The sequence below is a fragment of the Molossus molossus genome, unplaced genomic scaffold (genome assembly GCF_014108415.1).
Source record: "Molossus molossus isolate mMolMol1 unplaced genomic scaffold, mMolMol1.p scaffold_m16_p_3, whole genome shotgun sequence".
Lineage (NCBI taxonomy): Eukaryota > Metazoa > Chordata > Mammalia > Chiroptera > Molossidae > Molossus > Molossus molossus.
Window position 1 is genome coordinate 123,834,961 of NW_023425366.1, and position 135,914 is coordinate 123,970,874.

Sequence of the window (135,914 nt, forward strand, 5' to 3'; positions counted from 1 at the left end):
TGTGGGTGGCAACCACTCAATGTGTCCCTTCCACGTCGATGTTTCTCTTCTCACTCTCACTCTATCTGAACAAAAAAGAAAAAATGTCCTCGGCTGAGGATAAAAAAAAAAAAAAAGAAATGAAAGGCACCCAAATCAGAAAGGAGGAAGTAAAATTGTTTTCATATGATATTAAGTATAGAAAACCCTAAAGACTCCAACACACACACACACACACACACACACACAACTGTTAGAACTAATAAATGAATTCAGTAAAGTTGCAGAATACAAACTCAATATATAAAAATCAGTTGCATTTCTATAAACTAACAATAAAGTTCTGAAAGATAAATTATGAAAACAATCCCATTTACAATTGCATCCAAAATAATAAAATACCTAGGAATAAACTTAACCAAGGAGGTGGAAGACCTGTACACTTAAAACTATAAGACATTGATAAAAGAAATGGAAAAAGAGCTCGGCTGGTATGGCTCAGTGGTTGAGCACTGACCCATGCACCAAGAGGTCACCAGTTTAATTCCCGGTCAGGGCACATGCTCAGGTTGTGGGCCAAATCCCCAGTGGGGGGCATAATCAATGTTCTCTCTCATCGATGTTTCTGTCTCTCTATCCCTCTCCCTTCCTCTCTCTCTCAAATCAATAAAAAGAAATGTAAAAAGGCACAAATAAATGGAAAGATAGTCTATGCTCACAGACTGGAAGAACTAATATTGTTAAAATGTCCATACTACCCAAAGCAATCTACAGATTCAATGCAATCTCAAAATTCCAAATGCACTTTTCACAGAAATAGAAAAAAAATCCTAACTTGTATCGAAACACAAAAGACACTGAATAGCTAAAGCAATCTTGAGAAAGAACAATGAAGCTGGAGGCATCACGTTTCCTGGTTTCACACTACATTATAAAGCTGCAGTAATCAAAACAGTATGATATTGACATTAAAACAGACATATAAATCAATGTAACAGAATAGAGAGCCCATAAATAAATCCATGCATATATGGTAAATTAATTTGTAATAAAGGAGCCAAAAATATACAGTGGGGAACAGATAGTCTCTTCAATAATTAGTGCTGGGAAAACTGGGCAGCCACATTCAAAAGAATGAAAATAGACCCTTATCTTACACCATACACATAAATCAACTCACAATGGATTAATATATTGAATGTAAGACCTCAAGCCATAAAATTCTTAGAAGAAAACATAGGGGGTAAGCTCCTTGACATCAGTCTTGGCAATGATTCTTTGGATTTTATATCAAAAGCACAGGCAATAAAAGCAAAAAATAAACAAGCAGGACTACATTAAACTAAAAAGCCTCTGTACAGCAAAGGAAACCATTAACAAAATGAAAAGGCAACCTGTGGAATAGAAGAAAATATTTGCAAATCATGTATCTGATAAGGGGTTGATATTCAAAATATATAAAGAGGTGATACAACTCAATAGCAATAAAACACACAATTGAATAAAAAAGTGGGCAGAGGAACTGAATAGACATTTTCCCAAAGACATATAAACGGCCAACAGGTACATTAAGAGATGCTCAACACCACTAATCATCAGGTAAATACAAATCAAACCACAATGAGACATCACCTCACATCTGTTAGAATAGCTATTATCAAAAAGACAATAATAAATGTTGGCATTGTGAGTTGATTTTTGTGTATGGTGTAAGATAAGGGTCTATTTTCATTCTTTTGAATGTGGCTGCCCAGTTTTCCCAGCACTAAATCACCTCACATCTGTTAGAATAGCTATTATCAAAAAGACAATAATAAATGTTGGCAAGAATGTGGAGAAAAGGGAACCCCTGTTCACTGCTCATGGGAATGTAAATTGGTGCAGCCACCTTGCAAAACAGAATGGAGTTTCCTCAAAAAATTAAAACTAGAACTACCATATAATCCAGCAATTCCACTTCTGGGTATATATCTGAAGAAAACAAAATCACTATCTCAAAGAGATATCTAAACCCCAATGTTCATTACAGCATTACTTACAATAGCCAAGACATGGAAATAAACGAAGTGTCCATCAACAGATGAATAAATAAAGAAAATGTTTATATATATATTCATATATATACACACACATATATATATGTGTGTATATATATGAATATATATATGTGCCATAAAAAATAAATCCTGTCATTTGTGACAGCATGGATGGGCCTTGAAGGCATTATGCTAAGTGAAATAAATCAAACAGTAAAATACTCTATGATATCACTTATATGTGGAATCTAAAAAAGCTGAACTCAGAAACAGAATAGACTGGTGATTGCCAGAGGCGGGGGTAGGGTGTGGGGGAAATGGATGAAGTTGGTCAACTTCCAGTTATATGTAAACTTATATATATGTAAATTTCCAATTATAAATAAGTTCTGGGGATGTAATGTATGGCATTGTGGTGACTGCAGAAAAAAATTAAAATTATAAATAAAAATGAAATCTATATTAATTTATAAAATCAATATAAAAATTAAAAAGGTTTAAATCATTTAAAAATTGACCCTGATCTTGTACAAACCAAAATATTGTGCTGGCATTATTTTCCATGGCAAATTTAAAGACATGGATCATGGCAAATGCTCTTCTTTTATCTTAGAACTAAGGCCTTTTCTTATCTTGTCACTATAATAATGAAGCCTATTACATAAATATACTTTTCAGTGCCCACAAAGGAAACATATATAGTTTAACAATTGTTTAAGACATTTTTAACTGTTTAAGTAGACTAGTTATTTCTAGAGTACACATATACAATGGAACAGTTTTTAATAGTTACTCTTTAAAGTATTCCATGAGAAAGAAACAGACAAAAAAAAGTGAGAGGGAGCTACTTCAGAGAAATATGAAATTACCACTCTAAAAATCTAATCAATGACCCTTTGCAAGGTGAGGAAAGACAGTTTGAAAGTAGAAAAAACAGATTTTGACATATACATGTACACACACAGAGTGTGCTTGTTTTAAAAACAACCTGGGCACTTGACAATTTAATGGAACTCTACAATTAAAAAGCCAGCATTTATTAATCTTCTAAACAAAATAATCTCTCTTTGACAAACAAGACAATGTCCTCACGAGGGTTTCTTCTTTTGTTCTGAGGTACCTCTCAAATAAACAATCTGATTCTTGTCAAAAGTTCCCCAAAATGGTCACTGCAATTTTAAATGGTCTCAAATGAAACTGTGTCAGAAAGATAAGGGTACAGATTAGAGTAATCGTGAGATACCATGAAGGAAGCGGGTACTCGGCTCAGTTTTAGTAGGCATAAGGATCTATAAGGATGGTGCTGTGCAACGTTGTATCTCCAAAACTTGGCCCAAGGCCAACTGTCATTGATCAGGGACCTGAGAAAATGTTCTAATTGTGAGCAGAAGGAATTAAACAAAGTAGTTCTCGGGAACATAAAACACCACCTTCTCCCCCCACAGTTATACAACTCTGTTTAGTTTTCCCTTCAGCAAATCCCCCTGCCAGACATTAAGCTAGATGATTACATCACATTTCTTACCACACTTTCTCATCAACAACGTGCTTCTATCTCATTTCTTTTCTTTCAGGGTTGGGTATCTCACCATATTAGCTGAGATTCTAACCTTTGCTCAGCTGCTCCAGCCACCCTTCACAGTCTTTCAGCTCCTTAAATACACCAAGCCTGTTCCTGCTTGGGGTCTTTGTATTTGCCCTTCCCTCTGCCTGGAACTCTCTGCCTTCACACCTTGACCTGGCCACTTCTCCTCAGCTTCAGCTCAGTACCACCTCCTCAGAGTCCCTCCATGACAACCTTACCTACACACACCCTGCATGTCCACTCTACTGCCACCTCCCTTGGGAGGCCACTCCCCCTTAGCCTTGTTTTGTTTTGTTTTTTAAAGAGAGTCACTTGTGCTAAGCCCCACATCAGCAAACCAAGACTTAACATCTAACCTAATAGGATCCTCAAGATTTCCAAAGAACGTACAACCTTTAGCCAGTCAACATAGGATGACCTGGTCAGCACTAGTGAGATAATCCCACCCCTCACAGACCCCTTTCCTGTCCCCTTAGGAGGGCCACCTTGCCTGAAGCAATGCATTCTTTGCTAATAATTGCCACTTTTTTCACCCCCTTTCTGCCTTTAGAAACCTTTCACCCTGGCCAGTTTGGCTCAGTGGGACCAAGGGGTTGCAGTTTTAATCCCCAGCCCCAGTGAGTCCTGCGGAAGGCAACCAACTAATGTGAGAGAGAAGAGACACATCGGTTTCTCTCCCTCCGAACTTACCCTCCACTTTATCTAAAAAAAATAAAAATAAAAAAATAACCTTGGGTGAGGAGTAGCAAAAAAATAAATGAAATCTTTTCTGTAGCTTGGGGAGCTCCTTTCTGTTTTCTAGACGGGATGCTGTCTGGTTCATAAATGGTTGAATAAAGCCAATTTGATCTTTAAATTTACTCAGCTGTTTTTTTTTTTAACAGCCTTCTTTAAAAGCTTCCTGTGGTGTCTGTTCACAGCTCCCCTCCGTCCAGAGCGAGGGGCCGGCAAGCGGGATACCTTGCCCAAATCCCTGCTTTTCTGGGCCTCGGTTCTCCCGTCAGGCCTGGGAATCGCCCTGAGAGCCGAAACCCACCCACCTTCCGCCTCGGGCAGGTGGTGGGGCGCCTCCCGCATCTGGTCTCCGCGGTTAACCAGGGGAGCGCACCTCACGCGGCCCAAGCCGCCGCAGCCCACGCGTGACCTCTTGACCAACAGCAGGCCACTGCGCGTGCTCCGCCCTCCGGCCTCGCGAGGTCGGGGACGGCCCTTTGACGCGCCTGCGCAGCTGCTGGGCCGAGCTTCTGGGCGGAGCCGGCGTGGTGGTGCTGACGCCGTGTCTCCGAGTAGCGGCAACGTGTGGGCGTGTTGGCCGAGCCGTCTGGCAGGAGGGTTCGGGTCCCCGAGTCTTTGGGAGCGGCCGGAGGGCGCGGAGGGAGCCCGAGGCCGCCTCCGCCACCACCTGGCATGTCGGCCGAGGCCTCCGGCCCGGCGGCGGCCGAGGCGCTGTCCCTGGAAGTCCCTAAGCCCTGGGGACTCGAGCCTGGCTCCGCCGCCGACGGTCTCAAGCCACAGACCCCGAACAGCAAGTACGTAAAGCTGAACGTGGGTGGCTCGCTGCACTACACTACGCTGCGCACCCTCACGGGACAGGACACCATGCTCAAGGCCATGTTCAGCGGCCGCGCGGAGGTACTCACGGACGCCGGAGGTACTGCGATGCCCTTCCTTGTGCCGTCCTCCATCCTCCGGATCGCCGGCTCCCTTACCCCCTAGTCTTTCATCGCCCGGTGTCTTCTTGTCCCTTCTCACTGCTGTCCAGTCAACCCATTCTTACCTCCTCTGGCCCCCACATGCCACCCCATCTCCCCTTTTTTGTTCATAATCTCCCTCCTCCCCCAATCTTTACTCCCAGCAATAACCCACACTTATGGAACAACCCCCTCTCCAACTCTGCCAGGCACTGTGGTAAGTGATTCAACATGTCACTTGAGAATTTTCATTACCACTCCCACCCAATTCTCTCACCCTTCACTCCTCAGCCCCAAAATCTTGGAGCCAGCCCTGCTGCCAGTAGCATCCTTCAGGCAACCTTCAGCAGTTTTTTCCAACTGCCCAGTCTTTTGTTCCCCTCTCTGTCTTAGCACTGCTAACAACCAGCCTGGAGAATTGGAGGATCTTGTCTGTCTCTGTGTTCCCCCCAATACACTCTAGGAATCCATCTGTTAATGCAGATTGGTAGAAGGAGAAGGCTGCTTTGGGTTTGCCAGGGACACCAGAGTGTAGGGTGGAGAGTTCTCTTTGGCAGATAAACCTTACCTTCTTGGAGTGTTGCATTGAGATTTGGGCCTTAAAAGCTCAAGTGGAACCTTAAAGTTTTGAAGGGGGAAGTCAGAGGGGGTTTAACAGAGATTGTGAGAGCAGGAAAATAAACATGTAGGAGGTGGAGCTCAGTCTTCAAATATCTAAAGGTGAAGAAATTATTTATTCAGTATCTATAAAGTGCCAGTTAGTGCTGGAGATACTTTTTTTTTTGGTAAATGAATCAGAGGAGATTAACCTTATTGAGTTTACTTTTTTGTGGGGGCAGGGGAGAACAATAAGCAAGAAAACATACCAAAAAAAAAAAAAAAAAGGAAAGAAAGAAAGAAGCATGTGCCCTGGCAGGGTATCTGTTGGTTAAAATGTCCTCCCATGCATCAAAAGGTTGCAGGTTCCATTCCTGGTCAGGGCACATACCTCAGTTTTGGGTTTGATCCCCGATCTGGGCACGTAGAGGAGGCAACCAATTGATGTTTCTCACATCAATTTTTCTCTTTCTCTCTCTCTCCCTCCCTTCCTCTCTCTAAACATATCCTCAGGTAAGGATTTAAAAAAAAAAAAAAGGCAAGTAATTGCAGATAGGTAAGTTCTGTGAACAATATAAAGGTTAAAATAGTAGTGAACTTAGATGGTGGGGTAGACATTTTAATTAAACAGAATGGTCAGAATTAACACCAGAGGTTAGAGATTTATTGATAAGGTAATCTATAAGAACTTTCTCATGATTAGAACCTTCTCAATGTAAAACACACTTGGGAAGGAATTAATTCTCTTTGGCTGGATATGTTAAAAAGAAGTCTGGCCCTGGCCCGTGTGGCTCAGTTGGTTGGAGTGTCCTCCCATGCATTGAAAAGTCTTGGGTTCAATTTCGGATCAGGGAACATGCCTGGGTTTCGGGTTCAATCCTAGCCCTAGTGGGAGTGCATGCAAGAGGCAACCAATTGATGCCCCCCCCCCATCTAAAAATCAATTCATTGTTCTCAGGTAAGGATTAAAAAAGGGGGAGCCTATGGAAACACTCATGGGACATGTTTTAACGGCATTTTCTTGGATAAGGTAGAGGCTTGAGAAAAATTCAGGCTTACAGCTTTGGAATCCTTTTTTCATAAAAGTTTAGTAGTTCCAGGGTCCCCAACAAAGCCATCCTTTCTCCTCCCTGTCTCTACCTCACTAGGTTGGGTACTGATAGACCGGAGCGGCCGACACTTTGGTACAATCCTCAACTACCTTCGGGATGGGTCTGTGCCACTGCCTGAGAGTACCAGAGAACTAGGGGAGCTACTAGGTGAAGCACGCTACTACCTGGTACAGGGCCTGATTGAGGACTGCCAGCTGGCACTACAGGTGAGGGTCCCTCCCCCACCTCCTGAGTCCTACTCCTATGCCCATGTCCCTGGGAGAGCTGCTCAAGTAGTTAGATATAAGGACATTAAAAAATAAATAAAAGGAAATATGGGATACTGCCTAGAGAGGCTGCCTCTGGCCTGGCTTTGACTGGCCATGACCCCAGAAATTTTGGGGGTGCTGTCTTCTGCATCCCTGCTGTCTCATGCAGGGCCCCCCTCAACATCTCTATTGCAATGGTTTAATGACTGCTCTCTCTGCTTTCTACCCAGCCAAACTAACTGTTGTACTACCACCTGATTAATTACCCTTAAACATAATCCCAATCTATTCTCCCCTTTGTCCAGAAATCAAATCGTAAATAACTCTTGTGCCTCTAGAAAAAAACGTAACTTTAAACTGGAACATAATGACCTCTGTGATCTGGTTCTATCCTGGCAGGCAACACCCCATCTCACCCCCAGGGGCTCAAAAAATTTTTTTTGCAATGAAATATCATAGAAGCAGGGCCATTCCTAATAAAAAACGGTAGGGAGTTCCAGAGTCCCACCTGCTATGCTTCATTTCTGTGGATCTCTTTGAGTTCTAAGGAGAAGATCTTGGAAAGCACAGACAGGACATATGGGTTACGTGTCACCTCCACAACAGCTAACTGGGTGACCTTGAGTAAGTCGGTTCCTACCTCCAGTATTCTGTCCTCATGTTCCAAAAGATAGGGAAGTGAGAAAAATATATACAATGTAGTGAGTTTTACATAAAGCCTTTTATTGTGTCCTGTTTGACAATGTTAAAAATGTCCTTTCTTTTATGATAATAATGGAGACAATATTAATGGAGACTATAAGGGTTTCTTTTTTTTTTATGTTCTTTATATATTAAAAAGTGGCAACTATGAACAAGTGTCTGTTATCTTGGAGAATACTTCTTCTTGGAATCCAAAAGTATAGAATTCCTTTGGGCTGTATCCATGTTTTTCAAATTTGTGACTGTTATCCCATAGAAAAAATGCATGTCATATACATATCTATACACACACACACACACACACACACACACATTATATAACTGAAACAAGAGTTTTATAAAATGATACTTTCAGTGAAATACACTCTGATATATTGTTTTCTTTCTTTCCCTTTAATGCTGTTTGAGACCCATTAAACTTATTTCATGACCCATTAAACTTATTTCATGACCCATTAATGGGTCACCACTTGCAGTTTAAATGGGATGATTTTGGAAGTGCTTTCCTGAGCTATAGTTTTACATTTGTCTAATGTTATCTCATAACCACTTCTGAATCTAATGTTTTTCTAATGTCATCCACACCCACAGATTCATTCTTGTGTGTCAGGAGTGATTCTGCTATCTGCTTGTGTGTACATCTTGTACCCCTGTTTGACTTTTTTTTTTTTAAATGAGGAAGTTGTGATGCATCCGTGGTCAAAGAGCCAGTAAGCAGCAGAGCTCACATCCAACCATAGGTTATCTGACTTCCAAATACATTGCTTTTTCTTCTGTTCTCCAACTACCTCCTTTCCAGGTTTCCCTGATATCATTCCCATCCCACTTGGCTAGTGTTTGCTTGTTTGTTTGGAGGTTTTTGTTTTTGTTTTTAAGACTTAGGTACAGAATGTTGAGTTCATCATACTTCTTGGTGTGTGGCATTTATCATCATTGGTCTATGCAAATCTTTTTTTATTTTTTTCCTTTATTTTTAATCCCCTGCCCAGTTCCCTTTTCCCCATAGGTACCCCTCCATATGCTTGGATTATGTTTGTATCCTTGAAAAGCTAAAGCTTTGTTTTGTATGCATTTTAAGTTTCCATAAATGACATTGAGTTATGGACCTTGTGTTTTGTTTCTTAATTCAATTAATTCTTTTTTCAAGATCTATTCATGCTTCTCTATGTACATTTATTTCTTTGCTTCTGACTGCTGCACAAGAATCTATGGTATGCATTCACCAAATTCTATTTATGCATTCCCTTGAGGTTGGAAACCTAGATTGCCTCCCCACTTCCTGCCCCCACAAATAGTACCACTGTGAGCATCTTCATATGTGTGTCCTTGTGGGTCCTGGGCCAAGGTTTCTCATGGGAGTGGAATTGCTGGGTCATAGGACACATACAAACAAATTTCAGCAACATCATCAATCAGATTACTCTCCTAAATGGCTGTAGCACTTTACAGTCTTGATCTGCTGTGCTTAAGAGATCTTGTTTCTGCATACCCTCAACAGCACATAGCAAAATCCAGTGTTCTGATTTTGCCAATCTGATTGGTATAGAATGATCTCATTTTAATTTGCATTCCTCTGATTACTAATGAGATCTTTTCATATACTAGCATTTTTGGTTTCCCCTTCTATTCATATTCTTTTTTTACCCCATATATTTATTGATTTTTAGAGAGAGGAAGAGAGAGAGAGAAAGAGAAAGAAACATCAATGCAAGAGAGAAATATTGATTGGTTGCCTCCCATATGCACCTTATCCTGCCCCAACCAGGATGGAACCTGCAACCTAGGTATGTGCCCTGACTGGGAATCGGACCTGAGACCTTTCAATGTACAGGACAGTGCTCCAACCAACTGAGCCACACCATCCAGGGCTGCCTATTCATATCCTTACCAACTTTTCTGCTGAGTTATTATTATTTTTTTTAATCTTTTTCTTGTTGCTTTACAGGAGATCCTTGCATAATTTGGTTTAGTTCCTAGGGAGAATTAAGCCCTGTTACCCTAAAGCATGTATTATGCATAATAAATTTACTTTTCTCCTTTGTATCTACAGTGGTACTATTTACCTACCATCCTTGGGAGAGTTAAGAAAATAGTTACCCAGATTATTTGCTGGGTTTTCAGATTCAGGAGAGGAACCCCGGTTGAAGAAGTCTGTTTCTGATAATTTCTAGTTAGTTTTAGATATTGCCAGTATTTTCTCATAGAATATCACCCGCCTATAGCATCTATTGTTGAATGGGAACACTTGATTTTTTATTGTAAGTAGCCATTTATTATTTTTAAAGTAGTATGTATATATTATATACATTTAGAAAACACAGATAATTAAAAATATAAAAGTATCAAATGTCCTTCCAGGTGTGTGTGTGTGTGTGTGTGTGTGTGTGTGTTTGCCCAAATACAATCATAATGTATGTGCTGTTTGTAATCTGCTTTGTTAATAATTGCCATCTTTCCATGTCAATAAAGTTTTATTTTATCTAATATACAGGGCATACACAATTTCTCCATTCATTCCAGAAATGTCTTTTATAGCTGGTTCCTCTAAATAAGGACCCAGTCTAGATCCTTGCATCATAGCTGGTTATTATGTTCTTCAAGGCTCTTCCAAACCAAAACAGTCCCTTTTTTCTCATGATGCTGACTTGTTAAAGAGACTACCAGTTGTCCTGCACAATTACCCAGTTTCCAAATTTGCCTGGTTGTTTACGTGTTGTAGCATTTGGTTTGTAACACATCCCATTCTGAGTTTTCTATAAACCAAATGGTGGATTTAAAGTCTTGATATTAAACATTTTGGTTAGAATACATTTTAGGTGATTTTATATATTTCATATTGTGTTATATCAAGAAATCCATAATATTGCTAATATGACTTGTCATTAGTGATGCTCAGAATTAGCCCCTTGATTCAGGTGACATTGGTGTGATCCTTCCATTGTAGTTATATCCCCTTGTTGCCAATATAAAGCAATCTGTGTGGTGTTATTTTGGCACTATATGAATGGCCGTTACCTATCAATCACACCAATCCTTAACCCTTACCTGAATAATTTCATTAGGGTTGTAGAATAATTATAATTCTATCATTCCTTCAACATTATTATATGGAGTTATTTGTAAGGTTTCCATTGTCAGCCGGAGAAATTCTTAATGTAGTCAAATTCCTTTTGTTTGTTTGTTTACCTAAAGATGTATTTTTTTAGGATCTTGTTTAAGAAGTTTTTTCCATTCTACATTTGAAAAATAGCTTTATAGTTTTATCTTTTATATATGGTTCTTTTAATCTAAATGGAATTCACTATTGTAAATATGAATTACAGAGGGGTTTAACTCATTTTTGTTCTCCTAAGAGTGAGCTAGTTTTCCCAATGCCATCTATTAAACAATCTGTGCTAGCCAGTGTCCAAAATGGCCACCAAAATTGTCCAAAATTCTTGCCTCCTGTTTAGTCCCCTCCCACACTGAATAGAGCAGACTTATGTAACCAGTAGGATATTGCAGAAATGATAGTGTGTGTCCTTTAAAGCTAAGTCATAAAAGACATTGCTGTTTCTGCCCCTCTCTTCGATCACTCATTCTGGGGGAAGCCAGCTGCCATGTGAGGATACTCACTCAGTCCTAGGGTGATGTCTGCTTGGTGAGGAACTGGAGCCTCCTGCCAACAGCCAGCACAAACTCCCAGTCATATTGTTGAACTATCTCAGAAGCGGATCCTTGAGGCCCAGTCAGGTCTTCAGATAACTACAGCCCTGGCCAACATCTGGACTCCAACTTCATGAGAGACTGTGGGCCAGGACCACCTAGCTAAGCCAATCTCAAGTTCCCCACCTCCAGAAACTGTGTGAGATAATAAATGTTTATTGTTTTAAGCCAATAAGTTTGTAGTAATTTGTTACCTAGCAATAGATAACAGATTTTGGTATCTGGAGTGTGATTTTGCCATAACAAAAACTTAAATTGTGGGAGTGGCTTTAGAACTGGGAAATGGGCAGAAGCTGGAAGAACTTTGAAGAGAGTATTAATAAAAGCCTGAAGAGTTTTAAAGAGTTCATATGTAGGAGTCTGATGACCTTTGAGGAGGCTACAGTGAGGAAAATGTTATTGGAAACTGGTGCAAAGGTGATTCTTGTTACACAGTGGTAGAAGTTTAGCAACACTGCCTCCTGCAGTAATGGAGAAAGAAAATATACTTGATGAATTGGGTGACCCAGCTATAGAGATTTCCAGACAGAATGTTGAAGTTGCCACCAGGTTTCTTGTTGCTTACAGTAAAATAAAAGAGGAGAGGTAAGCTAAAGGAAAAATTGTTGAACAAAAAGGAGGTAGGAGGCACCCTGGGCGGTTTGGCTCAGCAGTTAGAGTGCTGACCTGGGGACTGAAGGGTCTTGGGTTCAATTCCTAGTCATGGCATGTACCTAGGTTGCAAGTTTGATCCCCACCTTGGAGAGGGTCATGTGGGAGGCAACCAACTGATGTCTCTCTCACATTGATGTTTCTCTCTCTGCCTCTCCCCCTTCGTCCCTTCCACTCTCTCTAAAAATCGATGAAAAAATACCCTCGGATGAGGATTAAAAACAAAAATAAAATATAAAACAAAAAGGAGCCAGGAATTATTGGGTTTGAAAATCCCCAGCCTTTACAGATAACAAATGGCTTCTAGGCAAAGATCAAATACAGGGTATTTTCAGTAAAACATGATCTAAAGATGAAGCGGAGAATGTGATTGTAAAATCTTTTGATAAAATCTCAAAAATATCCAAGAAGATACCTCAGAGAATCATTTAATCAAATAATAGTGCATCTAAGAAGCTTAAAGATATTGTTCCCCAGCAGTCTGAGCACAAGCCCAAAGTAGAGAAGAGTTTATTTCACAGAGATTTGTGTGTGTGGCTTTTGCCTAATGAAGTGAACCCCAAGACTCACAAGACACTCAATAAATTTTTAAGAAAATTCTGTTGGCAGAGATACTGAAAGGGACAGAGACAATACAAGAGGAGAAGAGGACTTTAGACCCCCAAAGTTCTACAAGCAGGAAGGACGCTAAGGAAACAGTGGAGCTGCAAGCATGGACTGTCTTTCATGGAAAAGGAAGGATGACTCAGGGCAGATCCAAGAGCCATAGAGAATTATTTTGGGGCAAGAATAGGCATCAGAGAGCTCCCAACATTTGTCCAACTGGATTCCAGAAATTCCATGAAGCAGTGACTTCTAGGTGCCTTCTGTCCCGACCCACCCTTTTGAACAAGAATGCCCTAGTGAGTTCCTGGGTGCCTGCTCCACCACTATGTATTGGGTATATGGAAGAGACAACTTGTCCTAGTTCGCAGGTAAATGTAGATCAAGAGTAAATGTACTTAAGTAGCTATAGTTAAGGAGCTACACCCAAGAAGCCTCATCTGATTTAGATGACAAGAGTCTGTACTTCAAGCTGATGCTGTAATGAGATGAGACTTTGGGGGATCATTGGAGGGGGTGAGTGTGTTTTGCATATGGGAGGGATTTGAATCACTGGGAGCCAGCCTCCAAGGCAGGCTTCAATAATTTTTGTTTTCAGTATTCATTCTTTGTGAAGTTTCCTCCCATACTGAGTAGGGCTGACAAAACTAGGTCATAAAAGACAATGAGGCCCTGGCCGGTTTGGCTCAGCGGTTAGAGCGTTGGCCTGTGGTCTGGAGAGACCCGGGTTCGGTTCCCGCTAAGGGCACGTACCTCGGTTGCAGTTTGTCCCCGGCCCTGGTCGGTCGTGTGGGTGGCAGCCACTCGATGTGTCCCTTTCACGTCGATGTTTCTCTCTCTCTCTCTCCCTCCCACTCTATCTGTACAAAAATTGCAAAAATGTCCTCGGGTGAGGATAAAAAAAATAAAAAAAAAATTAAAAAGACAATGAGGACTGCCCTAGCTGGTTTGACTCAGCATTTAGAGCATTGGCCCTCAGACCTAAGAGTCACTGGTTCGATTACTGGTCAAGGGCATATACCTCTGTTGCAGATTTGATACCCAGCCCCCGTTAGGGTCATGCAGGAGGTAATCAATCAATATGTCTCTCTTACATTGATGTCTCTCTCTTTCTTCCCCCTCCAACTTTATCTAAAAATCAATGGAAAAATATCCTCAAGTGAATATTAAAAAAAATAAATAAAGACATTGAGGCCTCCACCTTGCTCTCTTTGGAATTATTTGCTTTGGAGAAGCCAGCTGCCATGTTATGAGGACACTCAAGCAACCCTATGGAGGGGTCCAAGTGATAGGGATCAGATGTTTCCAGCCAGTAGCCAGCCTAACTTGCCAGCCATATGAACAAGCTTCCTCAGAAACAGATCCTCCAGACTCAGTCAGTCATGCCTTCAGATTACTGCAGCCCCAGCTGAACCTGGCTGACTTGACTATAATCTCATGAGAGACCCCATGCCAGAACCCCCCGGTTAAGCCATTCATGAATTCCTGACCCACAGAAACTGAGAAATATTGATTGTTGCTTTAAATTGCTAAAGTTTGGAACAATTTGTTACACAGCAATAATCAATACATACTCCATACTTTCCCCATTGATTTGTGGTGTCTTCTTTTTATTTTACTTTTTATTTTTGTTACAGATGTTTCTCCTTTTTTACCCCATTGACACCCTCCTCCCTATCCCCTCCCACCCCGTCCCCGGTTTTGTTGTCCATGTCCATTGGTTATGCATACATGCATATAAGTTCTGTGGTTTATCTCCTCCCTCCATGTCTTCTTTTTAAATATCAGTTCTCATATATATATCAGTCTGTTTCCAAGCTCTCTATTGTGTTCCATTATTTTTGCTTATCCCTTCACCAACACTACACTGTTTTCATTATTATAGCTTTGTAGGATATATTATTTTATTTTCTTAATCCTCACCCAAGGATATTTTTTCCACTGATTTTTAGAGAAATGGAAGGGAGGGAGGGAAGTGGGGGGGAGGGAGGGAGGGAGAGGGGGAGAGAGAGAGAGAGAGAGAGAGAGAGAGGAGAAAGATTGATTGGTTGCCTCCCAACTGGGGATAGAGATTGGACCTGCAACCCAGATATATACCCTTGATCTGGAATCGAATCAGCAACCCTTCAGTGCCTGGGCTGATGCGCTGATGCACTAACAACTGAGCCTCACCAGCCAGGGCTGTAGGATATTTTAATATTTGGTAGAACTGGTCTTTCCTCTTGCCTCTTTTTATTTTTAATGATTTTATTGATTTAAGAGAAAGAGAGAAACATTGGCTGCCTCCTGGCCTCCTGCATGCCCCTTACTGGGGATTGAGCCTGAAACCCTGGGCATGTGCCCGGACCCAGAATCAAAACGGTGGCCTCTCACTTCACGGGATGACACTAACCTGAGCCACACCAGCCAGGCTGTCTTTTGGCTGTTTTTTAAATTGACCTAAATAATAGTAGATTTTACTCCATATTAATGTCAAAAAAATTTTTATGAGTGTCTCAAAAATGTTTTTATGAGTGTCTCAAAAATTTTTTTGGAATTTGTGTTAGAACTGCACATCTAGTTTTTAGGTTGGTGAAGGAGGTGAAGGAATTTTGGCATGAAGATTCTAGAAGACAGAGAAGAGGAAAGAAGCCTGTGTATCTGGTTCTGGTTCTGCTTCCCACCCAGCCAGGTTCATTAATTTAACAGATACTTACTAGGCATCTTTTTTTTTTTCTTTTGATCCTCACCAAAGGATATTTTCCCATTAATTTTCAGATTGAGTGGGAGTGGGGGGCAGGGGGAGACATTGATTGGTTGCCTTCCACATGACCCCAACAAGGGCTGGGAATCACATCTGCAACCCAGGCACGTGCCCTTGACCAGGAATCGAACCCGTGACCCTCTGGTCCTCTGGCCAATGCTCTAACTGCTGAGGCAAACCGGCCAGGGCCTGAGCATCTTTTGTACACTAGGCACTTGTCACCTCGATCGGAAGAGACAGACCATTAGCAAATAAACCAAAAACTGAGAAAATGTGAGGAACTAAGTCTATGAAGAAAGGGAACTGATGCTGTGAAAAGGAAGTAGAGGAGGCTGCTTAGGGAGGAGGACTAACACCCTCTGAAGGGCACTATTTGAGTTGAGATCTGAATGGTACGGAGGAGCCAGCTCTCCAAACAACTGAGTGCAGACTGTTTCTGGTAGTGGAAACAGCAAAGGGCTAGGTGGGCACAACCTGGATGTTCCCCACAACAGGCCATCAGTGGGGCTGAAGCCCAGCAGGCAGGGGAGATGGGTAAGGACAAGATCACAGACGTCGGATGCTGCAGAGCCTTGTGGACGACCAAGGAGTCTGGATTTTTCCCCAAAGGCAGCAGGCAGCTTTTGAAGGCTTTTAAGTGAGTGAGTGAGTGAGTGACCTTTGGTTTTACTGTTAACTACCTACTGCTTCTTCTCCAGCAAAAAAGAGAGAACCTGTCCCCGCTGTGCCTCATCCCCATGGTGACATCTCCCCAGGAGGAGCAGCAGCTCCTGGCCAGCACCTCCAAGGTGAGGCCCCTGAGCCCTGCAGGGTGGAGGTTGGGGACCTCTCCCTGCAGCCTGAGCCGCAGCCTTCTCCATCCTGTCTCCCCCAACAGCCCGTGGTGAAGCTCCTGCACAACCGCAGTAACAACAAGTACTCCTATACCAGGTGACTGCCGTGGGGCTAGGGAGGTGCACTGGGTGGAATCTGGGCTCAAGACAGCCCTGCTCCTGGCCCACGGGGGAGGGCTGTGTCCACACAGAGGGATGAGAGAGTGCCTGCCTGAATGGGAATTCCAGCTCTGCCACTTACCCACTGGGTACTTCAGACAGGTCATTTTCACTTCTGAGCTTCAGTTTTATCAGTAAACTGGGGTTCTGATGAGGATTAGATAATAATGACTAGCATTTACTAAGTGCTAATTTTATAACCGGCGTTACTCTAAGTGCTTTACATGCATATATTAACTCACATAATCCTCCCAATTGTTTGAGAAAGGTGATCTCCATTTCACAGCTAATGAAATGGAGGCACCAAGAAGTACAGTAAATTGCCTGGTTTCTCCCAGTTAAAAAGTGGTGGAGCTAGGATGCCAGGTGACACAGCCTGACTCCAGAGACTGCACAGGTGGCCACTCTGCTATGCTGGGATTTGCTCTGCTAATTCTACTTCCTTGCTAAGGCCTGCTTGGCCTGGCACCAGGGGAGGAGGAAGCTCCCTGCTAGGCACCAAACCCCTTGGCAGGACCAGAGTGCTGGGTATATGGGCCCTATGCTGGGGGGAACAGAGGGAGGGAAGCCAGTTGTGCTGAGGACTTCTGGCCCCTGGTCTTCAGCACTTCAGATGACAACCTACTTAAGAACATCGAGCTGTTTGACAAACTGGCCCTGCGCTTCCATGGGCGGCTGCTCTTTCTCAAGGATGTACTGGGGGACGAGATCTGCTGCTGGTCTTTCTACGGACAGGGCCGCAAAATCGCCGAGGTGTGCTGCACCTCCATTGTCTATGCCACGGAGAAGAAGCAGACCAAGGTCAGAAGGGGTTCAGAGCCTGGTCAGGGAGGGCTGTGGTGGTTGGCAGGTCCAGGACCCTGGACAAAGGCAAGTGAGCAGGTCAGGCAGAGGAAAAGTTCATCACTGAGATTCAGGAGCCAGAGTTCCAAGTTCTGGGGTCGTAACTGTAAATCCTGATGTCATACTATCTAGCCTCTGACGTTCCTACCCACCTGGTCTCTTCTGACCTTTATATGAAGGATGTGTCTCAGATACACAAGATCTTGCAAGTCTTTAAGTACCCAATGCTGTTTCACACCTCCCCAACTTCGCACACATTATTCCTTTTTCTTGGGGTTATATTTCCTCATCCCTGTCTGCCTGATGAATTTGTGCTTAATCTTTAAGACCCAAGCCAAGCATCACTTTCTCTGAGACACTTTCACTCAAGAAATTCCACTCTAACAACCCCAGACAAAGTTGGTATACTTGTTTCTTAGCTAAACATGGTGTTTATTGTAGTCAGGATGGTGAGGGTGGTGAGGAGGGGTTTACTTCAGTAGTAAGGTGTTAGCTCCTTGAGGGTAGGGCTGTATATTTTTCCCCCTATTTCTGTAGCACTAGTGGAAGCTAGTAGAAGAGTTTCTCACACAATGAAAGCTAGGAAACATTTGTTGAATGCATGAATGAATGATTCAGCTTTCAAGAAGCTTCCTCTGTTGTTGGGAACATAGGAAGATAAACCGATAATTAAATGTAGCTTGTTAAGAGTTACATTATTTATATTTCTCCAAGGAACACAGTCACCTTTTTGCTTCATCCCTTTATACTCTCTCTCCATCACTGTCGTTACATTGGCCGTGCTGCTGATGTTCAAATAATACACTGAGCCCACTCTTGCCCCGGAGCTTTTACACTTGCTATTGCCTCTTTGCAGACTGTTCTTCTAGTTACCCACCTGGCTCCCTCCCTTCCTCCTCCTTTGGCCATTGGTCAAGTGTCATCTCAGTAAGGCCTTCTCTGAACTCCCTCCTATAACATTCCTGGCATGACCATCCCCATCCCTTTTCCTGCTAATGTTTTTTTTCCATAACATTTGTGATCATCTGACAGTTTGTATTTTATTAAATGTATGTCTGTGTCGCCCTGGCCGGTTTGGCTCAGCAGTTAGAGCGTTGGCCTGCGGACCGGAGAGTCCTGGGTTCAGTTTCCACTAAGGGCATGTACTTCAGTTGCAGTTTGTCTTCAGCCCCTGTTGGGGTCGTGTGGGTGGCAACCACTCGAAGTGTCTCTCTCACGTCGATGTTTCTCTCTCTCTCTCCTCCCTTCTCTCCCACTCTATCTGAAGATAAATGCAAAAATTGGGTGAGGATAAAAAAAAATTAAATGTATGTCTGTGTCTTCCCCCTAGAATGTAAACTTCCTGTGGATAGACACTTTGTCTGTTTTGTTCACTGCTACAGTCCCAGCGTCTAGAACACTTGGTACAGTGCGGTCATTCAGTAAATATTTGTCTAATGAAAGAATCTACCAAGAGACTTGGTAGCAGAGGAGAGAAAACAAATAACTGGACTTTGTGACTTTGCTAAGTAAAGAAACTGCAAAGAGTACAGTCCAGGCCAAAGAACCTGTGACTACAAAGAGTAGGAGGTGTGCCAGTACAGGAGCAGCTGGAGGAAAGGGGTCGCTCTGTGGCTGGACCAGAGGATGGGAGCTGGGGGTTGCTGGCCTTTTGCAGGTGGAATTCCCAGAGGCCCGGATCTTTGAGGAGACCCTGAACATCCTGATCTACGAGACTCCCCGGGGCCCAGACCCAGCCCTCCTGGAGGCCACAGGGGGTGTAGCTGGAGGTGGTGGGGCAGGCCGAGGGGAGGATGAGGAGAACCGAGAGCACCGTGTCCGCAGGATCCATGTCCGACGCCACATCACCCATGACGAGCGCCCTCATGGCCAACAGATTGTCTTCAAGGACTGATCTTGACCTTTCTGCTTGTTTCCCTTCTGCCACTGGGACGCAGTCCCTCTTTCTTTTCTTCCCCTTCCCACACCTTTGCCCCGGCTTTGCTGGCCAAGTCGTGGGTCATCCTTCTGTCCCTTTATTGCATGGTACAGTTCACTTTGGCCCTTCTCCATTCATTCTCACTACACTGCTAATAACATGGTACATTCCAGACCCTTCCCACAGTCAGAGCCCTTCGGAAGGCCTACATTCAATTCCTCATCACCATCTTTGCCCTGCTAGCTTCCCTTATAAGCTGGTTTAAAATGATTTAGAATCCCCTTTCTCTTTTTTTAGTACATTATATATGTATGCCAAAGTGTCAGCCCTTAATAACACCCTTCACATTCTGAGCTGCCTCCCAACCATTGTGCAGGGTAGTTTGCCTCCCTCTTTCCCTTACCATTCTCCCTACCTCCTTAACTTTGTATTAGGCCAACCTGGGCCTGCACCAGCTCAGCTATCTTCTCAGTCTGTTTCATATTATTTATTATTTTAATTTTCTATTAAATTATTGAAATAAAGTTGAATTGAGGATCTGGTGCTAACTCCTATGGTGAGGGCCAGAGAGCTGGCTTGTGTTAAGGAGGTACCTAGCTCATTGGATGGGAGAAGACATGCGCCCCTGCCCTGGGACTGGTAGCTGGGAAGAAAGTAGTCAGGAGTTAGAGGATTTAAGATCTGTATTTTGATGTCCACTAGCCAGTTCCCACCCTCAGCCCCATCCCACCTCCTGCAGTGGAGAGGAGGTCCTGGCTACCATGCAAGCCATCCCTGAGTGCAGCATTTCTCCAGCCCAGATGACTTCCTTCAAGGGTCTGGTGCAAAGACAAAGTCGAGAGCCTGGCGCTCAGCCCCAGCCACATTGGGATGCCAAAGGTCCACGATGAAAACCACTCGAGGCCCATCTTCAGGGGAGCCTAGGGTACATGGGAATGGAGACAGGAGTGTAGCTGACATTAAGTACTTATATGCCAGAGCACTCACCAAATACTAAAAAAAAAAAAAAAGCAAACACTTTGTAAGTAAATGTCAGGCACTGTTCTAACCCCTTATGTGCATTAACTCTTAATCATCAAAACAAACTATGAGGTAGTACCATAGTTATTTCTATTTTATACAAAGTAACAGGCACAAAGAGATTAAATAACTTGCCCAAGTTCATATAGCTAGTAAATGCCAGAGGTATGTGTTATATGAAAAAAGAGGCTAGCAGTCCCCTTGACAAGGGTGGAAGAGGCCCTCAGGCCCAACAACACATGTGCAGTTAAGGCATTGCCATCTATTTGGTGGCATCTAACCATCTTAAGTGCCAGAGGTAGCACAGGAACTCAGGTGGTCCAGGCCCAGGGTCTTGTGCTGTTAACCACTTTGCTACTTACATTAATTTATTTAATCCTTCAGTCACCTGATCAAGAAAGCAATTTCTCTATTTCACAGATGATTGGAAAAGTTACGTGACTTGCTCAAGGTTATGTATCTGGAAAATGGTGGTGCTGAGATAGGAAGCCAGTGGGCCTGATTCTGCAGCCATTCATCTATTTCCCTTCACTCTTAGTCCCTTGTTTCTCCCAGCAGAATGGGAACCCCATTACCATTATGAGCCACTGTGTGCAGGAAGGAGTCATCCACCAGTAGACAGTGTCCCTCAGCCCAGCACTGGGGCTCACCCCCAACCACCAGCTCACAGCCAGGGGGGATCTTCAGACCTGTGGAAGAAGACCCAGGCATTCAACATTTCTGCTTACATGGAAAGGGCCCATCCCACTCAGTCAAAAAGCAGACTGAGGGTCTTAAACTCCAGGTTCTATGGTGGTTCCTCCTTGCTCTCTGGAGTGGACCAGAATATATTATAAAGCAATACTGGCTGAAAGAAGTGCTAGGAGATATAGGGAAATGCAGTGCAAGGCACAATCTATTCTGTTTCAGAGAAAAGGGAAGGCTTCCTGGAGGAAGTGGCATCTCCTGGACTTCTGACAATTTAACTCAAGAACCTACTATGTGCTGGGCCTTCCATCCCTATGAAATATAAAACTAATGACTCAGTCCTTGCCCAGGGATCACACAGTAGAGTACTGTGAGAAAACTGAGCAGCCACTTCAAATGATGAGGAATAAGAAGACATCCCAGTCCTGGCTGGTTTGGCTCAGCGGTTAGAGCGTCGCCCTGCGGTCCAGAGAGACCCGGGTTCGGTTCCCGCTAAGGGTGCGTACCTCGGTTGCAGTTTGTCCCCCGGCCCTGGTTGGTCGTGCGGGTGGCAGCCACTTGATGTGTCCCTTTCATGTCGATGTTTCTCTCTCTCTCTCTCTCTCTCTCTCTCTCCCTTCCTGCCCCCCTCCCTCCCTCTTTCTGCCCCCCCCCCCACTCTATCTGAACAAAAAAATGGAAAAATGTCCTCGGGTGAGGATTAAAAAAAAGAAGAAGAAGAAGACATCCCAGAGGAGGTGTGACACTTGAAAATACGAATCCTGAAGGCAAAGTAGGAGTTTTCCAGGAGGTGATAAAATGATAAAGGTAAAGAAAGACATTTTAGGTTAAGGGTGTAGCATAAGGGTGGTGTCTGCCAGGATTAGCTAGAAGGCTAATTTTTTAGAGGATGGCGGGAGGGAAGGCAAGGAAGGGAACAGATGGGAGATGAGAGAAAGGATCTAGACTTGATCCTGAGGCAGTGTGCTTCAAAGTGGAGGATACAGGTAGCACAGCAAGGTCATGGAATTAAATAATCAGAAAAATGATTTCTTTTCCATTTTCTCTCAATCTTTAAAACATCAGAAAGAAAATCTCAGTGTGGTGCTCCATGACATTAACATCCCACTAACATTGCTCCCTTCTAAATGAAGATAGTGGCCCTGGCCTGCTCAGCGGTTGGAGCGTCGACCTGTGGACTGGAGAGTCCTGGGTTCGGTTTCCGCTAAGGATACATCCCCGGCCCCAGTTGGGGTCGTGCAGGAGGCAGCCATTCAATGTGTCTCTCACATTGATGTTTCTCTCTCTCTTCCCCCCTCTCTCCCTCCTGCTCTACCGGAAGCTAAATGCAAAAATGTCCTCAGGTGAGGATAAAAAAAAAAACTAAATGAAGAGAGTGTAGGCCTCAGTCTCGGAGAGACTAGAGTATATAGCCAAAAATTTTAAAGCCTTTTTTTTTTTTCAGTTTAAATTTGTTTTTATGAGTACTTTCTATTTAGGACAAGTAATAACTGATTATCATTGTTCTATAAAAATCCCTTTTACATAAGTGGGGGGAGTCCATATGAAGAAACAGTACAGGTGGTAAATGACTATGGCAAAGCTTATGAAGATGGTTTGCAGATAACTGAAGCTCAGGAAATGCTGCTGCTGTAGGCAACTGGTTGTAGTGGAAGATTTCTGAGAAGAGAGAGGCATGATCAGAAGCACAGTGAGACAGCTCTGGTGGCAGAGAAAAGAGGCAAGGAGATTGTCTGCAGGCATCATCTACTTACCCAGATGGCACCTGACCCGGGCATTCGTGGGCCCACAGCAACCTTCAAGCCGGGCCCCCGGAAGGAGGACAGAAAAGCCAGCATTGCCAAAGGTGTTGGCATTCATGAAGCTCCGCAGCCCCCTCAGTGCCCGATAGGCCCCAGGGCACCGGCGACAGTTGTTGGGTTGGCATCGGCCTGCTTGGTATAGCAGGAGCTGGTAGCACCCAGGAGCCAGGGGAGGGGACCAGCCCTGAGGCAGAGGGGTAGTCCCTGAGAAATCCCAGTTCACAGCCCCAAAGTCCCGCAAAATAGCAGGGAAGCTGCTTTCCAGGAGCTCCACATCATGTCGCTGGGCATCCCGTGGCACGAAGGGCACTGAGGGCAGGTCTGGCAGGAAAAGCAGGCCTGGGCGCTGAATGCCCAGGACCCCTGGACTTCCCCCAGGGCCTGGGCCACCCTGAGCTGCCCGCCTCACCCTACCCATCCCTGCCCAAGAGTAACGCCTGGCGTAGGCCCGAAGGCGACGACTCACTAGACCTTCTATCTGAGGTCCTTCCCCAGACTCCCCAGAGCTCCCTAGGCTTGACCTGCCAACCTCAGAGCATCCCCCAGGCCCACCACTGACACCCCCAGCCCGACTCCCAACAGCCAGGGCCTGCATGTCTTGGGAGCCCAAGCGGTAGCAGTACCAGAGGAAAAGGGAAGTGAGGGCTCCAAAGAGCAGGGTGAAGGCTGAGGAGGCCAGGGGCAACGGCCATGTGGAAATGATGGGCAGGGAGGCCATGGCCAAGAGGCCTGGGGCATCTTCCAGACCCCAGTTCCCCTGTACCCTCAGTTCTTCCTCTATGGCTGATCCCTGATTACCCCCTGGGCTGTTTCCCTTCCACATTTCCACTCTGTGTTCTCTCTCCTTCAGAGGTCTTCTCTCCACCTTGTATCTCCCTCTTTCTCCCCTCTTTCATGTACCTTTAACCCTCCTTTCCCTTTCTTTTCTTCTCCCTCTCTCTCCTCTCTCTTACTTCTTCTTTCTCACCCTCTGCCTCTCCTTTCCCCACCTCTGTCTCTCCTTCTCCTTTCTTCTCTCCTCCCTTCACCCCCCACCCCCACCCCCGCCTCTTTCCTTCTTTCTTCCCTGGACAGCAGTTCCTACCCCGCCTGGATCCACAGCCCTGGGGACCTGCAATCAGTCGTCCTCCGCAGCAGCTTTTCTCCTTTCTCCCACCTCTCTCCTCCCTGCCCTCTATTCTCATTCGACCGACCAGCGGGTTTTCTCTCTCTCGCTCTTTCTCCCCTACTCGCTCCTTCCCTGGCTCCCACACATCCTGACGTCACTCCTCCCTACAGTAGTCTTCTCAGCTTAGCTACCCCAGCCCCTGCCCAGAGGCAGCGGCAACTCAGCCAGTGGGGGGGTTGGGGGGGGGCGCGAGGTGGTCCGTCTCCGGATTTCCCTCTCCCCGGACCCCAAACGGGGCGCCAAGTGAGGCGCCAGGGGCAAATTGCCAATCTCTAGCTGCCCCGCATTGCGAAAAGAAGAGGCAGGGCTTGGGGCGGGACAAACCAAGGGGCGGGGCGAGCGCCGCAGACTGCGGATTGGGACGCCGCGGCCTGTCCTTGGGTCTGCAGAACCCTAGACCGGTCAGCCTGGGCCTCCTTCTCCCACTTCGCTTTCACAGGAGCCAGCCCCAGGGGGGAGCCTGATTCATAGCGAAGGCGCCTTCAGCCAATCATCCACAGCGCTGGGGGCGTGGCCCACAAGGCGGGGCCGGGAAGAGCTGTCCGCGCGCTGGTGGTGCTGAAAAAAGCGCTTCAGAGGCGTTATGAGAGAGGCCAGAAATAAAAAATCAAAGTTGAAACCCCCTGCCAGCTGGCCGGGCTCAGGTTGTATGTAAGAGGAGGGGTCTCTCCTCTCCAGATACCAAATTGTTATCCCTTAGACTTCTCCAAAACGTGGAAACTTGCCATTCTCCTAGAGGAGGGGAAAGCCCATTACACATGAGCTTCTGCAGAAAGGAAGAAGTCTCATGGCAGGAGGAGTGAGGGGTCTGGACATGGGCAGGGGCACACTGAAGGCTGAGCAAGCACGAACCCATCTGTGCCGCCCCTGGGCACCCTGGGAAGAGGAGATTCAGATTCCAGATGTTGCTGTAACTGCGGTGAGAGGGGCTGTAATTATTGCTGGGACCAGAGAGTTTCCTTTGCCTCCCCTAGGGGCCGCGGGGAGTGAGGATTATGGCCCTGGCTCGTATGGTCCCTCCTTCCTCCATCTGCACTTCCTCCTCCTCCCTCCCGCCCCCCAATAAATCTCAGGCCCCTCCCTTCGCCCGTCCCCAGGATCTGACGTGGGCTCGACACCTTTCTCAGCTTCTCCCTCCCGCAGCTCTAGTGCCCGAGCTTCGGCTCTCTAGGTTCCGCAACCCCCACTCCTCTCCGCCAAGCCCCGCTAGAGCCCAGTAGGGATCTTCCTGGTCCTCTACCCCACCCCAAGCCCCTGAAGCTGTCTTGCCTTTCCCCAGCTGGGTCCCACCTTAGGATCCAGCTAGCCTGGTGGACCCAGGCGCCCAAGCTAGAGAGTAACCCAGGAGGCCCAGCTCCTTTGGCCCTCTCGGCTCCACCCCCTACAGCCAGAGCCGCGCCCCCTCTCCCACAGATCCCAGAGCAGAGAATAGGGAAGATTGGGCAAAGAGGGGTGGGCTCCAGGCAACCCCCCCTTGCCCAATTCTGCCCCTCCATCCCAAGGGGTAGAGAAATTATCTTCCTTGCTAACTGCTAGCAGGAAAAAAATTAAAGGGAAAGATAGAAGGAGACGGAAGAAAGGTGACAGCTAGATTATTTAAGAGAAGCGCAGAGAAGAGAAATCAGTGTGAGTCGCCATGGGGACTCCCAAGGCCCAGCACCTGCCGCCTCCCCAGCTGCTGTTCCTAATTCTGCTGAGCTGCCCCTGGATTCAGGGTAAGGACATGGATCATGGGGGTGGGCCTCATGAAGACCCCTAGGGAGGGTCCTTTGCTCTCCTTTCTTGGAACACCCTGGGTCTCCCAAGCTCCTGGGGGAGGGGAGGGGCACAGCTGATGGGAAGGAGCAAGCCAGGGCTTTCTAGCTTTTATCTAGAGCCTCTAACCCTACTATAGAGGAGGTAAGGAAATGAGTGAGGGTAGCTTTTAGCAGAGTCTCATGGGTTAATTCCAGGAAGGAGGGCTGGGAAAGTTGGGGGTATGCCTGTGGAGGCGGCAGAACACGCAGAGTACCTTAGTAGGAGATGGAGATGCTGGGAGGGATGCCAGGCACTGCACACACAACTGTTCTTGGATGTATGGACAAAGACAGATGAACAGAGGCACTGCTCCAAGACCAGATACTCTGCCCCTCAGCCAGACTCCAGGGAGAAATGAGGGAGAGAGAGAGAGAGAGAGAGAGAGAGAGAGAGAGAACACACCATGCTGCAGAGATAGAAATCCAGAGAGACAGCTGGGCACTGCGGAAGCAAGGGCTGGGAGGTGCTGTCAGACCCTCCGCAGAGACCAGGAGACCACTGAGGTGAAAATGAAGGCAGCACCATTCCCCCTTTTCCACCCTGCTGGCACTGTCTAGGGTTCATTAGAGCCAACATGCTCACTGAAGGCCCAAACAGCCTGAAAGAAAACTGGGAGAAGGTGTAGGATTGTGAGGGACAGCTGGGAGCCCCTCCTTCCATCTTGGCTCTCAGCTTAGCCTGGGACTCTATGGCCTCCTGCAGGCCCAGCTGAGGAGGGAAGAATAACCCCGGGAAATATCTTTCTGGCAAATCTAAGAGTGTAGGGCAGTGGAAGAGCTCATACAACTTCATCTCTTAGGTCTGCCCATGAAAGAGGAGGAGGCACCGCCAGAGCCTGGAAGTGAGACCCCCACAGTAGCCTCAGAGGCCTTGGCTGAGCTGCTCCATGGGGCCCTGCTGAGGAGGGGCCCGGAGATGGGCTACCTGCCAGGTGAGGCTCCCAGAGTGGCAAGAGAGACATAGAGGCAGGAGAGACATTAACTCCGGGAAATGGGGAACCAGGCCAGGGAAATTCAGAGAGAGACAAAGGGAAAGATGGTTAAAGAGAGTCAAAACTGGGCATAGACAGAGTAAAGTCAGAATGATCAAGAGACAGGCAGAAAAAGAGACAATCAGAGAAAAAGACAGATAGAAACTCGGAAAACCAGAATCAGAAAAATAGTGAGAGAGAAACACAAAGAGAGAGAAATACAAAGATTAGTAGACCTAGAATCATAAAATCAGAGAGTGATAAGAATACTAATCAGAGAAATAAAGAGTTCCAGAGAGCAAAAGAGAGAGCAAGACAGAAGAGAAAGGTGTAGCCAGGAGAGGAACCAGATCTGAATGGGGAGGCAGAGAGAGAGGCTAAAGGAGACTGTCAGAGTGAAAGGGCCTGGTCTCCAGGTAGACAGGAAAAGAAAAGGGGAAGAGGATGTCAAGCTATGGAAGCCTTGGGAGGAAGTGGGAGATTTGGGTGTGAGAAGTAGAAGTGGAGGGTCTGCACCTTGTGGGGGAGGTCTTTTGGGTTCAGTGGGGAACTCCCAGTTTCCCTCAGTCCTGATTCCCACTCAAGACCCACCAATTGGCTCTTTCTGTGCCCTGATTTCCCTTGCTTGGTCCCAGGATCTGATCCAGACCCCACACTAGCCACCCCTCCAGCCGGCCAGACTCTTGCAGCGCCTTCCCTGCCACGGGCCACTGAGCCAGGGACAGGGCCTCTGACAACAGCTGTAACCCCTAAGGAGGGTAGGGGGGCAGGCCCCACCGCGCCGGAGCTGCTGACCCCGCCCCCAGGAACTACGGCCCCGCCCCTTTCTGGCCCCGCCTCCCCAGGCTCACCCCTTGGGCCTGAGGGAGGAGAAGAAGAGACCACGACCACCATCATCACCACAACAACTGTCACCACCACGGTGACTAGCCCAGGTGAGGCAATTGAAAAGGAATGGGGTAGTATTCAAGAGGAGTAAGATATGAATGGGGGAGAGGCTGCAGGGAAGGTGGAGAAGAAAGAAGGGGTCTGGGTACAAATAGAAGAGAGGCTTCTTCTTAATAATAAAGGCTAGCATTTATATACCCATATTACGTACTCTTCTATATTTTATCCATGTTACAGTTGGGGAAGGGAGTTTCAGGCACGGGGGAGGAGTTTTGATAAAGATGGTGAGAGGTGCTGGAAAGAAAATAGATAAGGATCCCCAGAGGTGCTTGGCTGGGAGGGCAACAACACAGGGATTTGTTCATCTCTAGCCACTTATATCTTTTTAGTTTTGTGTAATAACAACATCTCCGAGGGTGAAGGGCATGTGGAGTCTCCAGATTTAGGGAGCAGCACCAGCCACACTTTGGGACTCCTGGACTGCACATATAGCATCCATGTCTACCCTGGCTATGGTATTGAGATCCAGGTAAGTGGGCTTAAGCAAAAGATTGTGAAATCTCCAAGCCCCTTCCTCTGGGCCCTGAGGTGTGCACAGGTTTGACCTGAGAGCCAGAGAACCTGTTTCGTAACACAAATGGGCCCATTTTCTGATGATCAGGAAGACCTCTGGTATTCTACAACTTGGCCAATGTCACTGCAGTGTTTGGGCTGCCACATACAGGGAAAAGGAAAGCAAGGGGCAGGGGACTTCGGGAGCTTCCTGCCCTGCTTGACTTGCCCTGGCCAGTCTGGGTCTGGTTTTTTTAGGTGCAGACACTGAACCTGTCTCGAGAGGAGGAACTCTTGGTGCTGGCTGGTGGGGGAGCCCCAGGCCTGGCCCCCCGACTCCTGGCCAACTCCTCCATGCTGGGAGAAGGACAGGTCCTTCGGAGCCCAACCAACCGGCTGCTGCTGCACTTCCAGAGCCCTCGGGTCCCAAGGGGCGGTGGCTTCAGGATCCACTATCAGGGTGAGGAGTCCAGGGTGCTGGTGGAGGGGCAGGGTCCACACTGGCACAAGTGACATCTCCAGGAGATTTCCAAGCACAGGGCAATGTCAGGGACTTTTTCTCCTGACTAGCACCATGGAGGAAGAACTCTCAGAGGAGACCTGTGCACACTTATTTCACACACATACAGACCTGTGTCTGAGTGTGCATGCATCCAAGTGACAATTCATCCATTCATTCAACAAATGTTTATCTAGTGCCCACTTCATACTCATGTGTTAGCCTTGGGGAGAGGAATGAACCAGCCATATGTAAATGTAATTTCAAGGAACTCAGAATCTAGGTAGGGACATGGACAAGTAATCAGGATGATTATAATTCAATGAGCTAAGGGCTCATATTCCTATGCTGGAGGAATACAGGCAGAAGGAGGAAATACCAAAGGGACCTAAATTTCTCCTAAGTAATATAGGGATATCTTTTTGGAGGAAATGATGACTAAGCTGAAATCTAAAAGATGAGTTAGTTCGGGAAGGGTAGGAGGGAGCAAAAGAGGAAGGCAGATATCTAGATGGATGGGAAAGCACACTGCAAGACCCAGAGAGGAGAAAAAACATGAGCCCCTTGAGGAGTTGAAGTAATTCATGTTGGAAGATAGAGTTGTCCTAGCTGTGTGATTTGGGACAAGTTACTTAACTTCTCTGTGCCTCATTGTCTCATCTGAAAAATGGGAACTACAATACTTACCTTATGGTATTATTAGGATGATCAAATGAGTTAATACATGTCAAGTGCTTAAAATAGCATCTGGTACACAGTGAGAGCTCAAAAATGCCAGTCACTGCTATTATAGTAAAAGCACAGAAAGGGGGAGAGGGGAGGAGTAGGCTAAGAGACCATACCGGGAAGTCAGTTGGATTCTGATCATAAGGGCCTTATCACCTTCAGTAAGGAGTTCAAACTCCTTTTTCCTGAGGGAGGGGGGAATATTTTGAAGTATTTAAAGCAAGATAGTGACAACCTCAGATTTGAGACCTAGAAAGATCCTGCTGATGTCTGGGGGCAGGAGAGGGGGATGTATTTGTGCATGGCTGCATTTATGAGCATCCACCCATAGACAATCTCCACACATGTGTATATCCACACTCGCCTGTGCAAATGGAGAACCTTTCCACAGTGCAAGCATATGTTCTAGGATACATTTATGCATGAGGCAAGGGGTCCAGCCCACTGTCCCATTCCACACACTGCTGCCTCTCCAAAATGCCTCCCTGTGGTCCTCAGAAACAGGAAACTGTGTTGAGACAGTGTCCCTTTCACATCACCTCATGGCCTTGCCTGCCCCCTTGTTAGCTTTGCTGACCCAGATCCCTTTCCCAGGACACACAATTTACATGCCCCCTTCACACCCTCTTCAGCCTTTCCTGAGGCTTCCATTGGGGACCAGCCCCAGGGATTCATATGTGCAAGGTGGAGGCACCCAGCACCAGGCCTATTCATGGAGACCAATGAACTGAGGGACATATATAGTTGTTGGGGAGCAAGGGCATGCCTTGAGGGCCTAGGGCAGAGGGCTGGACTTCAGATATTACAGAATGACCCCCTGCTGCCTCCTTTAAGCAGCCACTTCCCTACAGAATTGAAAATAGGACTCAAGGCTAAGTAGAACATTTGGGGAAGCAGGGTTATTCATAAAATTGGCCTTCATTACTGCTTCAGTCTTCCCTGCTTTACGGCTTCTCCAGGCACCTTTGGGACCAAAGCCCTGTTTTAAGCCCTTCCAAATCTGCTCTAGCAGGGGGCTCTGGTCCAGTGTGGCATCATTACCTTTTCTGACAGGCCAAAGGCTCCATCACCCTCACCTCAAATCCAGCAACTATTGTTTCATTTGCTTACCACAGTAACCCTGTCCACTCCATCTCTGAGAAGAAGGAAAAAACTCAGGTTATGTGGATTGCTCAGTCACCTGAAAACTTATTGCAGAGTCAGAAGTCAGAATCCTGAACCCCTGACTCCCAGTCATTCATTAATTAAAGCTGGTGAGAAGCAGATGATTAACATTTTCTGAGCACTTTTTATATCCTGGGTGCCTTGCTTGTTTGTTTCACTTTAAGGCCAGTCCTCATTGATAGGGATTATTATTGCCATTTACAGGTTAGAGGCCCTAGAGGTAAAGTCACCTGCTGAAGGTCATACAGCTAATAAGGTATGGAGCTAGAACTGAAACTCAGATCTACCTGTCTCCAAATCCAGTACTCTTTTTTAATCCTCATCAGAGGATGTTTTTCCATTGATGTTTAGATAGAGTGGAAGGAGAAGGAGGAGAAATCGAGCAAGAGAGGTGGAGAGAGAGAGAGAGAGAGAGAGAGAGAGAGAGGTCAATGTGAGAGAGATACATTGATTGGTTGCCTCCTGCACAACCCCAACTGGGGTGGGGGATCGAACCTGCAACCAAGGTATGTACCCTTGACCGGGAATCAAACCCATGACTCTTCACTCCACAGGCCAATGCTCTAACCACTGAGAAAACTTGCCAGGGCTGGTACTTTTTTAAAAATCCTTATCCAAGGATTTTTAAAAAAATTCTTACCCACCATTGATTTTTAGAGAGAGGAAGGGAGGGAGAGAAAGAGCGAAAAACATTAATGTGAGAGACACATCTATTGGTTGCCTCCCGCACAACCCCAACTGGGGCTGGGGAATGAACCTGCATCCCAATTATGTGCCCTTGACTGGGAATTGAACCCATGACCCTTTGGTCCATGGGCTGATGCTCTAACCACTTAGCAAAACCAGCCAGGGCAAATCCGATGCTCTTTGAATTGTTCTACACAGCCTCTTGACTGTATCAATTGATCAGCTAGACCAGACTTTTAGGAGACAAAATAAATAAGGCTTGGCTCAGTTTTTTTAGTAATAATAGAGAGTGGTTAATGTAATGATAAAAATTATATGTGTGGGACTGTGTATAGGCAAGAGAACAACCAACTCTATTAGAGAAAGGGGGGGTCAGGAAGACTTCCTGGAAGAAGTGGCACTTAAGTTATTCCTTGAAAGAAGAGAAAAAGCAGGAGAGGGCCTTGCAGATAGGGGAATTGGTGTGAAAAAACATGGAGGTGGGACCATAAGGAGTCACAACCTACATTATGTAGAATACATATAGGTCATAGGTGATGAGAATTGGCTATGGGTCTTGAAAGCACTGAGACTTGATTCTGTTGGTCATGGAGAGCCATCACAGAGGCTGACATTTATTCAAATCAGTGTTTGCTAAAAAGTTGTTTTATGTCTGTATATCTTGATAGAATGTAGATTCCCAAAGAACAAGGCCTGGGTCTTTTCATCCCTCCCTCCCCAGGACCCTGCCAAGAAAATACCTGTTGAATTTTGAATATAGGGAGAGACCAGGTTTCTTACAGAATCACTGAGGACGGGAGAGTCAGAAAAAGCAGAGGCCTAGGTATCTGCCTAGCCCTCTGCTAACTGTAGCCTGCCCTCCTACAAGACCCAGCTTTGGTGTGTTTCTTCCAAGAAACCCTTCTTGGTGAGCTCTGCCTAGTCGGAAAGAGACACACAGAGCTCTGTCAAGATCAAGTTCAGAGTCCATCATTTGCTTTCTATTTATTTGTTTTATCCCATATGAGTCCACAAGAATATCAGGAGGCTTTCAAAAAAGAATTCAAGCCATAAAATTAAATAGAAGTAGAAAAAAATTGATACCAGGTAATGTTTATTAAAGTTGAGAAAATAGGGTGTGAATGGACAAGCCTTTGTTGCTAGAGATAAACCGTGATCTGGTTATGAGCTTCCTAGCAGTCAGTGCAAAAAGGGAGATTACACAGTTCTCACAGCAAGAAAGGAGAAGACAAAACAGTTCCTTAGTGAAAGCAAAGCTTTCCCTAGCACTTCATAACTGGAAGATTCATTTAGGGAGCAGTGAGTATTAAGGCCTTTAGTGATAAAATAGTCAAAGTTCCTAAAGGAGTTTCATTTGGTTCCTCTGGGTGAAAGCCGGGGGTATAATTCCACAGTGTACCTCAGTGAAAGAAAGCCCACTGTGTGTGTAGAGGGGAGAAAATGCCTCATTGTCTGCATCTGGAAATAGGTCACAGTGTTTCTCTGACTACCTCAAAAGCACTTTGGAAGGGGGAAAAGCTCAGCAGATTATTTGTTATTATTAGAACTGGATGGGGTTCAGAATGGTCAATTGATTTGCCTGAGGTCACATAGCAAACAAGTGCTAGGGTCCACAATTTCTTTGAGTCTCAGGTTCATTATCTATAAAATGGGGGCCAAAGTAGGTAGCTTACAAAGATTAGGGGAGATAAGGGATGCTGAATTGCCTCTTCATGAGACAGTGTGCCCATGTGAGGACTCCAGTATGGAGCCAGTTTATGCCCCCAGGGGTCCTGGAAAGACTGTAGGAAGTGCTGGGGGATGGAGAGAAGGTGGCATGAGAAAATAAGTCCCCCTTCTCCTGCTCTCCCTGCTCCAGCCTACCTCCTGAGCTGTGGCTTCCCTCCCCGGCCGGCCCATGGGGATGTGAGTGTGACAGACCTGCACCCTGGGGGCACTGCCACCTTCCACTGTGATTCAGGCTACCAGCTGCATGGTGAAGAGACCCTCATCTGCCTCAACAGCACCCGGCCAGCCTGGAGCAGTGAACCCCCCAGCTGCATGGGTGAGTCTCCTGCCACAATAGGGGGGGGCTTCTGTCCTTAGGAGCCCCACTGGAAGAGTCCTACCTTAGGGGTCTTTATCTTTTAGGAATACCCATCTTGCAGGTTTTTGGCTTTTTTTAAAATCCTCACCTGAGGACACTTTTTAGATATTTTGTTCAGATAGAGTGGGAGGGAGAGAGAGAGAGAAACATCAACGTGAAAGGGACACATCGAGTGGCTGCCACCCACACGACCCAGCCAAGGCCAGGGACAAACTGCAACCGAGGCACAAGCCCCTAGCGGGAACCGAACCCGGGTCTCTCCGGACCGCAGGCCGATGCTCTAACCGCTGAGCCAAACTGGCCAGGGCTTGAAGGGTTTTTTACCCTGAAGAGTTGCTATCCTGGGGCCTCCATCTGGAGGGTCTGTTTCCTTGGGGTCTCCATCACTGGGGAACCTCCATCTGGAATGCCCCACCTGGAAAGTTTTCATATTGGGAGTCACCATTCTAGAGGTCCCTTCTTTTGGAGACTCCTTATCTTAGAGGAAACCATTCTTGGGGGGTCTCAAACCTTTGGAGGGTCTCTATCCTAAAGAATCTTTATCCTGGGGATCCCAACTTAAAGATTTTCCATCTGAGGGCTTAAATAGGGAGGAAGCTCCCATAATTCCCCATCCCAGCATGTCCACATCTGTGGAGTCTTCATTTTGGTGGAGTCTTCATCCTGGGGTGTCCACTCCAGGGTTTTCCTATTCCAGATCTGGGTGCCTACCTGGGTGGTAGCCTGGAAAAGGTCCTGCTCTCTGGGGTGAGCGTGTAGGGCAAAGGCCATGCTGAGGCCAGATCCCAGTCAAAGGTATGGATGCCACAGCTCTGAAGATGGGAGGACAAGTCACCTCAGCCTGCCCCTCCTCTGCCCACAGCATCCTGTGGTGGCACCATCCACAATGCCACACTGGGCCGCATCGTGTCACCTGAGCCTGGGGGAGCTGCAGGGCCCAACCTCACCTGCCGTTGGGTCATTGAAGCAGCCGAGGGACGCCGGCTGCACCTGCACTTCGAGAGGGTCTCGCTGGATGAAGACAATGACCGGTGAGGGTCTGGGCCAACCTCAGGGAAACAGGGAGCCTGCAGTGGGGAGTCATACAGACCTTGGGTGGATCTAGTTGGGATCTGTGTCAAACACAGATTAGTCCTTTTTCTTAGGTAGTATAGCTGTACAAATTTAGACAAATCTCTTAACCTCTCTGTGCCTCAGTTTCCACATCTGTAGAATGGAAATAATAGTACCTCTCTCTCAAGGTTTCTGTGAGGATAAACATATTAAGATATATAAAGTGCCACCCTAGTGGTTTGACTCGGCGGTTAGAGCATCAGCTCATGGACCGAAGGGTCTTGGGTTTGATTCCTGGTCAAGGGCACATACCTGGGTTTCAGGCTTGATCTGTAGCCCTGGTTGAGGTCATGTGGGAGGCAACCAATCAATCTTTCTCTCTCTCCCTCCCTCCCTGCCTTCCATTCTATCTAGAAATCAATGGAAAAATATCCTCGGGTGAGGATTAATAACAACAAAAAATAAATAAATAAAGTGCTTAGAATGGTGCCTAGCACACAGTAAGCACTAGAAATGTGTTTGCCATTGTCATCATTATCATTCTGGTTTTTTTTTTAATATGTTTTTATTGATTTCAGAGAGAGAGGAAGGGAGAGGGAAAGAAAGATAGAAACATGGATGAGAGAGAACATCAATTGGCTGTCTCCTGCACGCCCCTTACTGGGGATCCAACCCGCAACCCGGGCATGTGCCCGGACCTGAATTGAACCAGGTAACATCCTGGTGCCTGGGACAACTGAGCCACACTGGCTGGGCATTCTTCTTCTTCTTTAAAAAAATTTTTTTTGTTAATCTTCACCCAAGGATATTTTTTCCATTGATTTTTAGAGGGCGGGGAGGGGAGGGGTCTAGAAACATCCATGTAAGAGAGCCACATCGATCGGTTGCCTCCCGCATACACCCCAACCGGAGCTGGGGATTGAACCTACAGCCTAGGTATGTGCCCTTGACCAGGAATTAAACCTGCGACCCTTCGGTATTCAGGCTGATGCTCTAACCACTAAGCACACCGGCCAGTGCAAACATGATTATTCTTTATCCAATAAACTGGTATGCCAGCTCTGCCAGTAGTTGCTATGTGATATTAGGCAGGTTACTTAATCTTTCTGAACCTGGATTTCCTCATCTATAAAATGAAGGATAATAAGAACAGTATCTGACTCAAGGGTTCTTATGAGAATTAAGCAAGATAAAATATGTAAAGGCTTAGAATAGTACATGGCATATAATTAATGCTTGACAATAATAGCTATGAAAATAAGTTAGAAGAGCAGGCAAGAAATGAGGCAGCTTCTGAGGGGAAACTGAGCTCCTGGCCACCCTTTGTCCATCCCAGGCTGATGGTGCGCTCAGGGGGCAGTCCCCTCTCCCCAGTGATCTATGACTCTGACATGGATGATGTCCCAGAGCGGGGTCTCATAAGTGACGCCCAGTCCCTCTACGTGGAGCTGCTTTCAGAGACACCTGCCAATCCCCTGCTGCTAAGCCTCCGATTTGAAGGTAACTGCCCTCCCCCCTTGGGCCCCAACCCCTGCACCTTCCCCTGTTCCTGATGCTCACACATGGTCACAGCACATACTCTATCCCTGCTCATCTTTATGTTTGGATTCCTGAAATTTGACTTTCCTCCCCACCCCAAAACTACAAGATCCCTTCATAAGACCCCTTCTAATTTGGGGAGGTGGCCTTTTCTATTTAAGCTTCATGTATGGCTGGATCCAGGCACACAACCAAGAGATCAGTTACCTTAACCTCTAAGTTCTTCCCTCTGTTTTGGCTGCATTCTCAGGCACTCTCATTCTGTATGAACCTAGCAGTTCCAGACTAACATACTACCAGCTTAGTAACTCTATCAGAGAGAAAGCATACCATTTTCCTAAGAACTTCAGCAAAAAATGGCAGAAAATGTTTTTATTGGCCTGGCTTAGGTCATATGCCTATGCCTGAGTCAATCACATTGTAGCTAGGGGTACGTGGTGCTATGACTGGCAGACCACATCACATGGCCATCCTTAGTTGGCCCCAACTGAACCTCATGGACTGGAAGTGGGGGAGGTGTGTGTGTCAAAATGAAGGGGGACTGGATGCTGGACAGGTAGAAACAAGGAGGTTAGTGATCATGGGAGAAAAGACATTTGAGCTGGGCCTTACAGGACAGAGATAATTTTAAAAGAGAGAAATTGGGAATTAGCATTTTGGGTGAAAGGAACAGTGTGAGCAATGGTAAAGAGGAAGAGAAAGGCCTGTTTGGGAAACAATTTCAGTGTGACTAGAGCAGAGCATTTGTGCAAACAGTAGCAGGAGAGAGACAAAGAGAGTGAAATGCTCAGAGATAGGAGCAGTTAGTTCCCAGTATGAATCAAGGGAGAAATGGAATAGGCTCTGGGCCCTAATGGACATGTAGGATTTGGCCATGACACCCTTATAAAGTTAACTAACAGTGAAACAGACAGTGAATCTAAAAGACAGACTGCAGGTTATACTCTGAGAGGCAAAGAGAGTCCCTAGGTTCGAGGCCTGCCCCACAGTTGTGGGCCACTGCTAATTTATAGCTTCAGACTCCTGTTCTGTGTCACAGGCACCTAAGTCTTAGCTCACAGATAGTTTTCACAGATATGATCATGTGAGGAAAAACAAAAATGCTCTACAAATGTTCATTTTTGCTGACTTAGTCCAAAATCAAAGCTGAGTAAAAAAAAAAAAAAAGTGTAAGCTGTACTTTTGGAGACTAGCTGCAGCATGGATAATCAGAGGTTATCAGAATCCAACTGTTATTTTTGAGGAGAGAACACACCTGCCTGAGCCAGTGCTCCTAAGGCATGCTTTCCCCCCACTCCTTGAAGTTTCCAGAGCCAAGTGTTTCTGGCTGGGAATTAAGCAAGCTGGGTTTCAGACATGGTTCTGCCACTGCCCTACTGTGTGACATTGGGCAAGTGTTTTGTTTTGTTTTGTCTGTGGACTCAGTTTTCTCATCTTAGAATGCTGGCTGGGATTTGACTAGCCTAGGGGCTTCTCTCCAGGGACCAGGGAGGTAACACACTGTACAAATGAGGAGTCTTGGGTTTTGGGGAAACTGGAGAGGAAAAGCTAAATCCAAAGGCATTCCATTTTAAACAGCCCACTGTGTGGCCAAAAAACACTGGAATTCAGCCCAAGTCCCCCAGTTTGAGACCCCTTGAGGCCTGACCTAATGCTTAATTTGTGTGATTGACTCCTCCCTAGCCTTTGAGGAAGATCGCTGCTTCGCTCCCTTCCTGGCACATGGCAATGTAACCACCACAGACCCCGAGTACCGCCCAGGGGCACTTGCTACCTTCTCATGCCTCCCAGGATATGCCTTGGAGCCCCCTGGTCCCCCCAATGCCATCGAATGTGTGGATCCCACAGAACCCCACTGGAATGATTCAGAGCCTGCCTGCAAGGGTGAGCCTTCCTTATCCCCAGTAAGTCCTTCAGTCTACAGACTACCCCCCGAGCTGGGAATCCTAAGAAGGCCATTCAAGGAGACCTGCATATCCAAACCTAATAAACCCAGGCCTCGGGTAGATCCCTGTCCCTTTCAGAAACTTGCTTTTCTTAGCTAAATAATTGGTGGGCTTGTTACAGAATTCAGCGGTCACAACCCAAATGTCTCTAAGAGCTAGAAATGGAGTTGGGCTAAGTCATGGGCTGCATGGAGAGTGGGCAGGATTCATTAAGAGCAGGGCTGGGGATTGGACACAACAGGACTAGGCGTGGCAGGAAACAGGTGGGTAATAGATAATAGGAGACCTGTGAGGAGGTCTGGTGCATACAATTGGGAGTCGTGAGGACTGTGGTGAGATGGAGACTGCATGCCCACCTGGGTCCTGAATCTGACACCCCTTCTACCCTAGCCATGTGTGGAGGGGAGCTGTCAGAGCCAGCAGGTGTGGTCCTCTCTCCAGACTGGCCCCAGAGCTATAGCCCCGGCCAGGACTGTGTGTGGGGCCTCCACGTCCAGGAAGAGAAGCGCATCTTGCTCCAAGTTGAGATGTATGTTTGGGCGCTGCATGGGGTGAGATGGGTATGGGCTCAGCAAACTGATATTAACAACACACTAGCCTTCATTCGGAGCCTAGCTGGCTCCTATGTCTACACAAGATTCCGTGAATATACGGTCTGATGAAAGAGGCTACTGAAGCTTCCTGATGGGGGTATGGGTTGTCAGGTAGACCTAGGTACAAATCACTAATTAGCTAAGTGGCCTTGGACAAGTAAATGGTGGTAATGCAGACTTCCTCAGGGGCTATTGTGAAAAAGGGGCTCTAGTCTGGTATCTTTTAGTCTGGCTGTTTCTAGGGCCACCCTGGCACAGATCTCCAGGGACCCAGACCCAAGCTGTTGCAGCATCAACTGAATGAAAAGTGGGTGTGGGGAGAATCCTGTGAGCTGGTTTGGTATGAGGTGGTCATGTGACTGGACAGAACCAGAAGTGGGAGTGTCCCCAAAACAGGTCTAGAGTTGGACGGGCTGGTAATGAGCATGGTCTGCGATTGGTCAGAGCTGGTGTAGAGCTAAGCTGTGCATCACTTGGTGATGGAGGCGGGACTGGAGAGTGGGAGGAGTTAGTAATGAACAGAGTTGGGGATTGGGAAGTAGGAACTGGGAGCAGCCACAGAACAAGTGGAACCTGGAGAGACTAGCATAGGGAAGCCCATAGTTGTCAAAACTGAAGAGAGGCCAGACGGATCATAGTCCAGCTCCTATATCTGGTCCTACTCCCTGCAGCTTGAATGTGCGCGAAGGGGACATGCTGACACTGTTCGACGGAGACGGTCCCAGCGCCCGAGTCCTGGCCCAGCTGCGTGGACCTCAACCGCGCCGCCGCCTCCTCTCCTCTGGGCCCGATCTCACGTTGCAGTTCCAGGCACCCCCCGGACCTCCAAACCCGGGCCTGGGCCAGGGTTTCGTGTTGCACTTCAAAGGTACCGAGGTCTAGGGTCCCAAGATGGGCAGGGTTCTGGCAGGCCAGATATCCCAGGAGGAGCGAGGCCACACGAGGCTGGAAAGGTGCCCTGAGTCGCAGGACAGCCTCCAAACTCATTGTCTCTATACTGCAGAGGTCCCCAGGAACGACACGTGCCCCGAGCTGCCACCTCCGGAGTGGGGCTGGAGGACGGCTTCCCACGGGGACCTAATCCGGGGCACGGTGCTTACTTACCAGTGCGAACCTGGCTACGAGCTGCTAGGCTCCGACATTCTCACCTGCCAGTGGGACCTGTCCTGGAGCGCAGCGCCGCCCGCCTGCCAAAAAAGTGAGCCCGCCCCGCCCCTGTCCTCTCATGGCTCCGCCCCCCGCCCTTCTGGGTTCCGCTGCTCCGCTTGGGACCCACCCGGTTCCCTTTGAGCCCCGCCTTCATCCTTTGTCCCCACCCCCCCGTCCTGATCCTGTCCGGGTTCAGGTCCCCTCTCTGGGTCCCGCACGGATCTTCCTCAGACCCCGCCTCTATGCCCTTTGGGTTCCACTCATTTGCTTTTCGGTGCTAGGAAACCTCACCCTCTGGGCCTCACTCTCATCTCCTCCCTCCGGGCTGCATCCCACCCTTGCACTGCTCTGGATTCTGACCCAGTTTCCTCTGAAACCTGCCTCATCTTTTCAGGGCCCCAGCCGCTGTTCTGAGTTCTCCCCCTACCTGGCCCCACCCCATCAATGCTTGGTTGCGCTCTTTCTGTTCTAGGTCCTGCGCCAGTCTCTAGGTCCCCAACCCTTGACATTACAGGTAGTCACTTTGCTAGGGCCTAGGCAGTCACTGAAACCCCATGCTGGCTTGGGCGCTGCATGCGGGGTGGGGTGTGGAGGTGTGGGGGGGTGGTGTCCCTTCCTACCCTGATGGAGTTCATAGTCTGGAAGAGGGACAGCTAGTTCAACAACTCAGGATATTACAGAGTGGTAACCACAAGTACTTAACATCTCTGAGCACTGGCTTCCTCATTGGTGAAGTAGGAATAGGGGGTTGTGAAGAGCAAATGAAAAGTTTTTCACAGTGCCTGGTACGTGTAAACACTAAGTAGTAGCTGCTGTAAGTATGAAGAAGGGCTGTGGGAAGAACGGTGGGGTACTTGTCCCACGGAAGGGGCAGGAAATTTAACAGAATAGGTGACATTTAAAGGAGCTGGGAGTTTTTGTCTTTTAGAAGAGTAAAAAGGGTTGGCATCTTACCACTTTCTCCCAGTTTCGGAAAGCCTGTTACAAGGATAAGGGATTGTAGGTCTTCCGCCTGGTCCCTGCGGTCAACGGTGGGGCCAATGAACGTTTCAAGAAGCCAGATTTGGGTTGGACACAAGTCTAGTTGACACAGCTTCCCATCTCTGGGATGATCCATCAGATGTCCAGTCTGGAACCCAGACAGGACAGGGATAGGGACAGAAAGGGATAGAGGCAGGGTCCAGAGGAGATAGGGCCTGGCCCCGCTGCTCCAGGCTCAGGAGGGAATCTGTCCAAAGAGGCACATTGAGCCCGAAGCTGAGCTGAGACCCAAATCTCTGAATCTCAGCCTAATGCTCCATAGCCGTGTCCATAGCTCTGCCATTCTCTGTTCGAGTGACCGTGCACCAGTCAGTTGACTGCCCTAAGCCCTGGTCCTCAAGGCGGATGACAGTGACATTGACCTCTCAGGATCCTCAGAGTACATATTATGTTTGTAAAACATTCAGCAGGGTGCCTTGCACAAGTCTGTACACTAGAAATGGCTATGATTCTCTCTTCCACAAGGCTGCAAACCTGCGGGGGCCAGGCAGAATGGGCTAGGAATGATGAGAATGAGGGGAGCAGGAGGGCTGGACTCCTCGACAGGGGGCAGCTGCTGCTCCACTGATGATCTGCCATGCAGGTTCAGCTAGTATGCTCTGGACAGTGGTTAAATGTTTAAAATTTTATCCTAGGATGGGGGCCTGGGTTGCCCCAATCACTGTTTTCCTGAAGAAGCTGGAAATATGCATTGAATTGTGTTTTCCAAGTCCTGCTCCCTTCATTCTGAGGATATAGTGGAAATAGAGGGTTCAGGCCTCCTAGCTCTAAGCTTCTGAGAGATCTTTTAAGGCACGAGCTCCCCTTGACCGTGCCCTCTTGCCAACAGTAATGACTTGCGCTGACCCTGGTGAGATCACCAACGGGCACCGAACCACCTCCGATGCTGGCTTCCCTGTTGGCTCCCATGTCCAGTACCGCTGTCTGCCAGGGTACAGCCTGGAGGGAGCAGCTGTACTCACCTGCTACAGCCGGGACACAGGCACACCCAAGTGGAGCGACCGGGTCCCCAAGTGTGCCTGTGAGTCTGGGGACACCTGGGATGTGTGGCTGGGTGGCTTGCTCAGCAGTGCAGCTGGCATGTGACTGACATGTTCCCTGCAGTGAAGTACGAGCCATGCCTGAACCCTGGGGTGCCAGAGAATGGCTATCAGACACTGTACAAGCATCACTACCAGGCGGGCGAGTCTCTGCGCTTCTTCTGCTATGAGGGCTTTGAGCTCATCGGCGAGGTCACCATCACCTGTGTGCCCGGCCACCCCTCACAGTGGACCAGCCAACCCCCACTCTGCAAAGGTGCCTGGGCAGACAGGGCAGGAGGAGACATAGTAGTGTTCGGGGAGTGCAGGGCTGAGAAAGTCAGGTAGCGATTTGAGAACAATGGTAATCCTGTCAAGCTCCCCATTCACTTCCCGTGGGCTCTCATCCTCACAGGTACATCCAGAAGTCCTGGGGAAGTTCAAGATCATAAAATTATCCTAATGGATGTTGTAGAAGGGGCTTTAGTTTGGAAGTCTCTTGCCCTCTGGATAGGTCTCAGAATTTTGAAAATTCTACAGACCTGGATAGTTTAGACTGCCTGGGGTTAGGAACCCTGAATTTTTAGGGGTCTGCAGGGGGAGGAAGAAGGCCCTGCCTTGACTCCTCCTCCCCACCCCCACCAAGGGAAAGATAAAGTTTAGGTTGAGCAAAGGGCAGGGAGAACCAGGCTGTCCAGCCCAGCCCCACTGGGCTCCCAGACCTCTACCCAGCCTCCTTCCCTCCCTGGCTCAGACCCCGTCCCCTCCCCCTCCTCTCCCTGCAGTGGCCTATGAGGAGCTCCAGGACCACCGAAAACTGGAAGGTCAGTGAGGGCACAGGTGGAGACCCAGGCCTGGCTGAATCGGGAGGGCAAGGCAGAGGCTGGGGGCAGGAGGCCAGGCCCCAGAGGGGTGAGGCCCAGGGTTCAGAGCCCAGGGCAGGAGGCTGGGAGAGCCCAGGGTTCAGCCCAGCCCCAGCTCAATGGCCTCTTCTCCCACCAGTGACCCAGACCACGGATCCATCACGGCAGCTGGAGGGCGGGAACCTCGCCTTGGCCATCCTGCTGCCCCTGGGCTTGGTCATAGTCCTCGGCAGTGGCGTTTACATATACTACACCAAGTAAGTACCATACTCAGGGAGCTGCAGCCAGGGCAGACATCCTGCCTGCCTGGGTGAGGCGGGCTCGGGGGCTCACCTCTCTATCTCCTCCCTTTCCCAGGCTGCAGGGAAAATCCCTCTTTGGCTTCTCGGGCTCCCATTCCTACAGCCCCATCACTGTGGAGTCAGACTTCAGCAATCCACTGTATGAAGCTGGGGTGAGCCCTTCCCTTACCCCTGGAATGCCACATCTGTCAAGCTCCCCCAGGACTCCATAACCTTCTTTCAAAGTCTCTGTAATATCTATCTTGGGAATTTCAAATTCAACTGCCTACAAAGACCCCATCAATGGTCAAAGCAAGTCTAGTGTGAATAAAAGGGAGTAGTGAGGACTTTGGCTAATTGGAGAATTTGTGCCCCATCTAGTCCATAGTGGGAACAGGCCCAGCTGCCAGATAAGACAATCCAGAGTTCAGATTCTTATGTGACTTTAACATACTGTAGGATGAACCCAACATATCCAATGGCCAGATTCACCCCCACTTCCACCTCATGGGCCCCACAACAGGCAAGGTCTTTCCATTTTTGTGGCCTCTCCCATTTTTCTGCCTCCTCCACCTCCAACCCACTCCAGCAACTGATCACATCTCTCTGTCTCCAGGATACACGGGAGTATGAAGTTTCCATCTGAACCCCAAGACTAAGGCTGCAGGACCCAAGATGCCCCTCCCTTCCTCACTCTGGGCAGGAGAAGTACAGGACCTGGTCTCGGGCTCCTTTCCTGTTGTGTAAATAGTCTCCTGGTCCCACAAGCGGGCTTTGATGGCCCTGGGGACCCTACAGTAAATAAACCAGCATCCTGCCACCCAAAACCTCCTCTTCTCAGTTGCCAAACAAGGGGTCTACCCCACCCTACTGGCTTTTGGACCCTGGCGTGGGAACTCAGCTCCCCTACAACACCCGGGACCCCTCCAGCCAAGGGCACCCCATAAGGACTGCCCCTGAGAGCTCTGCTGTTCCCTTGGCCATGAAGGCTCTGCCCTTCCCAGATGCTCTGGCCCCGGCCTAACCCCTGGGCCTTAGAGGGCCAAAGAGGGATGAAGGGGATAGCTGGGACAAGTCCCCTATGCCACTCCTGCCATCTCACCCATGATCTCTCTCCACCTTTGCTTCTGGATTTTTTGGTTTTGAGCAATAAACAGAAAATCACCATTTGTAACTGAGCTGGTGGGGTATGGGAAGGTGGGTCACTGAGCATTGGTGACAGTGGTGGTGGCCTCTCTGGAGAGAGCTGGGGAAAGGGGAACAATTTGGCCGGGGGGGGGGGTATAAGACTAGTCTCAGGGCAATGTCAAGGGGTCAAAAAACTTGGCTTTAGGGTCAGCCTTTGTGGAAGACCAACTGAGACAAGCCCCCTCTGGGCCTCAGCTCTCTCTCCACCAGGCTTGATGTTTCTAGGCTCTTCTAGCCGGGAGGTGCTGACAGTAGCCCCCTCTCCTCCTTCACTATTTGGCAGGAGACAAACAGCTGTCAATTTGTCTCATGACCAGTTTAACCCCTTTTGAGAGTGTTTGGCCCTGGCCGGTTTGGTTCAGCGGTTAGAGCGTCGGCCTGCGGTCCTGAGAATGTTTGTATTCATACACGTGTACTATCTCTGCCCACCCATCTTTTTGGCATTTCAGTATATCTGCTGTTACGGGTCTACCAAGCATTGGCCATATCTGCAGCATGTCATAAAAAATTAGCTTGGCCCTGGCCAGTTTGGCTCAGCGGTTAGAGCGTCGGCCTGCGGTCCAGAGAGACTGGGGTTTGGTTCCCGCTAAGAGCATGTACCTCAGTTGCAGTTTGTCCCTGGCCCTGGTTGGTTGTGCGGGTGGCAACCACTCGATGTGTCCCTTTCACATTGATGTTCTCTCTCTCTCTCTCTCTCTCTCTCTCTCTCTCTCTCTCTCCCTCCCACTCTGTCTGAACAAAAAATGGAAAAATGTCGAGTGAGGATAAAAAAAAAAAAATGAGCTTGTTTTGTGTCCTGTAAGTGCCCTTTTCTACTTTAATTTTGAACATTATAAGGAATCTATAGCCTGTTTGTCTTAAGGGTCTCCAAATTAATTGAACTTTACTTAATTAAAATTTAATATTTAAATACAATTAAACATTTAGGATCTTCAAAAGGATACTGAAATGCTCAAAAGGGAGTTAAATTTTAGGAGAACATGAGGCAAATTGATCGTGATAATAGTCTTAGTTGGGGGCACTTATTCTGTGCCAGGCACTGTTCTAAGCACTTTGTATGCATTGCTTTTAACCCTCACAAGGACCCTGTGAGGTAAGGACAGTTATTCCCATTTTCAGATAAGGAAACAGGCTCAGAGATGTGAACTGACTTCCTCAAGAAGCTCCAATAGTGGCCAGACTGGAATGTAGATTCAAACTTCACAAAGCCTACTGAACTACCTTCTGGCTAGTAGTGGACCATGGTATGTCCCCAAAGGCATGAGACCCCAAAGCTCAGGGGAGACACCACAGCATTGATTTTGGTGGCAGAGGTGGTACTTCAGAAGCAAGGGTAGACCTGCTCAGATGCCACAGGCCTAGACCTTAAGGTGCTAAAGTTTGGCTAGGAGGCTAGACTGGGATCCACAAGCTCCCCTCTGCCTGCAGGTTGATAGATAACACCCTGAACTAAAACCACTCCGATAATATGCCATTTCAACAATATGCCCGCACATCTGACCAAAAAAAGCCATTCCTCCTGCATCTTCACGCCAGAGAAGTCACACTGGAGCACTGCCTGGGTTGGAAGGAGGGAAAGATCTCTGTCTCTTTATTAAAGCCTTGGATTTCTGGTGGTGTCCTTGCCAGCTGAGAGTGGAAAGGTGTACGATGGTCCAGAACACTTTGGAGACTTCAGGGGTGATGCTGCTCATGACCAGGAGTGCCCCCACAAACCAAAGTGATTAATGAGTTGTGAAAGAGGAGGTCTGAGGTATGTCCTAGAGGGACAGAATGAGGCAGGGCACGAGAGGCCAAGAGCTGCACCAAAAAGGGTTGGGATCATCCTCCAGATGTCAAGCTGCTGGGCAAAGCGCCCTAGAAAAGAAAAAGAGCCTTTGACTCTTTAGACCCAAGGCTCATGTATTTTTTTACCCTTCCATTCTTCACCTGTCCATCTAACCCCTACCCCCACCTGTCTAATTTATCCATCTACCATTCCCCATCTATCCACCCACCGTTCTTCCTCCACCCATCCATCCATCTTTCCACTCATCATCTCTCTGCCCATCCATCTATCCCTCATTCATCTACTCACCCCCCATCTCTCTACCATCTAGGCACTCACCCCCCATTTAGATGTCTTGAAGGCAGGCACTCTACTTGGCTCGCTTCCATATTCCAGCTCCTAGAGCAGTACTGGCACACAGTAAATGCTTCTCAAACATTCGGTGCATTTATCCATTTATCCACTCACCCACTTACCTATCCTCCTCAATCTATTCATCCATTCCCCCACCCAACATTTTGACCACTTACAATGCCCTACAATTCAAGGGGCAATTTGAAGATCTGTAAGCTTCCAAAAGGCTCTTGGGACTACTGGTGGCCAGCAGGTGCCTGAGGAGTATTATTTAGCTCAGGATGAAATCCTCAATTAAGTACCATTTGGGAAGAAGTAAACTACTGTATGGGCATGTTCTCTCTCTCTCCCATTTTTGTCGTGTGGGAGGCAACCCAATTTTTTGGTGGCCTTGCTTTGGCAAGGCAGTAAAAAAACAAAACAAAACAAAAAAAACTACTATATGGGCAGGTAGGGCCCTCACAGGGCACTATGTCCAAGGTTCTCATCTGACATATGGGGATAGGGGAAGCAACTTATACAAGGCTAACTATCAAGTAAATAGCAATAACTATCAAGTAAAAAGCACTATGCAGGCCCAATGATTTTTTGCTACTTCAATCTGTTTCCAACACCAAAGCCCAATTGGGAGAGATCAAATGTCCCAAAGGCTCTAGAAAGTTCCTTGAGGACAAGAACAGTGGCTTGTTGTCAGCTGTATTTGCCTCTGGTCTTCGTCATGAACATTTGAAGTAACAGCCTCTGTCAGAGACATGACTATTCCCATGGCCTGTTGGACCTGACACATAATAGACACTCAATAAACATTTGGTGACTATCAGTTTCTTTTTGGCCTTCTTCATCAACCCCTCTCTCCTCCTCTGCCCATTCTTAGAAGGGGAGGTTCTCCAAGCCTCCATCCTCAGCGCCCTCTTCTTTCTTACTCTGTACACCAGCCCCACCCTGCCCAGGGCAACTGCACACCCTTCAAATGTCACCTCCCTCCTAGTTCAGATCTCTACCACTAGTTAAGACTAGCTCCAATGAGTCTGAAGCCAACTGTCTACAGGGTATTTCCACCTGGAGTTTCTATGGGCACCTCAAGCCCACTCTGTTCAAAGGCGGAAGGATGACTTCCATGCTCCAGGAGGAATGAGAAGGCTGGCGTGACATAGTGGGGTAAACCAGGGAGCAGTTCTAGGCAATGAGGTCAGAGAGACAATGGGGTGGGAGAGGAGAGAAATCATGTAGGGCCTTATAAGGCATTGCAGGACTTTTTGTAGAGTTCTGAACAGAAACATGACATCACCAGACCTAGGTTACCAAAGTCAGAAACCCGGCAGTCATCTGATTCCTGCATTTTCCCCGCTAACATTTCTAATCAATTGCCAAACTCAATCTTCCTGATCTTTATTTCTTTTTTCAATTACAGTTGATATTTGATATTTATATTAGTTTCAGGTGTATAGCATAGTGGTTAGATAGTTATATACTTTACAAAGTAGTCCCCCTGTAAGTCTAGTATCCACCTGGCACCACACACACTTATTACATTATTAACTATATTCCTTATGCTGTATTTTATTTACATTCTTGTGACTATTTTGTAACTACCAATTTGTACTTCTTAATCCACCTTATTCACGCAGCCTCCCAAGTCCCCTCCCATCTGGCAACCCTCAGTTTGTTCTCTGTATCTGTGAGTCTGTTTCTGTTTTGTTTGTTCATTTATTTTGTTCTTTAGGTTCCACATATAAGTGAAGCCATATGGTAGTTGCCTTTTTCTGACTTATTTCACTTAGCTTAATAGCCTCTAGGTCCACCCATGTTGTTGCAAATGGTAAGATTTCATTTGTTTTTATGACAAAATAACATTTCATTGCATTGCATATATGTACCACATCTTCTTTATCCAGTCGTCTATTGATGGACATTTAAGTTGCTTCCATATCTTGGCTATTGTAAATAATGCTGTGATGAACACAGGGATACATATATCTTTCTGAGTTAGTGTTAGTGTTGTTTATTTCTTTGTATAAATACCCAGAGTGGAATTGCTGGGTCATAAGGTAGTTCTATTTTTTTTTTTTTTTTTAAATCCTCATCTGAGGATATTTTTCTATTTATCTTCAGATAGAGTGTGAGAGAGGAAAAGAGAAACATCGACATGAGAGGGACACATTGACTGGTTGCCTCCCACACAACCCCGACCAGGGCCGGGGACCAAGCTGCAACCAAGGTACATGCCCTTGACCGGAATAGAACCTGTGACTCATTGGTCTGTGGACTGACACTCTAACCCTGAGCCAAACCGACCAGGGTGGTAGTTCTATTTTTAATTTTTTAAGGAACTTTCATACTGTTTTCCAGTGTCTGAGCCAATCTGTGTTCCCATCAACAGTGTATACATCCTGGCCAACACTCATTTGTTGATTTACTGATGATAGCCATTATGACAAGTGTGAGGTGGTATGTAATTTTAATTTGCATTTCTCTGATCATTAGTGACTTTAAGCATCTTTTCATATGTCCATTTGTATATCCTATTGGGGTCCTCTGCTCACTTTTTTTTTTAATCCTCACCTGAGGACATTTTTCCATTTTTTGTTCAGATAAGAGTGGGAGGGAGAGAGAGAGAAACATCAACGTGAAAGAGACACATCGAGTGGTTGCCACCCGCATCACCCAAAGAGGGCCTGGGACAAACTGCAACCGAAGTACGTGCCCTTAGTGGGAACCGAACCCAGGTCTCTCTGGACCACAGGCCAATGCTCTAACCGCTGAGCCAAACTGGCCAGGGCTCTGCTCACTTTTTAATTGGATTGTTTTTTGGTGTTAAGTTGGATGAACTATAAATTTTAGACATTAATCCCTTATTGGATATGTCATTAGTGAATATCTTCTCCCATTAGGTAGGTTTGTATTTTTGATTTGTTGATAGTTTCTTTTGCTATGCAAAAAAATTTAGTTTGATGTAGTCCCATTGGTTTATTTTTTGTTTGTTCCCCTTGCCTGAGGAGATATATCCAAAACAAATATTACTAAAAGCAACATCAAAGAGTTTGCTGCCTATGTTTTCTTCTAGGAGGCTTTATGGTTTCAGGTATTAATATTTAAGTCCTTAATCCATTTTGAGTTTATTCTTGTGTGTGATGTAAGAAGGTGGCCTAGCCCTGGCCGGTTTGGCTCAGCGGTTAGAGCGGTCGGCCTGCGGTCCTGAGAGACCGGGGTTCGGTTCCCGCTAAGGGCGCGTACCTCGGTTGCAGTTTGTCCCCAGCCCTGGTCGGTTGTGCGGGTGGCAGCCACTCGATGTGTTCCTTTCACATCGATGTTTCTCTCTCTCTCTGTTCCTCTTTCTCCCTCCCACTCTACCTGAACAAAAAATGGAAAAATGTCCTCGGGTAAGGATAAAAAAAAAAGAAGGTGGCCTAGTTTCATTTATTTGCGTGTATCTGTCCAGTTTTCCCAACTCCATTCATTGTAATTTCTTGCCTCCTTTGTCATAGATTAATTAACCATACAGGCATGGGTTTATTTCTGGGCTCTCTATTCTGTTTCATTGATCTATGTGTCTGTTTTATGCCCGTACCATGCCACTTTGATTACTATAGCCTTGTAGTATAGTTTGTTATCAGGTAGCACGATACCTCTGTTCTTTCTCAAGATTGCTGTGGTTATTTGGGGTCTTTTGTTGTTCCATATAAATTTTAGGATTATTTGTTCTAGTTCTGTGAAAAATACCATTGGTATTTTGATAGAGATTGCACTGAATATATAGATTGCTTTGGGTTGGTCTTTATTTTTTATATCTGCCCCTGTTTTCATCTCTATTATCACTGTGACAATTCAGGACCTAATCATCTCTAGCTTAGTCTCTTGGAATAATTTCTAACTGGCCTCCCTGACTCTTGTCTCTCCCCTTTCCAGTTCACTCTCCCCACTGACCACCAGAATGACCAATCAAAAATTCCAACCTCTTGCCCTGGCCGGTTTGGCTCAGCAGTTAGAGCGTTGGCCCATGGACCAGAGAGTCCCGCATTCGGTTCCCACTAAGGGCACTACCTCGGTTACAGTTTGTTCCCGGCCCTGGTTGGGGTCGTGTGGGTGGCAACCAGTTGATGTGTCTCTCTCACATCGATGTTTCTCCCTCTCTCCCTCCCGCTCTATCTGAAGATAAATACAAAAATGTCCTCAGGGGAGGATAAAAAAAAAAATTCCAACCTCTCTCGCTCAAAACTCTTCAATGACTCCTCAGGTAGGAAAACATCTATGGATCTTAAGGCACACATAGGGTCTTAATAAGGTGTCTTCATTAGTCCGTGGCTACAAAGGTCTCTTGATTTAGCCCCTGGCTACCTTGCCTGCATACTCCAGCAGTTCAACTGCTCTGGGCCCACTTTCTCCCCTGCCCTAAGAACACACACACATACCCACACTCACTCTACTGAGACTCACCTCTGTGCCTTTGCTAACACAAGCCTGCCACTTGCAATACCCCTACGTTATAACCCGTTTTATCCCCGTAGAAAGTTCTTCCTGTAGGTGTCACTTCCTCCAGGAAGCTCCATGAGTCCTTTTGTTTCTGTCCCAACCGAGACTGGGATAAGCACTTTTCTTGCTGTTTCCATTTCTGTTATGGGTACTCGCCCATATTATATTGTAATTGGCTATATACTTGACTGGCCCCACACGAAACTGTGAACTCTACAAGAGCAAAAACTGTATCATTCCTTTCCGTGTCCCAAATTCCTAAAACAGGAACTGACATATCATGCAAACTCTAAGTGTTTGGTTAATGGACCCTGTACATACCTTGTCATGAGGGGATGGCAGAAGGTATGCCTTGGTGCAGGTACAGTTTTTGTCAGAGCTAGAGATGGTAGAAGGGACAGGAGACAGATGAGAACTCTGAATTTGAGGGTCAGAGCAGAATAGAATAGGACTACATGGCTTAAAAATCCCCCTATCCTGCTGGGATGTTGTCCAACCCTTGCTCTCTCCCTTTACAGGCTCATCTTTCTCCCAGGACAAGGGGCATCTCCCTTGCAGCCTCACTCACCAAGTGTCGGTGCCTTGGGTCTTGGTGACGAGCTCTGGAAATGGAGGTCCCAGTCAGAGAAATTACTATCCCCTAATTACATACCCAGAAAGAGAAGTGGCTAGGGAGGAATGGGCGGGGGTGATTCCTAACTAGCAGTGAGGAATGGGTACTGGGTTAGTGGGTAGGGGTAGTCTGGCTGTGAGATGGGGAGATGGGCACAGATTCCTGGAGAAGTCAGTTATGGTTGGGAGGGAGTCCGGAACTGGAACTAGAGTAATGGGAGAGAGCACCCAGTGGTCCTGAAGTGGGGGGATCACCGTGTTTGGATAACTGAGTTCCTTGTTCCTGTGTCTGTTTTTCCTTGGTGGGCACAGGGCTCATGTGGTAACCAGCAATAAACAAGGCCTCATCGGTGAGTTCTGTGCTGATCCGAGCCAGGAATTCCTCAGAACGGGATAATGAAGCCTTCTGATAAAGGGAAAGTCAGAAGGGCTCAGCCGGGGAGTTCCTACATGGGAGTACTGGGTCTGGGGGCTTCCAGACTGGGGGCCTTGCATTTAAGGATTCGGGTATTGGAGGGCTGGGCCTTGAGATTTGGCCTAGAAGGCCCTGTAAGTGGCGGGTAGTCTTTGGGGGCCTCGGGGCCTAGTGCTGGGGGCTATGGGACAGAGTCTGGTGGGAGAGGTCTCAGAGCCCTTAGCCTGGGTGCTCTCTACTTCAGATCACCCCCCACCTCGAGAACTCCCCTCCAATGCTCACCGAACTTCCACTCAAGGATGTTGCAGCTTGGGACAGCCTGCTGCCCTTTTTCTCCTTATTCCTGGTATGAGTGGATTCCATCCCCCTGGGAACAGTTGTAGTGTTTGTTAGGTTGAGAAACCAGCTCACTTCCCCCAAACCCTTCCCAGCACCCTTCCCCAAGCCCAGATTTAAACGGATAAACCATCCTGTCTCAGTTCTCTCCCGAAGGGGTGGGGGTGAGGGGTGAAAAAAAAGAGAAAAAAATCGTTGCTTTAAATCTTCCTGGGGTAGGAAGTTCCACAACGATCCCCCGCTTCGCCCTGGGGGCCCTCTTTCCTTCCCACCCAAAAGCCCTTCCCAAGACAAGGCAGCCAACTTGCCGCCCCCGACCTGGCTGATGGGTTGAAATCTTGGGCTACTCGACAGGGGGAAGACGGGGAGGTTTAAGAAGCCCCTATTCTAGGTGGCTGGGGACGGGGAGTTGGAGTGGGGAGGAAGGTAGGAGATGGGAACTCCGGGAGGCGTCGCTGCCCGTTGCTATACAACCCTTAGTGCCGCGGAGGTTCCGCAGCCCGGTTGCCAGGAGATTAGGGGTTCTAGAACAAAGGCCGGGTGGGGGGCGAGTCACACTCGTTCCTCCGGCTTCTCCACCCACCTCCAGGTCCCTGTTTGGGGGCAGTGACCCCGGAGCCCGAGGCTGGAGAAACTTGGGAACACCACTTAGGGTGGAGCCTGGAATCTAACTCTCCTACCACTAGAGGCACGCAAGAAGCAACCTCGCGCAAGACCTGCCTTCAGCCTCTCTAGCCGTCGTCTCATAGCGTTGGAGCCGGCGAGAGCCAATGAGGCCTGGGAGAGAGGGGGCGGGGAAGAAAACTACCTGGACTGAACTAAATAACCGTGCCTGCTGGGGACGTAAAGACTCCGGAGGGCGGAACTTTTTCTCCTTATCTTTGTCTCCATGTAGTCACACCCTCCTCACAAAACAAAGTAGAGATATTTATCCAGGCCTCCTACTCTTTGGACCTTTCCTTTTCCGTTTCTTCCTTCCCTCGGAGTCGATGCTTCTTTGCCCCCTCTCCTCCCTCTGTACTTTGGTACCAGCCGATGGAAAGGGGCGGGGAGAGGAAAAGGAAAAGGAAGCGGGCAGGTCTTAAAGGAGCCGCAGCCATTTTTTTTAAAACCTCTTTTCCTCCCTCCTATTTTGGAAGCAAGAGCGCAGAAGAGTAGGTTCTCGGAAGCTGAGCGCAAGTGGAGCAGGAGGGACCGCAGCTAGAGGCTGCAGCGCTTGCCGGGAGGGCGGAGGCGAGGGCCTGCCCATAGGAAGGGCGGAGTGTGCGCGTCCCCCGCGCCTTGCAATCAGCTGGGGCGGCCCAAGCTCCGGCTCGCAGCGAGTTTTAGCATCTGGGGCCGAGCAAGGGTAGCGGGGTCTGCGCGCAGTTGGCGCGGCCGGTGCGCTGGGCCCAAGGGTGGGGCCGCGCGGCGGGGCTGAGACAGAACTGGCAGCTCCGGATCCGGCCAGGGAGTCGTCGCGATGCCCAGCGAAAACATCTTCCTGTTTGTACCTAACCTAATTGGTGAGTGCTGCCCGCGGCTCCGGGCGGAACGGGAGAGAGGCCTTGGGCAGCCTTCCTGATCCCGCCCCATCTGTCTCCCCCTTCTCATCCCAAGGTTATGCCCGGATTGTCTTCGCCTTCATTTCTTTCTACTTCATGCCCTGCTGCCCCCTCACGGCCTCCTCCTTCTACCTGCTCAGCGGGCTTCTGGACGCTTTCGATGGACACGCTGCTCGAATCCTTAATCAAGGTGACAGACAACTCTTCCCAGCCAACCTTGAGGCACAGCCACCCACTGCCCCCTTTTCCTGCCTCCTCAGGATCTAAGGGTGGGCAGGTACTGTGGAATCGGGGCTCCGTCATTTCCATCTCTATAAAGCAGAACTGAATGGCCTGGTTTTGTAGCAGAAGGGACTTAAGCTAGCTCTTGAGAAGAACCCACTGATGGTGGGTGATGTGTAGTAGCAAGACTAGATGGACATGGCAGTGGCAGTGCTGGAGGTCTCTGAATTAATATCCATTCAACAGGTATTTGCTGGATGTCTGTTGTGTGCCAGACACAGCAATTGCCTGTTTACTGGGAAGATGGAGAGGGAAGGGAGTGGCTTCTGGAGGCTTGACTGTGTTCTCTAAACCACCTCCAAGACTTCATGTCTTCTTGTCTTGAGTTCTGGACCCTTGGTTCTGGAATTGCTGAGTTACTTGTAGCTTTTTCACTCCCTCTTCTACTCTTTTTTCACACCCCCATGCCTCCCCATTTCATGTGACCCTTGCCCATTGACCGTGCACCCCATGGAGAGCAGCCTGTTTTCCTCACTACCAGTGGATGGTGGACATTTTCCATCTCTTAGACTTTGCATCAGAGTGATGCACCAAATACGGCCCCTGTTGTAGATCCACTGGCCCCTAACAGTCCCTTTCCAACTAATAGGCCCCATTTTTCAGGGACCCGGTTTGGGGCCATGCTGGACATGCTGACAGACCGCTGCGCCACCATGTGTCTGCTGGTCAACCTGGCCCTGCTGTACCCTCGCGCCACCCTTCTCTTCCAGCTCAGCATGAGTTTGGATGTGGCCAGCCACTGGCTGCACCTCCACAGGTCTGCAACTCTGGGGGAATTGAGCAGCTTAAGAAGACACTACACTGGGGAGGGGTGAGACTATGGGAGAGTGTCTGGGATGGCTTCAGGCTTCATGAGTGGTCTCCTTTTTAGTTTGCTTTGTTGAAAAACCGTGGGCAAATCCTCTCCGGGTCAGCTTCAGTCCTGCTTACAGTTGGGATTAAGCAATCCCTAAAACTCTTCTGACTGGGTATTCAAGGATTCCAAATAGATACCAGCTGTTAGGAAGGGGCATGGGGGCTTTTGAATGTGGCATTTGAATCCTGACTCTGTCCCCGACTAGGTGGTTGTGTGGCTTTGAGCAAGACAGTGGTCCTCAGCTGGGCTCCAGGTCCTCTGTACAACAGAGGCAATCCCAGTACCTTCCTTGTGGAGGTTGCTATGAGGATTAGATGGGTGTCAGTGGTGGTGAACACTCATGGATTCCTCTACTTTCTCTCCAAGTTCTGTGGTCCGAGGCAGTGAAAGTCACAAGATGATTGACCTGTCTGGAAATCCAGTGCTTCGCATCTACTATACCTCCAAGGTGAGCATTTCCTACCCCTTCCTTGTTTATTAAGCTTGTGCCAAATCGTGGGCTGTGCCCTGGTCAGAAGTTAGTACAGGGTACAAGCACAGAGGAGGGACAGCCAACTCGGGAGGAGAGCCCTATAAGCTGAGGTGCGGAGGAGGGTAGGATTAGTGGGGAGAGCTCGTGTGAATTGTTCCAGGCGGCAAGTGGTTTTTATATTTTTTGTTCAGATAGAGTGGGAGAGAGATAGAGAGAGAGAAACATCGATGTGAAAGGGACACATCGAGTGGTCGCCACCCACACGACCCAACCGGGGCCGGGGACAAACTGCAACCGAGGTACGTGCTTTTAGCGGGAACCGAACCCGGGTCTCTCCAGACTGCAGGCCGACACTCTAACCGCTGAGCCAAACCGGCCAGGGCCAGCAAGTGGTTTTTAAAGAGAGAATTTATTTGCTGAGATTGCTCTTTACTCCTCCGCCCAACCGCACCCTTATTTCCCCCAGTACAGTTCCAGCTCCCCATCCTTAGAGAGTGTTGGCCCCCTGTCCCTGTGTGTGTGTGTTGGGCGGGGTGCACACTGCCCTACCCTCTTGTTTAAGCAGCCTGTGTGCTATTTGCGCAGCCTGCTCTGTTCACCCTGTGTGCTGGCAATGAGCTCTTCTACTGCCTCCTCTACCTGTTCAGTTTCTCCGAGGGACCTTTAGGTAAGAGATGAGGGAGTGGGCTGGAGGATAGGGTGGTTCTGGCCTGCCCTGGGAGATGAAGGCCAAGGACTCGTGGGCTCCCTCCCTTGCCTGCACCCCATTTTCTCAGTATTGCCCTTACTCCCTTCCCACAGTTGGCTCTGTGGGTCTTTTCCGAATGGGACTGTGGATCACCGCCCCTATTGCCTTGCTCAAGTCCCTCATCAGTGTCATCCACCTGATCACAGCTGCCCGCAACATGGCTGCCCTGGATGTGGCAGACCGTGCCAAGAAGAAGTGACCCTGGAATTCAGCCTCTGGCTGCTCACCTGCCCTGGGAGTCTCACTGTGCCACGCGGCTCCCGTCTCCCTCCTAGGAGGTCCAGGCTCATGTCTTCCTAATGTGTTGTCCAACCCGCGGGAAGTGGGTCAGCCTCTTTAGTGATGTCATGTTCTCCGAAATCCTGCAGGCCAGTTCCACCCCTGGACTCGAAATTGGGAAGGACTCTCAGGAACTCCCGCCCACACAGGCAGTACTTCCAGGGCGCCAAGAGGCTTATCTAAGAACTGGGCATTATCACACCTGCTGGCTTAGCCCCGGGGTCTGGTTTGGCCTGAGACTTCAGGGACACTTGCATGAGGGAGATGGGGCAAGGGCCAGGTTTCCCAAAGACAGGGAATCAGAACTCTGCCCCTGGCCAGAGGACGCCTGTGAGTACTGTGGCTGGGAGACTAGAAGCCATCTAGACCTTTCCCCATTGCAGTGTCCTTTGTCCAATGGATCCTAGCTCTGAAAGCCTCGATAATAAAGGCGGGGCTTCACTGTCCTGGACTTGCTTCCATTTGAAATGCTCTTGGGCTAGGGCCTGAGTTGAGGGGAGCTTGGGGAAGAAGGAAGATCCCTCTGGCTGCTTTCCCTCCGTGTTTACTGGCTAGCTCCTTTCTGTCATTCCGTAGAGACCGCAGAGAGAGACCCTCCGGGCCACCCAACATTGTCACATCCTCTTGCCCACCTGCTTTATTTTCTTTATGGTACTGTCACTGGCTGTCTACATTTATTTGTATACCTGATATTTTCTACTCCCACAAGAATGTAAACTCCATGAGGGCACTGACTTTTCTTGTTCCTTCTCTATCTCTACATTGAAGATTAACCTTAACCTGGCCTATCGTAGCTGCTTAATAAATATTCACAAGTAGATCACTTGGTTTCTCAATGCAGTCCTTAGACCACCTGTGGGATTTTTTTTTTTTAATCCAGCTTCTAGGACACTGCACCAGAGTTGGAATCTCTAAGGATGGGCCCAGAAGTCTGCAATTTTAATAAACTCCAGGTGATTGATTCTTCCCAAGAAGGTTGAGAATCCCTTCTTAAACATTTTTTGGGCACCTACTAGATGGTAGACATTGTTCTGGGCATCTGTCCCTAACAGCTACCCCTACCATCTGAGCTTTCTCTTCTGTCTGGCACTGGCTTTTTTTTTTTTTTTTAGACTATATTGAGCCTACCATATGCCAGATCCTGTGCTTGTGCTGGGGTTGTTCGCAGCTGTTATTCATTTTATTCTTATAATAGCTTAGACAAGAGGGCCCCATGTCCAGGAGAGCTTAAATGTAGCAGGTGTGTGCTGAGCCTCAACCCCTCTACTAAGCCCTCATGGAGGTCACAGGCTAGCAGGGCAAATGATAATGTGGTTAGGGAGGTGTTTGTTGGGGGATGGGAGTAGGAAGTGCTGTAGCACTTAGGTGCTGGTGAAGGGTGTGGGCATCTTAGGAAGCTGGTAGGAGTTGGGGCCAGAAGAATCAACGCAGAGGAGAGGGCTGGTTTTCAGCTGAGAACAGGGAGGCCAGAGTGTGGTTTTCAGAAATGGAACCTGATGAGATCATGTTGCTGGAACATGCTGGGGGTTGGAGGGATGGAGACTGGTGAGAGATTGAGGGGAGCCGGCAAGCAGCCTGAGGAGCCCAGTAGGGCATTTGGACTTTCCTGAAGGCACATGGAGCCACTGAAGGAATCTTTCAAAATAATAGCCAAATATTCACAGGATAAAAAAATTGCACATTATAAGAGGATGATGAGCCCTGGCCAGTGTGGCTCGGTTGGGCTTTGTCCAGTGCACCAAAAGGTCACCTGTTCGATTACTGCTCAGGGCACATGCCCGGGTTGCAGGCTCAATCCCCAATAGGGAGCATGCAGGAGGCAGCCGATCCGTGTTTCTCTTTTCTCCCTCTCTAAAAATCAATAAAAATACTTTTAAAAACAAAAAGGATGATGACGTCAACTGCCACCTTAAACTCTTCCCCAGAGGCAACCACTGCTACTCATTGCTTATGTGTCTCTGTCTAAATTCTTCACGCTTACACAAATCTTTCCATACTTTAAAATTTTTATATATACTGTTCTTTTTTTTTTTTTTATCCTCACCCGAGGATATTTTTCCATTTTTTGTACAGATAGAGTGGGAGGAGAGAGAGGAAGGGAGAGAGAGAGAGAGAAACATCGACGTGAAGGGACGCATCGAGTGGCTGCCACCCTCACGACCAACCAGGGCCGGGGACAAACTGCAACCGAGGTACGTGCCCTTAGCGGGAACCGAACCCGGGTCTCTCTCGACCACAGGCCGACGCTTAAACCGTTGAGCCAAATTGGCCAGGGCTATATACTGTTCTTTTAAGCTACTGCTGTCCCAAGTGCCTCTTGCTTGTATTATCCCATCTCACCTGCTACCTACACTGTACTGTGTACTAAACAATACAGCAAGCCTTTACCTACCCATTTTCTAAAAAGAAAAGGTCCTGGGAAGAAGGAGGCCAACGTGGCTGACTTGGCTCCAGAGCCTTAACGTTTACCATACACAGCAGTCAACATAGTGGCCTTAATGGTGGCATGGAATTCCATTATTTGTCTAACCAGGTCCTTCCATCAAACAATGCTGCAGTAAACTGCCTGGACTCGGGGGTGGGGGACACTTGTAGGATGAATGCTGAGTGTTAGGACTATGACAGGTCCCCCCACCTGACTTGCTCCCAGTCAAGGTGTGAGAAGACCATCCTTCCTGAGTCAACTCCTCCAGCCAAAGGAGTCCCCTGAGCCCTCAAGCCCTATGTCCCTGAATGGCTCCTGGCTCTTGGACCCTAACCATTTACAGTGAAGTCGGGAGTCTAACTATGTGAGTCCAGCTACCTGGCCTGGAAAAGAAGAGGGGGAGTTGGGCAGGAGTGTGAGCATCTTCCCCTCTAGAATATGTACCGAGGCCTGAGGGGCCAACACCAAAGACAGCTTGGTGCCTTTGGCCTCATGTCCAGTGGCCAACGGCTCAGGAGGAACCTGCCGAAGACAAGCCTGTTTACAGCCTGGGATCAGGTGGCCCTAGGACCTCCTGGGGGAGGAGTGGGGAAAGTCTAGGCTGAATTGGAATCATATTTGATCTGAGGAATATAGTGGTCACATTGCTATGGTCTGAATGTCTACATGCTTGCAAAATTCATACATTGAAACCTAATGCCCAATATGATGGTATTTGGAGGAGGGGCCTTTAGAAGGTGATTAGGTCACAAGCCCTCATGAGTGGGGGTAGTGCCCCTTATAAAAGAGGCCTGAGAGAGAGCTCTCACCATGAGAGGACATAGCCAGAGGTGTGTCTATGAAAAGGAAGAGGGACCTCACCATGCTAGTGCCTTGACCTTGAACTTGCAGCCTCCATAATGGAGAAATACATTCCTGTTGTTTATAAGCCATCCAGCCTGTGGTATTTTGTTATAGCAGCTTAGATGGATTAAGATATGTGCAGCAATAACTTTCGGGAAGTCAACTATATGCTTCAGACTGAAAGAATAACCACCACGCAAGACATTCCACTGGCTCCCTCCACTCAAGGGCGCTGCCTCAGCGCAGCCACAGGAGGAGCACCAGGTGGTCTCCAGTCTCCTGGCTCTCGTACTGTGATTAGTTAAATGTACCCTAACTGCTCTATCAAACTTCAAGATGTACAGTGGCTCACACATGGTAGAATAGACGTTTACTTTTACCTTATGTTAAGCCCTAATCATGCTCCTGACTGTGAAGTAGCTCTCCTGACACGGAGGTTTGGGGACTCCCATCTGATGGTTGCGTACGGCTTGTTGCCTGTGCAGGCCAGGAGGTGCGCCTGGAGGGCTGCACAGCCTGCATCGCTTGGGAAGGAGAACGGCGCGTACTACTTCCACTCGCGTTCCATGGGCCACATCTGTGTGCAAGGGAGGTGGGGAAATAGAGATGAGTTGTGGGCCTAGGACGAAGGGAAAATCATTTGGTAAACAACATCTTACCATGCTGAATGTGATTTTGCTCTTTAAAGACGAATTTTTCTTTTACTAGGGATCCATAAACAAATCCATTCCTTTATTTAGCGAAGAAAAGCCATTTGCTCCACTGCCGGAGAAAATCAGGCCATATCGAACTTCATCAGAAACCACACTGTTCTGTGTTTTATGGGCAGTTTAAGGGACCTCCAGGGATACATTCAGCACCAGGGGACCGAGAATCCGGCTCCAGCACAACGCCACTGTTATCTCCATAGTGGCCCGTTTCCCTGCCACTGAGGTGGATCTCGCCTCCCTCACCACACGTCTGCACGGAGCCCATCTGCATGCATACAGTTTAAAGAGCAGCTTCCTCTCTTACCTTACAGCATCTCACACTTTGTGAGGCACCTGTAGTAGTCAGGGTAAGCTAGTTTGTGCTGTGGTAATAACCCCATCCCCCAAGCCTCAGTGATGTAACAAAGCAAACATTACTTCTTGCTCCTGCTGCATGTTTCTTGTGGGTGAGCTGCCTCTCTGGGACCCAGGCTGATAGAGCAGCCTCCACATGGAACATTGCCGTCACCATGGAAAGGGGGAACGAGGATGGTGATGTCACTTCCCCCTGAATTTCATTGGCCTGAACAAGCCATAAGGCCAGGCCTGATAGCCATTAGAGATTCACGTGGAGACATGAAGTCCAATGGAAATGAGCCCAGACCTCAGTGGTGAGATCCGAGACGGCGAAATGGGATTTTGAAGTTAGTGGCCTAGAGGTGATCTAAAGTGATGAGACTGGCCAAGAATGTAGCTGAGGAGGGGAACCAGGTTCAGGGTGACTCCCAATTTAGATTCTGCAGAGGAAGAGGAGCTGGCCAAGGAAGCTGAGGAGCAGCCAGTGAGGTGGAAAGAAAAGTGGAGCAGGCGGGGTCAGGGGCACCGTGTGGAAGGGGTGGACACTGCCACATGGTGGGAGAGGCTGAACAAGGAGAACCTAACTACTGGCTCTAGCAACAGGGACATCCTTGGTGATGCTGATTTGAGCAGTTCCATGAAGCATGGGGTGGAGACAAAAGCTAATTGGAGTTGCTTGGGGAAATAATAAGAGATGAAAAATGGACACAGAGCCCTGGCCGGTTTGGCTCAACGGTTAGAGCGTTGGCCTGTGGTCCAGAGAAACCTGAGTTCGGTTCCCACTAAGGGCGTGTACCTCGGTTGCAGTTTGTCCCCGGCCCTGGTTGGGTCGTGTGGGTGGCAGCCACTTGATGTTTCCCTTTCACATCGATGTTTCTCTCCCTCTCCCTCCCTTTCCACTCTACCTGAGCAAAGAATGGAAAAATGTCCTCGGGTGAGGATAAAAAAAAATGGACACAGAAATTTGGCTGCGAAGAGAACATAAAGGAAGGGTGGCAGCTGGAGGGAATGTGGGGCTGGGGGAGTTTCCTCGTTGGTTCTCTAAGGAAGAGAGAGGAGCATGTTTGTATGCTGGTGACAAGCGTCCCAGGGAGGAGGAGGATTGGCAGAGCAGGAGAGGAAGGTGATGGATGCAGGACTCAGGACTTGAGATGGGTGGGAACTGGAGCCCAGGGGAGTAGCTGTGCTCCTGGGAATAGAAGGGAGGACAGAGTCCGGGTGTGGGTAGTTGGGTAGTTTGGTAGGTAGCTCCCTGGATTTGCTGGGGTGGGGAGGGCTTCCTGCCCAGTTTTCTTCTATTTTCTCAAAGAGGTGAGGGAAGGTGGCCAGGGGTGTGGAAAGCTGAGAGGAGAGGTGTGGAGAGTCGTCCTGAAGGGGATCCGACAAGCTCAAGGAGTATAGTCAGAGGGCATTAGGTCTCCTTAAAATTGATTGCCACGAGTTTAAAATGAGATCAGTCAGCATACGGGGTGCTCCCCCTCCAGCAACACAGCAGGTCAGGGCAAGGTACGGCTTTTCTACTATCACGTGGGAGGGGAGAGGTGAGGGAGTTAAGGGAGGGTTCAAGTGAGTGAACTACATGGACAGGGTCAAGGTCACTGAAGCCTCAAATTGGAGGAATGGTTTGGAAGAGGAGGGTGAAGCAGCAGGAGTTGAGGTTTCAGCGGTGGAGATGGCCCTGGGAGCTGGTGGCTGGGTTGGGAAGAAATGCCCTCATCACGACCTTGTCCGCTGTCACTCACCCCCAGAGGCCCTTGGCAACCAATAGTGCTAACAACACTTAACATGTGCCAGGTACCAGATGAAGAGCTTTAAATCAATTACCTCTCTGAAGGAAGGTGGAGGAGAGTTGGGAGGGGCTGACTCACCTGGCTGGTCCCGAACACTGAGCCAGCACCGCCAAGTGCTGTGGGCTCAGACAGCGCCTGGTCTCAGCAAGCTCAGACTTGAGCGGAGCCACTAGCCACACAAATGCTACTCATCCGGGGAAGGGGCAAGGCTCATGGGGTCAGGCCCCAATGAGGAGGTGAGAAATTTTAAAAAGCTGCAACCTGCCTTGGCTGGTTTGGCTCAGCAGAGTGTTGGCCTGCGGTCCGGAGAGACCCGGGTCCGGTTTCTGCGGGTGGCAGCCACTCAATGCGTACCTTTCACGTCGATCTCTCTCTCTCTCTCTCTCTCTCTCTCTCTCTCTCTCTCTCCCTCTCCCTCTCCCTCTCTCTCCCTCCTGCTCTATCTGAACAAAAAAATGAAAAAATGTCCTCTGGTGAGGAAAAAAAAAAAAAGAAAAGCTGCAACCCTGCTCAATAGGGAATTCCCATTTCACAGACAGGAAGAGATCAGAGAGGCTGATTTGCCCCCTCTAGCCACACAGCCAGTAAACCCAAACTTCTCTCTCCACCCCAGGATCTCTTTGCTCCCTAAGCAGAGACCTGGTAGAAACCTGGTAGGCCTGGCAACTACAGCTCTACCTGAGCTGAAGAGATGGTTCACCTTGCAGCCTCTACTGTGTGCCCAGACTGATGGCACCTGGGCCCTTCCCCCAAATAAGGCCTCCTCACTAGTCGTGGGGGAAGGGGGAATTCCTCCCTCAATGGTTTTTTTTTTTTCTTTATTGATTTTAGAGAGGGAGAGAGAGATAGAAACATTGATGAGACCGATTGGCTGCCTCCTGCATGCCCCCACTGTGGATTTGGCCCACAACCTGGGCATGTGCCCTGACCAGGAAATTGAACCGGTGACCTCATGGGTCGTCGCTCAACCACTGAGCCACACTGGCTGGGCCCTCGATGCTGAACCCATACTAGAAGCCCAGGAAGGCACTCCAGTTCCTACCCTCCCTGGGCAGGCTTCTCCTCCCCACCTGACTTCCAGTTTGATTTTGTTTTTGTTTTTTAATCCTCACCCAAGGACATTTTTTTCCATTTTTTGTTCAAATAGTGTGGTAGGGAGAGAGAGGAAGAGAGAGAAAAACATATTGAGTGGTTGCCACCCACACGACCCAACCAGGGCCAGGGGCAAACTGCAACCAAGGTACATGCCCTTAGTGGGAACCGAACCCCGGGTCTCTCTGGACCGCAGGTGGACGCTCTAACCAACCGCGGAGCCAAATTGACCAGGGCCCAACTTCCAGTTTGAGAGGGACAACTGCACAGGTGCCTTGTGCGCCATCCTGCGAGGTGTGGCCAGCAGGTGGCGCCAAAGGAGCCTCCCAAGTGCTGAGAGCAGGATGGATGCACCTGTGCTGGAGTGTGAGCCTCCAGCACTCCCCGAGCAAGCTGGGGTCCTGGTGGAAGTGGCAGAGAAAAGATGTTGCTAGTGCAGGCCCCACCCTCACCACTGGCATCTCCCCCACCTGGAGTCTAAGGAAAGCTGACGACCAAAGGACAGCTGGCTGATGAGTAAGATGCTGGAGCCATGTCTATCAGTGTGACTTCGGTTAGTCTTCTCCCCGCCTCAGTTTCCCCTCCAGATTACATATAGGAACTATAGGACTATATGTAATCTAGAAACTCAAGATTTCAGGGGTCTTCTCTACCCCTCCCCCCAGCTCCCACCTCCACATTAAGCTCCCCTGTGACACAGACTTGAAGCAACAGGAGAGGGTTTAAATGCTCAGAAGTGTGAGTTTTATTTGTTGACACTATATGGAGCTAAGGCACGATGTGTTTGCTTCCAAGAACTTGAGGGTCAGGAGAGGAATGGAGAAGCAAGTGTTCTTCCGGGCCAGGCCCTCTGGCCATCTTTTTGGATGGGGACTGAGCCTCAGACCCTAGTCCCAGTAGACCCAAGGCTGTGTTGAAGAGATTGATAGGAGTGGAGCCGTCAGTGATGAGGGTTGATTTCAGACCCAGGCTCTGAAGCAGTTTTACCTGGAGGGAGCAAGAAGAGGATGAGAAGATAGTCAGATACGGTCCCTTCTCTCATCCGCTTGGCCACCTCTCAAGGGTGAGCTGCCATCCACTCTGATGTGACACCGCAGCAGCCTCCCAAGCCATACTCATAGGGTTGTCAGTGACCCGTGAGGAGCGTAAGTGGAGCCTGACAGGTTCATCGTCCGGTCCTAGAAGGCCTGAAAGACCTGGCCTCTACCTGCAGCTACCTCCAGGGACTCACCACTCCAGCCTTCGCTTGCCAGTCCTTCTGCTCCTTAAATGCAGCAAGTTGCATTCTGTGTGTCTGTGCACCTGGACCCTCTCCTGGGAAGCTCTTGTCAACTCTACATTGTGCTCAAGGATCCCCTCTTCAGAGTGACCCTCCTTAGACCAACTAATTTGAGATGCCACCTCCCCTTTCACTATATCACTCCATCTGATTTTCTTTGAAGCACCTGTCACAGTGATGTCCCATCTGTTTACTGTCCTCCCAGAAGCTCCAGTTCACTGCTGAGTCTAGTACTGTGCCATTATGACACCATGCTCAAATGCTACCGATCAGGACATGGGGTGTAGGGACAGTTCCTTCACTCTCTCACCTCACCCCTCCATCCTCAGCCTCTCTCTAGATGTCGTATTTGCCTTCCCAGCTCTGCCTTCTTGGTTCTAAGTATGGTCCCAAGACACACACACTTGTACTCTGCCCACTCGCACCTGCATCTCTGGCCCGGCCACGGCAAGGTCCCTGATGGTGCTGGGGCCCAGGGCCTCCGTCATCTGCTTGAACTTCTTCACCTCCACCTCAGCCAGCTGCTGGGCCTTGCTCACCTCCAGCTCCAGCTGGGCCCGGGCGTAAACCAGTTCTAGCTCTCGGACTTTCTTTACCCTCTGGAGCTCAGCCTCCTGAAAGGGGAAAACCCAGCAGTTTTCAATCATGTGGCCCTTGGGGACAGTCCAGCAAGTCACCGAGTCAGCAAACCTGAGGAGCCTGAGACGGAAGGGATGGAATTGTAAACTTATAGTCAGTTAGGTGTGAACCCTGACTATGCCGCCTTCCAGATGGTGACCCACGGGAGCCCCTTAATTCAAGACTCAGTTCCCTCGTCTGCAAAGTGCAATAATCCCTACCTTCAAGGGATTTCAAGCATTAAATAAGATCATGCATGTAAATCATACGCAATACCTGGCACAAAGCTGTCCAATGGCTGAGCATATATTACATGTAAGATCATCTGTGCCTTCCAGGTAGGTATTAAGTGAACTGATAGAGACCAAAGGGTTTTATAAACCACAAAGTAGTGAACAGAGCTGTACATTAAGGCACTAGGTACCCTACTGTCTTCAGGGACTGCAGGGATTGGGCTTCTTCCAGATCCCAAGGCCACGCCCTCCCAGTGGCACCTCCCCCACTCACCGTCTCAATAGCCAAGGCCTCTGCCTTCAGCTTGGCCTGCAGCACAGAGCCCTGTCCCTCGATGCGTGCCGCCTCTGCGCGGGACTCGGCCTCCGCCTTGGCAGTCCCCGTGCTCTCCACCGCAGTGCTGGATACATCCCCATGGTCAGGGAGACCCGGAGGAAGCCCTGCCCTGCCCTTTTCCAGCCTTGGCTCATGCTCTAGCTCTCACAAGCACACCCCTGGCCCCCCCACCAGCTGCTTTGTCAAGACCCTCAGTGGGCCATCTTTTCCTTTAGTTCTTTTTTTTTAAATTATTATTTTTTATTTTGAGGGACAGGGAGAGGGAAGGAAAGGGACAGAAAGACACTGATTTGTTGTTCCACTTACTCATGCATTCATTGGTTGATTCTTATATGTGCCCTGACCAGGGATTGAACCTGCAACCTTGGTGTGTCAGGAAAACACTCTAACCCACTGGGTTACCTGGCCAGGGCTTCCTTTAGTTATTGACCCACCTCAGAGCCTCCAGCTCTAAGAGTTCCCTGCGAGCTTTCTCAGCTTCTGACTGATCCAAGATCTTCTGCCGCTCAAGCCGGCCACGGGCTTCTTGTTCTAGTCTCTGAGCTTCATGCCTGGATGGGAGAGAGGACAGGGTGCGGGGCCTGAGCCGAAACAGCAGCTCCAAGGGCAGGGACCACCATCTGCCCCGGCCCAGGGGAGGCACTCAACATGGAACAAGAACGGTGAGTGTACTGCGAGCCTGGCACGGCTCTGCGCTCGGGAATGCGGCTGGGACCAAGGCCCCTGCTTTCACACAACGTACCTTCCAGCGGGGAGAGAAACAAGCGAAGGAGAATGATTTCAGACAATTGCAAGTTCCCTGAAAATTAGTGACACGATGACTTGGCAAAGGGTGCTGCTTCAGTCTGGGAGAAAGCAAAGGGCTCCTCTCCAAGGCGGTGACTAAGGCCAGAGGAGGAGCCCGCCCTGAAGTCCCCAAGGGGAGGACACTGGATACAGGGAGCAGCCAGTGCAGGCGGCCTTAAGGTAACTGTGCAGAGCAGAAAGGAGCTGGTGGGCCTGCAGCCCAGGGAGACGCTGGCAGGTGAGGTGGGGAGGCAGGGCTGGATTTCAGAGTGTCGGGAAGACTGCAGGAATGAGTTCGGGTTCTAGCACAAGCAAGGTGAGAAGCCACAGGAGCAGGGTGGCATCTAGTCACACTCTAAGTGGCCGTACTATCTGCCGGGTAAGGATTACAGCAGACTGACCATCAGGGGATGCCAGGTTATGCAGGGCTGGAGATGCAGACCCCGGAGAGGTCTGGCGCATAGTGGGCACTGTGGGCAGCTGCCCTCACTCACTTGGCAGCTGCCTCCTGAGAGTTGGTGGTGATCTCGATGGCCAGCTGGACACTGCGCTGCAGGGCGTCCCGGGTCCTCTGGTCCACAGGCTCCACTGACTGCACGTCCACGCTGCTGACCACCAGTCCGTTTTGGGGGAAGATGGCCCGGTCCCGGGGCTGGAGCAGGGCCTCAGCATTGGTTCCCTTGCCTTCCAGAGTCTCAAAGCCAAAGACGGCAGTGCGGATGATGCGGGCCGAGTTCTTATGGAAGTCATCAAAGGTGACAGAGGCCACAGCCCCCCGCACTTGGGAGGCTATGGCCTTGCAGGCATCACCCACGAAGTCAGGCACGGAGAAGAGCTTAGCTGCCTCCTGTGGGTCATTCTGGTCACTCAGCTCGAAGTGCCTGTGAGCAAAGGGGCCCAGGACAGAGAAGTGTTTTCCTTCAGGAAACAACTGTCATCTTCAAATGGAACTCTGACACCCTCTGTGGCTCGGCGGGGTCACTCAGGACGGAGAATGCTGATGAGTGCCCACCACGTGCCAGGTCAAGCCCTAAGAACCTTACATGTGCTCCCATCTTATTCTCCCTGTCACTCTCCAAGGTGGGAGGAGCATTATCCCCATTTGACAAATGAGAAAATAGAGGTTCAGAGAGGCTAGGTGACAGGCCCAGAGTCATACAACATATGGCAAGCCAGCAAGTTGAACCCGGGCAGCGTGGCTTCCAGGGCCTACGGTCTTGGCTGTCATGCTTTAGTGCCCGAAGATATCAGTGCCTCATCTGCCTCTGTTATGGTCCCGGCCACCCAGCCACGAGGTAGAGTACCTCCTTGGGAGTTGTCGAGCATCGCTTCTAGGTGTGACCTATCTTCTCTATCTCTAGTCACTGCCATTTGAGCTCTAACTATGTACAGGACATTGTTCTCGTGCTCATTGCATCCTTCAATCAGCCTGCGAACTTGGTCATATGTCATCCTCATTTTACAGATGGGGAAACTGAGGAAAGTGGCTGGCTCAGATCCACAGTTAGCAAATGGTAGGGCTGGGATGCAGACCAGGCGGTCGGCCCCAGAGCATGTGTTCCTGCCCACCTGCCCACACTGCCAACCAGCAGTGTCTGCTGGGTCTTCTCATAGCCTTGCAGTCGTGTGTCTGACTCGACACATGCTGGGAATTTAGCTGGGGAGCATTCTCCTACCATGTCTCCCAAATCCTGCTCCCAGGAGCTGAGCCCACCTCTTCCCTGGGGCATCGGACTGGGTGTGAGGGAATTCCTGCGTGACCCTCTTGACCACAGCGTAGCCAGGCATTCCACCCTCATTGTCTGCCCAGCACTTCAAGGAGGCACCTCTTGTCCTCGGGGTTCTCCCGGGGCTGCTCCAGCAGCAGCCTTTGCCACCTCCCCCCAGCCCCGTACCAGTTGTACGCCAGCTGCAGCTGCAGCCGGGCATGGTCTGCGGTTTCGATGGTGATGACATCTGTGAAGAAGTCAGGCCCCAGCAGCAGGCAGAGCGCACGGCGGGCGTGGGGACGCTTGGGCCGGCCGGCCGAGAGGGACAACACAGTGAACTGCTCCTCGGGACCCAGCAACACCAGCTCGGGCCCAAACACCACGCTGCAGGGGAACCAGGAGTCAGACACCGGAGGGCCCGCCCCTCCCGCCGCCCAGCCCGGGCCAGCGCCTCACCGAGCCCGCCTCTCTCGGTAGTCGTACACCTGCACGGCAGCGTTGTGAGGGACGCGGTAGCTGACCACGCGGGTCTTGTTCCGGGGAGCGAGGGGCTGAAAGGTCTTGGTCGTCTCCTTACCCCTGTCCGCCAGAGGGTCCAGCCCCTTGTTCAGCAGCTCCTCTACCCCAGGAGGGAGCTCTTTCTCCCACAGGACCTCGTCCTGAGTCAGCATATAGGTGCTTCCGATCACAGCACGCACCTCAGGAGAGGAGGACAAGGAGGGACGTTACCGGGGAAGGTAAAGGGAGAAAGATCCAGCCAGCAGTCCTGAAGCAGAACCGGTCCAGGGGTGGTGAGCACGGGGCTCACACAGCCTCTGGGATGAGGCCGCATCCGCGTTCGCCATCTGCCGGCTCTGTCATCCTGGGCAAGCGACTTCACCTCTGTTCCTCACCCACCAAATGGGCCCGCTGGGCTACTTCACAGGGTTGAGGAACGAACCACATCGCACATGTCTAGTGCTGAGAATTTGGCATATAGTAAGTGCTCGATATTACTTTTTCTGGAATTTTCCTGCATGGGGCAGCTTGGACGGTGTCCCAGGGACAGATGTGATCCTGGGAAATGGGTGGTATACACTAACACTGCCTGGATTCTGAGCTTTACTTCTAGGTTGGACTCTTAGAGAAAGAGGTCGGAGATGTGGTCCTAGGTCAAACCAAGGTTAAGGTTTCAGGCAAGGGGGCAAAGAGGAAGGAGTCTATCAGGGTGAGGGCCCGGGGAGGAAGTCGGTTCTTACTGTTGCTATGCTACACACCGCAGGCAGGGGCCAGATATGCAGTGGGAACCGGGTCCCCTCCTGAAACCTGGCTCACCATCACCCGTGGGGGTTTCTAAAATTTGAAGTTAAATATTTAAGACAAAGGGAAGGCAAAGGCAAATACTCCACAGAATGCCCTCATGCCTGCCAGCCAGCAGCTCAGCTGCTGCTATCAATGCTGCTGAAGTCCACTCTCCGCCTCCACCTGGCACCTCCCCCATCGTGTCACCCACTTGCCCGGAGCAAGCCACCACCTCGGCCACACCACAGTGAGTGTCCAGCCCTTCCCCTACCTTTCCAGTCTTGACGTCCTGCACGTAGATGCCCTCATTCTCATCCAGGGGGATGGCCTGACGCTCTTCCACCACCTCCACTTTGGTTGACGGCACATACTCCAGGGGTCCACGGATGAGCCAGTGATCACCAGCCTTGCGTGAGACCTTCTCATCTTCCCCCTCCTCCAGGGGCTCCAGGGCCCTCAGCAGCAGCCCCTGCTGCTCCGACAGCACGTACACATCCTGGATACCTTGTTCCAGCCTCTCTCCTGGCTGCAGGAAGAAAGACTTCTCTCCCTAGTGGGGACACATGGGGTTAGGAGCAGTCGCCGCCCAGGGTTGTGGGTGCCTCTGATGGCACCTCTGCCAGTCCCAGGGGGACATGGGCTCATGTTGAGGACAAGAGCCCCCAAAGCATCTTTCCCACCCCCACATTATTATCTGGACCAGAGGCTCTCTACAAATGCCTGCAGAACTTATCTGGTCAAACCTGCCCTTAAAAGATTCTGTGAACTCTCAGGACCTGGATCCTCACAAGCTCCACAGTTAATAATTAACATATTGTGCACTGGCTGGCTTGGCTCAGCAGTTAGAACATCGGCCGGCGGTCCAGAGAGACCTGGGTTCGGTTCCTGCTAAGGGCACGTACCTCGGTTGCAGTTTGGCCCCAGCCCCGGTTGGGTCAGGGCCATGCGGGAGGCAGCTACTCTGGACCACAGGCCCACGCTCTAACCGCTGAGCCAAACAGGCCAGGGCTGTTTTTTTTCTGTTTATCCTCACATGAGGACATTTTTCGCTATTTTGTTCGGATGAGGCAGCTACTCAATGTGTCCCTTTCACATTGATGTTTCTCTCTCTCTCTCTCTCTCTCTCTCTCTCTCTCCCCCTCCCTCCCTCCCTCTCTCCCTTTCCCTCCCTCCCACTCTATCTGAACAAAAAATGGAAAAATGTCCTCGGGTGAGGATAAAAAATAAAATAAAATAATTAATATTGTTACTCTTAGTTTCTCCTACGTTTTGTTTTCTTGGGATTCCATAGTCTAGACATTGGCAAACTGGTCTTTGGGCCAAATCTGGCCTGCTGCTTTTTTTTTCTTTATTGATTTTAGGAATAGAGAGAGAGAGAAACATTAATGAGAGAGAACATTGACTGGCCGCCTCCGGCATGCCCCGCACTGGGGATTTGGCCCACAACCCAGGCATGTGCCCTGACCAGGAATCGAACTGGCGACCTCCTGGTGCATGGGTTGATGCTTAACCTCTGAACCACACTGGCCAGGCTGGCCTGCTGCCTTTTCCCTCCACCAATTTTTTCTTTTTAGAGAGAGTGGAAAGGAGGAAGGGAAGGGGTGGGGGAGATCGATGGGAGAAGGACACATCAATTGGCTGCCTCCTGCACACCCCTACCGGGGCTGGGGATTGAACCAGCAACCCAGGTATATGCCCTGGACCGGGAATCGATCCCAAGACCCTGGGACCACTGGAAAACACTGGCCAGAGCAAGCCTGCGGCCTTTTAAAAAATATACAGGGGTAGGCAAAAGTAGATTTACAGTTTTGAGTGCACAAAATGGAGTTTATTCTTATAAGTTATTATTTATTAATTATTGTATTATTTATTATTAGCCTATTTTTGCCCATCCCTGTATGCATTTGAAATATAATCCACATGCCATGAAATTTACCCATTTCTAGTATATAATTCAGTTGTTTTAGTATATCTACTGAGTTGTCCAACCATCACCACAATCTAATTCCAGAACATCTTCACCCTGAAAAGAAACGCCGTACCCAGTAGCAGTTACTGCCCCATCCCACCCTCAACGAACCTCTTTTCTATCTCTATGGATTTACCTATTCCAGACATGTCACATAAACGGAGTCATACAATATGTGATCTTTTATATCTGGCTTTTTTTTTTTACTTAGCATGATGTTTATGTTGCAGCATGCTGATCAATAGTATGTGAACTTTAGTTTACGTTTGTTTCTTTTTATAGCTGAATGATATTCCATTGTATGGATATACCACAATTTTTTATGCATTCATCAGTTGAGAGACATTTGGGTTGTTTCTACCTTTTTCTGCCTGTTTTTGCAAATAAAATGTTACAGGAACACAGCTGCTTTCATAAAACAGCAGAGCTGAGTAGTTGCAACAGAAACCATACTAATCACAAAGCCCAAAACACTGACAATTTGGCTCTTTATAGAAAAAGTTTGTCAACCCCTATTAATCCCTTGTATAGTTCAGAGGGGGTGAGGTAGGGGCTGGGAGATGGGTAAACCAAGCGTGTGTGTTTGTTGATGCAGAATGAGTTTTCAGAAACATGAAAGTTCCCCGTCTGCGGCGCGGACAGGGCCAGGAGGGCGCTTCCAGAAGAGGCAGTGTGCGACCTGGGCACAGGGGCTGCGGGGGAGTGACGGGCCAGTGTCTCAGAGCTGGACCTAGTGTGCACAGGCACAGGGGGCCATGACAAGTTGGCATTTCCAGAATATGTACCTGGGGTGGGGAGAGAAGGGAGACGTTTGGGGTCCTCGTGCTATTGGAGGGTATTTACCCTCCGGGGGAGGTGGAGGCACTTACCTTGATCACGAGCTTTTGCCCCAGCTGGTTCTTGCCATCCAGTCCAACTGGGTCGAGAATCACACAGTAGTTGCGGGGGCCCAAGGTGGTGATAGGCACAACCCCCAGCACCTCCTCGTAGACATCGGGCACATGGGCCTCTGTGTCCTGCACTGTCACCAGCCATTCCTCCCCGGTGTGGCGGGTCACTCCCCTCAAGTCTCGGAAGTTCTGCCGGGCCCGGAGGTGCAGGGCTGTCTGCGGAGCAAGATGGGGGGGGGGTGAAAAAAACCCACTTTCAACTTCCTCAGGGGACTTGGGAACCCCACTGGCCACCAAACGCTCCCAGGTCTCAGTGCCATTTTCTAGTAACCCGGAACTTTTTAACCCTTTCAGATGACCTGGGATACTTCTCAGGTTACATGACCTCTGAATTTTTCTTCTAGAGACCCTAGAAATATTGCTTCTCTTTCATGCACATGTATCTGCCACTTGGACCATTCCCTACCGGGGTCCCCTAACCCACATCCACCATAGCAGACCTTTTCTGTGAGGATCACCGCATCCACCAAGTCCAGAACCTCCTCAAACACCGCCGGGAGATATGCACCCACAGAGCGGACCAGCCATTCCTCTCCTGGCCAAGGGGGAGGAGCAAGGGTCAAAGGTCACCCAAGCCCGCTCCCCAGTTTCCCCAGCCATAAACCCTGGCAAGTAATCTAATTTCTGTGTCTCGTTTTTGTTATATGGAAAATGGGAATAGTAGTGACTCAAGATTGTTTGAGGACCAACTAAGTTATTTGTAAAGCACTTTGAATCACACCTGGCACAGAGTAAGCACTGCATTTAAGACACTGTAAATACATCACACTCGTCAAATATAAGTGCCAATTGCATGTGAACACCTGCTTTGTTGATCTAGAAACAGACATAGACGCTGCCCCCAGCTCATGATAAAGGACGTGGGGGGGGGGCATGTCAGCATGATCATGATCACAGGACCAGGGCTGGGACATTGCCTGCATGAGGCGGGTGGGGCAGCAGCCGTGGGCAGCCCCCAATCGCATATAAGAGATTCCAGAGAAGCATTTCCTCCCAGGCTATAGCCACTTGGAAGTGGCTCTCCCCAACCTTCCTCCATGCCTCCCCCAAGCGGAGGCAGTCAGAGCCATGGCCTCCCCTCCCCCCTTCAGTGCCCCTGCGCAACCCCACCTGTCACCCTCTCCTTGCCGTCCCGGTCCCGGCACTCTTTGCGGGCTCTTAGCCGCAGAGCCTGGTTCTGTCTGATGATCGTGGCCTGAATGATCTCCACGACCTCCACCTCCTTCTGGGGGATATATGTGCCTTGAGAGGGAAAATGAGGTAGAGGTGAAGGTCAGAAGATATCAGGGCTATGATGGGAAAGCAGGGAGCCTCTGACCCCAACTCTGGCCCAAAGGAAAGAACTTACCAGGTCCTTCAAATAGCCACTCATCTCCTGCGACTACTTTGTCCCCATTGTTATCCTCAAAATCCAGCAATGCCTTGAGATGGAGTGCAGTGTTGGGCAGAACCACCTGCAGCGGGGTGATGTCCTAACAGGGGAAGGAGGAGGGGGAGGTCATGGGGCATTCAGTTCTGTGACCCAGGAGTGAAACCTGATACCTTGGAGCTCAGAATCCATGGCGTTAATCTTTACACATGTCCCAAAATAAGAGCCGGAGTGGAATGTACAAGATAAGGGTCGTCTCAAAGTCACCTGGCCTGAAGGACTAAGATGGAGCTGACAGAGCAAGAAGATGGCACGGCTGATGAGCCAAGGACACTCATTTCTCTGAAGTGCTTAGAAGTTGTTCAGAATTAGAAATGTAGGCAGGAAACTGGGTAGAGGGCTTGATGGGAGACATGGGAGAAATATCTAGAAAGCTGAATGAATGAGTATCTCATGCCCTAGTGTCCACTGGGGCCCTACTAGAAAGTCTAAGAAGGTGGGAAGGTAAAAACTACTAGAACAGGCATATTTAAAGCATGTGCCTTTGTTTTCAAGGTTGACTCATGGTCACAAGATAGCCATTGTACTCCAGTCATCCCTCCTTCCATCAGGAAGGGGGACCTGGCAACAAGTAGCCCAACCTTTTAGAATTTTGTAGATGTGTTTCTACGAATAGGATTTCACTTGATCTTTGATCTGAGGGAAAGTAAGGAAAGAGAGGCTCATTGCAGTCATGATCGAGGTCACACAGTGAGTAAGGAACCTCTGTCTTTCGTGAAGCCCACCAGCTGCACCCACTGACCACACACTGGGTTAGAGGGAGTCAGAGCTGGAAGCTTACGGAGCCAGCGAGCCCTTCCCTATGCACCGTACTCGTGTGTGGCACTCAGCCGGCTGTGCTGGGGCCAGGACAGGCCGCACCATCATGGACTTGAAGTTCCAGCAGGTGATAAGACATAGACACAGACTGTTCTCTCAAGCATACTGTGGACAGTGTCAAGGGCGAGGCTGCGGAAGCTCAGATGAAGGAGAAGTTAGGGGAGCCCTGAGAAAGTGCCATTTGAACTGGGCTCGATGGAAGAGCTGGAGGAGGCAGAGAAGGTGGACACTGTGGGAAGAGAACATAGTCCAGTGTGTTTTCCACCTCTCACACCTGCCCTATCGCCACTTCCTATCTGTTCCATCACAAATCCCGTCTGACTTTATCTGTCCCTGCCTTTGCCCTCACCTAAGCTGTCAACAGCTCTTGCCTGGATGATGGAGATAGCTTCCTAATTGGTCTGCTGGCTGCCACCTTTGTCTCCTTCCAGTTTGTTCCTCAAGCCTTTGCAGGCAGGCTCCCAGCTTGGGTGACTGGGTACCCAGTAGTATCACCAAGTAAGATTGGGAATATGAGAGAAGAACAGATTTGGAGGTCAGGGAAAGTGCTAGTTTGGATGTCCCTATGAGGTGGCTGTGGGACATCTAGGAGACGCCTTCCTAAAGGCAGTGAGGGGCCTCCGAGCTCAGGATCGGGGTAGGGGCTCCCGTATGAACCACGAAAGCATAAGAGGGCATGCAGAAGGTTCAGGACAAGCCGAAGGCAGAGAGAGCAGGGAGGAGGGAGACTTCTAAGAAGATGGAAAAAAGACATCCACAGAGCAAAATGTAAGGACATGTTTTAATGAGAGAGCAGCTCAGCAACGGATGTGGTTGAAGGGCCTGTGAGACACACAGTGACTGTCCGCTGGGCTGCGGTCCAGATGTCTTGAAGCTTTGTCAAAGGGAGCATAGTGGAGGTGGGAGCAGGGGCCAGATGCAGGGCTAGTGAGGGAACAGGGCAGAGAACATCAAGTGCAAGTTGTCATCAAAGAGTAAGTAGGAAGCCTGGCTGGTTTGCTCTGTGGTTAGAGTGTTAGCCTGAGGATTCAAGGGTCATGGGTTCGATTCCTGGTCAAGGGCCTGTGCCTGGATTGCAGGTTCAATCCCTGGCCCTAGTCGGGGTCGTGCAGGAGGCAACCAATCGATCACTCCCTCCCTCCCTCCCTTCCACTATATCTAGAAATTAATGGGGAAATGTCCTTGGGTGAGGATTAACAACAACAACAAAAAAGCAGTAAATATCTAGAAATTAGATTCACAGGGCCATTCATAGAGAGGGAGAGTGAGAAACATCGACGTGAGAGAGACACATCGAGTGGTTGCCACCCGCATGACCCCAACCGGGGCTGGGGACAAACTGCAACCTAGGTACGTGCCCTTAGCGGGAACCAATCCCAGGACTCTCTGGTCTACGGGCCAATGCTCTAACCGCTGAGCAAGACCGGCCAGGGCTTATTAGTTTCTACTCTTAAAAAAAAAACTAGCAGGCACAAGCACACACAGGATATTTATCACAGCACTGTTTTTTCTTATAAATTGGAAACATCCTAAATGACGCCCAGTAGGGGAACGGCTGAACTTCTATACATCATATAGAATTACATACAACAATTAAACAAGAGATGACTTATGTACCAAGATGCTGAAGTTCATTCAAAAGACACTGGCAAATTACTATGTGATAGCCTTTATGCAAATAGGTTCTAATACTTCCTTTAATGCATATTTATGTGAATGCAGCCATCTCTGGAAATAGACACCCTGAATGAGTGGTAGTAGAAACCTCTGGGGAATGGAGAGCAGGTACTGGTGGTCTTTACAGCCTTATGGATACATTCCTTAGAATGAAAAGCTTACACAAGCAAGCCTTTAAGGCCAGAAAAGGATGGAAGAGGCAGAGTGTGTTAACTGGCCAAGAGAAAAGTATCAGTAGTGAAGAAGTTAAAGACAGGGAGAGAAGTTCTAGGTGGGGAACAAGGTTTCAATAGATAGAAGGGTGGGCCCTGGCCAGTTTGGCTCAGCAGTTAGAGCATCACCCCATGGACCAAAGAGTCGCAGGTTTGATTCCAGTCAAGGGCACGTACTTTGGTTGCGGTTCTGTCCCCAGTCCTGGTCGGAGTCATGCAGGAGGCAACCAATCAATGTGTCTCTCTCACTTCGATGTTTCTCTCTCTCTCCTTTCCTCCCTCCCTTCCTCACATGCTACCTGAAGATAAATGGAAAAATATCCTTGGGCAAGGATTTTAAAAGAGAGAGAGAGAGAGAGAGAGAGAGAGAGAGAGAGAGAGAGAAGGGTGAGTCTTCCTGGGTCCACCTGATGGATGCTCCAACAGGCAGAAAGCAGATAAGGGCAGGCATAAAGGGAAGGGGACAGAGGTCCAAATCCTGCCAGATGGCCTCAATTTCTAGCTAAGTAGGTGATCAAGTCATTCAAGAGTGAGAGGGCAGGCTCTGGCCGGTTTTGCTCAGTGGTTAGAGCGTCGGCCTGTGGACCAGAGAGGCCCAGGTTTGGTTCCCGCTAAGGGCATGTACCTCGGTTGCAGTTTGTCCCCGGCCCTAGTTGGGGTCGTGCAGGTGGCAGCCACTCGATGTGTTTCTCTCACATTGATGTTTCTCTCTCTCTCTCTCTCTCTCTCTCTCTCTCTCTCTCTCTCTCTCCCTCCCTCCCTCCCTCCTGCTCTGTCTGAAGATAAATGCAAAAGAAAGAAAGAAAGAAAGAAAGAAAGAAAGAAAGAAAGAAAGAAAGAAAGAAAGAAAATGTCCTCAAGTGAGGATTAAAAAAAAAGTGAGAGGGCAGGGAACAGGAAGGAGTGGAGGATGACAGATATTTAGCAGCACACAGAGAAAATTGGTAGGGAAGGAGAACTGAGGAGCAGGGTCTGGGATGAACCGCTTGATCTGCTGATGACACGGTGGTGGGGGAGCTGTGCACAGGCTGGGAAACCTTCCTGGGGGTGAGGACAGAAAGGGCAGGCGGTGCTACTGATCTAGGACCTGGTGTGGCCACAGCTCCAGGGCACAAGTGTTAAAATCATGAGGTTCAATCGGGGTAGGAAAGCAAGACCGGGAAGAGAATCTGGGGGACAGAAGATGGGATTAAAAGCCTGGAAGGGACATGGGGACAGAGGGGGGCTAGGAAAGGCAGACTGAGGGTGGGAAGGAGGCTGGAGCTTTCGGAGGGGGGCAGGGGGAGAAGAACCAAGTCCAGACTGGACGTGGCATTGGGTGGGGCTGAAGCAGAAGAAGCAGGGTCAGAGCTGAGGTCAGGAAGTCCAAGTTGTTGACAAGCATTGCAAGAACATTAATGAGGCTTGGAAGACAGGGGGTGGCGGAAGGGAAGGCCGAACCAGGTGCCACCCTGGGCAAAGGCTGGGAAGGAAGCTGTCCTGGCAGAAGCAAATCCCGATGCAAGTGCGGAAAAGAGGCATCTCAGGGGCACTGGGCTCTGAGGAGGGCAGGCTGGCCCCCTGGATTGGAGCACGTGGGGTTGGAGAGCATAAACTTCGTGGGCTAGAAAGCAGACGTTAAAGAGGCAGGGATGAGGAAAGCTCTCTCTCAATCCTAGGGTGCTTTTAAATACCGCTCCCCACCCAGATGGGGATTTAGTCTGAGGTGGGCCCTGGATATAGGTGATTTTCAACTTTTGACAATTTCAGACTTAAATAAAGGTTATTCTAATGCAAAATTACCCCTATACTCTTCATTCAGATTCCTCAAGGGTTAACATTCTAATTATTCTTCATCACTTTCTATCTCTACACACATACTTCTGCAAAGTGTTTACATCTAAGTGGACAGGGATGTCTCAGGGTACCCTGGGCCATGCTGTTAGGCTTCTAGGATCAAGAAGCACTGCTCAGCCCTGGCTGGTGTAGCTCAGTGATTAGAGCATCAGCCCGTGCACTAAAGGGTCAAGGGTTCGATTTGCGGTCAAGGGCATGTACCTGGGTTGTAGTTTTGATCTCCGACCTGGGTCAGGGCATGTGCAGGAGGCAACCAATTGGTGTGTCTCCCCCCACCTCCTTCCACTCTCTCTAAAAATCAATGGGAAAAAAAATATCCTCGGGTGAGGATTAAAAAAAAAAAAAGCAGCAGCACCGCTTGGTGAAGAACCCAGAGCGAACCAGTATAAAAGGGCAAGGAGGGGAAGGCAGAAGAACAGGCACGGGCATGAAGACGGGAGGCCCACTTGCTCAGGCCCAGAACCCGAGTGCGACGAGGACAGGGACCTGCCTGCAAGTGTGGGCCTCCAGCGCCTGCCCGTGGGACAATCAGACCTCCGACCTGGACCTCACCTCACCCACCACTGTCACTGCCCACCAGTGTCTGGCATGCTTGAGTCAGTAAAATGCTTGCTCTTGGCACAAGTCATTCAGTGCCGGACTGGCTGGGAGCTTCCAGCAGGCTCTGGAGCCTGGCTGATTAGATGGGCTGACAGCTCTCAAAGGGGCAAGTCTGCTGTGGGCGTGTGAGGAGGCAGATGTCTGAGGAAGGTCAGTGGAGGGGCAATGAATTAATTCTACTCCTGCTGAAAACCAGAAAATGTTGCCTCCCACCCCCTCCCAGGGTCCCGATTTGTTTTCCCTACAGAAGGCAGTGTGGAACCCAGAACAAGGTAACAGGACAGGTAGAGTAGGTACGGGGGTGGGGGCGAGCCAGATACCTTTTCCAGCACCTCCCCTGGGTACAGGGGGAAGGGCTCCTGGGCCAGCCGGATCTCCAGGTCAGCGTGGCGGAGCCGTACTTGCCCCGTGACATCCAGCAGCACTGAGCCCTGGGCATCCCGAGACACCGGGTTGGCCACTGTGCAGTAGTGGCGTGGCGGGACAGTCACCATGCACATGGGGGCAAACAGGACCCTGTCGGAGGGCGAGAAGTGCTTGAGGACCCAGGAAACTTCCACTCCCAAAGGAGGTAGTGAATGGGAGAGAAAGCTCCCTGTGACCCAAGTGAGGGCCATCCACAGAGATGGATGATCATGCCAGCCAGACTAACAGGCCCTCCTGGGCCCCAGGTTCCCCACAGCCCAGTCCTGACACAAACCTCTCATTGTCCTGCCGGATGTAAGTCTTTGGCCCAATCTCCACACGGGACACATTGCTGTTCTGGTCCAGCACGTGGATGTAGTGGTAGGGGGGGATGCGGATGATGGACTCTTCCGTTGCCATGGTAACTCCTGTGCCCAGGGCAGCATAGAGTGATAGATAGGTGGGGAGAAGATACAAGATGAACCCAGGGGGCGTAGGATGAGGCAGACATGAGCCTGAAAACTGCTTGGGGGTCAGGAAAAGGACCCTTCCTCCTCCAATTCAGATTATTCTACCCTTCATTGCCCCCATGCCCACCTCTTCCGTTTTCTTCCCACCCAGGGCTGCACAGCTCACCTAGATTTAACCCCTGCCAAGAACTGCCCAGCACAGGTAACACAGAAGCCCAGGGCTCTCAGCTGATCCTTTCCCTCATTCCCATCAGCTTCACAGACCAGCTGCCTGCACTTTCTCAATCTCCAACCCCCTCAATGGAGGAGCTGGGAGTACAGGTCAGTCTCTGAAGGTGCTGGGTCGTCTTCAGCACAGTGGGGACCGGTGGCTCCTCCAGGGACAGGCAGCCTTTATTTCAGGGGGTCCTGAGGACCCCAGCAGTATTCAAATGTTAGCCCATAGCCCAAGAAAATTTGCATAATCATTGTCTGCTCCTCCACCCCCACCTGTGCTTTCAGCAATCCCAGGATCCCTGACAGAACTGAAGAATCAGCTGGATTAGAAACAGCACAAATTATTCTAGTTCTTTTCTCCCCTCTCTCTGGTCCATTGCTCAGCTCCCTGCTTCTGAATTCTGGGTGGTTTCCTGCAGTGCTCGGCCTTCAGGAAGTCACACCTCCTACCTAAACTCCATCACTGCCTTCAGCTTGCCTTGGACTTTGGACAACATGTGCCTTTGAGTCACAAAAAGGGAACCAAGTTTACTAAGCAACGCAAAGCCTTATCTTCTGAGACTTCGGTCAGACACTTTCGGAGCCACCTACACCACCATTCATCCAGCTTCCAACCTGAGTGAGGAATGGGCAGCAAGGAGGGAGAACTGGCACAGGACAAACAGGCAGGAGCCTCACCATTACAGAATCAAGGTGAGGCCCAAGAGTTTTACCTGATCTGTATAATCTGTAAAATATCAATTTGGGGGTTTAGAAATTGGAAACTTTTATGAACCCTCATTCTTGTTTTTGAAGAATTAGGAGATAGACCCTACATTCCCACCTAGCAAAACTGGCTAGAGCCAAGTAGAAGCTGTGCCCTTTAGATGGGACACAGGTTTTCCTACTTACCACTTACCACAGTCCCCACCACTCCCTGCTGCCTTACACCTGGGCTGTCGCACTCATGCAACCTGCCTGGCTCCTGATTAAAATACTCTAACTCAGCAGCATCCAATAGGCCTTTCTACAGTGATGGAAATAGTCTAAATCTGTGTCTTTGGACAAGCCACACTTGAAATATGGCTAGTGTAACTGAGGAAGGAAGTTTAATATTTTAATCAAAACAGCCAAGTGTGAAGGTACCAAATATGATGCAATACATTGTTTAAAAAAAAAAAAAAAGCCAAGTGCATACTCCTGAAACTAATACAAAATAATATTGAATATAAACTATAATTGAAAAAACAATTGCCAAGTATGGCTATTAGACATATCAGACAGCATAGCTCTAAGTAGCTGAGTCCCAGATAGAGACAATGAGTCATTCAAGGCCCTAACCAGACAAGAATGTGTATGGAGTGCCTCCCTCCAGCAGTACACACAGTGATTAGCGGTGCCATTCAGACAGATTGCCTGGGCTTCCTTACAATTTTGATCTGCTGCTTTCCTGCCTTGTATTGTTTCCTTAATACCTTACCTCATTTTAAAAGAGGTTACAGTTTTGATCTGTTTTCCTGGTACACTTTTCATATCAAAGGGATGTTATTCTTCTTATTCTTTTATCTTGCAACTTTGTATGGGATTTGACCTTGATACTTTTGTTTCTCCTTGTGTGTGTGTGTGAAGTGAATTCCCCTTAACTTGTAGGAGTTGCTTTTCTATCCTCACCGGAGGACATTTTTTGTTCAGATAGAGTGGGGGAGAGAGAGAGAGAGAGGAAGAAAGAGAAAGAGAACCATCGACGTGAAAGGTACACATCGAGTGGCTGCCACCTGCACGACCCAACCCAGGGCCGGGGACAAACTGCAACCAAGATACATGCCCTTATTGGGAACCGAACCCGGGTCTCTCTGGACCTCTAACCCTTGAGCCAAATCGGCCAGGGCGGAGTTGCTTTTCTAAAGCCAAAGCTCCCTCTTCTGTTGATTTCAGATAGTGTTTAAAAATACTACTGCTCGCCCTGAGTTTGATTCTGGTCAAGGGCACGTACCTTGGTTGCTTTTAAGTCCCTGGTCCCCTGGTAGGGGGGTCAGTGCGGGAGGCAACCAGTAGATGTGTCTCTTTCACATTGATGATTCTTTCTTTCTCCCTCTCTCTCCCTCCCTCCCTCTATCTGAAGGTAAATGGAAAAATACCCTTGGGTGAAGATTAAAAAAAATGTTTTTAAATTAAAAAAAAAAGAAGGAAAATAAATAAAAAAAACTACAGCTGGCATTCTACTTTTGGGGTTCTGTTCCCCTCCTCACTATTTCTGGACTTTCTCTTTCCTTCCTACTACCCCATCCTGCTCAGCTGTGCTTCCAATCCCTGAAATCACTCCCTGATGTGGGGCCCCCACATGTTCCCCGGGGGGCTGGAACTGCCTGGATCTTTGTTCTCCCCTTTACTGGATGGGGATCTTAGACAAATCCCTTGTCCTCCCTATACCCATTTCCTGGCCAATAAACTGGGAATGGATAAGGCATCTATCCAAGTTATAAAGCACTTGGATCAGAGCCCAACTCTTCAGAAGCACTGTCTTACTGCTGAGGCAGGCAAGGGCCTGAGGCCACCTCCCTGTCCATTTACAGCATGTGACCTAGCACCGGAGGCTCCCCATCTCACCTGGCACCTCAGCCTCAACCCTCCCTGTTTACTGGTCAGGAAATGTGGCAAGTCTTGTGTGGCTCCAGCTGTGGAGCTAGAACTGCAGAGGGGCATCCAGCTGCCAGGTGAAGCCTTTTCCAGCTGCTCCTCTGCCAGGTTCTCCGCAGGATGGATGCCTGGCCAGGAAGCCAGATGGGGGAGAGAAAGAGCTAGGGCTGTAGGCGGAGGTATGGACAGGGCTCCATGAGACCCTACAGGGACGATTTGAACTCTAGAAGGTTATGCAAGGCTGGGAATCAGGCTCCAGAAACAGTCTCCAATGGCACCGTTTTGGATAATCCCTCCCCTCCCCCGCCACTGCGCGATGACTGAGGCCTCGCCACCATCTGTCACCCCAGCTGGGCTCAGTCGGGAGGGCTGAGAACTTGGCCCAGCTCAGTGACTCAGCTGAGAGTCATCCTTTCAACTAATCAAACTGGGCTCCTGACTTGTTCTGAAGCCAGCCCTTGCCAAAGGCCCTAGTTTCAGTACCAGGACTTTGTCTTAACCTCCCTGACCACCCATCCACCATGCCTAAAGCTATGCCTTCCACCTAGACCATCAGCAAAGTTCACCCAAAACAGACGGCCTTTTCACTCACCATCCACATAAGTTTCAGTATAGGGCCTCTCAGGGGATCCATTTGACTCAGGCAGGATGTTTGTGACAGGTTTCAGATTTCAATTTTTGTGGTTTACCAGATAACATGTACAGTTAGAGCATTTTACTTCCCATAAATCAGGGCCCTCAAAAGACAATGGTTAAGGAGTGTGTTGACTTTGGGAAGGTCCTGCCTTGACTTGGGTTTGACCCCAACTCCTCAAATTGGTCTAGACATCCCTTTAGTGCCTGCTTCTGAGATCTACCCTAAGTCTGCTCTTTGGGTACATGTTCAGACTTGCCTGATCACATGCCCTTCAAGTGTCATGAGGCTCCTGTAAGAACCAGCCAGCTTTCACCCCAAAGTCTGAGATAGCAGCTCCCTGGCTACACCATACTCACCCCCTACTCACACACAAAGGCAGGGGTAACGAGTGGATGAGGAGAACAGAAGAGCCTGGAAGGAGATGGGTTCATCCTCTAGCTAAGAGACAGCTTTCACCTGTGTCTCAGTTCAAACAAACTTCTGCTACAGCAAATTTTAATTAATGAGTGATGAGTCACTACATAGCAGAGATCTTCAGGGACAACTGTGAGTGGCTGACAGTGAATCTTAAACAGATGCCCAAGTTACCAGCCACACTGTGTATTGGTGCGCAGTGAGCAGCCTCACCTGGAAGCTTGACATGCAGAATCTTGGGCCGCACCTGAGAGCTGCTGAATCAGCGGCATCTTAACTAAACCCCAGTGATTTGGGCTCACGTTAAAGTATGAGCAGCTCTGGTCTAAAGCAACCACTCTCAGCCCTGCCTATACATTCGTGTCACCTGGAGATCTTTTGCAACCACCCATCTCTGGGGATTCTGATTTAATTGGTCTGGAGTGGGGTCCAAGCATTGCTATATTTTAAAAGGTCTCTCCTGACTCCTATAGTAAAAATGGAATTCTGTCACTGTTGGCATGACCTTGAGCCACTTGCTGGCCTCTGAACCTTAGTCTCCTAGATTTCAAAGTGGAAATAAAAGAGGCTGTTTCCTAGGTTTAGATACTGGAGATTAGTGAGTTTTAGAGAGTTTAGAGACTTGAAGGATGTCTAGGAGGAGGAAGAACAAAGATGAGCTCAGACTACAGACTGCTGCTCAAGGGCAGGGAATTTCATTTATTCTCCTCCAACCCCCTCATCCCCAGGGCCAAGTAGTCTCCCAGCCAACACAAGCCCCCTTGTCCCAAGTCCTGGGCTCTTGGTCCAGGCAGGTCTAAGCTGGAGGTGAGGTCGGTGACTCAGCCTTGCCACCATTACCTCTATCAAGCTTAGGTTTAGAAAAATGCATGTCAAGTGCAGCACAAACAGGCACTCATCTTCCCAGTTTCCCTTCACTGGTTTTAAACATCCTCATCTTTGATGAATGACTCACACATTCAACCACTACAGAGGCTGTTTTCACCAGACAGCTTCCTGGTTTAGGAAAATTATTTTCTGCTTTAGGAGACTATAGTGAAAGTTCTTGAGGACTGTCACATAAGTCATTTAGCAACAGAATTTTAGGAACTATTCTTCCTAGGAAGAATTTTAAAAGTTTATCTTCATTGTTGAAAGTATTAGATATTCCCCATTGGCCCCCTTCACCCCACCCCCTCCTAGAAAAATCTCATCTGAGCTCCAGCCCAACTGGGCCACTTTGTGGGAGAAGCAGCTCTAGCAGCTCAGGATGCCTCTTGTCCTACCTCTAGCCACCCTCCCGCATGCTGCCAATTAGTGCCAATCACTAAAGGCAAGGATTGCCTAGATTAGAAGTGACCCAGGAACCGGGTTTCAGAAACCCTGATCCAGAACATATTTTCTAAACTCGTCCAGTCATAGGACTCAGCTGGAACGCTTGCAGGTCTCACCCCAGACCCAAGGGGCGGAGGTTTCCTGGAGACCCTGGAACTTGTACCATCATCAAGTAACCCTGGATAACAGCTGCCACTTATTAAGAACTTAATCTGTGTTAGGCATGGTGTTAAGTTCCTTTAATTAACTCCTTTACTCCTCACAAGAACCTAGGCTCAGGATCACTGAATGATCAAAGGCCAAAACCAGAATTCCACCCCAGGTAGCTGGACTGCAGAGTCCCCAAACCAAGAGACAGCTTGGCTTCTCAGGCACAAATGTCAATAATACATAGAACAAGGACTTGGGTGGGGCTTGGTACTCTTCAGGAAAGAGTGCCAATGGCAGTTCAAAGGTTAGTATTTTCTGCAGCCTGAGATCCAACAAGGAGGCCTAGTTATTCCAAACGGCTGCCCTACCTGCTTGTGGCTTTGGAGAGCTGCCCTACGCAGAAAGCACCACCCCAGGCAGGATGCATGCCCTGTGTGCCAAGGGCAGAAACCGGCAAGTGTTTCCAGGGAGTCCATTAGCACCCCTCCTGAAAGCCAGCCTTTCCCCCATAACCCAGGGGTCCATCCAGGAGAGGAGGAGAACACAGGCGACATCTGTCTCAACTACCAGCCCCTACCTCTCCATGCTTCACTCCTGAGATCTAAGATCCTAAGAATTACAGTCTTGTGGATCCACATGAGCTTCCTATTTTCCATTTCCCCCTCACAAAGAAAGAGATAAAAAGCCTTGCTCACCAGACCCCACCCCTCTGGAAGTCAAGCCTGCCTTAAGATCACTCTGCTAATGACTTTTCAAATAATCTGCAAGGACCTCAGTTGGCATAGCCCTGAATGGAGCAGTATGAAAGCCTCGATATTTGGCAAAGTTGAAGGATCTCAGTGGGGACAAATCACATTCTAAGAACTAAAGGGGACAGGCCAGAGCCCAGGTCCCCAGGGAGAGGCCAGATGAGTACGGCAGGGCCCATCTAATACCAGGAGGGAGTATAAATGGACCTCTTAAGCTTCCCTCATCCTTACTGCTGATGTGGGAGCTTGAAATTAAAGAAACCTGAGATTTTGGAGGTAAGGAGTGTCAGCAAGGTTACAAATTGATCCACCTTGACTTCAAAAGACAGAAAAAATCCCAAGGAAAGCAAAACCTCTAAAGGCCAGCCCTCCACCCACCTTCTTCCTACTCTGCTTCAGGAAAGGTTTTACTTGTCCTAGCAGAAGAAAGGCCCTAGAAGACAAGACAGCTAGAGATAGCCTTGAGGGACACAAGGCCCCACCACTGATTCAGGGTTTTGGGCCAGTACTCACATCCAAAAGTATGGCTCCTCGGACTGGGGAAACTCAGGAACCTAACCGAAGGGATCACTTCCTGGCAGCAGAGCCCCGGGCAGGCCCAGGGGTGGGGCTTAGGCATTTAAAGGGCCCTTGCAGCTGGTTCTTCTTTTCTCCTCTGGGTGGCTTTCCCTGCAGCTCATTTAACACTCAGGAATTACCACCTTAGAGTCAGCTGGCCTCACTGGAAAGAGACTAGGAAGGGTCAGAGGACCTATGGCAGGTATTGATGGAGTTCATCTCTGCCCCATAAGGCTCTCACTTCTCAACCTGGGTGAAGACAATTCTGCCTTCCACAACTGCTGAGACTCCAGCTACAGCCCCTCCTCTAAGAGAAGATAACTTTGTATTTTTTATTTTCAATTCAGAAATTTCAACCCAGGTCTCCAAACAGATGTTCAACAGAAAACATAAACACACACGTGTCCTCTTTCTGGCAGGGTGCTGTGTTGAGAGCTTGGAGTTTCTCTCTTCATCCTAAGTTTCCCAGCACCCAGGGTTAGGGAAGGAAGGCCGAGGCCCCAGCAGGCACACACACTGTACCCTATGGCAGCACCAGTCAGTATTTCCGCTGCCGGGGGAAGAGACTACTCCCTGAGGACCGTAGTGGGGGGCTGGTGGGGCTTGGGTCCTCTGAGTCCAGGCTGAACAGGTCCCTGCCAGTACGAAGGATCTGCTCCTCCAGCTTCTTGTGTCGCTTCATGTCTGAGAGAACTTTGTCCAGGCGGGCTTCCCGTTTCTGGCTCCGGGCTGAGCTTCCTGGAGAAGGGAATGTGGAAGGGTGTGAGACTGTGTGCAGCTGCCTGGCTGTTACTAATTACCTGGGGAATTACCAGGGAAGACCATCCCAGGCAGTGGAAGGGCAAGTGCAAAGGCCCCAGGGTGGAAACAGGGAGGTCTGTTCCCTAAAGACTATAAAGAGCTGGAGAGATGTGAAAGATGAGGCCAAAGAAATGGGGTGGAGACCATGATAAGGGGTTGGGATCTCTTATTTTAAATGGAAATGCCTTTGGAAGCCTCGGTGGGGGATTAGATTCTCTCTCAACAAGCTCTCACGTCTCTCCCCAGCAATGGAAACCTTTGGAGGATTTTAAACACAGAAGTGATCTGATTTATATTCTAAAATGATCATTCTGGTCACTGAGATTGGAGGCAGAGAAATCAGTTAGGAGCTACTGCAACTATCCAGACAATATAGATGGTCGCTTGGATAAGGGTTTGGTGTTGAAGGTGACAAGTAGCAGATGAACTTGGAAATGTTGTGGAGACAGAGCTACTGAACTTGCTGCTGCTGGCTTGAATGTTGGAGTAAGAGAAAGAGAAATCAAAAATGGCTCTAAGTGCCCTGGCCAGTTTGGCTCAGAGGTTAGAGCGTTGGCCCTCGGACCATAGAGTCATGGGTTCAATTCTGGTCAAGGGTACATACCTTGGTTTCGGTTCGGTCCCTGGCCCTGGTTGGGGTCATGTGGGAGGCAACCAGTGGATGTGTCTCCCTCATCTTTCTCTCTCTTCCCCCCTCTCACTCTATCTGGAAATCAATGGAAAATATCCCCCGGTGAGGACTTTAAAAAAAAGAAAGAAAGAAAGAAATGTTATGCCCAGATGGTGTGGCTCATGTGGCTCAGTGGTTGAGCATCGACCTATGCACCAAGAGGTCTTCAGTTCGATTCTCCGTCAGGGCACATGCCCAGGTTGTGGGCCCAATCCCCAGTGAGGGGCATGTGGGAAACAACCAGTTGGTGTTCTCTCTCATCGATGTTTCTCTCTCCCTAAAATCAATAAATAAAAATAAAATTTAAAAGAATGGCTCTAAGCATCATAAATTCTAGGAAGGTATATAGGGTGAAAACTGGGTTGGTTAGGAGATGTACACGGTAGTATAGGGGTGTGGATCTAGGTAATAATAAATGATCAGGAAAAATTGGACTTCTGGGGAGATGGAGATAAAAGGAATGGGAGCCATAAGAGGATTACCTGTGATATTCTCTTAAAGAAATATAGTGTTATCAATTTAACCTGAAAGGATGGCACCATTGTGTGAATGCTTTTTCCTGCAGCAACAAGTTGTATAGCAACCAAGGCACCAAACAAAGGCCTCTTTTGGGGAGTCACTTTTTGGGTAAGTGGGAGCATAGGCCCTTCACCTCCCCCCCAACTCTTCCCTCCCTCTTGTCAGTACCTGGGGTGCGTCTCCGATCAATCAGGGAGTCCTTTGGTGTCATTGGCTCATCATCAAAGTCAAATTCTGTGGGTATGTGCGGTCTGGGACAAGTAGACAGAGAGTGAAGGGTGAGGGTGGTCTCCCCAAACATCTACACATGTGCTTCGCCCAGCCTGCCAACTCTTTCTCTCCGGCTCTCTTCCCTCCCTCCATTTTCCATGCTCCGGCTCCCATCTCCCCTCCCTATTTCCTCCTGGCTTCAGGGGGGCAGCCCAAGGACCAGGTGTAAGGGTGTGCCCTCACTTTTCTTCTTCCTCCTCTTTGGCCTCTGGCTCCTCATCGGATCTCTCCTCTTCACTCTGAGCCTCGGGCGTGGGTGGCCGGCGGGGCAGGATCTCAGCCTGAAGCTCCAGGGTACCTTGGGCAGCCAGCAGTTCATAGAGCCGCTGGATTTCGGAGGGGGGCGGCATCCAGGACTGCCCATCCGCGGGCAACTCCACCTCCTCATCGCTGCAGGGCACGCACCAGTCCTCGGATTCTCCCTTGGCATGCTCTTCCCCCTCAGCGCTGGGGGCTTCTCCCTGCACCTCCTCGATCCCAGACCCCTCTGGCTCGGCCTCCTCCCGGACTCCTTCCCCCTCTTCCTCGGCTTTATTGGCCGAAGCCGGAGGGCCTCCGGTATCTCCCACCGCCAGAGCTTGGAGGCCAGAGGTCACTTCCCCTTCTTCAGACAGAGGCGCCGCCGTGGTGGCCACAATGTCTCCATGACCCCGGACAAGGGACATAAGCCACTAGGGAAGATACCCTACGATTATAGGAGAGGCAGGAGTACTAAGCCGGGGACTCCCCCCCGCCCCCCACTCCGAGTAACTGGGCTCCCCAGGGGTGTCTCTAAGGATCTTTCCAACCAATCGGGCTCCAATAGCGGTCCCTGCGACCACACTGCCTGTTCCCAGGAGGGGGCGCTCAATGTCCTCCAAGGACCCCGCCCCACGGATTGAGATCCGGTACTCTGATGTTCTTAGCGAACGGCAGAAACCACTTCCCGCCGGACCGCTCTTCTCGCCGTCACACCGCCCCTCTCCACACCGCGCAGTTCCGCCACCTCAGCCGCCGTACGCACCTGGAGCTAAGGCCCGCCTCGCAGGCCGCGCAGGGTCACAGTACGCAGGCGCACAGAGATGGCGCGGAAGGCTCCGCTCTAGTAAAAGCTACTCGGGGAAAGAAAGCAAGGGAAGGCTTGCACATGCGCAGGTAGGCGCTTGGGCATGATGGGCTTCGGCCCACAGTAAAGATGGCCGTCCGGACGGTGCAGGCGCTTACTACCCAGTAGGTTCTCCCCCCAAAGGCAATACCTGCGCACCCAGTGGCGGGCCAACGTAAGGATCAACTGAGGCTAGAAGCGAGTGTCATGCAATCTCCCTTTATTGGTGTTTCAGATTCATGCAGCATCCGGCATACAAAAAGGGAGAAACAGTTTGATGTATCCCTTTTTTTTTTTTTTTTTTTACTTTTAGTGTTTTTTTCCCCCAGAAAACCCTCTAACTCCGAACCCGCGTCGTAACTCGGTTTCCCTAGCAGACTGTCGCGTGCAACACACTTTCCTCCTTCTCTTAGAAAATAATTACATAGCTCCCAGCCCCTCCGTCACTCCTTGAGGCTGGGAGCTTTGGTCCTATTTTGGGGGTTTCTTCGTTACAAAGCACGTGAATGACTCCAGTCCCCGCCTTTAAGAAACTTGCCGACTGGGTTAAAAAGCCCAGGTGGGACACGTCAACTAAGGCTGACTGAGAAGGGTCAACAGCTGCACCCATCCCTTCTCCCAGGTGCGTTTGGAACAGCGCTCACCACTCCAGCACAAGTCCCCAAAGGAGCTGCGGTTTGCCAGCTCTGTGACCCCGTGGAGCCCTGGAGGCATCACCTGGGTGGTCCCAGCAGAGAACAGCCCCGGGTTAGAGAGTCCTCTCCTGACATCGCTGCCCTTCCCCAGCCTGATCTAAGTGCGGTAGTTTTTGCAGAATAAACGGTGGCAGGAAGGTGGAGGAGAGGATCCTTAGGAGAGGAGAGGATGCTGAGGGGAGATATGGCAGCAAGAGGAACAGGGCGGAGGGTGTGGAGAGGGAAGGAGAGATGGTACTGGAGAGAAAGAAGAAAAGAATGGCTCGGCCGGTGTGGTTGAGCATCGACCCATGCACCAAGAGGTTACCGGTTCGATTCCCGGTCAGGGCACATTCCCAGGCTGTGGACCCAATCCCCAGTGGGGGCATGCAGGAGGCGGCCAATCGATGTTTCTATCTATCTCTCTCTCAAAAAAAAATTTTTTTTTAAAAAAAGAAAGAAAGGAATGGGGGAAGATGGCAAGACAATGAAAGTTGGGGTTGGGGGGAGACCAGGATTGAGGTGCAGGTAATTTGGGAGGTTGGAAGAAGTGCAGGAAGGCTGAGAGAGATGCAGGAAGGCTGAGAGAGATGCAGGGAGGCTGAGAGCAAAAAGAGTTTGGGAGATGTTCAGAGAGGTTTCCAGAAGTGCAGGCATAGAGAGGCCAAGAGGCCGGACCGGCTGCAGGCAGAAGTGCAGGGAGACTGGAAACAGTGCAGGGAGAAGGGGGGCCTACAGTTGGCAGAGGAGCCTGGCAAGATGCAGGAGCAGGAAAAAAGCTGTAAACAAGGCTGCTCAGGCTCCCTTGGTCCCTATGGGTGCGGGCCTGGGCCATCGATTGGGCTCCCCGCAGGGGAGCAGGGGAGGATGGGCCCAAGACAGCTCCCAACAGGAAGAAAAGTCTTGGAATGCAGGGCAGAGCCCCTCACTTATACACTGTGGAAGAGGAGAGGGAGGGACAGACAGAGACAGAGACAGTGGGGGAGGGGGGTGAGACAAGGAGAGACAAAGGAGAAATAGGGAAGACAGACAGGAGAGAGCAGGGGCAGGGGTTAGTAAAGCTGCCCTTGCCAATCCTTCCATTCCTCCCAGCCCAGACCACTACTCACCGCCTAAGTTGATGACACAGGAGGCGATGATGATGAGGACCCCCCCTACCAGCGCCACGATGCTTAAGAGCTTGGCCACTCGACCCAGACGCTGGGCCCCATCCACATCACCTTGCTGCAGACTGTTCCGGGACTGTTAGGGGGAGGAGTGGGGCAGAATGGCCCAGGTCAGGAGAAGCCAGCCCAGCAGGGATCAGGTGAAAGAGTCATCCAGAGGAGATAGGCCAGCCCATAGTGACGGAGGAAGAAGAGTTGGAGAGGTAGGGGGAGGAGGGCACAGGTCAGCAAGGCTGTGTGAAATATGTCTGGACATCCCTCCCACCTGAAGGGGTTAGGCAATAGTGGCTCAGAGGGTGAAGTCCTAGGAGAGGAAAGTAGGGCCCTGTAATTTGGAAGTGAGATCCATGCAGAGAGATAAAACCAGGCTACTCCTGGGGCTCTGTTCCAATGCAGGAAGTGGGGAGCCACAACAGGCTTGGGCCAGGGTCCCATGGGGCTCACCATGACAGCATAAGCGAAGGCCACGATGTTGACAGGCCACATGGGGCAGAAGCAGGACAGGATGGCTAGGATGATGTAGTCCCGAGGTTTCTGGGTGCCTTCACCCCCCTCTACCCCAGACCCTGCTATCTGGGAGCTAGGGTGGCGGCTTAGGCTACCTCGGGGAGATCCTGGATGCCCACTGTGAGCCCTTCCTACTCGGTCCTCCTCAACAAGCTGCTGCAGCACTCGAGGGGGAGCCCCATTGGCTGAGGGGGGGTTTGTTGAGGGCGATGAGTGAGGCTGTGGGGCTGGACCCTCTTCCCCATCACCAGCCTGCAGGGGAACCACCGCCCCATTCTCCTGCTTTTCCCCCACACTCTCAGTCAAGACCCCAGGGGTGGGGTCCTGGGTAGGAGGCTCTGTCTGAAGAGCTGGCTTGGGTGTGGGCTGGGAACCTGACTGGAGGTCCAGCTGGGGAGTGGGCTCTGAGGCTGGCTCAAACAGGCCTGCAGATTCCTGGTCACACCCCTGCTCTACAGTGGCCTCTTTGCTCACTTCTGGCTTGGATGTTGGCTCTTGGCATGCTTCTTTGGGGCTGGAGTTGGCGGTTGGTTCCCCTCCTGGGCTTGAGCTAAGGTCTTTGGCCTTGTCTGTTTCTGGGGCCCCTGTTGGGGTCTCTGTGATTTCTGGAGTCAACCCAACTTTGGGCTCTGAGTCCACAGGGGCCACAGTGATGTCTGGACCTGCCTGAGGGGCCTCTGGCTCATCTGGGACCCCAGCTGGAACCTCTAGAGGGCCAGTTCCAGCCTCTGAATGGCCAGGCCCTTTTCCCTGGGTCTGGGCACCCTCCCTTATCCCCTTCATCTCAGAGACCTCAGAGCTGCTGGCTGCCATCTTGTGATGGGAGAGGGGAGAGGGCCTCTGTGGGGAGACTGGAGCAACAGAGAGCAGCAAATCCTAGAAGAGGAAGAGATAAGCTTGGTGTGAGGAGGAAAGAGGCAGCTCTCAGCACTGCAGCCTGAAGGTTATGCTCCTGTCTTAGGGCCAGTCTTGGGCTGCCTCTGGGGAGAGGAAGAAAAGTTGGGGTTTCCTTTGCCTTGGGGTGGGACATCTCTGGGGAGGAGTGCTCTGCTCAAATTCTTCTGCTTGGACAGCCCTGGGAAGATTAACCCTTTTGTAAACAGAACCTTCCCCATGGTCTCTTCCTGGGTACCCCCAACAAGATCCAGCCTCCCAGATCCTAGCAGATGCCCCGCACCTCAAAATCAAGCTGTGCAGACACCCATACACTCCGACAGACAGACTGAGCAGAGGCCCCATACTCACATTCCACTCCTGCATCCTTCCCTCCTACCTGGGCGTCAGTGGGTGCGGTTTTCTGGCTGCGTATTTGGGGCACAGATGCCCCCGCTCCTTCCTGAGAGTCTTGGGCATTTCCTCTGAGCCCCTTCTCAAGCCCCTCTCCCAGGGATTCCCTTGTCCCCAGGGTGCCCCTGGCGCCTCCTCCTTCCATTGGCTTGGCGCGCCCAGCACCACCAGCCAGTAGGCCTGGCACCCGTATTCCCGTGCAGTGCAGCCCTCCCCAGCGTCTGCAGTCTGTCGGTCCACTCCTACCCCAAGCCTCAGTCCATACCCATCTCACCTCAACGCTGGCCTCTAGACTGCTCCCGCTGCTGCTCCTGCTGCCGCCGCCACCGTTGTTGCAGCAGCCGCAGCCTGGGAGGGAGGGAAGGAGGGAGGCGGCGGGTCTCCCCACCGCTCTGCTAGTCCCCTCCTTTCAGGTCCCCTCCCCTACGCTCTGCTGCCGCACGCGCTGCCCCCGCCCCTCCAGGCCCGCCCTTAAGAGCCACGCGTGCCAGGCCAGCGTTACCCTGGCAACCGGTGGGGGGGACCACTCGAGCCAGCTCCTTGCTTCTTCCCACGCGCACTTCCTGGGGGGTATCCCCTTCCCAAGTCCGGGGCCCCTCCCGCCAACCGTCACCCGGGGTCCTGGCAGAGGCATGGGGTTGGGTGAAACGGAGAAGAGTCTGCGAAGAGAGAGGTCTAGGGAGACAGGCGGGACCGGGTGGACGCACCCCTACGAGAGGAAAGAGGGAGATGAGGCAAAACTTGGGAAGGCTGCAGGGTGGGGTTTCAAGAGAAGGGAGCCTGAAGAAAGTCCCTCTACCAAAGCAGCAGCAACAGAAATTGGTACTGGAAGGCTCAAGAAAAGGGTCCCTGGAAAGGAGAGCAAGACGGGAGGGAATTCCAAGGAGCAGAGCAGAGGCCGCAGGAGCAGTCTGGAACAGCAGTAAGGGGCTGGGCAGAGAAGCCCGAGTGGACAGGGTAGACCATGCCAAGAATGAAAGGGACAAGTGCAGTTTTTATTCTCCACCTTACTGCTCCCAATCCTAGGGCTCAGACATCCTTCCTGGCCCTTCTGCAGCTGTATTATCCATTACCTCACAGGGCTTAAAGGGTGTGTAGATATTTGGCTGGGTTCTAGCAACTGTCTGGGTTTCTAACCCAGGCTCCTCAAACCTGCAGTGGCTGGCTATTCTGGGCCTGTCCAGATCGGGTAGTCCCCAGAGATCTAGGAGTCCTGGAACTTGCTTTCCACAGCCTCTGGAGACTTGGCCTCACCCTGAATCTGGGCTGCCTCTGGGGAGGGAGGAGCCAGAGCTGCACAAGGAGGAGCAAGGCTGGGACTGACACCAGGCCCAAGAAGAAACCTCTTGGGGGTAGGAACAGGGTCTTTGATGAGAGCAATTCATTCAAGTCAGAGCCAGATTTTTATTTAAAATTTATTGTAATGGGATCCACGCCAAGAGGAGGGGGTGAAGGGTAGAGAACATGCAGGGGACACAGGAACACGATGACATGGCCAGGGCCACACCTTCTATCTTAGGGGAGAGGGATGAAAAGGCCAGGGCTGGAGCTGGGGTGGAAGAGGAAAGGGGGAGACACCACAGCTGCCTTCCCCCCACCCCCAGGCAGCACCTCTAGTCCCTGGATCCCCCTATTTACCCTGGCCTCCTAAGGTTTCATCTCATCTTGCCTCTGGCCTAAGTGGCTCCTTTTGCTCCCCTTGACTTGTTTTCCCCTGACAGATTCTTAAGTAGGATGATGCTTAGGGCCTGACCCTAAACAACCCCACCTTATGAAGAAGGTACACCTTTGCCTTCCCTGCTTCTGCCCCTTCTCAAATCTCACCTTTTCCCCTCTCTAGGACAGAATCTTTGATTCCCCTCCTTTCTCTCCTCCCTCCCCCTGGAAAAAAAAAAAAGCACCAACTCCCCAGGGAGGGGCAGCAGACAGTAGGGGGGGGGGGGACTGGAAGGAGAGCAAGAAGGACCATCAAGGGAGAAGGCTCACAAATCCCCGGAAGGGCAGGGCGCAGGGGGTTACAGAGAGGAGAGGGGGTGAGGGCAGTGGCCACTCCTGTCCTCTGCCACCCCTGCCCACTGTCCAGGGAGCTTCAACACAACCAAGGGGACAGATGTGTGTGGGGCCAGGTTTGATAGGGAGGGAAAGGAGCAGGAGAAACAAATTGTTAAAACCTAGTGAATTCCCCTAAGAAAACATTTCTTCCTCCTTTCCTTCAGGAGGCTCCTTGGGTGGTGGGGGAAGCAGTGAGGAGTTGGTGGGAAGGGGGTGGGGTGGGGAGGAGATGGTACCAAGGGGCTTTCCTCCATTCTCCCCTCTCCCCATCACCAACTAGGAGTTCACCAGGGCTGGGAGGGAAGTGGCTGAGAGCTCACAGACACCCCCTCAGCCCCAGAGAGGGAGCCCACAGCTGTGGGAGGGGCTGCCACTGATGCAGCTGCCGCTGCTGCTGCCGCTGCTGCTGCTGCCACCGCCACTGGACAGACCTCACCGGTACCTGCATGGTAAGAAACACCAGATCACAGCGCCATCTGAATGGCAAGAGCCTTGCCCCTTGCCCCAGACTCTTTCCCAGACTCCCTCCCCTGGGACACAGCCGTTGCTCACTTCCTGTTTGGTCCCCAGAGGCTTCGGCCTGCATCCTTACCCAGTTTTCCTGAAGGGCCCTCTCTGTCCCCAAAAGTCTCCCTAACTTGAGTGATAGACTGGACATCCCTGGCCTTCCTGAGATCCCCTATTGGGCCCCTTGAGCCCCCTTGTCCCACACACACCAACCCCCCCAGCCATGCCCAACGCCTTGCCTGGTGGGTGCGGGGGTCCCCCTCAGCAGGTGGGCTGTGGCTGGGGGGCATCTCCCGGGGTAGGGGGGGCGGCCGCCCCTAGATGGGTCTGCATGTGGCCGGCCAGCTGGGCAGGGGTCTTGCAGTGCACGCTGCACAGCTTGCACAGGATGCGGTCAGCCCGCGGGGCCTGGAGCCCATGGTCCTTCACCGCGTGGATGCGCAGGTATGCTGCTGTGGTGAAGCCTATTGGGGGGGGTGGATTGGTATGGGGGATGGGGTCAGCCAGGTGGAGACCCCAGAGACGGGGTTATTCTCCTAGGCTGGGGACGTCCTCCTCAGATGGCCCTGTTCTCCTCCCACATCCTTGGTAACCTGGGGCCAACTACTCTGCTGGGGCTGGTAGGGCACAGCCCCACCGTGAGCTTGGGACCTGGTTGAGTGGTATCCGTTCCTTGGCAATGGTACCCAGAACCCATTCTCCGTGGCTGGGGGATCTCTCCTGGGGTGACAGGCCACTGATACCTAGCCACTTGAAAAGTTGACCCTCAGTAGAGACGGCTGTGTCCCCTCCCTCCAGTGCCCCATATAGTCTTAGCCCAGTTATTCAGCAAATATGCTAATCTATTTAAAAGCAGCTTTCTCTGCTACTGGAGCAGAGTACATGCTTGTTAAACTTGTGCCAATGTACTCCCCACTTGTCCCAGGAGCTGAAGATGAGAACTTGTGGCTGCGCGGCTCAAACCTTGTCTCTCAACCCTTGGACACTGGAGCTCTTGACCACTCCTTCCCCAAAGTAGCCATGTCCTATTCCCATTCTCCCCACGCACACCCAGAAGTTGACTCTTTCTGGTAGATCATCTCTTCCAGCCATGACCTCTTAGAACTTAATGATGTTCAGTGGTCCCAATGTCACTTCATTTGCTTCCCAGAGGGCTCTAGATGCCACGAGCTCTCAGCTACAGCACCTTTAACTCACAACTGTGGAAGGGTATCTAGATTTGTCCCCACCCTTAGGCCCTGCCCCCCCCCCCCCCCAGCATCCCTCAGCATGTACCTTTGTTGCACAGCTCACAGACATGGTGAGGGCCCTGGCTGTGCACCTTCATGTGGTCCGAAATATAAGCCGAGCTCAGCATCTTGCCACATACATGACATGGCACCTTCTCCTCATGTCGTACTGTGTGCGCCCGCAGTCGATCCTTCGTAGCAAAAGCTGCCTCACATTTCTGGGGAAGGGGGAGGGGTGTGGGGGGTGTCAGGAGAGTTAAAGCTTCAGGGAGTGGGGAGAGGGGGGCAAGAGGTTAAAGGAATCAGAGTCTTGGGGATCTTTGATCTGTAGGAAATGGGAGTGAGACGATGAGGCCTTGAAGAAGGGATGAGAAAATGGAGTGAAAAAGCAAAAAGAGAGAAAAAGGGGGTCTGAGAGGCTGAACTCAGACAACTATAATGAGGATCAAAATCATGAAAACCAAGACAGGAAGAGGTGGGCTTCCTACCTCACATTTGAAGGGCCGCTCTGTTGAGTGCACTTGTCTGACGTGACTGTTGAGGTGATCCGGCCTGGGGATATGTTGGGGTTGGGGTTAGGGCCCTGGGGGGTAGAAATGCCCCCAAATCTGCCTAACCTAATACAAAAAGCTTTTCAAAGGTCCCTGTATTTTCTCCCAAGCTTAGGGCTTGAGTCCTAGTTAGGCAGGAAACCCCTCCCCTGGAGCAGGGCGGCCTTGTCCACGCCAAGCTTTCCAACAATCCAAGGACCCACCTCCTTTGCTAAGTACCACCCCCTGCTCCCTGGTAACCCGGAGAGGTTTTTCTCCCTCCTCCCTGGGAGTGGCTCCCAGTCCCCATCCTCAGAAACTTCCTCCCTCCTCACCAGCCAAAGCCAAGCCACCTCCCCGCAGTCCCTCCCTCCCCACCACCTAGTGAGCGGCCAAGGCCCTGGGCCCCGTGCACACAGGGCCCCGTGCACACCGGGAGAAGCTCTTGCCACAGTGGGAGCAGTTGTAGGGCTTGTGCACAGCGCCGTCATGTGAGCGCACGTGGTAGCTCATGCGGTCCTTGCGCTTGAAGCGCTGTTGGCACACAGGGCACTGGTAGGGCTTCTCGTCAGAGTGCGACAGCTTGTGTCGGTTCAGATGGTAGACGTCGCGGAAGGCCTTGCCGCACATCTCACAGGCGTGGTTCTTCCGGATGCGCTTTCCAGAGGCGGTCGTGGTCACTACGCCACCGGCTGCCACTGCGGCCGCTCCACCGCCGGCAGCCGCTTCTCCCCCTCCTCCGCCGGCTCCGCTCAGTTGGGGCACGCTTAGGAGGCTCAGGGGCACCATGGTGGGCATCTTCATAGCACCCGAAGGGACCCGGCCGGCTTTGGCTCCTGTGTGGATGGCCTCGTGCCTCCGGAGATTGTAGCCGTTCTTGAACTCCTTGGCGCACAGGGCACAGATGTAGGGCCCCTTGCTCTTTGTTTTCTTCTCCAAGGCGGATGCCACCGGGGCCACGGCGACCGTCGAGGTTGGGGCTACGACGGCAGTGGCTGCAGCAGAAACAGGGGGCGCGGCCTCGGCAGCGGGCGCCGACACCGGCGGGGGCGGTGGAGGGGGTGCGGGCGGCTGCTTCAGAGCCGCTGTGTCCACTGTGGAAGCTGCGGCCGGGGCTGGGGGCGCCGCAGCAACGGCGGCGGCGGCGGCGGCGGCTGCGGCCGCAGCGGCGGCAGCAGCAGACTCCTGGGCGGCGGCGAGAACCGGGAGCAAGTCCACCTGGAGGGGCTCGGCCGCCGGGGCCTGGGGCGTGGGTGGGGGCGCTGGCGCGGCCTGCGGAGACAAGACACCATGTGGGCCGCGGCCGCGGGTAGGCGCCCTCCCAGCCCGGCCCGCCTTGGCCGGCCCCTACTCACCTGGAATGGACTCTGGGCGCAGCCCTGGGAGGCAAAGAAGCGGGACTGGAGCTCAGCCCCAACCTGCAGGGGGTTCTGGGCGTGACCCTGAGGTGGCGGGAAGGAGTTCATGAGGCCGCCCACCCCCCGGGAGTCCAGGCCCAGCACGGGGAAGGGGGGGGCCAGCAGCGTGCAAGGGAACACGGGGAACATGGCCTCGGCCACGGCGGGGTCCCTGGGGCTCAGCGGGGGCCGGGGGCGCGGGCCGAGCGGGGCCCGGGCTCGGGGCGCTGCCCCCGGCCGGCCGGGCTGGGCCGCACCGAACGCATGGCCCGAGGGCCGCCCCGCTGCCCGCGCACCCCGGCCGGCGGGAGGGAGGGAAGGAGGGCGCCTGGCGGGCCGCGGAGCGCGGCAGCGACAGTGGGGGCGGGAGGCCCCGCGGGGCCAGGGACCGGGGGCGGGGGCCCAGGCGGCGGCAGCGGCGGCGGTTGGAGCCTGGCGGGGCGGGGTGGGGGGAGCGAGGGAGCAGCCTCGGCCCCCGCCGCGCGCGCGCCCAGCCGGCGCCTCGGGGAGGGCGGGGGAGGGCGCGAGGGAGGGAGGGGGACAGCTGCGCGCGCACCGGGCGCGCGGAGGGGGGGTGGGACAGGAGGGAGGGCGGGAGGGAGGGGGTGTGGGAAAAGGGGGTGGGAGGCGGGGGGGAGGGGGTTGTTACCTGGAAGATGAAGCTGCTCCAGTTGCCGGGATCCATGGCGGAGGGAGGGAGGGAGGTGGCTCGAGCTCACCCTGGGGCGGGAGGAGGAGGAGGAGGAGGAGGTGGCAGTGGGGGAGGGGGAATCCAGGGAGGAGGCGCGCAGGGCTGGCGGGAGGGGGAAAGGAGGAGGAGGGTGGGGGGAGCAGAGCACACTGCGCGCGGGGAGGGCGGGCGGGGGGCGCGAGGACACACAAGAGGCTGGAGCAGGCGCGAGCACGAGCGCGCGCGAGGCCAGCGGGAGGGGGGAGGTAGGAGAGGGACTCTGGCGGGAGGAGGGACTGGAGGAGCCGCCCAGCAGCCGGAGTCGTCCCAAGCGCGAGACCCCTGAGAGGGCCGCTGATTGGCTGACGATGGCGCAGGTGGTGGGCGCGCGGGAGACGGTGGCTTCTCTTCCCCCCACTTAAAAGATTTTACCCCCCTCCACCAGTGGCCGTTATTTCGCGCGCACGCGCACAAAACCGCTGTCTATGAGCGGGAGAAAAGGGGAGCGCGCTCCAGGGCCACGGATGGGGTGGAGCTAAACTTAAAGCGCGTGCCCGCCTAACGGTCGTTGTCCTCAGGCTTTCGTGTAAGCCTTTTGTTTCCTACCGGCCACCGTCCTTTCCCGTTCCAATAGTCTACTCTCAACCCTGCGCTGCTTCATGTTTTCCCAAAGATGGCGCCCAAAGAAGTTACAGTGGAGCTTGTGTCCGGTCCCAAGGGCAATTATACCCCAGCCCCGCCCCCACAGTCCAAAGAATCAGGCTGAAGCAACGGACTTAAAACTGTCTTTATACAAGAAGCGGTTATACAGGGACTGAAAGAAGGGAAAAAATGGCCAAGTGAAAAGAAGAGCTGGCAGTCAGGAGGGGCTGCAGTGCTGGCCCGCGGCGAGACCCAAGATGTTCGCCTGCAACAGGAGGGAAGGGGAGGGCTGCGTTAGAGCCGGGGGGCAGGGAACAGGCCACAGGCCACAGGCCAGGGAGAGGAGGAGCTAGGCCATGAGCTCACCTTCAGGAAAGACTCCAGCTGTTTCCCTGACATGACCTTCACATGTTCCAAGTCCTCCACCTGCAGGACAATAGCGATGGACAAGGGGTCTAAAGGGTACCAAACTCTTCCCCCTAAATACCCCAACTCCATTCCACGGCTGCCCCGCCTTGGCCATTACCTGGCTGAAGGGGCCGTGGAGCTCCCTCCAGCCCACAATAAGCTGGGCCTTCTTTTGGCCAATGCGCTGCAGGCTGCGCAGATCGCGGGCTGAGCCTTCATTCAGTATATCTAGTATTTTCTGGCGCCCATGGGCCAGTAGCTCTGGACTGATCTGTAGCTCCCAGCAGTCCTCAGCCTCTTCCTTCGGCTTTGTGGCATCCAGGCACTCCAACTATGAGGCAGGGGGAGGTGAATGACAAAACAGCATAGTTTGCTCTTTAGCCCACTGCGGGCTTTGGACTTCTCCGCCAAGGATAGGAGACTAACAGCAGCTACCTTACCGGCCCTCTCCAGCCTCTCTTTCTCTCCTGTCAAGTGTCTGTCCAAAAACCTTTCCTTCTGGTCTGATTCTCATTTTATCCAACTTGTAAAAGAATGGTAATAGAGTTGCCGTGAAGGTCAAATGAGTTAATAAACATAAAGCAAAGAATAAGCTATTAAATCTGGTCCTTCATTTCTAAAAAAGAATAAGCTCTCTTTTACCCTGGAAAGCACATAGGAGAAGGGACTCAATAAGTGGCACCTGCCCCAACCATGCCATCTTAGTTTTGAGGTAGTTCTTCCACTGTTGTTTCATTGTTCCAGGGTTTAGGTCCTGTTTTCTAGTATTAGGTCATGTTTTCCTACTTGGGCTCCTAAGTTTGTAGAGGGCAGGACCCAGGCAACACAACTAGTACGTACTTACTGAGCATGAGAGCTATCAGGAAGAAAGGAAAGTAACAAATAATAGACAATCACTCTGCTAGGTACATGCATAACACTGCATTTCATCCTAAATGAAATGAGTTATATTTGTATTCAGACCATAAGCAACTTAGAAGAGTTATAAATAGCTGATACATGTTCTGACAGGTCGTGTGACTCCATGGCCATTGCTTTCCCACTACGGCTTACTAATCCTTATTTCTAGGCTCTAGGTATAGCCTAAACCTCTAGTTATTCTCACCTTTCTCTTGCGGCTTTTCTTCTTCAAGATATGGATGTTGGCATTTGGGGATGCTGCCTGCTCCTGAACTGAAAGAAAGAACTGGAGTCATTACAGAAGCTACTTTTCACCCTCCCTGGTAGCCACTTGGTTCTCCCATTTCTGATTCCCCAGTTCTCCTCCACGCCAAGTTAACTTCTTTTGTTGTGTGTCCACATGACCTTTCAGTTACCAGTATTTGAAAGTAATCTCAGTTGGTCTTGCATGATAATCAATCATGCACTTGTCAGCCTATCCCATTGTACTCATAACCACCGGAGAGCAGAGCATCAGCTCTATTTCAGATCCTCCTCGCCCATCCCCAGGTTGCCATATGGTGGCAGGACATGAGTGACATGAGGACTACTGCTCTTAACACCTCTTCCCTCCTGAGATCTGTTATCTGTGCCCTTCTGGCTGGCCCCCCAAGCCAAACTTACTCAGTTGTAGGGGAATCACCACAGCCTTTTTGAGGGGTTTAGCCACTGTAACTGTGCGGCGGGCAAGGGGTCGGAGCATTGTGGGAGAGCAATTCTCTTTCTCTTTTGGGTCCAGAGTTTCCTGGGCCCGCACTTTGGCTTCCAGTTCTTTTTGCTTCATCTTAAGCCTCTGTTGGAAAGGATCAGGGAGAGAGGTGACCCAGAACCAACTTTAGGGCAGTTTAAAAGACAGTGGATTAAGAAAGTGAGTGTGCAGGACTCCAAGGCACTAGAAGGAAGGGTGAGGACCAATGGGAGAAGCTACTAGGAAATAATTGGAACCCAATATAATTAAGGTCTTTCTAATGATCAGAGGTGGAACAAGCCTTTTTTTGGAAACACTGAAGGGACTATTCAATCAGTGAGTCCTAACTGAATTTGAGAGCTAGGTTTTAAGAAATGGCAATGTCTTACATTTGTTCCTTTTACCTGGAATTTTTTCCCCCCTCTCACCTCCTCACATCTGATCTCAAGTATTTTTCAAAGTTCAGCCAATGTTAAGGACATTCAAGCAGAAGCTGAAAAACTGAAGGATTCCAGTGGTGGGTGAAAACTGGATGGCAGTCCGGCCTTTCAGTGTTCTTATCTGAAGAACCTCAGATTGTTTCGCAAGGCCAACAGGGATCCCAGCCCCCACCTCTCCAACACTTACTTCAATCTCCAAATCCTTCTCCTCCACTGTCTTCATGAGCACCATTCGCTCTCGCTTTGGGGTGCTCAGCAGAGGGGTCCCCTGGGTCCCCCGGGAGCCCAGCAGACGGTCCAAACTTAGGAGGCGCTCCAGCATGGCCGGGTCCATGCTACTTAGCTTCTGTAGGGGGCTGAGCAGACAGAGGTTACTCTCTATATACCTCTTCTCTCATCACCCTCTATTCCCCTCATCATGCCTTAACTTGGTATATTATGTGGTTCCAGAACCTTGGTGTTAACTTGGACAATTCTGAGCAAATCATCCAGACTCAGTGGATGTTGTGTAGAGATGGATCACTACCTGCCCGAGTAACCTCTCAGGGATACCAGATGAGAGCGAGCATTTAATGAACATGAGAGTTCCACGAATTCAGGGCCCGTGTGCCTGTCCATTTGGAGGAGCAGTCAGGGAAGCTTCCCAGAGGAGGTCATCTTCAACAGGGCTTTGAAAGCCACTGAAGACCTCAAATGCCAAGGCTTTCTCCTGTGGGCAGTAGGAAAGACCTATCAAGTAGAGTCCTGAGCATAATGCCTAGCATCTGTTCCTCTGTCTGGAATTTTTTCCCCTAACATCTGATCTCAGTAATCAAAGTGAATTTAATGCCACCTTTCCCATGATGCCCAACTTGATTGTGCATCTTTATTCCTACACTCTGAACTAGCTCCTCAGGGATAGAGACTGCCTTGTTCTTTGTGCGCAAGTGCCTAGGAAGAACAAGATCAGAAAATATGGGTGAACGTTAGAAGTTATTATTTCCTACCAGGCTTTTACAGAACAAGCAGCTTCTCCTTCCTTAGTATCCTCTGTACTACCTACCTTGCATCATATACTGATGTTTCTGTCTTATTTCCCCTACTAAAATGTGAGCCCTCTGACGTCAGGGTCTGACTAGGTCTGATCTGCCCCATCTCTGAGCTCACCCTCAGAATACCTACTTGGCAGAGACCTTGCCTGTTCACATGTGATACGGATGTGCAAGTATGTATGAGTTTGTGCATGTAGGAAAGGTGGCGAATGGCTGGAGAAGACAAGATTGAAAGATAAGTTTCTGAGTGAACAAGCACATTTTTATGTATGTCATCCTTCCTCAGGTACAACAGCCCCCTGGGGCACTAATCCTTAGCCTCCTCACTTCACCTCTATTCAGTATACAGTTTAGAGAGGCTTTATTTGGGCTCAGTAGAAACAAGGAAAAATTAAAACTGCATTTGGCTCCTTAGAGTTAGGGAGGGGAGGTAGTGAGACACAGAAAGCAAGGCCACTAAACAGAGGTGACCTGAGGATTAGTGCATACTGGGTTAGGAGGCTATCAGAAAGGGGGTGGGGGGATTGGTCACACACAGAAGGGACTCAGTTTAGAGAGGCTTTGTTTGGATTGAGGGTAGAAGCAGGACAATGTTATAACAACCCGCTCCTTGGAGAATCAAGAAGAGATTGGACTCTAACACACAGACTTAGAGGTCTCAGCAAGACGTATCTCTTTATCTCTTCCTTGTCTCCTTTGTTTTGCTCTTATCCTCTGGACCTGAAAGACCTGATCTGATTATTCCTTGAGCCAGAAGCAAAAGTACTTGTCCTTGAAACAGCTGCCCCAAAATATAAGGTTTTTGCCTAAAGAGTTTGGAAAATAGAGAGGAAGGGGGCTAAATGTTCAAGTAGGAAGCCTCTGGAGGGCTCCAGGCAGCAGTACCAGGAGAGGAACAGATTCACGGCTCAAGGATCTGACAGGCTAAACCCACTGCTGCTCTGCACCCAATCCAGACACAGGAAAGGGAGTATGCCCAAGGTCTCTCTCCATCTGCTCACCTGAATTTCTGAGAAGCAGAGGCTGGAGGTGCCGGGGGCTCATGATTCCCAATCTCCTCTTCTTCGGGGCCTCGGGCTCTCTTTGCCTCTGAAGGGCCTACCAGTTCTTTCTGAGACAGTTTAACAGGTGCCAAGACTAAAGAAAGAATGGGGTGGGGGTTACGTCAGCCTCTGTGCTACTGCTTGATGAATTCAGCAAACCCCTAATTGTCCAGAACGGCCTTTTCATTCCTGCCAACCCCAGTCCTTACCATGAAGCTGTAGGCTCTCATTGGTAAAAGGTCGATTGATCACCTCCTTGGACCTGGCAGCAAAGTTGAGTGCAGAGACTGTGTCTAGATAGAAGCATCTCTCGGGGGCAATGTTGGCAATGAGGATACTGTGGGCCGAGCCACCCAGAGAGTCCTGAAGGATGGGGATTGGGCAGGATGGGCTGGTCAGAAGGTCCCATGTTTCCATTCCTTGACTCCTGTTTCCTAACCCCTGAGGAAGCCCAAGAACCTCCTCCTCCAGCCCCTTTTACCCTAGTATGGGTGGTCTGACCTGCAATAGGCGAGTGAGCTTGCTGTCCCGGTAAGGCACACGAGGAAGGCCCTGGTTCAGTGCATCCACCACCTTGCCCAGTACGAAGAGAGAGGAGTTGATGGCTCCGCTCTCCTTCAGCCTCAGGCCCTTGTTGCCTGTGCGCCGATTGTCCTCTGAGCCAGCCAAATCAATCAGGTAGAGTTTCCCCTCCCGCTGGCGAAATGGGGCCAAGCGCTCCCGTTGATCCACCTAGGGTAAAGAACAAGGGCCCCAAGCTTAGCTCAGGCTCAAGGGACTTCCCAGGTCCACCCATCAGCGGGCCTCACCTTAACCAGGAGCACAGCATGACTTCGGGAGGAGCGCTGGTTGAGCCGGGTGGCTCCTACAGTCCGATTTCGACTGGCTGGCAGGAAGTGCTGCTCAAAATCAGCAAAGCTAGTGATGGGCTTCTGTGTGAGGCCTGGAATCAGTATGTTTCCTCGACAATCTTCTCGGATCACCAGGTCTCCGGATGCAGGGTTCAAAAGATCTAATACCTGTTGGCAACAGTGAGAGGGCCAATTTTCTAGGCTGCTTACTTCCTGGGGATCAGTCTCCTTTTATCTGCTGGATTCTCAAAGTTGTACTATCTGCCACCCCAGCCTCTGTTTTTCCAGGTCTTGGGTCCTTGCTACAACAGAGCTCCAGGTTTTGGAACTAGGTCTTACTTTGATCCTTTGTCTCTCTCTCCTCCCCAACCAGAGCGGGCCTCACCTTTTCCTGGTAGATCTCTAAGTAGGACATAGTGACAGAGAGGGACCATGGCCGGCCCTCAGCGCCCTCCTCCCTTGTGAGCTGTAGGAGGTCCATGAGAGCCCGGGGAATCACTCCGGGTTGCTCTGGGCTGCCCAGCATTGTGTGTGTCTTCCCTGGAAAAAGAATGGAGAGAGTTGTGAGATTTTCCTCCCCACTCCGTAGCCCTTTCTATCCCATAGCTATCCTTATCTGGCTCCCTTACCTGCCCCTGTGGGCCCATAAGCAAGCACACTAGCATTCTGCCCTTCCAGCAAGTGCCTTAAGATGGGCTGCACTGATCCGGCATAGATGTCCTGCTGAGAACTCCTCTCCCCATAGAAGGCATCAAACCTGCAGGCAGGAAGAAAAGAGGAAATTAATGGAGGGTTTCAATCTCACCCAGACCTAGAGGAAAATACTGGCCTCAGATTTAAAAGAGTCTATCCCTTATCTTACATGAAGACCCCTGAAAGACCAACTGAACACCTATTCTTTCCCAGTCCCTATACTGGTGTTAGGAATACAGAGATGAATCTGATGTCCCTGCTCTCGGGAGTTCTGCAGTATGTTAAGACGGATAGAAACCCATACTTTTCTGTGATTCAGTAAACAACGAATGCACTAGAAGTAACTGATTCTGCTTGAGGAGGGAAGATTTTGCCAGAGAAGAGAAAGACATTCTAAGTATCAAAAATAGCACACAGACAAAATATGGTATGAAAGGGCAGGGCTTCCCAATCTTTCTTACATCACAGTATATACAGAAAGTAGTATTTGTACACTCTAATGGAGTAATTAGAGGATGCTGCTTATGACTAGATGAGACTCAACACACCTATAGTTTATTCACTGCACTCTGATGGAGAAGCTATGGCTGAGGCCACAGCAGGGATTAATGTAAGTGGACTATAATGTGTATTTGACAGATGAGGCTGGAAAGAAATTAAAGCCAAATTGTCAAGGGCCTGGAACAAGATTGGTAAAATTTTCTGTAAAAAGCCAGACAGTAGCCCTGGCCAGTGTGGCTCAGTTGGTTGGAAAGTCATCCCATACACAGAAAGGTCGCGGGTTTAATCCCGGTCAGGGCACATACTTAGGTTGCAGGTTCAGTCCCCATTTGGGGCACATAAGGGAGGCAACGAATCGATGTTTTGCTCTTATATCAATGTTTCTCTCTCTCTCTCGCTCTCCCTTCCTCTCTCTCTAAAATCAATAATAACATATCTTCGGGTGAGAATTAAAAAAATATATATATATATATTTTTATAAAATATATATGGCCCTGGCCAGTCTAGGCTCAGTTGGTTGGAGCATCGTCCCATACACCAAAAGGCTGTGCAGGTTCGATTCTCGGTCAGGGCACATACCCAGGTTGCAAATTCAGTCTCCAGTTGGTGTGCGTACAGGAGGCAACCAATCGCCCTGGCCTGTTTGGCTTAGCGGTTGGAGTGTCGGCCTGAGGACCAGGGAGTCCCGGGTTCGGTTCCCACTAGGGGCATGTACCAAAAAAAAAAAAAAGTGTCAGGAGGCAACCGATCAATGTTTCTCTCTCTCTTCCTATCCCTTCCTCTCTCTCTAAAATCAATAGAAAAACATATCTTCAGGTGAGGATTAAATACACACACACACACACACATTGAAAAAAAAAGCCAGATAGTAAATATTATGGGCTTTGTGGGCCATATGGTTCCTTTCACAACTACTCAATCCTGCCACTGGGAAGCAGCCTTAGAAAATATGTAAATAAATGAACATGGTTATGTTCCAATTAAGTTTTATTATAAAATCTCCTGGTCAAACTCCTGCAGGTTGTAGTTTGCCACCTCCTGGCCTAGGATGATAAGGTAAAGAGTCTGAACTTTAAATCTCCAACAGAATTTTAAAGTAACTGCCCTTGTGAGTTCTGTCCCCCAAATCTGGGTAGTCTTCTCTAACATCACAGAGTTGCAGCCTGGGTTGGTTGGCTGGTTTATGGTCCCCCAACCCTTCCCACACATCCTCCAAATCCTAGGTGGGACTTCCCTGCTCACCTTTGTTGCTCCTTCCCCACTCTGTGTTTATTTCCCCCACAAAACTGTGAATAGTAATATATGTCTGATTCAGCCTCCAGTTTTCCCCACAGTACAGTATCCTACACAGGACCCATCACAATGGGAACCTGTGAACATTTCCTGAATTAACAAATGAAGGTATGGGGAACAAAGCTGAGCTTAGCTTTGAAAGAGCAAGGATCCTGAGGAAGCAGGCATGAGAAACTATGTGGGCAAGTGACAATGTGAGCAGGGCTAGGAGAGAGAGGGATGGGAAGAAAGAAGGGCTGAATCTTACTGGTATTTGAGAGTCTCCTGGTGGTTCCTCCAGTTAGCAATCTCTAGAGAATAGCTGTCGAGGCCCCGTACACAGGGAGTATCATTTGCTCCAGATGTTCCATCTACAAATGGCCTCAGTCGTACAGCCACCCTTACTCGAGCTGGAGGTGGGCGCCGGACAGCCCCTACCTTGCTTAGCCGACAGCGACCAGCTCCTGGAGGAGAAAAGATAAGATTTAGCATGAAGGATGGTGCAGCACAGAGGAAGTAGAGACCAGCTTTGCTGAGAGGTAAGGGGAGGAGTGTTAGAGGAGGAGGTATTTGGCATAGCTGAGCTTTGAAGGATGAATAGGAGCTTCATCCTTCAGCCAAGCATTCCAGGCAGAAGGAATGGCATATGCAAAAAGCATAGAGGTGTGAAAGCATGGGACCTCTTGGAGAACTGGTGAGGCACTCTGTGTGTGTTCTGTTAGTGAGGGTGAGCAGAGAAGGGCAAGATGGAAGAAAAAAATGAATCAAATACATGGTCTCAGGCAGAGTATGTTGGGGGCATTAGAGGAGAAAAATTATATATAGGTCTGGGACTATAAATCATATCGTGTACTTAGCTAACATTAACATTTATTAAGCACTGACTGCATGCCAGGCACACACGGTGTTCCTGAAAGATAGGTTCTGTTAGTCCCATTTTATCAAAGAAGCTCACAGAGATACAGCAGTTCTTGTGAGCACCTTGGTATTTTATACGCGGGCCATGTGACCAATACTTTATCTTATATCATAACCTCTATTGTCTTTTTTGCTCTTCGTAGGAGGAATAAGCAAAGCCTAAAAGTAAATTAAAACTGCAGCATCTTAGAAGACTAAAGACCTCCATAACCAAGGATAGGGAAGAAAGCTTGGAGGCTGGGGCCCTGGGGGATACCACTGGGAGGGTCAGTGGCCACAGCTCATTCAAGAAGCTCTTTTTCCACCCTGGCTGTTCTGTGGGTGGCCCCAAGCTGGCCTCAGTTCCTTCCCTGCTCTTCAAGTAGGTCCAATGGGTATAGACTGTAATGTGCACACAAATAACCTAGAAGATCTAGTTAAAATACAGATCTAGCTTCAGTACTTGGCGTGATGCCTGAGATTCTGCATTTTTAGCAAACTCCCAGGTGATGCTGCTGCTGCTGCTGCTGTTGGTGGAATATACTTTGAACTGCCAAGGTATAGTAGACCAGCACCTGACAGGGTTGCTCTAAGGATTAAGAGATGATGTTTGCCCCCACCTAAAACCACTCAATGAACTGACTTTTCCGTGCCTCTATTTCTTACCTGGGGTTTACACAGATACACACACACACACACCAAACTGTTTAATGATGGCCTTCTCTTAATGGGGGATTATGCAGGTTTATTTTCTAAATTACAGTTCTGTAATGCTGTAATGTTTGCATTAAAAAAAAAAATAGGCCTGGCCAGTGTGGCTCAGTGGTTGAGCGTCGACCCATGCACCAACAGGTCGCTGGTTCAATTCCCAGTCAGGGCCCAGGCCCAGGTTGTGGGCCAAATCCCCAGTGGGGGGCATGTAGGAGGCAGCCAATCGATGTTTCTCTCACTCATCAATGTTTCTCTCTCTCTCTCTCTCTCTCGAATCAATAAAGAAAAAAAACAAGAATGGCACTGTGGACATCTTTGTTTGGAAGGGATGCAGTTGAGAGGCAGCCCCCAGTCTCTTTTTGTCTCAGCTTAGTTTGCAAAATGCACTACATGCAATCCTTCTCTATTGTAAGTATTCTGTTTAGTATTTTTTTTTTTAATCCTCACCTGAACATATTTTTCCATTGATATTTTAGATAGAATGGGAAGAAAGAAGGGAGGGAGGGAGGGAGAGAGAGAGAAACATCAATGTGAAAGAGATACATCAATTGGTTACCTCCTGAACGACCCTGAATGAGGCCAGGGATTGAACCCTCAACCAAGGTACATGCTCTTGACCAGGAATTGAACCCACGACTCTGGTCCAAGGGCCAACACTCTAACTGCTGAGCCACACCAGCCAGGGCTGTTTAGTATGCTCTTGATAATTAAATCTGAATCATTAAAAAAAAGATTGAGCCCTGGCCGGTTTGGCTCAGCGGTTAGAGCGTCGGCCTGCGGTCCGGAGAGACCCGGGTTCGGTTCCCGCTAAGGGCACGTACTTCGGTTGCAGTTTGTCCCCGGCCCTGGTTGGTCGTGCGGGTGGCAGCCACTCGATGTGTCCCTTCACGTCGATGTTTCTCTCTCTCTCTCCCTTCCTCTCTCTCCCTCCCATACTCTATCTGTACAAAAAAATGGAAAAATATCCTCGGGTGAGGATAAAAAAAAAAAAAAAAAAAAAAAGATTGAGCCCAGCCGGTGTGGCTCAGTGGTTGGGAGTCAACCCATGCACCAAGAGGTCAATGATTCAATTCCTGGTAAGGGCACATGCCCAGGTTGTGGGCCCGACCCCCCGTGGGAGACATGCAGGAAGCGGCTGATCGATGTTCTCTCTCATGGATGTTTCTCTCTCTCTCTTATATCAATAAAGAAAATAAATATTTTTAAATAAAAAAATAAAAAAGAGCCCTGGCCGGTTTGGCTCAGCAGTTAGAGTGTCGGCCTGCGGTCCTGAGAGACCCGGGTTCGGTTCCCGCTAAGGGCGCGTACCTCAGTTGCAGTTTGTCCCCGGCCCTGGTCGGTTGTGTGGGTGGCAGCCACTCGATGTGTTCCTTTCACATCGATGTTTCTCTCTCTCTCTCTGTTCCTCTCTCTCCCTCCCACTCTACCTGAACAAAAAATGGAAAAATGTCCTCGGGTGAGGATAAAAAAATAAATAAATAAATAAATAAAAAATAAAAAAGATTGAGCCCTGGCCTGTTTGGCTCAGCGGTTAGTGTTGACCCACAGACCAGAGAGACCCGGGTTCAGTTCCCGCTAAGGGCATGTACCTCGGTTGCAGTTTGTCCCCGGCCCCGGTTGGAGTCGTGTGGGTGGCAACCACTCAATATGTCTCTCTCACATTGATGTTTCTCTCTCTCTCCCTCCCTCTCTCCCTCCCACTCTATCTGAAGATAAATGCAAAGAATGTCCTCAGGTGAGGATAAAAAATAAAAAAATAAATAAATAAAAAGATTGAGTATCATTAGAAAACACATGAAGATAAAACTAGAAAAGAACCTCTATATTTTTGTAAGGATTAAATGAGCTGGAAAAAAAAATTTTATGAGGAGAGTATTTCTCTAATTTATGTTGGAGAATACCATACTGTAGTTCACAACTAACAGCAAAATTCAAGCCTCAATCTCTTCACCTCCCAAAATCTGGTTTTTAATGAGGATGCCGTATTACCTCCCTATTGTGTACCAACTAGGAAAGTTCTTGGCAGCTCTGACTCTCCTTTTTGCTGGTTGTAACAGCTGGTTGTTGGGAGCCACAGGCCTCATATAAGGCAAGAGGCTGGTATGTATCAGCCAGCACAGAAACAGTAAGACAAAAAGGTGGAAAGACTACCCCTAGAATCTTATACATAAGTAAAACTTACCCATAAGCAGATGGCCTATTTCAAAACTGGGCCTCTGTTCCTTCACCTGACAAATAAAGCTAATTTTACCATTTCTTACTTTATGGTTTACAAAGCACATGTAGTTTTCATGTGATCCTCATGGCAATCCCGAAAGTCAGCAGCAAGTAAGTAGAAATTAAATTCTCAATTATTAGCTTGTGACCTTGATCAAGTGACTTGACATCTAATTGCCCCGGTTTCTTTGTCTATAGAATGGGGTGGGCCTTGGAAGGGCTTAATGAGGATTAAAAGAAGTAACATATAAAATTCTAACACAATAACTATCATACAGTAAGTAGGTTCATTATTCAAGGTAAGGTAGCCTGGGTTCAAATCCCAACTCTACCACTTACAACTAACTAAATAACCTAAAGAAATAATTTTCTATTCCTGAGCCTTAATTTCCACACCTGTAAAATGGGAATAAATAAAAATACCTACCCGTTGGATTATTAAGGCAGTAAAAAAGGTAATTCATGTAAAAGGGCTTGGTTCTTGGTAAAAGCTCAGTAAATGTTTTATATTTATCCCCCATTTTTCAAATGAGGAAACCTCAGTATAGAGACATTAGCTAACTTGTCCATGGTCAACAGGTAGTTAATGACAGAGTTTCAAAGAAAGGTCTAATGCCAAATTTCATTATGTGATGCCCCAGGCCATCTCAGCCCCTTCATTTTTGTATCCCTATGGGCCTTGGAAACAGAGACAAGATCCACCTACCAACTGTGTGCCCTTGGGAAGGCTTAATGTCTCCAAGACTCAATTTCTCTTTATAAAAATAACAGTATCTCAATATATATAAAAAAATAACTGCCCTGACTCTAGTACACTGCTGGTGGGAATGCAGACTGGCGCAGCCACTATGGAAAACACTATGGTATTACCTCAAAAAATTAAAAATTGAATTGCCATTTGACCCAGTGATCCCACTTCTAGGAATATACCCTAAGCAGCCTGAAACACCAATCAAAAAGAATATATGTACCCCCATGTTCATAGCAGCACTATTTACAATAGCTAAGATCTGGAAACAGCCCAAGTGTCAATCAGTAGACGAATGGATAAAAAAGTTGTGGTACAGCCCTGGCCAGTTTGGCTCAGCGGTTAGAGCGCTGGCCTGTGGTCCAGAGAGACCCGAGTTCGGTTCCCGCTAAGGGCATATACCTCATTGCAGTTTGTCCCTCGCCCTGGTTGGGTCTTGCGGGTGGCAACCACTCGATGTGTCCCTTTCACGTCGATGTTTCTCTCTCTCTCTCCCTTCCACTCTATCTGAACAAAAAATAGAAAAGTGTCCTCGGGTGAGGATTAAAAATAAATAAATAAATAAAAAAGTTGTGGTACATATACAAAATGGAGTACTATGCAGCTGTAAGAAAGAAAGATCTCTTATCCTTTGAGACGACATGGAGGGACCTGGAAAATATTATCCTCAGTGAAACAAGCCAAGCAGAGAAAGACAAATACCACATGATCTCACTTATTTGTGGAATATAATGATCATAACAGTCTGAGGAATAGGGTAGACCCAGAGACATGGAAGTAGGGTACAGACTGACAACCCTCAGAAGAAGTGGTGGTGGGGGGAGGAAAGAGATAAACCACAGAACTTATATGCATGTATGCATAACCAATGGACATGGACAACAAAGCTGGGGCTGGGGGGGTGGGGAAGAGGTGGGGAAGAGGGTGTCAATGGGGTAAAAAAGGAGAAACATCTGTAACAAAAATAAAATAAATAAATATTAAAAAAATAAAAATAAAAATAACTGTCCTGGTAGGTTTGGCTCAGCGGTTAGAGTTGTCAGCCTGTGGACCAAACAGTCCTGGGTTCGATTCTGGCCAAGGGCACGTACCTTGGTTGCCATTTGTCCCCAATCCCGGCTGGGGTAGTGTGGGTGGTAACCAGTCAATGTGTCTCTCTCATATCAATGTTTCTCTCTTTCTTTTTCTCTCCCATCCTCTTGCTCTATCTGAAGATAAATGGAAAAATATCCGGGTGAGGATTTAAAAAAATAAAATATAACAACAGTAACCTCATAAGATTGTGAGGAGTCAAAGAAAAAATGTACATACAATGTTTAGCACAGTGCTGGCAGCAAGTGCTCAGTAAATGTTAGCTACTGTTATCATTACACTACTTCTCTTGCTACTCACTTCTCAAGGCAGCAACTTGTTTCTGCTCTCACCATTCAGCAGGGTTAGCAATGAACTCCTTACTGCTGAATCCAGTAGACATGCTTGATCCCCTTCCTATCTGACTTCCCAGCAGTATTCAACACCCTGATCTGTTTTCCTTTGGGAAATATACTTTTCCCTTATTTTCCATGCCACCTACACTGTTCACGCCTTCTCAATTTCTGCCATTCTTAACTGTTTTTTTCTAGGCTCCTTCTCTCTTCTCTCTAGACCAGGTTTGCTCAGTTTGGCACTACTGACATTTTGGGCTGAATAATTCTTGTGGTGGGGCTGTCCTGTGCATTGTAGGGTATTTAGCATGCATGCTGAACACATAAGCCAGTAGCATTTTGTGCCACCTCTCTCCCCAACTGTAACAACCAAAAATAACTCCATGGGAAACAAATGTCCGCATTGGAAACAAAACTGCCCCTAGTTAAGAACCACTACTCTGATTCATTTCATGGGCATGGTCACCTGCTCTCTTGGCTTTAATTACCATCTTAAAGCTTATTAATCCTAACTGACACCTCCACACCAGAGCTCTCTCCTGAACTCTTCAGATCTACATTCCAGGCTGCTGCCCTGCCAGATTATAAGGTTCGAAAGTACTTGGAACTCCAACTGTCCTAAACTGAACTCTTCCCCATCTCTGCGACATCCTCCTCCTTCTATGCTCTCTAACAGAAATGAAAGGTACCAACACAAAGATGGGAATCTTTCTTAACTTCACCTTCTCTCTCATTTCCCACATCAGTTATTCATTACATATGTCAATTCTACCTTTTTAAACGCGTCTACTTCTCTTTATTCCCACTGCACAATCTTTGCCAAGGTCATCATCATCTCAACAGTCTCCCAACTGGTCTCCTTGCCTCTAGTGTCTCTCCCCTCCAATCATTCTCTCTCTACTTCCTTTCTTACACTGTAAGCACTCAGCCATAATGGATTTCCTTCAGTTCCCACAACACACCAAGTTCGTTCCCACCTTTGGGCCTTTACACATGCTAGTCTATCTCCCTGGAATATTTTCTGTACCCCATTCACCCCTACCAAGTAACTGAGGTAAACACACCTTACTTTCTCTAAAAAAACCTTCCCTTGTAAAATGACTGCCCCACTAAGGCTCAGTTAGGTGCACCCATGGCTCGATTTAAGCACACGGCTCCATCCAAGCACTAATCACACGCCACTGTAACTGCATATTTGTCTGTCTTCTCCATCTAACTGTAAACTCAGTGAAAACAAATCTTACTCTGCTCACCTTTATATTCATAATACCTAGCACAGAGTAGGCTCTCAGAGGGTATTTGCTGAACAAATTAAGATTTGATGAATAAACAAACATAAACCATTAACTTGTTCATTTCCTGTTTTCATGATAAAAGTGGTTCACTGCTATTCTTACCCCAAAGCTCACAGGTCCAGGAGAAGAAGAGGCACCATGTAAACAACTGCTTACAGGACAAGAGTCTCTTCCCTTCATAGTAAAAGCAGCTTTGAGGTTGGGCGAGGCTAGCACTTATTTCTTCTAATTTTCCCCTCTCCCACAAGTCCCAAGTTTCATTCAACTTAACTCTTCCCTCTTTTATGATGAGGAAATATAGCCAAAGAAAGCATCTTTGGCTTCCCTTTACATCATAAATAAGAAATCACTTGACAGTGTTTTTGCTCCACCAAGGTCTGGCAAACTCCTACCCAAACCTTGAAACACACCTCAAGTATCACTTCCTTAATAAAGTTCTTCCAGATTACCCAAGGGTTTACTTCGGATTCTGTACTCTCTGCAGCAGTTTATATATCTCTCTCATTGCTTTTCATGTTATTATGTTTATATGACTGTCTAGCTACTAAAACAGACTATAAGCTCCTCTATGGAAGGGACTGTATTCAGTCAAGTGTTTTTATGATACCTACTATGTATCAGACACAGTGGGTCTTGGAAGGATAAGAGCAGGTTGTGCTCAGACAGCAGGAATTTTATGTACTTCGACATAATGGTTAAGAGCAGAGGCTCCAGAGTCAGATTGCCTGAGTGTGAATTCAAGACCCCAATATCTATCAGTTATGTTAACTTTTAGCAATCTATCTAATCCATCTATGCCTCAGTTTCCTCACCTGTAAAACAAAGACAATAATAGTAAACCACCTCATAGCATTATGTGGAGATTAAATGATTCATCACCATCTAGTGTTTACAGTTGTGCCTGGCACCTAGCAAGGGCTCAACATGTGTTTGTCATTCTATTAGGTAGCGTTGTTTCTCCACAGGGCCTGACAAACAGGGACTCGAAATAAATTACTGTGGTGCCCACCATAACCACTGACCAGAATTCAGTCTACAGGAAGAGAGCAGACACTTATGTAAACAAATACATACAAGATTCTGAATGTGCTAACAGTCTTTCCAACCCTAAAACAGCATTGACCTCCACGGCTAAAGTGAAAGAAAACAGCCCCTTATTTCTCTTTTCTGTGGTATCAGTACATCTTACGCTGTCAACTCACACCCAGCTGCAGTCCGTCTAAACTGCGACCTGTCCTCTTACCTCTCTCAGGGATCTCCATGCAGCTCCCTTCTTTTTGTCCTCACGGTTGGAGTGTTTGCCACTTTTCGCTTGCTTACTCACATACTCTCCTGAGATAGGGCCATCGTCCCCATTTTACAAAGAAACTGAAGCTCACAGAGGAAAAGTACGCTGGACTCAAATGAGGCTTTAAGGCTCCGCGCGGAGAGTAGGAAACAGTGAGACGGAAAGAGCGAGGTGGGCTGACCAGCTTGCGACTCTCACCTTTTGCCGCCTGTCCCCGCGCCCCTCCGGGACAACCCCCGGAACCCAGATCGGATTCCGACGCATTACCCCACCAGGCTCCAGACTTTGGCGCCCAGCCCAGGCCGGGCTCACGTACCTGAGGTCGCCGCCGCCATCTCGCGTCGCATCAGCTGCGCCGGGACCCCGGCGTCCATTCCACTATCTCCTTTGGTCCGCCTCTCTCATTCGAATTTCCCGGTGCCCCGCCCCTTTCTTAGGCTCCACCAATCATGGCTATTAGCCGCCGGAAGCCCCTGCTGCGGCTTGCAACTATCCCGCCCTCTAGGGCTCGCCTCAGAGTCCTGCGAGAAAAAGGCTCCCCGGCAGGAGAACGCATGCGCGCACGTTAGCCACCCAGCCGTTGACGTCTCGGCCCGCGCTCCGGAGCAAACTCGGGCGCCCGAGGTGTTGGCGACTGTGGCCTTTAGGGGAGCTGCTGAGCGCCGCCCAGTTTCGAGGCGTAGATTTGCGTAAACTACGGGCTTTTGCCTCATTTTCCCCCTCAAATAGCTGCGAGAATTGTGGTACAAATCAAGCAGACAGTAACCAAAGGAACTTAATCTATTTATCCAAAAAGTTCCCTAAACCGAATACTCCTTTCGCAGCAGAAGAGGCGATTATATGAATAAGGAAAATGTTGCGTAGCAACGGGGTTATTCTAAACGACTGGTAGCGATCTTCACTTTCTACAGTTTTGCCTCCGAGGTGGTTTCGCGCCTGTGAGACCGGGTCGTTGCGCGGCCTGCGGGACTTGACCCCGGCGCCAGTCGGCGGGGCTTGAACCGCTGCAAGTCTCCTGGTGCGGGCGCGCTGGCCGCACTGCGGACACGCCCGCGGCACCCCGCCTGCTAAGCCCAGCGCCACCAAGTGAGGTGCAGAGGCCAGATGTGCCCCCTCATGTCGCAGTCTGAGCCAAGGAGACCGGCTCAGACGTCCCCTTCTTTGTGACTCAGCATTCAGCATGTCGGAGCGAGCGGTCAAGGCGTGTTTGGTATGTTTCTTAGTCACCTTCACCCAAGGTCCCATATCCTACAGGTTAAACTGGGAAGATCATCGCATCTTTGAGCTGCTGGTAGGGACCTTGTTTAGACATTATGTCCAACCTATTAAAAAACAAATATTAGACCAGTGGTTCTCAATTGTTTGGCTTTGGAATCCCTTTACATTCTTTTTCTTTTTTATTCAGACAGAGCGGGAAGGTGAGAGAGGAAGAGAGAGAGAGAGAGAGAGAGAGAGAGAAACATCTACGTGAAAGGGACACATGGAGTGGCTGTCGCCCGCACGACCCAACCAGGGCCGAGGACAAACTGCAACCGAAGTACATGCCCTTAGTGGGAACCGAACCTGGGTCTCTCTGGACCACAGACAACACTCTAACCACTGAACCAAACCGGCCAGGGCTCCCTTTACAGTCTTAAAAAGGAAAGCCCATGCCCTGGCCAGTGGTTCAGTGGTTAGAGCACTGGCCTGCCAACTCAAGGGTTGTGCCCAGCGGCCGGCCGGGGTCCTGCATGGGGGAGCAACCAATCGATGTGTCTCACATCAGTGTTTCTCTCTCTCTCCCTCCCTCCGACCCTTTCACTCTATCTAAAAAAATCAATAGAAAAATATCCTTAGGTGAGTATTAACAACAAAATCGAGGCCCCAACGGTCTTTTGTTTCTATGGGTTTTTATCTATCTATATTTACTATGAGAAATTAAAACAAATTTAAAATATGTATTAATACACTTAAAAATTTCAGTAACAGCCCTGGCCGGTTTGGCTCAGCGGTTAGAGCGTTGGCCTGCGGTCCGGAGAGACCCGGGTTCGGTTCCCGATAAGGGCATGTACCTCGGTTGCAGTTTGTCACCGGCCCTGGTTGGTTGTGTGGGTGGCAGCCACTCGATGTGTCCCTTTCATATCGATGTTTCTCTCTCTCTCTCTCTTCCTCTCTCTCCCTCCCACTCTACCTGAACAAAAAATGGAAAAATGTCCTCAGGTGAGGATGATAAAAAAAAAAAAAAAAAAATTTCAGTAACAGCCCTGGCCAGGTGGCTCAGTTGGTTGGAGTGTCATCCCATTCATTAAAAGGTTGCCAAGGATCAAGCTGGTCAGGGTGCATGCAGTGGGCAGCCAATCAATGTTTTTTTTTTTTTCTCTCTCTCTCTCTCTCCCTTCCTCTTCTCTCTAAAATCAATGAAAATATATCCTCTGGTGAGGATTTTTTTAAAAATATGTTTTTATTGGTTTTTTGTTGTTGTTGTTGTTTTTTAGAGAGAGAGGAAGGGTGAGATAGAAACATGGATGTAAGAGAATCATTGATCGGCTGCCTCCCTCACCACTTCGCCTACTGGGGCCCCAGCCCTCAACCTAGGCATGTGCCCTGACAGGGAGTTGAACTGGAACCTCAGTCCACGGGACCATGCTCAATCCACTGAGCCACACAGGCCTGGCAAGGATATTATTTTTTTTTTAATTACAGTAACAAACCCATAGAGACAAAGTAAATTAGCAATTGCCAGAGGATGGTGAGAGGTTGGTGTACTGGGACTATTGCTAATGAGACAGGCTAGTCAGCCAAAACAAGAGGAATAGGGAAACTGAGACAGATAGTTAAATGGCCAAGCAGTTTACAGTCATCTAGTAAATAGAAACATCCTATCTTCCCTAAACCAAGGACACTTAGGAGTAAATGGTTTACACTTCTTCCCAACCAGAGGGTAAATAGCTTAAATCACCCCACTCAGGGAGACAGCAGAAATCCAATTAGTGCCATTCGACAACCACACCCAAGGACAAATGAAGTTAAGGGAATAAATCTCATTTTTGGCACATTAGCATAAAACTGATGTATTCTATTGAGATCCTCCCCTAAACGTCCAGCCTTTAAAACCTCTCAAAACGAAGGTCCCAGCACAGCTATCCCTCCTAGAAATTCACCCACGCCTTTTTCTTCCCCTGCTTTCTTCCCTGAGAGGCATGCATCTCCTAAACTCTAAGGGACCCCAAGTGACTTAGAACCAGGAAGCAATGGGCAGTGGACCTGTCCCCAAAGCTAGCTTTTCTCTGACTTCTTAGTGAGCCAAAGTAACCCAGCCTAGGCTCATTTCCCCACCTAGTCCCTCTCCTGTTGCTTCTTCTATCCTAGGCCCTTCCTTGTTTCACTGTCCCCAGCTTTAATAAACATCCTCTAAAAATCACCTGGGCTCTGTTGTGAAAGCTTTCCTGAACGAGGTCAAGAATCCACACACTACTGTGGCTCAGGGCTAGGTACCCTTTCCAGTAACACCAATAGGTATGGAGTTTTTTAGGGGGCGATGGGAATGTTTTGTAATTAGACAGTGGTGATAGTTGCACAACATAATGAATATACTAAAAATCCACTGAACTGTACACTTAAAAGTGGTAAATTTTAGCCCTGGCCGGTTTGGCTAAGCAGTAGAGCGTCGGCCTGTGGTCCAGAGAGACCTGGGTTCAGTTCCCGCTAAGGGCATGTACCTTGGTTGCGGTTTGTCTCCGGCCCTGGTTGGGTCGTGCGGGTGGCAACCCTCCCTGTGTCCCTTTCATGTCGATGTTTCTTTCTCTCTCTCTCCTTCCGCACTCTATCTGAACAAAAAATGGAAAAATGTCCTCAGGTGAGGATTAAAAAGAAAAGGTAAATTTTATGTTATGTGAATTATATCTCCATTTTAAAATCTGCCCCAAAATTACAATAACAAACACATTACATATAATGTAATATTTTAATTTAAAAAATAACATTTCCAAGTGGGAGGGGGAGTGAAGAGAGACAATGTTTTACTTCTTTTTAAATCCTTACTTGAGGATATTTTTCCGTTGATTATTAGATAGAGTGGAAGGAAGAGAGAGAAAGAGAAACATCGATGTGAGAGAGACACATCAACCAGCCGCCTCCCACATGACCTGGACCAAGGCCAGGGCTGGGGATCAAATCACCACTGAGGTACGTGCCCTTGATCAGAATAGAATCCACAACTCTTTGGTCCATAGGTTGACGCTCTAACCGCTGAGCAAAACTGCCCAAAGATGTTTTACATTTTTACAAATCTAATGTCTGGCTTAAGAGAAAATAGCTAGATTCTCATATCTGCTTCTGCATTCAGTCAGTTGTACAGCTTCTTAAAACCGCCACCATACACGAAGGAAGGAAGGAAGGAAGGAAGGAAGGAAGGAAGGAAGGAAGGAAGGAAGGAAGGAAGGAGGAAGGAGGGAAGGAGGGAGGGAGGGAGGGAGGGAGGGAGGGAGGGAGGGAGGGAGGGAGGGAGGGAGGGAGGGAAGGGGGAAAATCAAATAGCATCTTAGTTTTATTATGAAATACTTTTGACTTTGCAGACCCCTCCTGAAAGTGTCTCAGGGACCTCCAGTATTTCCTGGACCACACTTTGAGAACCACTGACTTAGAGGATTGGCAGTTTGGTTTTTCCCTGCACTTCAGAAAGGGCTATTCAGGTTTCCACATTTGTTGCCAGTCCCTAGATATTTGGTAAGATACCTGCCAGAAATAGCGGAAAGAGCATAGGCCAGCCCTGGATGCATGGCTCAGTTGGTTGGGGTGTTGTCCCGTACACCAAAAGTTTTCAGGTTCAATTTCCATTCAGGGCACACGCCTGGGTTATGGGTTCGATCCCTAGTCAGGGTGCGTGTGGGAGGCAACCACTCAATTTTTCTCACATCAGTGTTTCTCTCTCTCTCTTCCTCTTTCTAAAATCAATAAAAACATATCCTCGGGTGAGGATTTTTTTAAAAATCATATAATTTTTATTTATTTATTTAATCCTCACCCAAGGACATTTTTCCATTTTTTGTTCAGATAGAGTGGGAAGGAGATAGAGGAAGAGAGGGAGAGAGAGAGAAGAAACATTGGCGTGAAAGGGATACATTGAGTGGCTGCCTACTGCACGACCCAACCAGGGCCGGGGACAAACTACAACCGAGGTACATGGCCTTAGCCAGAATTGAACCCGAGATTCATTGGTTTGCGGGCCGATGCTCTACTGCTGAACTAGACTGGCCAGGGCAAATCACATAATTTTTTTTTTTATCCTCACCCAAGGACATTTTTGCATTTATCTTCAGCTAGAGAGGGAAGAAGAGAGAGAGAGAAACATTAATGTGAGAGAGACACATCAACTGGTTGCCACCCGCACGACCCCAACCAGAGCCGGGGACAAACTGTCACCAAGGTACGTGCCCTTAGTGCAGCGGTTCTCAACCTGTGGGTCGCGACCCCTTTCACAGGGGTCACCTAAGACATAACAGTAGCAAAATTACATTTATGAAGTAGCAACGAAAATAATTTTACTGTTGGGGGTCACCACCACATGAGGAACTGTATTAAAGGGTCGGGGCATTAGGGAGGTTGAGAACTACTGCCTTAGAGGGAACTGAACCCGGACTCCCTGGTCCACAGGCCAACACTCTAACCGCTGAACCAAACCGGCCAGGGCAAATCACATAATTTTTTTTTGAAAAGGAAAGAAACAAAGAGCATAGGTCAGGGAGTCAGGAGTTCTAAGGATAAATAAATAGCTCAGGTACAGAGTTTTGGTGCCAAGCCGCCCACAGTAGAAATTTAACCTCTTTGTGCTTCCATTTCCTCAGATTTTAAGAAACAATAATGGTTGAACCCACCTCCTAGGTTTGGTTTAAGGATCTGCATCTGCCTCGTGTAAATTAGGGTTGTTAAAACCTGACATTCAAACACAATAAGATAATTCAGTTCACAGTGTATTATTTGCTTGTAGCGTACGAGCCACTGTCCTGTGGTGGGGATACCATGGTAAACAATAAGACAGACATGGTCCCTGTTTTCCTGGAGTTTGTCTTTTATGGGGATAGGAATGTGGGAGTGGGTGATGGTGACAGACAATAAACAGAGTGGGTATCAAGATCTGCATCTGGCCCTGGCCGGTTTGGCTCAGTGGTTAGAGCGTCGGCTTGCGGTCCAGAGAGACCTGGTTTCGGTTCCCTGCTAAGGGCACGCTAAGGGCACGTACCTCGGTTGTAGTTTGTCCTCGGCCCTGGTTGGGTCGTGCGGGAAGCAGCCACTCGATGTGTCCCTTTCACGTCGATGTTTCTCTCTCTCTGTCTCTTCCTCTCTCTCCCTCCCACTCTATCTGAACAAAAAATAGAAAATTGTCCTCAAGTGAGGATAAAAAAAAAAAGATCTGCATTTGCCTGGTGGAAATTAGGGTTGTTAAACACCTGATATCCAAAGAGAAATAAAATGAATTTTTTAAAATTTCCAAACCAGACCTCAAAAGGCAAAGGAGAGCAGAGAAAAGTAGAACATAGCATTTATGCCATACAAATTGGAAAAAGACTATTGGATGAGGCAGATGAGTCTGTTCTTCAAACCTGGGAAAATTCAGTGAGGGCCACCTGGGATGAAAGGCACGGTGGCAGTGATCAAGAGAATGGGGGCTGGAGAAGAGAGCACCACACTTGGAGGGCCAGGTAGAGAAGAAGGAGTCCTTAGATCAGTGATTTTCAACCTTTTCCATCTCATGGCACACAAACTGATTACTAAAATTCTGCAGCACACCCAAAATCTGTTTTTTGCTGATCTGATAAAAAAAAAATTAGGTATACGTTTTATTCATTCACATCAAATGGCTCTTTTTGTGTTGGCTCTTGTCATTTTAAAATTTTATTTGACAATCTTCTAAGGGAAATGAGGTCAGTGTCCCTGACCTAAATAGTGAGGTATTGCATGTTTTAAAAATTCTTGCAGTACACCGGTTGAAAATCGCTGCCTTCATGAAAGGCACCATAGCTAGCCAGAAAGCTGGGCCAGTCGGGCCAAAAGGCACTGAGGACTGAAGTTAGCTTTGGTGGCTGCTGTGCATGGGCAAGTTTGATGTGCTCACTGGATTGATGAGGCTTGTTTGCAGAGGTTACCTTGAGAAGACATAAAAGAATAGTATATTATTAATGTTTAAAATAAAACAGCATATTGTTTTATTGTAATCCCTAGAGCAAGAATTCTCAAGATTTGGGGTCCCTGGCCTCTGCAAAACTAAAACTATTTTCATAATAATAACCAAGATGTTATTTGCCTTTTCTAAATATTTATTTATTTCATTGATGAGAAAGAGAGAGAGAGGTGTGAGAGACCTTCTGGTGTATAGGATGATGCTCCAACCAACTCAGCCATACAGGTCAGGGCAACCTTCTCACTCTTACTCTCTCATAAGTGTGCAGTGACACAGTCTACATGATAGGTAATATCACAACAGATTGAATGCAGAGTGGGCTAAACTAGGGTATCATGAAAGAGAAGAGTGGTCGCCTCTTGGGCGTTGGGGGCAGGAAGTGATTGGAAAGGGCACAAAGGGAATTTTCTGAGGTGGTAGTAATGTTCAATATCTTTTTTTTTTTTTTAATCTTTTTTTTTAATCCTCACCCGAGGATATTTTTCCATTTTTGTTCAGATAGCGTGGTAGGGAGAGAGAGAAACATCAACCTGAGAGGGACACATCGAGTGGCTGCCTCCCGCACGACCCCAATCAGGGCCAGGGACGAATCACAACCAAGGTACGTGCCCTTGACCGGAATTGAACCCACAACTCATTGGTCTGCGGGCCGAAGCTCTAACTGCTGAGCCAAACCTTCCAGGGCAATGTTCTATATCTTTAAAGGAGTTTGGGTTATACAGGTATATGTATTTGTCAAAACATGACATGGTTTTTCAACTATGTAATCCTCATATTGGAATTCCTTGTAAGATTTTGTTTCTGCCCTGGCTGGTTTGGCTCAACAGTTAGAGTGTCAGCCTGCGGACCAAGGAGTCATGGGTTCAATTCTGGTCAAGGGCACGTACCTTGGTTGTGGCTGGTCCCCGGCCCTGGTTGGGGTCATGCAGGAGGCAACCAATCCATGTGTCTCCCTCCCACTCTATCTGAAGATAAATGGAAAAATATCCTCAGGTGAGGATTTAAAAAAAAAGATCTTGTTTCTAAGATGTACGAAAATCATGGACATTGTGAAAAATGATCAGGTTTTGCAACATCAGAAGTACTTGATTAATCCTGACTCTGCTACATACTATGTTTATGACTTTGGACAAGTAACAGCATTTGGCAGAGTACCTGATATGTCATAGGCACCTAAGAAATATTTGTTAATGACTAAATGAAGTAATATAATTTTTATGAGCTCTGGTTGTTGTTGCTTTTGTGTGTGTGTGTGTGGTACATGCCCCAAGCGGGAACCGAACCAGGGACCCTCTGGTCCTCAGGCCGACACTCAACCACTGAGCCAAACTGGCCAGGGCATGAGCTCTAGTTTTGTACTAAGTCCAGCAAATCTCATGTTAATTTGCTCTACCAAGAATTAGAGGGTTTCTGGGTGAGTTTCCTTTTGATAGCAAACTGAAGCAGAGAATAGAAAAGATGTTTTTTTTGCTTGACTTTGCTTAGTTGTTAAATACTGGGGAATAGTCATGGGTGTAAATTTGGGTGGGGAAGGGGACACAATGACCTCTGACATCAGCCCTTGTGTGATTCATACCCCCTACAAGCATATCAGCTGCTTTCTGTCTTAGTGACTTCATTTGAAAATTGGGAATAATATTAGTACTTTCCAACGGGATTGTTGTCACATTTAAGTGAGATAATTTTGAAGAGTACCTGAACACATAATGTATGCTCAATAAATGTTAGTTGCCTCTTCCATTCTTCATCTTTCCCTACTGTTTTCCCTGAAAAATGTATGAGTGCTAATATAGTCTTTCTACCTGAAATGATCCTTAAATGTTCTCTCATATGCCGTATGTTAATATTGATCTATATTTGCTATCCTTCCCCAGCACACACAGGTCCAAATTCATAACACCAAAGATTATACACTACACACTTTCATTGGCTGAACTTGAATTTATTGGGCTCAAAACTTTTTTTTTTTAATCCTCACACAAAGACATTTTTTCATCTTTGTTCAGATAGAGTAGAAGAGGAGAGAGAGAGAGAGAGAAACATTGATGTGAGAGGGACACATCAACTGGTTGCCTCCCGCATGACCCCAATCAGGGTCGGGGATGAACTGCAACCGAGGTTCGTGCCCTTGACCGAAATTGAACCCGTGACTCATCAGTTTGCGGGCCAATGCTCTAATTGCGGAGCCAATTGAGCCAAACCGGCCAGGGCCCAAAACTTTCTTTTTTATTTATTTATTTATTTTTTTAATCCTCACCTGAGGACATTTTTTTTCCATTTTTTGTTCGATAGAGTGGGAGGGAGAGAGAGGAAGAGAGAGAGAGAAACATCGACGTGAAAGGGACACATCGAGTGGCTGCCACCCTCACGACCCCAACCAGTCAAAACTTTCTTGAAATCCATGAACTGTTGTCTAAGGGGAGTCTTCTATTACTTGCAGAGTTGGATTTTGTTGGTAATTGCTGTTTAGGGATTTGACCTCAGCCATCTCCTTGATGACTGCATCAGCTTGTGCAGCTTGGGCTCTCTTCTTGGGGCTGCTCGAGAGGCCTGGCCTTGTGTTCCCTTGGCATGGCTCTCTCCCTGCTCCCCTCTGCAGTGGGAGCTTGAGGATTCAGTACCAGCCACTGTGGAATCCATGATGATCCAAATAAGGACTGGTCACATCACCAACTGCAACCAAGGTACATGCCCTTGGCCAGGGCCAGGGCGAGTCTTCTTTTTGAGAGATTACCTTTCTACTCTCAGATCTCATCAGAAGAGCTTTGGGCTCCCTTTGTAGCTGGTGGCCTTTGGTCCCTTCACTCTAGGCATGATCCAGAGCACTTCTTATGTGAGGAGACCTCAGGCTGTAGCCAGTCCAGACATGTCCCCATTCTAGGCCATCTCAGACTACATGTCTGAGACCTCCTTCTTCAGATTCACATCTCAGTTATTTCCAGATAACCTTCAACCACCAGACAATGAGGCCAGTTATTTTTATCTAGCATTAAATTCCTAGAATTTAGATTTCTAGGATGAGAGATAGGTCTTAGAGAGCATCTGACCCAAATAAGCTCAACTTACAAATGGGTAATTGAAACCCAGAGAGGTTAAGAGATTTGGCTGAGGTCATAAAGCCAAGTGGAGCTAGAATTTAGGTTTCCTAAGTACTCTGTCAACTCACTGGGACCTTTGATAGCTAGGTTCCCAACATTACTCAGTAATCTTTATACCTGATTCCCCACCCTAGTCCTCCTAAGTTTTATCAGGTATAACAGGTAGTTTATGTGTCAATTGGCCAGGCTATGGTACAGTATTCAATCAAAGCTCATCTAGGTGGTACAAAGCTATTTTGCAGACATGGTTAGCATCTGAAATAATTTTAAGTAAACATTATCCTGGATAATCGAGTGAGCCTCATCCAGTCCATTGAAAGGCTTAAGAGCAAACTGATATTGTATGTTATCGCTCTACATTGAATCTAAATGTATAAAGTCAAACTCATAGAAACAGAATGCAATGGTGGTGACCAGGAACTAGCAAGTGCAGGGAATGGGGAGATGTCAGTAAAAGAGTACAGACTTTCAGTTATAAGGTTGTTCTGAGGATCTAAGATGTAGCACAGTATTATAGTTGATAATACTGTGTTGTACAATTGTATAATTGAAATTTGCCAAGAAAGTAGATCCTAAGTGCACCAAAAATTTTTTAAAGGATAATTATGTGAGATGATGGAGTGTTAATTTGATTTGGGAATCTTTTCAAAATGTATACATATATGAAATTATGTTGTATACTTTAAATATATTACAATTTTATTTGTCAATTATACATCAATAAAGCTTGAAATTTTTGAAGTTACTAATAGTATAAATTTTGATAACCTAACAAATTAATTTGTAGAGGGGAAAAGAGCAAAACTAAGGTTTCTGGCAGGAGAATTTTCAGACTGCTGACCTGCCCTACAGAGTTCAGCTTGCTTAGCCAGCTTCCACAGCTGCAGAAGCCAGTTCTTTGCAATACACATTTTTATGTATATATGTATGTATGTATATCTCCTACTGGTTCTTTCTCTAGTAAAATCTGATACAGCAAGTAGCTTTACTTATTCAACTAAACAAGTAAAGGTTAGGTATTAACTCCCTCAAGTTTTACTCCATACCCACTCCCCATACAGACTAGCAAATATCTTCACTCATAGTCATTTTCTTCCTTTTTTTTTTATCCTCACCCGAGGATATTTTTCCACTTATCTTCAGATAGAGTGGGAAAAAGAAAAACATCCATGTGAGAGGGACACATTGATTGGTTGCCCCCTGCACGGCCCCAAACAGGGCCAGGGACTGAATCGCAACCAAGGTAGGTGGCCTTGACCGGAATCGAACCTGTGACTCTGGTCTGCAGGCCGATGCTCTAACCACTGAGCAAATTAGCCAGGGCTCTTCCTTTTTAAAAAAAAATTTTTTTCCTTTATTGATTTTAGAGAAAGAAGAAGGGAGGTGGGGGTGGGGGGAGAGAAACAGAGAAACAGCGAAACATCGAAACATCCATGAGCCTGGCCAGTTTGGCTCAGCAGTTAGAGCATCGGCCCACAGACCAGAGAGTCTGAGGTTCAGTTCCTGCTAATGGCACATACCTCGGTTGCAGTTTGTCCCCGGCCCCGGTTGAGGTCATGGGGTCATGCGGGTGGCAACCAGTCAATGTGTCTCTCTCACATCGATGTTTCTCTCTCTCTCTTCCTCCCTTTCTCCCTCCTGCTGTATCTGAAGATGAATGCAAAAATGTCCTCGGGTGGGGAGGGAGGGAGGGAGGGAGGGAAGGAAGGAAGAAAGGAAGGAAGGAAGGAAGGAAGGAAGGAAGGAAGGAAGGAAGGGTGGGAGGGAGGAAGGAAGGAAGGGAGGGAGGAAGGAAGACTGGGAACTAGAGTCCTAAGAATTATTTTCAAAGCACTTTATATTGCTGAATCTATCCAGTCACTCTAACGCTTTCCCTGAACACTGACCCACCCTATGTTCATGGAAACCCCCCACTTTGGAATGCCCTTTTTGGAGGATGGTATTGGCAGCATAGAAGCTGTGAGGATGTAGTGGCTTCCTAAGGAAGGAATCTCAGTTCTGAGGAGCTAAGCAAGGACATCAGAGCTTATGGGTACAGGTGGGAAGGAACTAGGCTGGGTAATAGGCAGAGTTCTTGACACATTCAGGAGTTAGGTGGGTTCTAGAAAATAACGAAGGATAATGGTCCAGGTCACCCACACACAGTGAGTAGGTTAAGGTAAAAAAAAAAAAAAGGTGAAGTAACAGCCTTGGTGAAGAGGTGCTATCTCAAGGGAGGGGAGGACAAGGGGGAGAAGGGCTGGAGAGGGGAACATCTTGGATTTGGGCAGTAAGTCACAACGAGGCCTTATCCTCAGCCTCAGAACTCCAGTTTGGGTAAACACTCTCAGGAGCTATCCTTGAAAAAGGAGTTGGTGCAAATCAGAATCTTACCTCCTTTTGATTAATAATGAAGAAAAGCCCAAGACTTTCACACCTTTCCCTCATCCCCCCACTCTTCCCCAGATTAACATCCAACAGAGAGCCAAGAGAGATTCACACATCCATACCCAGAGTCAGGAGGTGGATCCCAGCTGCAGACACCCACGAACACACTAGCTTTAGCCATGCATGCCCTTTTATTTTTTTAATTGAGCCATGTGGAGGGGGTTAGTGGTAAGGGGGTTCTTACACACACCCACTGTGTTGCCCTTACCTACGAGTAGGCTGGGGCTCAGCAGCTGCTGCAGTCACTGGGGTAGATATCCCAGTGCAGGCCGATGGCATTGATGAGGGAGCCAGATCGTCCACTGATGAATCGTAGCACCGTGTTGGGGTGCAAGGGGACAGCATTGAAACTTGTGCCTGTGTCTTTTCCAAAAGGCAGGTAGCGGCCCTTGTCAGTCACGAAGACCAGCTTCCTCAGATAGTACTTGTACTTGCCAGACACCTGGATCACTGATTCCCCAGGGTGCAGAAAGATCTCCTCCAAGTCTCCCTGGCTGCCACCCACATACTCGCTCCACACCTTGCCATAGCGCACCTGAAGACTGGGGACAGGGTGAAGAGGGAAGGAAGGGAGACACTGAGTATGGTAATGAGAACTCAAGACCTCTTGGTCTGCACCCTGAGAACTTCAAACGGGTGACAGGGATGATGAGTCTCCTGCCAGTCCCACAGTACGTGAGGGTTGGGTGAGCCCTTGGAGATCATACAGGAAACTCCAGCTCCTCATTTTGACCACAGGCTCACAGAGGGAAAACGTGCGCAGAGTCACTCAGGCAGTGTCCGAGCTTGAGCTTGAAGGCTAATCTCCCACTGTACCCCCACACCCTACCTGAAAGAAGCAAAGCGATTTTTCAAACATCCTAAAGGCTCTCGTGAGGGAAAGACTTGTCTCTGCTGTCCGGGAGTGCAAATCCAGGGTCAGAAGGATACATGTTTTAGGAGAGCCTTCACGCAAAGATGGAGGATGCCAGAGGGAATTTAAACCTCGGGCAGGCCCTGGTCAGGCAGCTCCGTTGGTTAGAGCATCATCCCAATAGGCCAGGGTTGCAGTTTCAATCCCCAGTCAGGTCACATACAAGAAGCAACCAATGATTGTATAAATAAGTGAAACAACAAATCAGTGTCTGTCTCTCTAAAATCAATCAATAAAAATTTTTTAAAAAATAAACCTCAGTTGGGGGCCAAAGTAGACAACCTACAGGCCCCTGAGAATTTATGGTGTATGATTTACCAAGGGTCACTCAGGTTTGGGTTGTAGAGGTTTCGGCAGTGCAGCTTTCGAATCCAAGCCTCTAACAACTTTCTTTTTTTAAAAAAATATTTTCATTGATTTTAGAGACAGGAAGGAAAGGGGAGAGAAACATTGATTAGCTGCTTGCTGCAGGCCCCCTACTGGGAACCCAGGCATGTGCCCTGAACCAGGGCCCTTTTGGCTCATGAGAATATGCTCAATCAACTGACCCACACAGGCTACAGCCAGTCTCTAACATCTTTCACATACCGTGTTATCCCTGGAACTTGTTGATTGAAACAGGGGTGACCCAAAGTGTCTGAGAACTTCCCAATTTAGTAAGATCCTAGAAGGTCCACAAACCACAGAAACTCAGAGAATCTTACCCTACGATGTAGTATTTGTTGACTCGGACACGGATGGCAGTGATGGGGCCGTCCAGTTGGTTGCCAGAGTGAGAGAATCGGTGTCCGCCACCGCCTCCATACTCTCCATTGTAGGAGGAGGACCTAGCCTGAACTGGAGGGGAAGGAAGAGATGGGGGGAGAAGTTCCCTGAGAGCTCAGTTTCTTCTTACCATCCATATTCCCCCCACAGCCCAGTTCCCACCGCTGCAAGCCCGTCTCTGAAAGCCCTGGCCACCAGCAGTGACTCTGGCACTGGACTTCTGGCTTCTCACTTACTGGCATTGGCAGAGGCCGACGCACAAAGAAGGGCAAGAAGAGCAATGGTCAACATCCTGGGGCTGGAATGGGAAGAAAGGAGAGAGTGAGGATTTACCCTTTTCCTTGGGACTTCATTTACCCAGGCACCCGTGACCTCTGGTTGAAACTTAGACCTAGCCGACCCAGTCTTGGCTTTGAAAGGATTGCATAGTCTCTAGTCTTGTTCCTTGCAGACTCTGTCTTCCGTGTCCTTAACACCTCTGCCTCTCCCTGGTCTGCCTGTAGCTACCCCTCCTCTTCTGTCCCAAGCCAGAAGACCAACCCTAACCTTCTGTCTGGATTAAGCTGGGTCAAACATTGTTCCCTCCTGGCATGAAGCAGGAGAGGAATTTTCTAAAGAAGTAGGAGGTTGGAACGGACGCGGCAGCACCTCTTCTTCACTTTTTCTTACTTTCCCCCTTCCCCTTCTTTTTTCCCCCCCTTTTTCCCTCTTCCTCCTTTTCACCATGTCCCCTTGAAATAAATAAATTAAAAAAAAAAAAAAGAAGTAGAAGAAATCTTCAAATCATAGAAATGGTTGAGTTTACCAAACCAGGAGTCTGAGAAAACCTAACTGAAGTCCACCTGGGGTAGATTGGCCTGGCTTATGGGACACCTGGGACATAGTTTAAATTCCTAGCTTCATCCTGGTCTCAGAAGGAAAAGAGCATTTAGATGTGTGTCTCTGTGTCACCTGGAGGGTGAAGGCAGGGTTGGAAGAAACTGTGCCAACCCCAGTTTCCAAGCAGTTCTGGTGGAGGTGGGATAGGTCAAAAGTTGTAGGAGTTGGGACTAGCTCAAGATATTAGATCCCAGGTGCCTGGTCTGTTTATCATAATTCTTTCTCCACTAGCACAGATTTGGCCATGTCCATACCCCTGAGGGTCCCCAGTCCTTGAGCTGAGACCCAGATATAGATGCCCCAGTTAATTGACACCCAGTTCTCCCCTCTGCCATTCAATCCAGGCAGGCTCTTCTCCTGATCAGCTTAAATTCCCCCAAACCAAATCCAGGCATCCTTGTCTCCCCTTATTCCAGGCCTCTGTCACCCCTCACCTGTCAGTTTCAGGTACAAAGTAACCCCCCAGAATCTTTCAGATCTTTTATATCAGGTCTAAGCCCTCCCCCTGCTCTTTATCGTGTGAACCTCACCTCCTGGGCAAACATGATCAATCTCTTAGAGTCAGTTGTCAGGCAGGATCAGGAACATTTTATCCTGCCCCTCCCCTCAGGGGTTACAGGTGGCAGGGTGAATTCCACTCTTGGCCAAGGCCCAGATCTCAGGAGGGGCAGAATACACTCGAGAAAAGATCACCAAGCAAAGGGCCAACAGCTTTGGGTGGCCAAAGTTACTAATCACCTCTGGGTGTGGTCCAAGTTTCTCCTTCCTCAATTGGATGTTTGCAGGTATTTTCACCTGCAATCTGTCATCTTTCAGGATAACATTGCCCTCTCCAGCCATTAGAAATCCCCTTCTCCTAGAAAGGGATTACACTGCCCATGTCTTATACTTGGGAGTGCCTACTATTTGCCTGACAATTGTTTTCTCTCTCCCCTGATATTTTATATGAAACACTTCAAACAAATAGAAAAGTTGGAAGAATTGTACAGTAAACATCCATGTGTGCACCATGTAGATTCTACCATGGTTATATTTTTCTGTACTTGTTTCCTCCCTACCCTCCCACCCCCAACTATCCATCTTCAAACTTCCAGACCTTCACGAATCTTTTCTCTCTGAGAAGGGTGACCTGGGCTGCAACACTTGAACATTTGCAGATCCCCTTCAGGGAACATAGAGTCAGTCCAGTGGGCAGGTGGGAAGCTGAGGGACTAAGATAAACAGGTCCTGCTCTGGCCGGTTTGGCTCAGCTGTTAGAGTGTCGGCCTGCGGTCCAGAGAGACCCGGGTTCGGTTCCCGCTAAGGGCACGTATCTCGGTTGCAGTTTGTCCCCGGCCCGGTGGGGTCGTGCGGGAGGCAGCCACTCGATGTGTCCCTTTCATGTCGATGTTTCTCTCTCTCTTCCTCTCTCTCCTTCCCATTCTATCTGAACAAAAAAATGGAAAAATGTCCTCAGGTGAGGATAATTAAAAAAAAGAAAAAAAACAAAACAGGTCCTTCTCTGGAGGCAGCTCTGGGCACAGAACCCTCAGGACTCAAGCTGCAGCCTACACTGGACAGCGTTCTTTCCAGCCAGTCTGGAACCTCCCCAGGGCTGGTATCAGAGATTCCTTGTCTTTGCAGGCCCTTCCCCTCCAGGATCGACTCCTCTCCACCTAAAATCCTTAGGACCAACTCCTGAGTTCTACTTTGTGTCCTCTAGGGTTGGTCCTATAACCCTCTGAGTTAACAGATCCTTCCAAGCAGAGAAAAGGATGGAGCATTAGTTATTAATGACCTTTAACGGGGCATTCAGAGCACCCTGTTGTAAGTTGTCAGCAAAATAACAAGAGACACACAGCTGAATTGTAAAGGAGCACTTTATTATACCGGTGGGCTGGGGGGCCTTCCCTCCCCCTGCCCATCCCCAAATCCTCAGCCACCTGCCTTCTTTGTTGCCTGCTTTTAAAGGCACAAACTACAGGGAAAAAAACAACAACATTCTCTTGGTGCTGCTTTTGGCACCGTTAAGGGGGAGGCTGATACAGAGAAGAAGAGAGAGGAGCTTGTTAGAGGTCAGGGCAGCCATTAATCTCTTTTTTCTCATGGTTCCTCTGAGTTCCCCAAGGTCATCATTAACTCCTTATCTTTATAGTTTTCTTTGGGTTTCTCAAGGCCCTTATGTTTGCAAAAAAGAGTCTGCCAGGGTATATACGTGCAGTAACTGAGGGTCAGAATGGAGTTATTACATCCCCACTGGTTTTACGTACAAGTCCAATCATTGACTTTTTTTTTCTCATTAAGGATACTAACACTGTCCCTGTGTTATTCCTGAATTATTGGCATAGAAATAGCAGGTTTTACCTAGTGCCACACAGAGTCTTCCCTGCTTGAGGAAAAGGAGATCTAAACCTCATCTGCTTTGTATTGCTGGAGGTTATACTTAGGTGGGAGTATGCAAGTCCCTTGCCCCTGGATATCCCCCAAAGTTAACTTGGGCTGGTCCCATGTACAGTTGTCAGCATTTGGGGCCTGGGAAATTGGGTCGGAGAGGCCTAGCCCTATATAATAAGGTGGTCTCGAATTTAGGCATAACCAGCAGTCAGCCCCTATGACCTTCCTGCAGCCTATTAAAGATCTGGTTGACTAATGACAGTAATCTGAATGGGGTCAGATTTTCCTATAGGGAAACCATTGGTCTTGGTTAACCTTCTAAAATCTGAATGAAGAGGGATTTCCAAAATGGCGGCAGAATAAATGGCAGCTACACGGACCGTCTCCCAGGACCAAACTGGAATTACAACTAACACACAGACAAATCAATGGGAGAAAACAATAGAAAAGCAGCTTGCGAGGATCATATAACCAGGGTCACTGACTCGATCCTGGTAGGATTGCGGAGGCGCGAGAGGGGGGCTGGGAGCCCACAGACAGCAGAGGCCTTAACTGTGAGCAGCGCCCTCGGGTTAAACTCCCAAGTGGCTCCACAGTGCAGAGCCAGGACAGATGCTAAAATAGCCACAGCCACTCACTTTGGGCTCCAGCAGAGGGAGGGTGGACTGGACTGGAACTGTGTGGGGACACTCAGGATTTGGAGGGGGCTCAGAGCTTTTGCTGAGTTGCAGCCACGCAGGACAGTGATCATCTTGCTCCTTCCCAGGGCTCTGGGGAGAGGCAGCGGCCCCTCCCTCAGAGATTCAACCCCACCCTGTGGGCCATTGAAATGCAAATTGAGGCTCACTAACAACCAGCATCTACCCCATGCTCCGGAAATCCCCTTACGCTGAGCACCTGAGCGAGTTTTTCATTCAACTGACAACGCAAAACTCTTCAAGTAATCACTACTGATAGCTTCCAGGCAAAAAGCTAGAGGATAACTGTACCATTCCTGGGCTAGCAACTCTAACCAGGAAAGTAAGACTTGACAGTGGTGTTTAACGTGGGTCCTCCCTTGCTCATCCAAACCCGGGAGAGGGAGCCACAAACAGCAGAACACCAACACCCACAAAAAAAACTTGGCAGGCTCC

General features: G+C 49.2%; 11 protein-coding genes and 1 non-coding gene across 21 annotated transcripts; 4 read left to right on the forward strand and 8 right to left on the reverse strand.

Moving 5' to 3' along the window:
- The first annotated feature begins 4,826 nt into the window (after positions 1-4,826).
- KCTD13 (potassium channel tetramerization domain containing 13) lies at positions 4,827-21,424 on the forward strand. 2 transcript variants are annotated; one of them, XM_036280031.1, is made up of 6 exons: positions 4,827-5,251; positions 7,037-7,206; positions 16,351-16,440; positions 16,530-16,582; positions 17,250-17,445; positions 19,145-19,946. In XM_036280031.1, exons 1-6 carry the CDS (start codon positions 5,008-5,010, stop codon positions 19,379-19,381), a joined length of 990 nt encoding a protein of 329 aa, XP_036135924.1. In that variant the 5' UTR covers positions 4,827-5,007; the 3' UTR covers positions 19,382-19,946. The 2 variants fall into 2 exon arrangements, with proteins under 2 accessions (XP_036135924.1, XP_036135925.1); XM_036280032.1 differs by lacking the exon at positions 19,145-19,946 and adding an exon at positions 21,335-21,424 and having other exon boundaries at positions 4,917-5,251.
- ASPHD1 (aspartate beta-hydroxylase domain containing 1) lies at positions 20,140-23,823 on the reverse strand. The gene is made up of 3 exons (XM_036280014.1): positions 22,867-23,823; positions 21,001-21,114; positions 20,140-20,325 (listed from the first exon to the last, which is right to left on the reverse strand). Exons 1-3 carry the CDS (start codon positions 23,735-23,737, stop codon positions 20,216-20,218), a joined length of 1,095 nt encoding a protein of 364 aa, XP_036135907.1. The 5' UTR covers positions 23,738-23,823; the 3' UTR covers positions 20,140-20,215.
- On the forward strand, positions 20,595-20,714 carry LOC118643041. Its single transcript, XR_004961929.1, has one exon. It is a non-coding gene; the product is annotated as a U6atac minor spliceosomal RNA (small nuclear RNA).
- A 1,381-nt stretch (positions 23,824-25,204) lies between the features above and the next one.
- On the forward strand, positions 25,205-44,109 carry SEZ6L2 (seizure related 6 homolog like 2). 2 transcript variants are annotated; one of them, XM_036279963.1, is made up of 18 exons: positions 25,205-25,797; positions 26,679-26,810; positions 27,485-27,784; positions 28,127-28,266; positions 28,548-28,749; positions 33,224-33,409; positions 34,314-34,482; positions 35,841-36,004; positions 37,727-37,927; positions 38,380-38,518; positions 39,254-39,450; positions 39,586-39,780; positions 41,602-41,793; positions 41,877-42,068; positions 42,577-42,615; positions 42,794-42,911; positions 43,012-43,108; positions 43,552-44,109. In XM_036279963.1, exons 1-18 carry the CDS (start codon positions 25,719-25,721, stop codon positions 43,579-43,581), a joined length of 2,772 nt encoding a protein of 923 aa, XP_036135856.1. In that variant the 5' UTR covers positions 25,205-25,718; the 3' UTR covers positions 43,582-44,109. The 2 variants fall into 2 exon arrangements, with proteins under 2 accessions (XP_036135856.1, XP_036135857.1); XM_036279964.1 differs by lacking the exon at positions 42,577-42,615.
- Positions 44,110-45,599: 1,490 nt separating this feature from the next.
- On the reverse strand, positions 45,600-52,853 carry LOC118642338 (putative protein T-ENOL). 5 transcript variants are annotated; one of them, XM_036280066.1, is made up of 7 exons: positions 52,799-52,853; positions 52,025-52,109; positions 51,583-51,733; positions 51,284-51,317; positions 51,037-51,094; positions 46,231-46,290; positions 45,600-45,980 (listed from the first exon to the last, which is right to left on the reverse strand). In XM_036280066.1, the coding sequence occupies exons 2-7, from the start codon at positions 52,103-52,105 to the stop codon at positions 45,945-45,947; spliced, it is 420 nt and encodes a 139-aa protein (XP_036135959.1). In that variant the 5' UTR covers positions 52,106-52,109; positions 52,799-52,853; the 3' UTR covers positions 45,600-45,944. The 5 variants fall into 5 exon arrangements, with proteins under 5 accessions (XP_036135959.1, XP_036135962.1, XP_036135961.1 ...); XM_036280069.1 differs by having other exon boundaries at positions 46,231-46,301; XM_036280068.1 differs by having other exon boundaries at positions 52,759-52,830.
- A 309-nt stretch (positions 52,854-53,162) lies between these two features.
- Positions 53,163-57,079, forward strand: CDIPT (CDP-diacylglycerol--inositol 3-phosphatidyltransferase). Its single transcript, XM_036280063.1, has 6 exons — positions 53,163-53,583; positions 53,678-53,812; positions 54,508-54,661; positions 55,127-55,208; positions 55,818-55,899; positions 56,034-57,079. Exons 1-6 carry the CDS (start codon positions 53,541-53,543, stop codon positions 56,177-56,179), a joined length of 642 nt encoding a protein of 213 aa, XP_036135956.1. The 5' UTR covers positions 53,163-53,540; the 3' UTR covers positions 56,180-57,079.
- Positions 57,080-64,179: 7,100 nt separating this feature from the next.
- On the reverse strand, positions 64,180-86,947 carry LOC118642285 (major vault protein). The gene is made up of 15 exons (XM_036279967.1): positions 86,675-86,947; positions 79,891-80,023; positions 79,511-79,706; positions 73,966-74,089; positions 73,728-73,859; positions 73,058-73,152; positions 72,537-72,773; positions 69,970-70,248; positions 68,874-69,115; positions 68,604-68,801; positions 67,203-67,589; positions 66,357-66,473; positions 65,860-65,986; positions 65,160-65,348; positions 64,180-64,442 (listed from the first exon to the last, which is right to left on the reverse strand). The coding sequence occupies exons 2-15, from the start codon at positions 80,013-80,015 to the stop codon at positions 64,224-64,226; spliced, it is 2,667 nt and encodes an 888-aa protein (XP_036135860.1). The 5' UTR covers positions 80,016-80,023; positions 86,675-86,947; the 3' UTR covers positions 64,180-64,223.
- A 64-nt stretch (positions 86,948-87,011) lies between these two features.
- PAGR1 (PAXIP1 associated glutamate rich protein 1) lies at positions 87,012-90,065 on the reverse strand. Its single transcript, XM_036280054.1, has 4 exons — positions 89,983-90,065; positions 89,163-89,664; positions 88,878-88,960; positions 87,012-87,457 (listed from the first exon to the last, which is right to left on the reverse strand). The coding sequence occupies exons 2-4, from the start codon at positions 89,642-89,644 to the stop codon at positions 87,258-87,260; spliced, it is 765 nt and encodes a 254-aa protein (XP_036135947.1). The 5' UTR covers positions 89,645-89,664; positions 89,983-90,065; the 3' UTR covers positions 87,012-87,257.
- A 330-nt stretch (positions 90,066-90,395) lies between these two features.
- Positions 90,396-94,075, reverse strand: PRRT2 (proline rich transmembrane protein 2). 2 transcript variants are annotated; one of them, XM_036280015.1, is made up of 4 exons: positions 93,972-94,075; positions 92,348-93,286; positions 91,847-91,979; positions 90,396-90,780 (listed from the first exon to the last, which is right to left on the reverse strand). In XM_036280015.1, the coding sequence occupies exons 2-4, from the start codon at positions 93,221-93,223 to the stop codon at positions 90,704-90,706; spliced, it is 1,086 nt and encodes a 361-aa protein (XP_036135908.1). In that variant the 5' UTR covers positions 93,224-93,286; positions 93,972-94,075; the 3' UTR covers positions 90,396-90,703. The 2 variants fall into 2 exon arrangements, with proteins under 2 accessions (XP_036135908.1, XP_036135909.1); XM_036280016.1 differs by lacking the exon at positions 90,396-90,780 and adding an exon at positions 91,213-91,673.
- An 848-nt stretch (positions 94,076-94,923) lies between these two features.
- MAZ (MYC associated zinc finger protein) lies at positions 94,924-100,136 on the reverse strand. 3 transcript variants are annotated; one of them, XM_036279987.1, is made up of 6 exons: positions 100,062-100,136; positions 99,371-99,457; positions 98,449-99,287; positions 97,974-98,037; positions 97,532-97,703; positions 94,927-96,191 (listed from the first exon to the last, which is right to left on the reverse strand). In XM_036279987.1, exons 1-6 carry the CDS (start codon positions 100,095-100,097, stop codon positions 96,034-96,036), a joined length of 1,356 nt encoding a protein of 451 aa, XP_036135880.1. In that variant the 5' UTR covers positions 100,098-100,136; the 3' UTR covers positions 94,927-96,033. The 3 variants fall into 3 exon arrangements, with proteins under 3 accessions (XP_036135879.1, XP_036135880.1, XP_036135878.1); XM_036279985.1 differs by lacking the exon at positions 100,062-100,136 and adding an exon at positions 96,496-96,720 and having other exon boundaries at positions 95,095-96,191; positions 99,371-99,729; XM_036279986.1 differs by lacking the exon at positions 100,062-100,136 and having other exon boundaries at positions 94,924-96,191; positions 99,371-99,729.
- A 479-nt stretch (positions 100,137-100,615) lies between these two features.
- Positions 100,616-117,582, reverse strand: KIF22 (kinesin family member 22). Its single transcript, XM_036279975.1, has 14 exons — positions 117,487-117,582; positions 108,859-109,054; positions 106,754-106,881; positions 106,510-106,664; positions 106,083-106,292; positions 105,775-106,005; positions 105,483-105,636; positions 105,232-105,367; positions 103,387-103,555; positions 102,696-102,864; positions 102,238-102,305; positions 101,251-101,463; positions 101,091-101,150; positions 100,616-100,989 (listed from the first exon to the last, which is right to left on the reverse strand). Exons 1-14 carry the CDS (start codon positions 117,542-117,544, stop codon positions 100,942-100,944), a joined length of 1,995 nt encoding a protein of 664 aa, XP_036135868.1. The 5' UTR covers positions 117,545-117,582; the 3' UTR covers positions 100,616-100,941.
- Positions 117,583-129,983: 12,401 nt separating this feature from the next.
- Positions 129,984-132,849, reverse strand: ZG16 (zymogen granule protein 16). Its single transcript, XM_036280065.1, has 4 exons — positions 132,843-132,849; positions 131,766-131,827; positions 131,469-131,601; positions 129,984-130,393 (listed from the first exon to the last, which is right to left on the reverse strand). The coding sequence occupies exons 2-4, from the start codon at positions 131,818-131,820 to the stop codon at positions 130,078-130,080; spliced, it is 504 nt and encodes a 167-aa protein (XP_036135958.1). The 5' UTR covers positions 131,821-131,827; positions 132,843-132,849; the 3' UTR covers positions 129,984-130,077.
- Between the last annotated feature and the right edge of the window lie 3,065 nt (positions 132,850-135,914).

Excerpts from the sequence above, each read along its gene's own strand:
- KCTD13 (XM_036280031.1), top strand. The coding sequence starts at position 5,008 with ATGTCGGCCGAGGCCTCCGGCCCGGCGGCGGCCGAGGCGCTGTCCCTG. Across the intron at positions 7,207-16,350 it reads ACTGCCAGCTGGCACTACAG|CAAAAAAGAGAGAACCTGTC; the intron begins GTGAGGGTCCCT and ends CTTCTTCTCCAG. Across the intron at positions 17,446-19,144 it reads CGGAGAAGAAGCAGACCAAG|GTGGAATTCCCAGAGGCCCG; the intron begins GTCAGAAGGGGT and ends GGCCTTTTGCAG.
- ASPHD1 (XM_036280014.1), bottom strand. The coding sequence starts at position 23,737 with ATGTGGAAGGGAAACAGCCCAGGGGGTAATCAGGGATCAGCCATAGAG. Across the intron at positions 21,115-22,866 it reads CCGGGTCAGGTGCCATCTGG|GTCTGAAGATCCCCCCTGGC; the intron begins GTAAGTAGATGA and ends CTTCTTCCACAG. Across the intron at positions 20,326-21,000 it reads GCACACAGTGGCTCATAATG|GCTCCCCTGAAGATGGGCCT; the intron begins GTAATGGGGTTC and ends CATGTACCCTAG.
- SEZ6L2 (XM_036279963.1), top strand. The coding sequence starts at position 25,719 with ATGGGGACTCCCAAGGCCCAGCACCTGCCGCCTCCCCAGCTGCTGTTC. Across the intron at positions 26,811-27,484 it reads GGAGATGGGCTACCTGCCAG|GATCTGATCCAGACCCCACA; the intron begins GTGAGGCTCCCA and ends GCTTGGTCCCAG. Across the intron at positions 42,616-42,793 it reads GGACCACCGAAAACTGGAAG|TGACCCAGACCACGGATCCA; the intron begins GTCAGTGAGGGC and ends TTCTCCCACCAG.
- LOC118642338 (XM_036280066.1), bottom strand. The coding sequence starts at position 52,105 with ATGGAATCCACTCATACCAGGAATAAGGAGAAAAAGGGCAGCAGGCTG. Across the intron at positions 51,734-52,024 it reads CATCCTTGAGTGGAAGTTCG|AAGGCTTCATTATCCCGTTC; the intron begins GTGAGCATTGGA and ends TCCCTTTATCAG. Across the intron at positions 45,981-46,230 it reads TCAAGACATCTAAATGGGGG|GGCGCTTTGCCCAGCAGCTT; the intron begins GTGAGTGCCTAG and ends TTTCTTTTCTAG.
- CDIPT (XM_036280063.1), top strand. The coding sequence starts at position 53,541 with ATGCCCAGCGAAAACATCTTCCTGTTTGTACCTAACCTAATTG. Across the intron at positions 53,584-53,677 it reads GTTTGTACCTAACCTAATTG|GTTATGCCCGGATTGTCTTC; the intron begins GTGAGTGCTGCC and ends TCTCATCCCAAG. Across the intron at positions 53,813-54,507 it reads TGCTCGAATCCTTAATCAAG|GGACCCGGTTTGGGGCCATG; the intron begins GTGACAGACAAC and ends CCCATTTTTCAG.
- LOC118642285 (XM_036279967.1), bottom strand. The coding sequence starts at position 80,015 with ATGGCAACGGAAGAGTCCATCATCCGCATCCCCCCCTACCACTACATC. Across the intron at positions 79,707-79,890 it reads ATCCGGCAGGACAATGAGAG|GGTCCTGTTTGCCCCCATGT; the intron begins GTTTGTGTCAGG and ends GCCCTCCGACAG. Across the intron at positions 64,443-65,159 it reads TGGCCGGGCCAGAGATGCAG|GTAAAACTGCTTCAGAGCCT; the intron begins GTGCGAGTGGGC and ends TGCTCCCTCCAG.
- PAGR1 (XM_036280054.1), bottom strand. The coding sequence starts at position 89,644 with ATGTCCCTTGTCCGGGGTCATGGAGACATTGTGGCCACCACGGCGGCG. Across the intron at positions 88,961-89,162 it reads AAAGAGGAGGAAGAAGAAAA|ACCGCACATACCCACAGAAT; the intron begins GTGAGGGCACAC and ends TACTTGTCCCAG. Across the intron at positions 87,458-88,877 it reads TGATCGGAGACGCACCCCAG|GAAGCTCAGCCCGGAGCCAG; the intron begins GTACTGACAAGA and ends TCCCTTCTCCAG.
- PRRT2 (XM_036280015.1), bottom strand. The coding sequence starts at position 93,223 with ATGGCAGCCAGCAGCTCTGAGGTCTCTGAGATGAAGGGGATAAGGGAG. Across the intron at positions 91,980-92,347 it reads CCTTCGCTTATGCTGTCATG|TCCCGGAACAGTCTGCAGCA; the intron begins GTGAGCCCCATG and ends TCCCCCTAACAG. Across the intron at positions 90,781-91,846 it reads CTGTGTCATCAACTTAGGCG|GTGATGCCTCCAGGGCTCCA; the intron begins GTGAGTAGTGGT and ends GGGACCACCCAG.
- MAZ (XM_036279985.1), bottom strand. The coding sequence starts at position 99,562 with ATGTTCCCCGTGTTCCCTTGCACGCTGCTGGCCCCCCCCTTCCCCGTG. Across the intron at positions 97,704-97,973 it reads AGCGGCCCTTCAAATGTGAG|AAATGTGAGGCAGCTTTTGC; the intron begins GTAGGAAGCCCA and ends CCCCTTCCCCAG. Across the intron at positions 96,721-97,531 it reads CTGTGAGCTGTGCAACAAAG|GCTTCACCACAGCAGCATAC; the intron begins GTACATGCTGAG and ends CCCCCCCAATAG.
- KIF22 (XM_036279975.1), bottom strand. The coding sequence starts at position 117,544 with ATGGACGCCGGGGTCCCGGCGCAGCTGATGCGACGCGAGATGGCGGCG. Across the intron at positions 106,665-106,753 it reads TTATGGGCCCACAGGGGCAG|GGAAGACACACACAATGCTG; the intron begins GTAAGGGAGCCA and ends TTCTTTTTCCAG. Across the intron at positions 105,637-105,774 it reads AGCTCACTCGCCTATTGCAG|GACTCTCTGGGTGGCTCGGC; the intron begins GTCAGACCACCC and ends CCCATCCTTCAG.
- ZG16 (XM_036280065.1), bottom strand. The coding sequence starts at position 131,820 with ATGTTGACCATTGCTCTTCTTGCCCTTCTTTGTGCGTCGGCCTCTGCC. Across the intron at positions 131,602-131,765 it reads GTCGGCCTCTGCCAATGCCA|TTCAGGCTAGGTCCTCCTCC; the intron begins GTAAGTGAGAAG and ends CTTCCCCTCCAG. Across the intron at positions 130,394-131,468 it reads AACAAATACTACATCGTAGG|TCTTCAGGTGCGCTATGGCA; the intron begins GTAAGATTCTCT and ends CCCTGTCCCCAG.